We start from the raw sequence: 137,262 nt of genomic DNA, 5'->3' as shown, positions 1-137,262 counted from the left end.
GTATAACTAAGATTGATTTAGTTATGCATTTGACTTGCATTTTAATGTTAGTTCAGCTATTATCTTCCAACCGACAAGTCTATCAATGGTCTAGAAGTATAAGATGGAATTCCTCGTTCTAGTTATATCCATAGGTAGAATACAACTGCGAATATTTAGTCTTCCAACTGCTTATATTTCCTAGCAATTACAGATGGCATATTTTCTGTCTACTCTCTGGTGCCGCTAAGAATATGTAACTTAGTCAGTTCTTCTCAGGTGTTCTTAACACTTAGACCACCCCCTCTAGCCACTCCGACCCTAAAACCCAGGTGTTAGAGTGGGGGAGAGGGGGGGCTTTATCACTGGACCAACATTCCCCCTACGGCGAGCGAGCCGCGCCGCGCCGCGCCGCGCCTGTGGCTGCTGGCTGCTGGTCTCAGCGAACCCCGCAGGGGAAATCGCGCAGCGGAAGAAATGCGTGGCTGGTGGGTTTCGAACCCGGGACCTAGCTCTGATACCAACTTAGACCACCCCTTCTAGCCACTCCGACCCTAAAACCCAGGTGTTTGAGTGGGGGAGAGGGGGGCTTTATCACTGGACCAACATTAACCATGTCGTTAGGGTTAATAATAGTTTCAATCTTTAATCTTGTAGGCATTGTTCATCAATTGCACCAGGAGACCTCGACCATGGATTAAACCTAAAAGATAAGAGCATATCTCCAGATTCAATGCCTACAAAAGAACTAGTTCCTGATGGACATGCCTGTGGATTTTCTCAGTCAAATTCATTCATGCACAGTTCTCTAGATTCAAAATTTATTTCTGAACCTTTGTTGAATATACCTTCACTGAAGGAAGGATCAAGTGACCAGTGTTCACCTTCAAATCATACAATAAGGTCTGCATCAGATAGGGTTCATACTGAAGAAGATAGTGGTATGATTCCTTTTGATAATCTTCAACCGAAGGGCTTGGACAAATTAGCAGGTCGTCATGAAGCCAATTCATCACGTAGGGCATTTGAAGCTTTTGTTGGTACACTAACACGAACAAAGGAAAGTATATCTCGTGCAACACGACTTGCACTGGACTGTGCCAAGCATGGCATTGCTGGTGAGGTTAGGCCTTGTGAGCTCTTCACCTTAATTTCAGAGGCATGCTGTTTCATTGTGGTTTTATCTTGGTTCTATTTTGTATAACTCCACATGGTTTTGTTACTACCATTCTACTTGCTTCCCATCACTTCCCCCAAATTGTGATGATATTAACTCATGGCTACTTTCCCATAAACAGATCAGTTTTCATCTGAAAGGCTGATTTTGTCCACCATAAGAATGTGTTTGCCATAGTGTCCCATATATTATCCCATGGCCTTTGTACACTCTTCAATATGATACAGCATGCTATTCACAAGCTAGGAGTGGGCTCGCTGTGTTTTCCACTATGGCATAATCTCACCACTATTTTAAGGATGTTTGTTCGAGCATAGTAACAGCTTTTACTGCCTTCAAATATTATTATTAAAAAGCCTTTATACCAGTCAATTGTTTCAAGCTGTGTGATGTAGATGTGATTTGATTCTGTTCTCTTTTGTTCAACAATCTAGGTAATGGATATCATTATTGAACACATGGAAAAGGAAACTAATTTATATAAAAGGGTCGATTTGTTCTTCCTTGTCGATTCAATAATCCGGTACTGTCGCAATCAGAAAGGTACATGCATAATCTTATATTTGTTTCGTAGTTTGGAATGGGCATATTTGAAGCTATTAAGCTACTGCCATGAACCATGTAGGTGGACCTGGTGATGCCTATCCTTCTCTTATCCAGGCAGTCTTACCACGAATTATATATGCTTCTGCACCACCTGGAAATTCTGCTTGGGAGAATCGGAGGCAATGTCTTAAGGCAAGTGATTTCGGTAACTGATTGAAGCATATGTGTTTAACACTTCACAAGTTTCTGTTTCTTGCTGATTAGGTTTTGAGGCTCTGGCTTGAGAGAAAAACCCTTTCAGAATACATCATTCACCACCATATTAAAGAGCTTGAAGCTCTTAATGAGGCGTCATTTGGAAGCTCTCACCGTCCTTCAGGTACAGAGAGAGCTCTGAATGACCCTTTGCGGGATAATGAGGCATTTCTTGTTGATGAGTATGGAAGGTAGGCCTCTACTTTTTCAATAAGGACATTTCTAAGGTTTATTCTGCTTATTCCTGTTACAAAATGTTTTGTGTAGTCTTTCATCATTTGGATTGGTTTTGTTAATCTTTACATAATATTAAAAGGAAAAAAATCATCAGTACATGAGTTTGGTGCTGATAGCATATCATTACCTTAGCTTCACCCTAGGTTCCAAGAGATTATACTAGACAGGTTGGCGCGCGATGCGCGCCTGTACAAAAAAAATTATTTAAAATAATTAAAAGAAGAAACATTATATAGTGAAAAAAGTTGTATGAAAATTAAAATTCAATTATTTGGATGTGAATATTTGTTGGGATTTGTACGTTACATTGGAATGGTTCAAGGCTTTTGGTAATTTTTTAAATATGTATTAAAGTTTATGATTAGTAGTATTTGTGTGAGTGTAGTTGTGAACAGTATGTGGGTCATTGTAAATAGTACCGTGCGATTCGTGTTATGAATTATGAAAACCAATTATTAGAAGGAAATAGATTTATTTATGTTAGATTAAACTGGTTCATAATTTTAATAACTCTTATAAATATATTTTTAGTTTACGGTTGTGAGGTGTGGGAAAAAATTAAAATGGTGTTGCATATGACTTTTTGTATATCAATTATTAGTATAAGAAAAGAGAAAAACAAAAAAAAATGAAGAAGGGTAATGTAGAAAGAGAAGGAAGCATTGAATTAAATTTAAAATTACGTGGGTCCCACGTGGGTCCCACCTGAATAGTATGTGGGTCCCATGTGGGTCCCACCTAAATAGTACGTGGGACCCGCATGAACAGTATGCGGGTCCCACGTGGGACCCGCGTGAACAGTGCACAGGGCCCACGTGGGGCCAGAACTCACGGGAGGCCAGCAATTCTTGGCCCGATAGTATAGTACTCAATACTTGCACCAGCAGACCCAAGGAATTTCTGAATGAGAAGCCTGGATATACTGCACCTGATTGATACTGGCTGGCTCATTGAAAAATCTGTAATGAGACTTATATTTCACATGCAAGACTACCATGATACTTGGCCAGTATGTATGGGTTGGGATGGTACCTTCAGTTATATACCCATGGACAAATTGTTTCTGTTTTTCTTCAATCCCAGATTGGTACTATTGAAATCATCTGCTATTGTATAGGTGCTTGTTCTATTTCTACTTGTTTGGAACCAGTTCAGATGTGTCAAGAAAATATCGTGTATCAGTACTGAAATGTTCAAAAAGTTTCAAGGACAAATTGTAGTCATGACTCATGATGCCACCGACTAGGTGTAAATGTACTTTCCAAATAAACTTCTCTATTTGACTGCTGTCTGGTGATGGTACTCAGGAGACCGAACAACAATATGAAAACATCAATTTCCAAATGTTACTTTTGTATATCAGGCGTGCTCTTATTTTTTTTATTATATATAACAGACTCTGTTTATGTATGTTGAACTGTTGTATCATCTTTTTGTACTAAATACTATCTGTTCATTATGCTCCATTCTTCACAGCAATGCTGGTTTTCATCTTCAAAATTTAATTTGCACGAAACTACTTGAAAATGAGGATGGAAGGTCCTCTGAGGAGAGGAGCTTTGGTGGTCTTACTCCTGATGAACACGAAGTTACTGGTGCTAGTGAGCAAGAGGCATCCCATTTGCATGCGGCAAAGCATCAACTCATCTTGGAAGAAGTGGATGGTGAACTTGAGATGGAGGATGCAGCCCCATCAACTGGAGCTGAAGCCAGCTCCACATGCCAAGAAGGTCTAACTAATAACTCTAGCTATACAAGAACTTCTCAACAGCTCAGTTCCATTCCGCCCCTACCTGATGACAAAGCCCCATCTCCTCCCCCATTGCCATCATCACCGCCACCTCAACCGCGCCCACCCTGTCCTGTCTCTCAAGGTTCACAGGTGCAAGGAGCATTGCTTGTGGCAGCTGATTGTGCTGAGCAGCAGCATCCAGGAGCCAACTATGTATGTAGCTGCTCTTTTGTTTGTGCAGAAAGACTGCTCTGAAATTTAATTTTTCAGTGACTATAATTATTCATTGATGTTCTTTGCAGAATGTTGAAGGCCAGAACCCTTATTCTGTTGCAAACAGCAGAGGCAACATGGATGCATGTGTAGCTTCTTCGCAGCCTCCAGTACACTACAATTCTGGTTACGCAGGGCATACTAATCAGATATTCCAACCGCCTCCGCCGCCACAGCCTATTGCAGCATTCCATCCTTCTGGACCCCATGGCAGCTTATGTGGGCCCTCAGTACCACATCATGGAAATAATTATCACCAACCACCATCAGCGCCACTACCTAATAGCGCATACCATATACATCCACCGCCGCATCCACCAGGTCCGAATCAGTTCCCATACCCACCTGAACCAGAACAGAGAACACAACCGTGGAATTATGGTCCTCCCTATCCCGAGAGTTGTCAGTATGGTGGACTTGACAGAGGACACCATGGATACAATAGGGGACCTCATTTTGATGATAGAGGGCACCAGTTTGATGATAGGGGTCATTGTTTTGATGGTGGAGGGCATTATTTTGATGATGGGATGCATCGCTTCGATGATAGATGGCACCACTTTCATTATAGGGGGCAAATGCACCATGAAGTTATGGATGGTGGAAGGTTTCCTCCATTCTTTCCACCAGGTATTTCCCTTTTTCCCCCCCTATCCATTCCATCATTGAAGTTTTGCATCCAACTGTTTTGATAGGTTTTTGCTGGAATACAAGATTAGTTGGGTGAGTTTTCATGAATTATTATACTTTTATACCTATCCAGTTTTGTTGTCATCAATATCCAGTTGACACTTTTTTTTGAATGATCATCCATTTTTTTTTTCAAACGATGTCTAGTGTTTTCTAGCGATGTCCAGTTGGCAGTATTATCACTGACTGCACTAACCTTTACTTATTCAGATCCCCCATTTTCAGATCACTTTGAAGCGCCACCCAACCAATTTCATTGTGGACGACCTCTGGAGCCTCCACCAGGTCCATGTTCTGGGTGGTCTATGCCTCATAGGAGATCCAAGTACCCTCCTGATTCCAGACAGACAATGGAGCCACCTGTTTCCAATGGAGGTGTGCTCTTTCATATTTACTTCCGGCCATATGGTGTCATTGTTTTGCATCTTCGTATTCCCAATATGTTGTGAGAGTCTGTTTTTTGTTCTTGGTGCACTTCAAGCTGAATGTTAGTACCCATTGTGAAATCAGGTTGGAGGCGGCATGGAAGGCGCGATCATGATAGATATAATTGATTACTGGTATTTGAACTACTGTTCTTACATGTTACCTTTACAAAGTTACATGGTTATTTTGGGATAAGGTAATTGTAAAGTGTTGAATAAGAGTATTTCCGCTGCTTAAGTTTTTCACTTTTTTCATTATTGCAGAATGCCGACTCAACTCTGATTATAGCTGATTGGCAGTGCTTGCTTGGTTATCGAGAATGGGTAATTTTTGACAATATTTAACAGTATGCATTTACTCCTTTAGAAACCATATCTAACGGTAATTTCTTGGTGCCTGTTTTCATTGTGGTTTTTATCTAACACATTTTTCTGCTTGTGTTTTTTAAGGCTTTCCTTTTCATTGGTGAATCGTGAAGCATTCGTCGATGTCTCCATTCGCTGGTTTGCTTAACGTGAAATATCCTGAAATAAGAATGGGACCCACCCCCACTGTACATATGTAGTTGTAGCAGTATTCCGCAAATGCAGAAACGGAGCTATAGGCCAATCCTGTGAAGAGTGGTCCATAGATTTTTGCTGTTAACCCAACAATTCATCTTGTTGAAATCTGTATTTGGTTCATGTAACCCTATTTCTGTGAAACTCTTTTCTAAGATAACTTAGTTTGTAGTTTAACAGCAGAGTATAGTCAAAATTCAAATGATTTTGAACTTGTAGACTGTTGGGCATCTCGTTTTGATGCCACGCGTATGGCTCAACACTCGTCTGAATGTGGCTGAGACGACACTCTCCCAAACATTTTGCTTGTCTTTGGGTTATGGGATTGGGAATGTACAATGAATTTGTACCATTTCGTTGGAATTGACACGAGTCATTTGATTTGTAAGTAAGCAGCTGCCACTAAGTGATGGGCTCCATTCGAATATAATGATTATATTTATACCACGCTTCCTCCATCATTTATTTTTAATTTATATATGGTCAAGCCCTCGACATTCATTAGCAAAGCCATTGCATTGCCAGTTCTCAGAGTGTGAACGAGCAAAGTTGCCTAACAAACAAACCGAAGGCAGGACAGGGGTAGTATAGCAACCGATCGTCACGTTGTCACTGATTTATTTCGTGATTTCTGCAAAGACAGTAAGACACCAAGATTTAATTCCAAAACAGGGTGCATCTAGACTTCACCAAAATTCAATTGAAGAAAAACAAAATTGTGGTTGGGTTCTTTTAGCATTTTTTGGTGGAATAGTCATGCAGCTCTCGCCTAATGCTCAATTCATCCCACAGCTCCTAAAAGTCAATCGAGTCCTATGGCCACATGTACGGGAAAATGAAGATTTAAGGCAATTAAAGAAATTGATATTGTGAAAGGGCATATAGTCTAGTGGTTACAAAAATTATTTGTTGTATTTTAGATTCTGGGTTCCACTTTATGTAGGAGCAAATATTTTATAATTTAACGGCGTTGTGTTTTTAGTGATAAATGATATTTCTGTCGACCGCGAGGCGACTGATCGGAGATTGGGATGTGATTCGTTCGGTCTATACGGCGAGGACGGAAGGGAGGGGGCAGGTTGAGAGATGATTAGCCGAGTCGCCGTGACGTGCATCCATCTCGATATCCCAATATATATTAATACTATTAATGCTCTAAATCTAAACTCCTCCGGCCACACGGGCATATGCATATATGTATGTACAAACCACGTCATCCACACCAAAATACGCACAACTAGCTAGGATGCGGCCGTTTTGGTTCTCCAGATCGTCGTCGTCGATCTTACTCCTCGCGCTGCTGCTCCGGCTGTACGTCCACGCCAAGGTGAGCTTGGCACGGGCGCCGGTGTCCAGAACCATCACCCATTCTGTTGGCTGCATCTAGTCAATAATATTTTTCTCTTACACTAAACCAGCACCAGTCAGCAGCCACCAGTTAGCTAGTAATATTTTTCTCTCACAACAAATCAGCACCAGCACCGGCCACAGCATAGAGTTACCGTGGATAGGCGTGGGCGAGGCGATTTCCGGACCGTGCAGTCGGCGGTTGACTTCGTGCCGGATGTTAACCGGAACTGGATCAAGATCCATGTAAATGCAGGCAGCTACTGGTCCGTGCTACTACTACCCTACTTCTGTTGTGCTAGTATATCGATCTGCGTGTTTGTTGTGTCATTGCAAATTACCTCTTCAAAAAAATTTCAATCATGCTTGCAGGACTGATAGCTAGAGCTTGCACAACGTGGCATTTTGCTGCAGCCACTGAAGCCACAACAGATAGCTAGATTTTGCTTCTTCTTTTCTCTGACAAGAGATTTTGCCATTTTTCTGTATGAATAGATTTGCAATCTTGAAATAAAAGCCTCAAGATATATATATATATATATATATATATATATATATATATATATATATATATATATATATATATATATATATATATATATATATATATATATATAGTTTCCCTCAGAAAATGATTTGCATCAATATAATGAAATGATATCCATGCATATGTAATGAATGTTGGCGCCGGCTGCCGGAATGGCTGCACCGACGGCGATCTACAACGCTCTGGCGTCCGCGCTCACCGCGGACACGACGTCGCTCAGGCTCTCTCACTCGAATACGAAGAAAACACAGAGACACTCTGAGAATGGCGTCGCCCAACGTTGTGATCTTTTCTGGCTGTTTTTTCCGTTCTCTTATTCATCGGTGCTCAAGATCCGAGATCCCCGCCACGCCCGCTCACGTTGTGTCGTGCCCGCCTAAAGCGCAGGAATGTTTCATGCGTGGCGTGGCGACAAGCCCGCTCGGAAGCACCGTGAACGCAGCACGGTTCTGGCCTTGTACACCGAGTCAAACATGCAACTAACTATGCATGCTTGGGAAATAAACATGATCCTAACATGCATCTACATGATTACATAGCACGTGCACGAGATTGAACACAACAATGAAAGCCCTTATGATGCAGTAGCTAGAAAAAGAAATGGAGTACTTCACTACTTTGTCTGATGATGATCTAGCAATTTGTTGCATTGGTCCCTACGTACGTGCAGGGAGAAGGTCACCATTCCCGGCGCGGAAACGCTACATCTTGCTGGAGGGCGCCGGCTCGTCGTCGAGGACGGGCATCAGCTTCAACGCACACACGCGCGCCGGCATCGACCAGATAATGCGCCGCCCGAACGTGAGCCTCGACGACGAGCTCTCGCCGACGTTCCGCAGCGCCACCTTCACCGTCCTCTCCGACAACTTCGTCGCCCGGCGGGCATCTCCTTCAAGGTACTTCTCGTACGTTCTCAAGCTAGCACCTGGCGAGATCATGCATGATCATCATGAGCCCTGAACCATAGACCGTCACGGCCTGTTCGTTCCTGGCACGCCTCGCCAACGCCGCTCACGCACGCACGCACGCCATCATGCAAGCGCGCAGAACACGTACAAGGCGCGGGATCTGAGCAAGGAGAACCAGGCGGTGGCGGCGCTGGTCGGCGGCGACAAGAGCGCGTTCTACGGCACTGAGTTCCGGCGACACGCTCTGCGACTTCCGGGGGCGCCACTACTTCCACTTCCGCCGCTGCCTCGTCCGCGGCGGCGTCGACTTCGTCTTCGGCTACGAGCGCCAGTCCATGTACGAGGACTGCGCGCTCGTGTCGACCATGCCGCCGGGGCCGCAGCCGCGGTGGGTGACCGCGCACGCGCGGCTCGACGCCGGGAGCCCCAGCGGGCTGGTGTTCAAGGGCGGCGCCGTGACGGGCACGAGCCGCATCTACCTCGGCCGCGCCTGGAACGGCTACGCCACCGTCGTCTTCTACGGGACGCGCATGGACAGCGTCGTCGTGCCGCAGGGGTGGCAGGCCTGGAATTTTAATTTTCGTTTTCAGGTCACATGTGTCACGTTTGCAGAAGTTGGATGCACCGGGCGAGGATCGGTTACGAGTAGAAGAGAGGGTTGGGGGAAAACATTTGACTCACGAGGAGGTGAAAAGATTTGTGGACAGAAAATTCATTGATGACGGCTGGCTGTTAACACAGCCATAGCTAGTTTAGAGCAACTCCAGCAGGTCTTTTATTTGAGTCTCTATTCCAAATTTAGAGGATAAAGTCTAAAAATCTAACAACAGCAAACCCTCTATTCGAGCCCCTAAAATAAGAAGGTCTCCAAATCTCCCTTTCCACTCGCCAGGCCTAGGGGGTCTCTAGGAGGCCTCCATTCCTGGATCCCACCCCCAACCAGGGTTTTTTTATCCGACCGTTTGGACCGAACCGCCGGCGCCCGGTTCCGGCTAACCGGTCCGGTTTGACCGGTTACCGGTAAAAACCGGTCAAACTCAAATTTGAATTCAAAACCCGCAGTTATACCGGTTTCGAACGGCTAACCGGCCGGTTAGACCGGTTTACCGGTCCGGTTTGACCGGTAACCGGTCGGTTTGACCGGTAACCGGTCGGTTTGACTGGTAACCCGCTAAATTCAATTTTTTTTTTGTTTAAATTCAAATATCCGCAAAGTATACTAAATGAATGTTTGTATAATATGTTTTAGCCTAAATGAACCCTCCAACCCTTTTTTGTACTACTTTTACATTATATTTGTATACTTTTGTATGCACGTTTTTTTGTTTAACTTCAAATGCTCGCAAAGTATACTAAATGAACGAATATTTGAAAAAATTTGACATCATTAAATTCGTCGCAACTTGAAGTATTTTTAAGATTTTTTTGGGATTTTTCTATTTTTTTGAATTCAAATTTAAAATTTGAATTTGGGCCGGTTTAAAACCGGCCGGAACCGGAACCGGTCCGGGCCGGTTAGACCGGTAACCGCGGTAACCGGACCGGTTCCGGCCGGTTTGGTGAACCCTGCCCCCAACTGCCGGATTGAGCACGCCGGCCGCCGCGGCGCTCAAGGCCATCACCGGCGGCGGACCGTCCTTTGACTGTGCCCCGCCGATGGGCTCGGCCGCGTGGCACCTCCTCCACCGCCCCTCCACATCGCCGTCGTGGACCGGCCCAGCCGCGCGGCGTCGCCTCCGCCGCCCTTACGCGCCGCAGTCGCGGACCGGCCTAGCCGCGCAGCGTCGCCTCCACCGCCCCTTCGCGCCGCCGCCGCGGACCAGCTCGGCCGCGCGGGCGCCGCCTCCTCTGCCCCTACGCGTCGCTGCCGCGGACCGACCCGGCGGCGCCGCGCCACCTACGCTGCCCCTCCGCGCCGCTGCTGCGGATCGGCCCTGGCGCGAGCTCCTCGTCATCCGTTGGACATGAGGAACCGAGGAAGAGAAAGGTTGGAGAGAGAAGGGGTCCCACATGTCATGAAAAAAAGTTAGACACTAACATATGGATCCCAACCTCCCATAATAAAAATAGGGGCTGAAATGTAGGGACTATTGCTGAAGTTGTACACAAAAATAGAGCCCCATAACATTGGTGCCAGCCCCTACTTAAGAAAATAGAGACTTTAAGTAGGGACTATTGCTGGAGATGTTCTAGCTGATATATACTAGGAGTTGGAATGATAATGGCATGCAAAGAATTAGAGGTGCTGCTGTGATGTGAAAAGTGCAAACAGTCATCAAATACTCTAACCTATTATGTGAATCTCAAATTAAAGCTATTTAATGGAAAATATACTCCTTGAGGTCACTTGACACAAGGCGTGCGTGTGCGCCTTTGTCTGGCCAAGGTCGTCCAACCCGGAAGCGAATTGCAAATGGGTCCTCCTCGTCAGGCTCAAGCTCAACAGGGAGAGGCAGATCATCACACAGTCAAAAAGGCCCCGAGCAGGTGTCCATTAAACTAAGCAAGTCACACAAAGATCATCGACCTGACGAACTCGTCGTGCTCACAGCACGAGTAAACAAAAGTAGTAGACAGAACCGATGGAGAGCCAATGGTCACACGGCGAGCATGGGGCACCTACAAGGCTACAACTCATCACCTTCCCCCCTACTCCCATTCCCGCACGAATCCAGCAACCATGCAAAGAGAAACACGACGCTTCTCCGCCGCAGCTCGCAACCACAACGACATCGATCGGTGAGGTCGATCGATCCATATATATATAAAGCCGCGGCACGCATCTACCATGCATCGAACACCAATGCAACTAGATTTCTTGGAGAATTAATACGTGCTCCATCCCCCTCTTGTTCAATGCGCCGGCGGCCGGCCGGTTCAGCCATGGCTGCCCCGGCGCTCCACGTGGCGATCCTCGCCGCCGTCCTGCTGCTGCCGTTCCTCAGCGTGCCGGCGGAGGCGCAGACCAAGAAGTTCTGCCTCACCCAGTTCGCCATCGCCAGCCAGGCCTGCGCCATCCTGCCGCCCACCAGCCCGGAGCACCGTCACCACGATCACGACGACGACGAGGATGAGGACGAGGACGAGGACGAGGATGAGGATGAGGACGACGACAGTGGCGGCGGCGGCGGCGGAGGCGGAGGCGGAGGCGGCGGTGGTGGTGATGATGCTGGTGGTGGTGGTGATAGTGGTGGCGGCGGCGGCGGTAGTGATGATAGTGGTGGCGGCGGCGGCGGCAATGGTGGTGGCGGCGGCGGCGGCGGGCGCAATCAGAACAAGAAGAGCGGCGGCGTCAGCAAGCCCGCGGCGTCGAGCGGCGTCGTCAGCAAGGCCTCGTCACCGAGCGGCGTCGCCAGCAAACCCGCGTCGTCGATGATCACCGTCGAGGTGGACGTGGACGCCGCCGACGAAGACGTCGCGGTCGCGCGCCGCAACGGCACCAGGCGCTCCGTGGGGAACCACACCCGCAGCGGCGGTGCCGGCGTAGTCACCCGCCGTCGCCGTCGCCGCTCCAGCAGGCGCCGCCGACGCCGCCACCGCCGTGGGCGCCTGCGCGACGGCGAGGACGGCGGCGACGAGGACGAGGATGAAGATGAGGACGAGGACGACGACGACGAAGATGAGGACGAGGACGAGGACGACGATGACGACGAGGACGAGGACAACGACCACCGCGCGTACAGGGACTGCTGCCGGTGGCTGAAGGAGGTGGAGCCGGACTGCGTGTGCGAGGCGCTGCTCCGCCTGCCGCCCTTCCTGGTGAAGCCGCAGCACAAGTACACCGTCAAGGTCGGGGACTCTTGCAAGTTCACCTACAGGTGCGGCGGAACTTGAGGGTAATGAGAGAGCGATCGATCAAGGTCTGGCCTTTTCCTGTGTGCTACATATATATAGGTAACATATATATATATATATATATATATATATATATATATATATATATATATATATATATATATCCATCACTCATAATCTGATCAACATCAGCAGCAGCAGCATCAAGTTTGTGTTATTATCAAGTACTGTATGTAAGAAAGAAAAACGTCTGTTGGCGGAGGCCAACAAAGAGTTTGGCTTATATATGTAACTCATCACTACATATACAAACAGGAAGTAGCTACAAAATTTGTAATAGTTATGTACGTGTTGTATGCACTTGGCTGCGTGCTGTGGGCTAGATGCATGCTGGTGTCAGTAATGTGTCAGTCAGTGACTAGCTGCAGCTGGATTCAAAGAAAACTGTGATGTCTGTACCCGGAAATTGAACAATTCGTGTTTAGTATAGTAGAGCAAATATAATGTAAAGATTTGACAGAAACAAAAAAAAAGCAAGAATGTATGTTGTACTGGTATAAACATCGTGAGCTCAATTAGGATGTTTAATGGCAAGATATACATGTACAGTAAGGCGGTATGCATTCCTATGTTATTTTGTCCTGGTAGTGTTGAAGTGGTAGAGAGATGTGTTGAAAGGAAGAAGACGCGCGTAAATCACAAATTTGCGATTCCATGGCAGAGGCAGCTGCATATACTTCACTCATGCATTGGTCCAGAACAGGCCTGTCAATTTGAGGATAATTTGACAAATTTACGCAAGGAAACAGGCGCGGCTTCTCGTCGAGAAGAAGAAAAATATGCAGGTGTTCGACTCCTGGGGCTTCGACAGTTCGTTGCTCATTGCTCGCACTGCAACCATGCAAGAGCTTTGAGCCTACAGTACAATTCAGTTGGAGTAAGATCGAGCGGCCAACTCCTAGTTCAAACATGCAGGCCAGTTTTGACTCCGCCCTAGCTTATTCAGTAGAATCTCTCGATAATCGCCGCAAGTGACCAGGGATGAGAATTCGTCAGGCGTCGATGCATGCGTCAGAGGTTCAGAGATTTATCCCGTTAAACAGCAGCATGCGCTGGATCGCCAGGAGCCCTTGAATGAATGGGGTGGCATGCAGGCTGACGGAGAGCACCTCATCCTCAGCGGTTGTGCGGCACGGTAGAAGCTGACCAGGATGTCGAGGCGACGGCGATGGGGCGAGGAACAGCCCGGGGGAGCTGTCCGCCGTAGTTCCAATTCAGAGAGGACGGGGAGAGGAACCCCGTTGAAGCAGTTTCAATTCGGATGGTGGACAGGGAGCGACGCCCTGATCGCGCCGCCGCGGCCGCCGTCGTCGAGGCCGCCGCCGACGGTGGAGGAGAGGCAACAATGGCCGGTCCGCGCGCATCACTGGAATCACGAGCCACAGCCCACGTTGACCAATGGGCTGCTACTTGGGCTTTCAAGCCCATGCGACCCACCAGCCCGACCATCTCCGCTCAGATCCTGCCGTTCGTTTCCGATCCGACGGCTTCCAAGACCCCAAGGGTGGACGGTAAATGAAATACCGTCCACCCCTGGTCGGTGGACGGGAACGCGAGCCATCGTCCGCCCCCTCGCCGCGGTCACCGCTACCATTCGTCGGCCGTCGGAGCTCGCCGCGGATCCGAGGATGCGGTTACTCCGACGCGCAGACGGTTCGCGCCGATGACGCCCATCGAACGACTGCCTGGCGCCGCCGCCCTCGCCGTCGTCGTCCCGCAGATCGACGCGCCGCGCATCGGCCTGCGCGGCTGCGCCACGGCGGCGAAGCGCTAGGGCCACGCGCTCTCCGAAGCAAAACGCGAAGCCGACGCTTCTCCTGCTCCGGAAGGTCAAGCTATGTCGACGAAGCCGACGCGTGCACTGGCAGACTGATAGCTGATCGAGCCGCTTGAACAATTACAGCCAGCCACCGATCAGCGAAGAAACGCGTCCGCGCCGCCTCCAATTGGATCGGCAGCCACCAATCAGTGAGGCAGTGAGTTAGCCATGATCCCAAGATAGCTTACGCACCCCCTAACTTCAAATGCCATTGCCGTGAACTATACATAATTGCTTATGGAGCGCAGGGGCATGGCAGAACAGATTCAACAGCAGCACACCCTGAAATTAAACCTTCTTATCCGATACAAAAGTTGGAAGTACAAAAATTCCTCACTCCGTTGATCTGCTCTGCGTTTTGATATCTGTTGCTTGCTCGCCTCAAGGCTCAGCGTTGTACATAGTACATTCTACATTTTAGAACAGCGAAGTGGGTTGTAATCATATATCTGCAGAGCATGGAGAACACCTCCAGTCCAGTCATGCTTGAGCAGACCAGGACGTAGATGCCGGCGACGGGGAAGGGGAGGAAGAGCCCGGGCGAGCTAACCGTCGTCGGAGACTCGGAGTTTCAGTTCGAGCGGCGGTGTCGTGGCAATTTGGGCCTTTCGAGCCTCGCTGCCCCACTTCACCTGTAGCTGCTTGTTGGACTTTGAGCTTTGAAGCCCATAAGACGCAACAGCTTGCCTTTCTCCACTCGGATCCTGCCGTTCATTGCCGATCGGACGGCTTCCGTGACCCTAGGGTGGACGGTAAATGAAATACCGTCCACCCCCGGTCGGGGGACAAGCCAGCGACCGCCCCCACGCCGCGGTCACCGCCACCGATCGCCGGCCGTCGAAGCTCGCCGCGGTTACTCCGCCGCGACAGACGGTTCGCGCCGATGAAGCCCAAGGAACGGTTGCCTGGAGCCGCCGCCCTCGCCGCCGTCCCGCACATCAACGCTTCACGCGTCGGCCTGCGCGGCTACGCCAGGGCCACGCGCTCTCCGAAGCAAAAGCGCTTCTATTTCTCAAGCCATGGCGGCGAGGTGCAGTAATTAGTGAACATTTGGTCGTAGTGGAGAAGTGACAGGTGATGAGAACATTTGGTCATAGCGCAGCTGTTGTGTGGCATGCAGTCTGACGGCTGAGAACAGCGAGGCAGCGAGCTGTAACAACGATGCATCTGCAGAGCATGGAGCACCTCGTCGGTCGTGCGACAGCTAAACTGGATGTCGAGGCCGGCCGGCGGTGGGGAAGAAGAGCCGTGCATGGCGAGCTGTCCGCGGTGCAGGAGTCTCATCGATTCGCAGAGGAGCAGAGGAGCCCTGTCGAAGCGGTTTCTCGATTGTTTTCTCGGCTCTCGTCAACAACCGGGCCCGAGCAATTCACGGAGCAGCGGATTGTGGACAGGGCCCGAAGCCCCGATCGCACCGCCGCGACCTTCGTCGTCGAGGCCATCAGCAGTGGATACCGCCGGCGAGGCGCCGAGGCGACCACCTACCTTGTACTTCAGAGCGGTCTAGCAACGACGCCGTCCACCAGGGTGATTACTGGGCTGCTTCTTGGGCTTTCAGGCCCATATGAGTCACGACCTCGCCTTCCTCCGCTCCAATCCCGCCGCTCGTTGCGGATCTAATGGTCCGCGTGACCCGGGGGTGGACGGTAAATGAAATACCGTCCACCCCTGGTCGGTGGACGGGGGGCAGAGCCACTGTCCGGCCCCTCGTCGCGGTCACCGCTACCGTTCGCCGGCCGACGGAGCTCGCCACGGATCCGAGGACGCGGTTACTCCGCCGCGCAGACGGTTCACGCCGACGAGTCGACGACGCACATGGAACGACTGCCTGGCGCCGCCGCCCTTTGCCGTCGTCCCGCAGATCGACTCGCCGCTCATCGTCCTGCGCGGCTGCGCCACGGCGGCGAAGCGCCAGGGCCACTCGCTCTCCAAAACAGAAGCTGTGGCAGCGAAGCCGACGCGTGCACTGATTGACTAACAGCTGATGGAGCTGTGTGAACAAGTTCGACATTGAGCGGAAATTCCAGATAGTGGCATAGAGCTAGCTTCTCCCAAAACGAGATGAGGACAAGCGAGCAAGGAAGATATCTGATATCCACCAGAAAATGATTAAAAAGGAAGTGCGCAGTGCAGTTCCCTTGGGAAGAACATCACGACATTTTAAAACTTAGTCGAATTCATGTCACAACTGGTTAGTGATTATATTTAGGTACCAGTTCATGATGAAGCATCTTGCCTGGCCCTATATGTTCTGGAAATAGGCAGAATTACATCTCAGTACTCAAAGGATAATAGAAAATATAGTAGTGTGTACAAGGGGTAAGCACTAGCAGAGACATGGACTCATGGTTAAATGCTTAAAGCTTAAGCGGGGACAGGGAGGTTCTGTAAACTGCGCCGTTGGAGGTTGGACTCCTCTGCCCATTCTCATTCAGAGACGTCGCCGATCGTGGACAAGGAGCCACTGCACCCCGCAGCCGTCGTCGTCAGGGTCGACAATGGATGGCCGCCGCCTTGGCCCTTGTCCTCTCCAGCAGCTAGCGCCGCCGTTGGAGACTTGGAGTTGTCGTCGCAGGAATCCGGGCCGCGCTGGGCTTCGCTCGGCGCATCAAGCCCCTATGAAGCACCATCTAACCTCCCACCCCGTCGGATCTTGCAGCTCGTTTGCCGATCCGACGGCTCCGTGCCCCTGAGGGGTGGACGGTAAATGAAATACCGTCCACCCCCAGGCTGGGGCACGAGACGCCGACCGCCCTCTCGCCGCCGTGACCGCGGCGCTCCCGCCTACGTCCGTCGACTCTTGGAGCGTGGCGAAGGTCAGAGGACGCTGATGACGACTCCTGTCGAACACGCGCCTGGAACGGCTGCTTGCCGGGCCCCAGGCATCATCAACGGACGGCGGCCGATCAACCCGCCGCGTGTCAGCCTGCGCCACGGCGGCGAAGCAACGGTCACCCGCTCTGGAGTCCAAAACTGAAAGCCTCTCTTTCCCTCGGACGTGTCTCCTACTCCGACAGCTTCCAGCCGTGGCGGATAGCAAGCTCTGATTGCCTGTTACCCTGCTCCTGCAAATTCGTTTGGAAGAAAAATGTCCATTGCCCAACGTCGTCACTGAAATCGTAGGGCATCAACGCCATTCCCTGGTAAATTGGAGAGGCATCTTCTACAGAGCAAGATTCTAATCCTCTTGCAGGCGAACAAAATGATCAGAACAGAAACGGTTGGACCACGGAGCAACAGCTTTGCCGTGAGAGTAGAGCGCGCGCGCACAGAACCTTCCATTGCTTGGCGTGGTATGCATCACCAGCCACCTGCTTCTCTGATGCCAAGCGCAGATGCAAAATACAATTTCATCAGCCTTTGATCCGAAAAGCAGCAGCGTGTACACGAACGCTGAGCTAGGCGCAGCGGCTGGGCTGGCAGGTGGCCGAGAACAGTGGAGTGGGCTGTAATCATGCAAGCATCTGCACAGCGTGGAGAGCACCCCTCCGGCCGTGCGGGAGCTGAGTAGGCTGGATGTGGATGCCGGCGACGGGAAAGGACTGAGGAAGAGCCGGGCGAGCTGTTCGTGTCGGGGGCTCCTATATGACTTGTGTAAGATAGATAAGGTATTCATTTTTAAAATTCGTTTTGGTCCAATTATCTGCTGCAAATATATTCAACATTTTAGTAGGATTAACTCAACATTTTGTTAAATACGTTCAACATTTGGTTTTTAAAATGTTGAAACTGTAAAAGACAAATGTTGAAATTAGAAATATAAAATGTTAAAAATATTGAAATGAAAATGTTGAAGGTTTCTTCTCCGACGAGTGGGCTTTTCTTCTCTGGCTCCGGCGTGCGTGGCGGCGGCAGCAGCGCGCGCGGCTCTGTAGCTTGCGCAGCGCGTAGCACGCATCGGTAGCAGCTGCTGCTGCAGCACGCCGCGGCAGCGCAGCATGCAGCGGCAGCAGCAGCGCAGCGCGTGGCAGCCGCAGCGCGCAGGAGCGCGGCAGGCGGGCGGCGCAGCGCGGCAGCCAGACCAGGGGCGGCGGCGCATAGAGGAAGCGGGTAGGAGAAGGAAGATTAGAGTTAAGTAGATCCAACGATCGAGATGATTTGCACGAATTTTAAATATTGAGAGATGGGGAAGGAAAATTTTTGCGGAAGATGTATAAGATTTTCGGTCCCGTCCGCTGTCAGAGTTTCATCAAGCGGCGTCGTAGCAATTTGCAATTTGGGCCTTCCATGGCTCTCTGCCCGACTTCACTGGGCTTCTTATTATTGGGCCTTTCAAGCCCATACGACGCACTACGATGCCTTCCTCCGGTCGAATTCTACCGTTCGTTACCGATCCGACGGTGCCTACAACCCCAGGGGTGGACGGTAAATGAAACACCGTCCACCCCTCGCCAGGAACGAAACAGCGACCTTGGCTTCGCCGCGGTCACCGCCGCTCCCTCCGCCGGCCGTTGGAGCGCGGAGCTCGTCGCAGACCGCGGTTGCTCCTCCGAGCCGTTCGCCACCGGAACGGCTGCTTGCCGGAGCGCCCGTGTGCCGCCCGCCATCGCACGGACGGCGGCCCCTCGGATCATCGCACAGGCAGGCATATGGACCAATCTGCGATGTGGAGTTTCACAGGCGCGGTCATCGTCTTTCGGCCTTTCCCGTGGTGCTCCCACTGCTCCGCTGCAGGTTGATTGTCGGAGCTCAGGGACAGGTCCAGGGGATGGCGTGATGGGCATAGGCTCTTCTGCATATCAGTGCCGACGGGCTGCGATGGAGTCACTGGAAGCACACAGTATGCAGCAATCCGGGACCTTATTCATGACAAGTCCAGGCTGTTGAAGTTCTGCATCAGGAAGACGGCCATGGTCTGATACGCTGCGGTTTAGTCCCCGCTGCATGCTTTGGTTCCAGCGCCTGCCCCGCCGTCACTGCGCGCGTCGTTGAACACACCACCATCTCGCCGAAGAAGCTAAGGTGTCGTTGACGGACATCGATCGACCTGCTCAGCAGCGTCGGCGGCGCCGTGATCGACGCCGTCGCGCTCGCCGTATGTGTTGGTGCCCTACGTGGCTACGTCGTAGAGGATGTCGTGGTAGTAGACCGTCATGTTCAGGCAAGGCTCGTCGTTGTGGCTGGGGGACGAGCTGAGCCTCTGGCGGTTACAGGCGATTGACGGAATCTGACCGAGCAGCAAGCAAGATGCATGCGTACAGTATGAAAGACGAATCAGTATCGTGTTCGAATGTTCGTTGAAAAACATGGGAAAATCCAATTAAAATGATTTCCCGGATGGAACTCCTCTTCTCTCAATTTCTGGGGAAGTTATTATTATTTCATTTTGATTATTCTTTCTTACAGAACGATATCTTCTTCTTCCTCATCTGCGTTGATGTTGATTTTAGAGTAAAGTCTATTTTTGGCCATCCAACTCTTGCCTCGGTTTAGTTTTAGCCATTGAACTCCAAAACCGGGTATCTTCGACCATCTAACTATCAAAACCGTTCACATTTGGCCATCCGACGATTTTACAGGGCAGTTTCGCTGACGTGGACGCCACGTGGCAGCGGGGCCCACTTGTCAGCCTATTTTCTTCTCTTCTCTCTCATCTTTGTCTCTCTCTCTTCGAGCCCCCTGCTCGCACGCGGCCCCCGCATCCTCCGTGGCGCGCGCCGCCCCGCGCTGGGCTACGCCGCGATGGGCGCGCGCCTGCTCAGCCTGCCGCCGACCATCGCCGAGCCACGCTGCTCTTGCTCAGGAACAGCGCGCCCGACGCGCTCTCCGCGCTCGCGTCCTTCGCTGCCGGGGGCGGCGGAGGGGCCGCCGCCGTCGGGCTCAAAGGCGTGCTCGGCGAGGCAATGTTTGTGTCCGCCGCCGTGCTCGGCGTTGTCACCCTCCGCGTCGCCGCCCACGGAGTCGCCGTCGACCGCGCCAGCTTCTTCCATGACGCGGGCTTCCTCCTCTAGGCTCTCGCCGCCGTGGCCGTCGTCCTCGCCCCTTTTTCTCCCCCGGCGGCTGACGATCCCGAATGCGAGCAAGGAGCGGTGGAGCAAGCCGACCGCGGTGACCGCGGCCACGCTCGCCCCCAATCTTCCTGTCCATCCTCTGGAACCACCGCGCCACGGGGAACCCGTTCCCTGCCGTCCTCCTCGGCGATGTCGCCGGCATCGCGCTGGGCCTCCTCGCCTTCCTCACCACGGACGCAGCAGGGAGACGCCGGTGACGCGGCGGTGCTCACGGGATCCACGCGGCATGGCACGGCACGGCACGGCACGCGGCGTGGGGAGCGAGCGGAGCGGCGGCGTGGTGGTGGCGAATTTGGCCGGAAGCTCCTGTGCCTTCTCCCCCACTGCTCGCCGCCGAGCTCGAGCGCGTGCGCGGCTGCCCCCCGCGTGCGCCTGCCGCCGCGCCCGCGCGAGGCCCCGCCAACGTGGCATCCAAGGCGTTCACACTCGGCGAGCCGGCATGACGGCCTCAGACCGTCGCGGCCACCTCCTCCACGAGCTCCGCCGTGCGCACTGGCTAGGGAGGGGGGAGGAGGAGGGCCGCGCGAGCACCGGCTAGGGAGGGGAGAGAGAGGAGAGCCGTGCCGGCCCGAGCCGGGCATGGCCGCCATCTCCACCGCGCTCGAGCTCCGCGGCATGGCCTCTGCTCCGCTGCGCCATGGCCTCTGCTCCGCGCGCGCCCCGCCGCCGTCGTCCCGCGCGCGCCGCCGTCCAGTGCGCGCGCCGCCGCCCACACGTACGGAGCTCCGCACCCGCCGCGCGCAGCGAGCAAGGAGGCGTGGCGAGGGACGGAGGGGCCGGAGAAGCCGGCGGAGGCGTGGAGAGGTAGGGAGCAGGGGCGCACCCGCGCCACCGTTGGGGCACCACGCTTGAGCCGCCTCACCGAGCCGCAGCGCAAGCTCACCCTACTCCTCCGCGCTCCCACTCCGGCGGAGGCACTGAGCATCGGCGGCGGCCGCCGCGGCCGAACCAGGCCTCGCCTTCCCCTTTGCCGGTGACAGCCCGGGAGGAGGAAGGCCGGCGTGGGAGGAGGAAGACCGGTGCAGAAGGAGGAAAGCCGCCCAGGAGGAAGAAGTCCGGTGCGGGAAGGGCCGCTAGGGAGGGAGGCCAGAGGAAGCCTGCCGCCGGCTTGGGGAGAGAGAGGAGAAGGGAGGAGAGAGACAGAGGGGGGAGGGCGGCCGGCGCAGGGTGAGAGGAGAGGGAGAGGAGAGAAGAGAGAGAGGAGAGAAGAGAGAGATGAGAGGGGAGGGCTGACAGGTGGGCCCCACCGCCATGTGGCGTCCACGTCACCAAAACCACCATCAAAACCACCCCGATGGCCAAATATGACCGATTTTGAGAGTTGAATGGCTGCGGATGTCTGGTTTTGAAGTTGCATTGTCAAAACCGGGCACAGTTGATTGTTGGATGGCCAAAATGAACTTTACTCTTGATTTTATGCCAGTACGTTGATAATATAACGTAAGAGACTGAAATATTTTATAAAAAGTAAGAAAAATAAATTGTCAAACACAATATTTCAGGACTCTCTCACCATCATTCTTAAACAATCCTTACAATTATGGAGGGAATAATTGCAGCCAGCAGTTATGGTCAACTGGTTCTTAGGTAAATGTCCGAAGCATCAGAGGAACTGAAAGCCACCACAATTAATTAAACCACGTATTCGCCAAGCTCCAACGCCCGCTTGACCCCTTAAATTTCTCTCACTACCATTCTAGCATTAACATTGTATTCGACACAAGGAGACGGAAAAAAAAAAGAAATGCATGATTAGGGGGGCTATGCATATAAATTTCTGGCTTTGACTTAAATGTTCAATTCAGCTTCACAACAATCCAAAAAAGAGTAGATGCAAAGACTACATAAAATAAGCTATCTGTGACATTTGATAGGTTCCGCAAGATAAAATTTAACTAGCAATTAAACTATTTCCAAACACGAAAAAAGTAATTATACAATTAAACTATTTCCCTCGTGAATATGCTGATATCAATCTTAATCTCATACTTTTGACCAAAGCTCAATAAATTTACATCTATAGAGATGCTGATCGTGACAGACAAAGTTGTTTTCATTAATATAAACGTACTTTATTAAAGAATTAATAGCAACTACATTATCCACGGATTTGCTTAGGGGCCCACCCGCCAGACTCCACCGGTCCCAGCTAGAGCCGACCGGATCACGCCGCGTCACATCCGTCGGTGCTCGCGGGGGAGGGCGGGGACGGTTGGTGAAAGCAAGGCGAAGCGTGCCAGCGAGCCAACTGCGAAGCGAAGCGAAGGCTCTGTCCATGTTTGGTTCGCACCTTAATTTTTTTTAAAAAAAATAAATGTATACATAGAGTACTAAATGAAATTTATTTGTGAAATTTTTTCATAGATGTGTGTAACTTTTCGAGACGAATTTAATGAGCCAAGTTTCACCATGATTGGCTACAGTGATGCTATAGTAACCACCCCTAATTATTCTCTAATCATGCGGTCAAAGACCTTATTAGGTACAATATATGCTACAGTATCATAATTTAAAAAAATATTTTATAATTAGACTTGATTTAATACCTTTAATTAGTAGTCAAAGGACAAAAAAATTTCATAAAAACTTTTTCATCCCTAACCAAACAAGACATCTCTCCTCCCCGTCCCTCCGGGGGGCGTCTATTCATCACTCTCTCCTCCCCGTCGTGCGCCTCCCTCGGCTCTGGCAGCCTCCGCCGCCGCCCTCCACCACCGTCACGCTAACCAATCTCGCCGCCGCGCTGTCCGTCTAGCACCGCCGCCGCCTTCTCTCGCCCCCACCGCCGGCCACCACCCACCGGTTATCCGGCCCCGCCCGGCCGGCGGCCGCCGCGCCCTCCGCCGGCCGAACCGCCGCAGCCGCCGGGCCCCCCGTCTCTCCTCTAGGTCCGGCGAATATGGAGCCCGCCCCACCCCTAGCAACCCGAAACCTAAAGCTCCGCCGTCTCTCGCCACCATCTCGGCCGCCGGCGACCTCGCCGCCGGCCGCCCCGCCCACCTCCCACCCCTCGCCGGCCACCCCCTCCCCCACCCCTAGCTCGCCGACGGCCCCAACCATTACGAGCGCAAGATTGAGGATGCACAGTACGCAGGCCCACCTGCAATACGCAGCGCCTCTTCTACGATGCCTCGCGTCGCACTCGCGCACGCGATGAATAGCCTCCGCGCCCCTCCGTCGTCCCCACCGGTAAAAAAGGGGGACAAAAAAAAATCGAACTCACACGCAAACCCAACGCGTGCTCAACGCGACGGGAGTACGGGACGCCCCCACCCGCCCTCCAGATCCATTGCCACATCCACCATGAGCTGCGGCGGCAGGCGCGCGTGCTAGCCTAGCCAGCGACCGAGCGGTGCGGGGGCGGAGGGTGAGGGAGGGGGGCAGGGCAGATCCCGGGGGGTGGCAAATCTGGCAGGCGCCGCGGTGGGGCTGCGGGCGCGGGGGAGGGCAGGGGGCTGGGCGGACGGCGCGGAGGGCGGGGAGGGAGGGGAGGACTGCGACAGGCTCAGGCCCTGGCGCAGGAGGTTGCTCGCGTCCATGGCGCTCTCGTGGCCCTCGGCCATCCGCCTCGCCGTCGCCGCCACCCTGCTCGTCGCCGTCGGAGTCGCGCTCTTCACGCTCCCCGTCGAGAAGGTGCGGGCCTCTCCCCTCCTCTCGCTGCGAATCGCCTCGTTTGGGATTCGGTGTCCGCCCTCTGCCGTGTCGGGGTTGGCTGGCAACCTCCTGATATGTGCGATCATGGGATGTAGCTTAACCTGGCTGTGTGGTTGGTCATCCGATTGCTGAAATGTAGCTTTGCTTACCCACTTGATTGGTTGAAACCTCCCCATGGCTATTGCTGAAATGTAGCTTTGCTTACCCACTTGATTGGTTGAAACCTCCCCATGGCTACCCTTAATCTGGCATGACTATAAGCTTTGTTCCGCTATATAACTAGACATTTCTGTTTCAGTGGAGTTAGTGATTGGCTGCACCAAATGCACATTAGAAATCTTCGGAAATATAGTGTTGTTTTGTACTATCTAGTTGTAAGTTATTACCTGCAGTTCGCCTTTGTCAATGCCTCAATGGCTTGCATCCACTTGATGTTATTAACTGCTCTGCTAGTTTTCATATTGATTCAGATGTTTTTTGGGGTAGACAATATGCTATGGGACTATGGAAGGTGTAAGAAATTATTCAGAGTCGGGACACTTTCTACATTATTGGTTCCATTATTCAGTGCTTGCCTTTAAACAATCTAATATTGGTGTTAATCTGCAACCTTTTATTTCTGAAGAATTTGTTAAATGTCATATTTCTAGGAAATTATGTCTCTCATTTTTCTTTACTTTTACCTCATTTAGATCATAGTACTGCAGTGTGGTGATAATTCTATTTATTAAGAGTATTCCAAAGTATGAGTCTATCAGAAGTTCTTACTTCCCCTTCTCTTTGCTTTCTAGCTGCCAAAATCTCAGAAGCATGAAGCTTAGAAGTTAGAATGTAGATTAATTTAAGCTTTGCATCAGATACTTATTTGTTTAAGTTTACTCTGACAGATTTTAAAGGATTTTCTGGTTTGGATCAAGGAGAACTTGGGTCCATGGGGTCCTTTGGTGCTGTAAGTATCAAACTCCTTTGCTCATAATTGGATTAGTCTTCCACTTGCAACCAGACTGTAGCAACACAGGAGTGCTACACTCCACTACAAAGCTTTTCATAGACCACCCATCCCAGTATGGCAGTATCCACCCCTTAAATAAACCAAAACCCACATAGAAGATATGCAGTAGAGTTTTGATTTTTCATGTCTGGTGTTTGGCTTGCACTTGCAGTGATTTGCCATAGAGCTGGAGTATCATGGTTCTATATTATCCTCCTTATTCCTTTCTAAATTCCAACTATTCATGATATGTATTATTACAGGGCCCTTGCTTACATCCCTCTGACAGTCTTAGCTGTTCCAGCATCAATTCTTACAGTACGTGCAATTTCCATTTGCTATTGTTACGAGCCTTGCCCTTTTTCTTTTTTAAGAGCCTTCAGTTGTTAGATTACCTTTTTAAGTTACTGTAATTTTATTTTCCAGCTTGGAGGGGGCTATCTTTTCGGCTTGCCTGTTGGGTTTGTTGCTGATTCCATTGGAGCAACAATTGGTGCAACTGCTGCATTTCTTCTTGGCAGGACGGTACGTATTTAAATGTTGCTTCTAACTTGCCAACTACATATTGCAGAGATAGATATAACATGCCAAGTGCTAAAGCACTTCATTGCATCTGTGTAGTCATCCAGCCACTGGTCTCATTCATGCTATCAAGTGTGTATTGTGGTGTGCATGCCTTTTTTTGGTCTTGTGTTTCAACTGCAGTTACATTAAATATAATTTGGTACAACTTATGCACCTTATCATGTCTGCTGGGTAGATCATCGATTCATTGTGCACTATTGCATTTCCGATAGCTTAATAGTTTATATTATTGCTGCAGATTGGGAGGCCTTATGTTCTGTCCAAATGCAAAGATTACCCCAAGTTTCAAGCAGTAGCTATTGCAATCCAAAGGTCTGGCTTCAAGGTAACTTCTTAAAGTCAGTAGGTTTTGGACATGGCGTTCGCTGAAAAAGTGAAAAGTAACAGTAGACTGACATTCACTATTTGAGTTGCCATGTAACCATATTGTGAACTTGTTTGATTTATATACACGATTTCACTAAGGCTTCTAATATATGTGCAGATCGTGTTGCTACTGAGGCTTGTACCTTTACTTCCATTCAACATGTTGAACTACTTGTTGTCTGTCACTCCAGTTGGCATCGGAGAATACATGCTGGCTTCTTGGCTAGGAATGATGGTATGCTTCAGCTTTTTACCTATATACCTACTCTTTACTGGTGGCTCCTGTTGCATTTCATTTCTAGACTACCCCAAAATGTTTAGGACAAAAAAAAGGCTTCATTGCTGTATTATGGCACCAGGCTACTCGCACATATTAGCTATGTCATTGACACCTCTTCTCTTTGTAACCATCTGCTGTATTCTTTGCATAATTACAACCATTTGTTTCTATCAGGCTTTTGCATATTTTGTTGTATTAGACTTTTCTATCATGAATGTACTATTGTCCTTTGGTGTTTCTTGTCGGTACTTCTTGTTTTATTGATATATTGACACAGAAAACTTTGCAGCTAATAACAAGATAATTAGCTAACTTGCAGCATTAAATTACCTTTTTCATTTCTGTACTGATCTTAGCCTAGCAAGGCAATTTTACAGTTCATCTTTGCTGACTATTCTTGTTTTGCAGCCAATCACCCTCGCTTTGGTATATGTTGGAACAACACTAAAAGATCTATCAGATGTGACACATGGGTGGAGCGAGATCTCAACTACTCGATGGGTGAGTAATGATACATTATTTCAGATGGCTGCATTGTGCTGTGACATGTCACACATTTGATTTATGTTTTGTAACTACTAGTTCATACGGATTTTCTGAATGTGGAACAAATAACTTTTTCATCAAGAAAGAAGAATAGATCATTAGGATATTCATTGTGTTTTTCATCTATCTTGGATTCCTCCATGAATATGATTCATTGAATACATTTGTTCGGGTACTCTATTTGTTGTTTATCAGACATAATTTAGATGATGACTGAGACCTATTGATTAAGTTTGTCCATCTACCCCTGCTGTGCATCTGACTTAAGAAGTTCTTTCATCAAAGAACCTCTGGGAAATATATGCAGTTATCTTGTTCATTTTCACTTGTACTCTTCAACGAGTAATTTCATCATGGAATGTGTGATTTGAAGTTGAGGAGAAACTTTTGATGGTGACTGACTGCCCCAGTGGCACTATGTTAATTGGTTGATTAGTCTGCATTTGATTTTGTGGGGTTGCACTGGAAGTACATGGAACTGTTGTGTCTCGGATTCTTTCTTAGTTTTTAGCAGAGATACATAAGGAAAACATTGAGCATCCAATATGGACATGCAGACAAGTGCTACAGGAAAGAAAAGTTCTGTTTATTGAGTGTATAATGAACAGAGTTAGGAAAATATCTGATCACCGACAAATCAAATATTGCCCATAAAGTTATTCCTCATTTGCAACTCAAAAGTTGATTATTTTTTGTACATGACTTCCTGGTAACTTATGCTGACACCTATTCTTGTTTCTTTTCAGATTCTGATAATATCTGGATTTGTATTCTCTGGTAAGTGCCATTTTCTTCCCTGCAGATTCTGATTATATATGGTTGTAGTTGTCCTTTAGTTATATCTAATATGTAAACCAAAACTAACATTATAAATTTATAATTGTAATCAAAATCTTTGATGTCCTGAAAAATATCAGGCCAGTAGACTTAAAGTCATGTTTTTTATGTTAGCTTTCCAATGCATCAGCATTTTGTGAGTACAATTTTATTTTTGGGCCATTCTTCTTGCTGAGTTGTACGTAGTTCCATAATATGTCTTCGATCTTATTCTCATCCTAGAAACTAGAGTCCTAGGATATTCAAAACACACTTGGTATTGATTTCCGAATCTGTATATAAGGAACATACTGCATGCCGATTGTATTCCCTGTATGCCTGGTTATGGATGTATGACTAACCAAATGATGTTGGTATAGCTTCAGGCCTTGAGGAGCAGATAAAATTGATATACTAACTGACTTCAATTGCAATTCTAGAAGTATTGCTGCTGTATTACCTGAACTGCAAGGCTCTCCTTGATCATGTATATGCTGACCATTTGCACTGTGATCATGCAGTTGTCTTGATTATCTGCGTCACAAAAGTTGCGAAATCATCTCTGGAGAAGGCATTGGCTGAGAATGGAGAGGTTGATGTTGGAACCTCGCAGCTTCCTGTGGTAGCCTCTCCATCGGATCTACAACAACCACTTGTAATCAAGATTGACGCATCAAATGAAGATCATGAAAAGTAGAAGTGTTCGCTACTTGAGATGTACATTCTTTGGCTGTTGAATCTGTAGCGCCCACATATACCCATAACTCTTGTTGGAGGCCAATTGGGGCCGTTAAAGGGTACCAAAAAAAAGCAACCCAAAAGTGAGAAAACCAGGATGCGTTTGACTGATAGGTAATAGTAATACAGTATACACTGTTTAAATCCACGTGCTACCTTACCTTTGATGGAAAAGCAATTGTAAGTGCTTTTTGTTCCCTGACTGACGAGCTTCTCAGGTGTGAATTTGTTTGTTTTCGTTGTCTGAATTAACTTGTTAGACATACAACGTTGGTTGGATTGTGCGAACAGATAAATTTCCAGCTGATTACATACGCTTCGTACAATCGGGATGCTTCGCAGACGTGTACTAGTACGTACCTGTCTCAGATGATGACGAGCCGGCCCCTGTTAATCGTGTTTGCCCAGGTCTTGGCGGAAAGCTGTTGGTTGCTCTCGCTCGGGCACCAGGTGCTGCCTCTGCTTGTGTAGTTCGGTGAGTTTGGCGAACTGCATTGCTCTTGCAGTACGCCACATCTTTTGTCCGAACTGTGATAACAAAGGAAAGAAAGATCGGCCTAGAGTCAAACAGCGTGCCACATAAAGCAAAGAAAGATCGGCCTAGAGTCAAACAGTGTGCCCCACATGCATTCATTAATCATACCACGAACAAATGAACGAACATTACAGAACAATTTAATCTAAAAAGTGAACAACTAATTGGACATTGAGAACAAATTATTTAGACACAGATAAATAATTTTACATAAATACAGAGTAATAGAAAATAAAAATTAATGTATAATAATTCAAAATAATATATAGAAAAAAGCAATAAAAATAATAAACTAAAATGAAAATAAAAAGAAAAATAATAAGATAGTGAAAGAGTGGAAAACTAATTGGAATAAAGAATAGAAAAGAAATAGAATAGTCCGTATATAACTGTCAGCAAAGAAATAGAATTGAGGAAAAGAAATAGAATTGAGGAAAATAAATTTATAGTAAGAACAGCCTGTATATAATTGTTAGAAAAGAAAGAAATAGAAAAAAAACTATCATAGTACAAGGAAGGAAAGAAAGAATGTACACCAGAAAAAGAATCATGTCAACGAGAGAAGAAGGGAAAAAAGAATACAAGGTATAAAAAGGTAGAAGAAGAGAAGCTATCTTACTAGAAGAGGAAATAAAATATAAAAATATGAATGCATGTGTGACGGTTTAACCTAGCCAGTGGCTAGTACGCAGTGGCGGAGCCAGGAATCACGGCAGGAGGGGCTGCTTCCCCTTCTTCCTCCTCTAGCCCCTCCCCTCCTTCTTCTTCCTTCTCAAATTTGTAGGAGGGGCTTAGGGGGGCTTCATGGAGATTACAACGGTAGGGGGGGTTTCATGGAGATTATAACGGTAGGGGGGGCTTGAGCCCCTCCCGCCCCACCACTGCCTCCGCCGCTGCTAGTACGTAGTCTGTCATATTCTAAAACTCACGGCAGTAGTAGAAAATTCACTTACACCTTCACACCATCTCCACACAGGTATCTTACACGGTCTCACATGCATATAGATAGTCTATTAATTGCTATACTTGTCTTTGAGACTAAGGGCGCGTTTGGCATAGATTACAACAGTTTCAGCTTTGTCACTGTAGCAACCCTATAGCTGACTGTAGCAAAGCCGGGTGAAGCCTCCAAAATCTGGCTTCATCGGCTTCTCACTCTCTCACGTTGACTGTAGATGAAGCTGGATGGCGGAGCTTCGATGAATAGGGCCGTAACACAGTGCAGCATAGTCCCATACAGTGCCGACAAAGCTGAAGCTTCTTCCGATGAACCTGGGCCAAACGCGCCGCTACGGCCCATTTAGAATTGTGCTCAGGCGATGTATGAGGGGCCTATCGCGCGAGCGACATAGCCTTTTTTCATTTTTATATTTTTTAAAAAATAAATTTTCAAAAATATATGCCGAATAGGGAAATTTTCAAAAATGGGTGCCTGTCGTCCCCCTAATTTGCGACATGACCTAAATGTAAAAAAAATTACATTTAGGTCCTGGCGCATAGGGCGCATTAAATAGTGAATTTGTAAAATCGATATAAAATCGTAGAAAAATTGGAAAAATACAAACTCAACTGTTCCGGATTTTATGAAATAAGATCTACAACTTTTGTTACATAAAGTTTTTCATTTGATCAATGTATCTAAATCAATAAAAATAGTTCTTGTACTTAGAAAAATCTGAAATAATTCATTTGGTCTAGTTGTGCTTATCTAAAATTTACCAAACTTTTTTTTATAGATCTTAGGAAATAAAATAATGGTACTATAAAAGTTATGGCTTCTAATACTCAGTATAACATCATGGATAAATAACCCATTTAAAGTAGACATATTGCAAGATCTAATTTAAAAACTTATTCTATGAATGGTTTATGGGCCTACCAATTTTGTATAAGCCTATGCTCACCATATCCAACACTCTGGCCAAAGATGATATGCATCCAAAGTATGGATCTTGAGATTTAAATAAAAGTACATTAAACTGGTATTTAAAATAGAGCAAGATACATTGATCAAATGAAAAACTTTATGTAACAAAAGTTGTAGATCTTGTTTCATAGAATCCAGAACAGTTGAGTTTGTATTTTATGATTTTTATACAATTTTATATTGATTTTAAAATTTCACTATTTAATGCGTCCTAGGCGCCAGGACCTAAATGTAAATTTTTTTTTACATTTAGGTCCTATCGCCAACTGGATGGGCGACAGGCACCTGTCGCCCATTAGGGGGGCGACAGACACATATTTTTGAAAATTTCCTTATTCGGCATATATTTTTCAAATTTTGTTTTTTTAAATATAAAAATGAAAAAAGCGCAGCGACATATAGCCCTGGCAGACTTTGCCTGTCTAAGGATGCCGTCGTGGGCTTGTGGCAACTGACAGATTGGCGCGTGCGGCCCGGCCCAATGCATCCGAGTATTAGTAGGCCGAAATTTGTGAAAGGGATAACATATGGGCCAACCCGTTACATCTAAGGCCCAAGACTGCGACAACCCTTGAGAATTTTGACAATTGCTCTTAGACTTTGTCCCACATCGCTCACGCGAACTGAACTAAACGTGATAATAAACCGCCATCCACGGTCTCTTCCACACCTCGTGGTAAGCGGGGTTAGCGATCCATATATCCAAAAATTCCTGGATTCCTAGGGTACTACATGTTGCGCTTAGCTCCTTTTTTTTCCCATTTTCTTTTTTGTGCGCGCAGCAGCAGAGCAGCAGGCAGGACGCTGCCAATTGCCGACGCCTTGCAGCAGCGGTTCCAAGCCGGACGGCCAAGTATGCGAACGGCTCGATACTTTTAAAGTCCACCCGTCGCCGTCACCGTGTTCCCTCGGGCTCACCGGAGTGGATTTTTCACGCACCAATCCGCCGCCGGTTCTTCCCCCGATCCGTCTCCGGCCTCGTCCCTTGTGCGTAATCCAAGGACGAGGGAACAAAAAACAGCCGTCCCTCGGACACAAGAACGGAAACAACGAAGGGAAGTGTTCGTCTCCTTCCTTATCGACCACGAACACCCTTGTTTGCGCCGCGGGCCATCTGCCATGGCACCCCACTGCCGCCGGTGAAGCCCTGCGGCAACGGTGGGGGGAGATGGAGATGGCGAGCGCGCGGAGGAGGGCGAACAAGCCGCAGGGCGGCGGCGACCAGCAGATCGCGCTGTGGGGCGCCTGCGTGCTCCTCTCCTCCCTCTCGCTGCTCGTCGCCGCCGCCGCCTCCTCGGGGCTCAGCGCCGCGAGTCTCACCGGCCGGGAGATCGGCGCGCTCGTCAGGGCCGCGAGCACGACCGCGAGCGGCGCTTCCGTCGTTCACGGCGCGGGTAGAGACGGCGGCGGCGGCGGCCTCAGGTACTGCAGCGACGATGACGACCTGCTCCGCAGCATGTCCGTGGACGGGGAGTGGGTGCGCGACGCCGACGCCGACGCCGACGAGCGGCGCCGCCACGCGCTGTACGAGCCCGGGCAGTGCCCGTTCGTGGACGTGGGGTTCCAGTGCAGCGAGAACGGCCGGCCGGACGGCGAGTACTCCAAGTGGAGGTGGCGGCCGACGCGCTGCACGCTGCCAGGGTTCGACGCCGCGAGGCTACTCGAGATCCTCCGCAACCGCCGGCTGGTGTTCGTCGGCGACTCGATCGGCCGGAACCAGTGGGAGTCCATGCTGTGCATGCTCGCCTCGGCCGTCGCCGACAAGGGCTCCATCTACGAGGAGAATGGGAGCCCCATCACCAAGCACAAGGGCTTCCTCTCCTTCCGGTTCCGGAGCCACAACTGCACCGTGGAGCACTACCGGTCGCCGTACCTGGTCCGCCGCGGCCGCCCGCCGCGCCGCTCGCCGAAGCACGTCGGCGCCACGCTCCAGTTGGGCGCAATGGATTCCAGGGCAGCCCGGTGGAAGGACGCGGACATCCTCGTGTTCAACACGGGCCACTGGTGGAACCAGGAGAGGCTGCAGCGACTGTAAGGACCTCCATTTTTAATTGACGTTTATTTACAATTTTGACAGTAATAATAGGAAAAATAACGCAATTAATGCATACGGATAAATAGGAAACCATTAATAACGCAATTAATGTTTTCAAAACTTAGCTAATTATAATCATAGGGGTCGGGTCAACTACAGTAAAAAGTTACTATAATACAATCCATTTTGAAATTTGGAGCATCCTAGCTAAAATCTTCCAGCATGTCAAACTTGTGTGCCAGACATTTCATACACGTTTGTTTCCTGTGTTGTAAAGAGGGTGCTACTTCCAGGACGGCAAGAAGCTGCAGCTGAACATGAGCGTCGAGGACGCCTACCAAAGGGCGATGGGCACACTGCAGAAATGGGTCCAGAAGGAAGTGAACGCCGCCAAAACACTGGCGGTGCTCCGGACGTACTCGCCGGCGCACGTAAGGTCAGCACGCAGCTTCTTTCTGCACGCACACCAACAACCGCTAACAAGGCAGCAGCACACTTGACACTTCAATTTGTTCGACCAACAATTTGGAGATCGTGACATCCGGCCAAGCTCTAACTGTGCACAACAGGGCGACGGACAGTTCTGGAGGGTGTACCATGGAGACGCTGCCGGAGCTGAACGCTTCCCGGATCGCCCTGCACCGGTGGCCGGGCGTTCTGAACCCGGCCTTTGAGGCGTCGAAGACGAAGAAGAAGCAGCATCACGCCGCGGCGGAGCTGCACGTGCTGAACGTCACCCTGATGACGGCGCAGAGGAGGGACGGCCACCCGTCGGTGTACAACGTCGCGCCGCCGTCGAGGGCGCCGGTGGCGGCGGGGCAGAGGGCGGACTGCAGCCACTGGTGCCTGCCCGGCGTGCCGGACGAGTGGAACGAGCTCCTCTACGCTCTGATCGTCAGGAGATTTGCGTCGTGACTCGTGATGATATTAGCTTCTGGCAAATGTGAGCGGGACCATTCGCATTTGCAAACTCCGTGAAATGGACTGCTTAGGAAAATTTAAAAATTTTGCATGTAGATATTGTTCACAAGAAGTTCAACGTAAAGCCATCGTTCAGGATAATTCAACGACGATCGCAACTGAACGAAGTCCTAGATACAGAACAGTTTCAAGTTTGAACACAAGAACCACATTGTTTGGTCACCAGCAAATAAAAGGCTTATTACAAGGCAGATGAAGAATAGTATGCTAATGATTTACAGTTTGCTTCTGAAAGTAATGGCATTGGGTGTGCTTATTAATTATTACCACTTTACAAGTCAGAAAAGATCATGTTCAGCTGATTGACATTGTCTGTAAAATCCCTTGTCACAAAAGCCAGCAAAACAACTTACATCCCTTGTCGATTGACATTGCTAAGGCCTCTGACCCAATGGCGGCACAACAGTTGTTTTGCTGCAGCCACAAGATCGGCGAGAGGTTCCTTGTGCTCCATGATTCCTGTATTTCCCAAGAAGATCCTGTACCTTTCAACCCTTGAGGGTGTGCGCTCTACCATCAACAGCGCTTCCAGCATGCAGTGTTGGTTGAAAACATCAGCATAGCGAGAACTACAGGTCATCAGCTGTATGGCTTGCTCAATTACAACCCTCCTGATTCCAGGGCAATGGACAGATGGGTTCATGTTTGCTCTCAGCGCATCGACAAGCCTCTTCACGAACATTTCCTTACGGTGACCATTCTCTAGTTCTCCGGCAAATTCTTCAGGAATGACTTCACAAATTTGTGCACTAAGGCCAATGAGGACCTCAAGTGCAGCACCTTCTGTTTCTGCATCCAGTATGGCATCAAGAACCTGTTATTAAAGTAAGAAAATGTAGTTAATAATGAGCTAGTTAACATGGAAATACTGCTTCTAGTTAGTAAATTTGTAGCTTGAATAAGAATGTCTCACCTTAGGCAAAGTTTCACACAGTTTCCTCAGGTCCGAGCTGCTGAGCTCTGGTTGCATGTGCTGGAACACATTCTGCAACAGTCTAGCTGCCACATATCTATTATTATTTCCACAGATCATACTTGCCAGTTCTCCAATGGCATTGCCTTCTTCCATCAGCATGGCTGCACAGTTATCGGCACTCTCCATTGCCAGCATTGCTAGTGCTTGCCCGGCAACCTTTTGTAGCAACTGATTTGGATTCTTACATGAGGTTGCAGATGGTTTGAGAAATGCATCCATCAATCTGCCAATGATCACTTGGATGCGCCCGATCTCCTTGCTTGTGTTTGCATCAAGGGCAAGGTTCCTGAGGATTCCTATCACCACCTTCCTGACTCCTTGGCCGTTGAATCTGTCATCCAAGATATCCGCGAGATTTCTCAGCAGTAAAGGATGTTCAGAGATCTTGTGGCGTAGTGTTATGCCAATCTCCCCACCAGTTTTTGAGAGCCTTTTCAACAATTTAAGAGATGATCGCATCAGTATCTTCTGCTGCACGTCATTGGTGTTCTTTGAGTAACTTTTGTAGGATGTGAACCCAACGATCTTCGGGATGAGGCCTGCCACTCTGATCATCTCCAAACAGTTGTCCTGATCACAACAAAGGCTGTCAAGAATTGACATTCCCAGAGAAGGGAGGTGATCATGGTTGATATCTGGCTGTTCCTGGGGAGTTGACCAGAGACTTGTAATCCGTTGCCAGCATCGGAGGAAGCAAGAGTTCTGCTCTTTCGTGCCAACTTGCTGGGTCGAATAGGATTCTGTCTCCATTAAGCTACTTGCGTCCCAAAGTGGGTTTTGCCTTTGCCCTGGGTTACCATCTTCCATAGCCAACCCATGATTTTGCTCATGGATATACATTAGATCCTTAGCTATATCTTGCGTTTTGTCCTGCTCATCATCGGTGTCCAGAAGTGTGTTTTCTCTTTCAGATTCTCCATCAACATCCAGAAGTGAAGATACAAACTGTATAGTTCCAGGGACTCTGATTATTCGGAGGCTCTTTGCAAGCTCAGCAACGACTCTCGCTGCAGACAATCTGACAGCTCTATCCGCAGGGCTTGTCCAGTCCAACATTTCGATTAATCTGGCCACCGTATTCATGGATGCTTTGAGTTTCAAAACTAGCAGTGTCCTCGTCGGTTCCATCCGTAGAAGATTTTGCATCACCCCAATCCCATGGAGCTGCCTCTTGGGTGAGTCCGAGTTTATGGAGTCCATGGCAAAGCTGGTGAGGCTGATCTTTTTCGGAGCTAGCACATCTTTTTCCATGCATTTCTCCAAGGCGTATGCGTAGTATAAACTTATACATTCCTGTCCACATTGACCTCTAAATCCACCATGACGGGCAAGGGCTCTCCGTGGGATGAAGGAGAAGATCTCGAGCAAGCATGCTACAAAGTAGAGCATTCCCTGCAGAAACACCATCCAGTAGAAGATACTTAGTGATGGTCCAAGGTTTGTCTTGTCAGGATCGTCTGAATCATCTCCATAGTAGTCATGTGGTATAATGCGCACCAGTGAGAGCACTATCCGCACAACTGCTGCTGGAATCTGAAAGTTGCCGATTGACACGAGCACTAAGGCATATACTTCGTACAGAAACTCCACTAGCTGAACTCTTGGGTGCCAGGGCATGAACACCAACATCACCAGCTCAACAAACATGCACATGTTCAGAAGTACTCGACGCCAGAATACGTGCTTGCTGCCCAGAGCATGTTCTGCCAGTTTGATGATTCTTGGGAAACGTAGCCTGCTGATGGTAAGCAGCAGCACTACTAGAAATAACAACAGTGTAAGCACAATCCACTTTGTCATTGCATTTCTGGTGTAAGTAATGAACTTGAGTATTAAGGGAACCAGCAATATGACTGCAACTAAGGGGGCACAAAGAGAGATGGCGCGGCGTAGCGGTTTGGAGAGCAATTTTAGAGCTCCTGAAGACTGAAACAGGCCAACTAAAGATGGACCAATAAAAACCGCGAGAAGACTGTAAGTCAAAGGTAACTGTAGCAGGCCGAACAATATGTAGTTGTAAACATTGGAAAGGTACACGACGACGACCAGCCCATTCCAGCCAAGAGGTCTAACCGCGCCTTTGGTATGGAAGAACAGTTGGTAATCCAGTCTGTTGTTGCGGCTGAACATCCTGAAACAGCCATTGCGATACAGTAGTGAAGATGACATGATGGTAATGGATGTCTGGTTTGCACCCTCAAACTATGACAAAAGACTAATTTTTAACCTTCAACTACAAAACCGGATAACGAAGGCCAACCACTTGTCGAAACCGGACAAGTTTAGCTATTTGGGGTGGTTTCGAAGGTGGTTCTGCACTCTTTTTTAAAAAACTAAAAATTCTAGTTAGATATAAAAATCAAAACTAATTCATTTTAAATCAAAAATATGAAACTAGTATCAATTTTTTTTTCTAAAAATATAACCTATCTATCATTGCTCTATTTGAATCTTATTTAACCAAAATTATAGCTATAAATATAACCAACCAAGTACTCTTAACATGAAAAAATTAGATTCAAATAACTAACAAGTAGAGTGCCAATAGATAGGTTAAATTTTTTATAACTTTTTTATATCCATTTCGTATTTTCTAATTTAAAATGAATTACTTATGAAATTTTTAGTTTAAATTTGAATATATTTAATTTTCATAAAATAAAAACCACATTTAAAACCGCCAAAAGAGTATATTTGCTCAGTTTCAATAGTTGGATGGCTTATATTATCTGGTTTTATATTAAAGATTGAAAATCAGACTTTTGCGATAGTTTGAGAGTGCAAACCGGAGTTTTTCTTTTTTCTTTTTGAAAAAGTCCAATTTCCACCCTCGCACTAGCACAATAGTCTAATTTTCAACCTTCAAATACAAAACCGGATAACGGAGGCTATACAACTGTCAAAACCGAACAAATTTTCTCATTTGAACAGTTTTAAGTTGGTTTTGTATTTTTTAGGAAACTAAAAAATTCCGGATAGACCTAGAAAATAAAAAAGTTGTAAATTATAAAAATATGGAACTAGTACCAAAACATTTCTAAAAATGTAATCTATATGTTAGTGCTCTATTTGAATCTTATTTATTCAAAAATAATAGGCATAACTAGATGAAAAAATTGGATTCGAATAACTAACCAGTAGAGTGCTAATAAATAGGTTACACTTATAGTAGAAGTTGGCACATGTTTTGTATTTTTGGATTTAAAATGATTTTTTATAATTTTTTTAATTTACACTTGAATATTTTAGTTTCCTACAAAATTTAAAAACACTTTTGAAACCATTTAAGGGGCCAAATTTGTCTGGCTTCAACAGTTGGATGGCCCTTGTTATTCAGTTTTGTAGTTGAAGATTAAAAATTAGACTTTTGTGAGAGTGATGTAGCTGGACTTTTTCTTTTTTCAAAAAAAAAACTCGGCACATAGTTCTACATCCGTTTTCTACCCATCAGTCATCACTAATATAAAGCAATCAATTAATCAATCTATTTGCATCTGAAATTTGAAACTGAGGCCCTGTTTAGTTCCTAAAAAATTTTCTACAGTATCCGTCACATCGAATCTTCGGACACATGCATTGCGCATTAAATATAGTTGAAAAAATAGCTAATTACACAATACAACTATTTTATACGAGATGAATCTTTTAAACTTAATTAGTTCAAGATTGGATATTAATTATCAACAAACAACAAAATGTGCTACAGTACCGAAATTTAAATTTTTTGGCGAACTAAACACAGCCTGAAATTTAGTTGCCAAGTTCAGAGTATTATGACCATTGCCTGAGAAGTTTGGAGTATTATGACGACGCACCTTGCTGCTTCTAGGAAAACTATGGCGGTGGCTAACCAAAAGTCGCCGTCTGGCCGTAGCACCGTGGGATAACCGCCTAGCAGGACGACGGTTGCCCAGGTGAAGGCGAGCGTGCCGAAGGCGTTGCCCAGCCGCTCGATCAGCGCGACCGCGCGAACGAAGCCGTTCAGCTGCTTCTCCGGCTTCGCACCCTCGCCAGCTTGGCCGTCGCCGCCCTTCGCCGGCATTCGCACGCGGTGCTCTCCGCCGGTGACGGTGCCGCCGCCCTTCGCCATCGCACCTCAGCTCCGATCCTGAAGACGCTCGACCTTGCCGGGCAGCTGCCTCAGGCGTCCATCCGGCCTCGCGCTATATAGCAAGCAGGCAGTTAAACGGCCGGCCACGAGTTGGATCTTTCCGGCCGGCCTGCAGATCGAGCAAAGAAGGCGTAACCCATATAATCCATCGTCCACAGACCACAGCCGCCGGCCGGATCCCAGTGGGAAGATGTACGTCGCGTAGAATGTAGATAAGATAGTGAACGTCGTTTGCTCTTGTCGTTGGCCGTCGCGCACACGTACATAAGCACAAGCACTGCACAACGGCAGAAACAATGAGATTTCAAAACATAGTACCGAATTGGAGAACAAAACTGAGAGGCAGTGGAGGCCTGCTCCTTGGTGTGATGAGTGATTGTCAACACGTGGAGTGGACTAACAGTGTGTAGTCGCGACTCTGTGGAGATTGCGCCAGTTCTTGGTCTGTGGTGTGCAGGTACACGGATGGCGCGGTTGCAGCGAGATGGTTTGGACAATAGCGTGGCGCGTGCCGATGCACCATGCGGCGGCGTTGCGGTGGCAGGGAGCTCGACGACCATACGAAGGCGGGAGACCTTGCGGTGGCGTTGGAGGCCCGACCGGATGACCGTGCGGTGGAGAAGGGCGGCCCAGATGCTTGGGCCACTGCTGGGACGCGTTGCGATCCATTCCTGGCGCCAAGGCGGGACGGCGTGGAGTTTGTTGGTACCTCGGGAAAAACCAACGGCGGGATGCGTCGACGTCGGCCAAGTCGAAGAGGTTTCGGCGGGAGGTCGGACACGTGGCGTCATCGGGCTTGGCGGGTGTGCCCGGAAACATCGCGCGGGAAGGGTTCGCGGTTCCCTCCAAAACCGCACACGAACTCGGTTTCGGCAGTTTTCCAAAAACTGCCCCCGGAAGATTCCAGAAGGACGCGTGGCGACATCAAGAGGATTGCGTCGAGTCGAAGCAAACTTCTCGGAGTTGTCGCGGCCATCGGATGTCCTCGATGTATCTTTTCCGGTTTTGCCCCTACGGGCTTTTAGTTTAATTTCAGCTGTAGGGGTATTCTAGTCTTTAGTAGTCGGAGGCTTGGATGGCAAGGAAGGGGAGCAGGTGGGAGTGGACGTGCTGGGTTGGGAACAAAAGGCAGGCACCCTCCCTGGGTTGAGGGTGCGCTGGACAGAGAAAGAAAAAGAGCTGCAAGCCAGGCGCCACCTCTCCTCCCTGTTCTTCTTCTCCCCTTCCATCTCTAGGATTCTAGCAATGGATTTTTGAAGAACTTGTAAGGAGATTTTGTGGGAAAGGAGGCCCATCCCTTCTTGTGCCCTCGGGGCTTTGAAATCAAGGTTCGTTTCATGTTCATCTGAGCTCTACATGCATGAATCATCCTAGTTCTTGATTTCCTTGTTCTGGTGTTTCGACTACTTGTTGCTGTGGTTCTTAAGGCTTTTCTTGGCGACTAGAATCATCCTAACCAAGTACTAGAATTCATCTAGATTGCAAGCCTTCAAGAACTCAGTTTTAGGAAAATTCTGAAAACCCCGTTCTTGCCTCGTTCTTCGTCAATTCCTCACAATCCATGGAGTGGATCGTCGATTCCTTTGGTGGGTAGGTTCACAAGGTCTTTGTGAGCGAGCCTGCGAAATTTGATTAGATTTCGACTTGATTTGGGCGTTCAAACGTCAAATCTCTCTCAGGTCGCGGGCTTGAAAAACTCTGCTCTGCTCGGGCAGATTTTTCCTTAACACCGGTTGAACCGATGCTAGCCTTCGCGTGCCTCGGATCAACCGGTGAGTGCTTTTGTCACGGGTTAGGGTTTTTGGGGTTTTGTGTGATTGCACCGGTGCTTTGATCTCCCCGACGTCGGTTTAACCGGCGTTACTAATTTGGTTTGTAGTTTTGGGCGTTTGACCGACGTATAGGGTTTTGCCTACGTCGGATCAACCGGCGTTCATTTACTTTGGTCTTGTTGTCTCTCTGGACAACTGCACCGACGCTCGAGGTTTTTGAGCATCGGTTTAACCGGTGTTCATTGCTTGGTTTGGTGCATTTTGTTGTTCCTCTGGACAACTGCACCGACGTGAGTTTGCGATTTTGTCGGTTTAACCGACGTTCGATCACCGGTTTAACCGACGAGGTTCAAAACCCAGCGTCGGTTCAACCGGTGCTCACTGGTTGTTTGCTGCAGGCTCTGTATCACCGGTTTAACCGACGTAGTTCAAATGTGTGTGTCGGATCAACCGATGATATATACCTTGCTTGGTTCTTGCACTGCTTTCGTGCAATTGCTTCCGTGCTTGATCGCTTTGGTTCCTAGGCTTGTTTTGTGTTAGTGTAGCTCCCTTGTAGCTACTCTGCACATCGCCTAGAACTCTGGGGTTGGGGTGCACTCTAGAATTGTGAGCCGAAGTTTTTGATCGCGATTATTTTCGAAGGCTCCCATTCACCCCCCCTCTGGTCGCATTTCCCGGTCCTTCAATTAGTATCAGAGCCGGGACGGTTTCTCTATAGCCTTCTCCGGTTCGAAACCGTTGTGCAACCATGGGTTCACCGGGCAAACCCCCGATCTTCGATGGATCCGATTACGACTATTGGAAGGTGCGCATGCGTGCCTATCTTTTGAGTCTAGGTTCCGAGGTCTGGGAGATTTGCGTGGACCCTGATTATGTGAACCTTGCGGTTCGCACGACCGAGCTTCAGGTTAGGAGACATGAGGTCAATAGCAAGGCGTACAACGCTCTCATAGCCTGTCTCTCTCGTCCTGAGTTCGATCGTGTCAGCGACCTTCTCACAGCTCGGGAGATCTGGACACGGTTGGCCAATTTCCATGAAGGAACCAACCATGTCAAGTCGAGGCTGTATGAGACTCACTGGCGGGAGTACGAGAACTTTTCTCAGTTGTCGGGTGAGAGCATCGACACCATGTTCAGTCGTTTTCAGTCGATTGTGAACAAGGTGCGTGCGAACCAGCCACAGGGCACCCAGGCCTACTCCGATCATGAGAAGGCTATGAAGCTTCTCTATGCTCTTGATCGCAAGGTCTGGGAGGTGAAGGTCCAGACTATCATAGAGTCTGCTAGCTATGAGACCCTCACTGTGGATGAGCTGTTCAGTAAGCTCAAGGCTTCGGAGGTGGAGAAGCTCTCTCGAGCTAAGATGGAAGGCAATCATGCTGATGCCTCCGCCTCCAAGTCTATGGCCCTAGTAGGCACCTCTGGAGCTAACTCTGACCCTTCTCTTGGAGGTTTTTGCTTGTCTTCTCTTGTGTCTGTGACAGATGAGCAGCTGGAGGTGCTGGGAAACGAGGAGCTTGCATTGATCATCCACAAGTTCCAGCGTGCCTTCAACAACAGACAAGCACGAGCGAAGACCTGCTTCAACTGCGGCAAGACCGGCCACTTCGCCGCCGAGTGCCCCAGGAAGAAGAGTTCCAGGGATGATGACGGCCGCTCCAAGCACGAGGAGTACCGCGAGCACCGCCACAAGCACAAGAGTGGGCACTCCCACAAGAAGAATGGCGGACGTTCCAAGCGGCACCACGAGCGGAAGAAGAAGAACGTCGGCAAGTACAAGGACAAGCAGGCGTTCGTTGCCCAGAGCGAGGATCACTCCTCCGCCAGCCAGAGTTCGACGTCTTCGTCCTCATCCAGCTCCAGTGACTCCGACTCACACCACCGCGGCGAAAAGAAGCGGAGCTCCAAGAAGAAGGCCACAGAGGGCTTCACTGGCCTTTGCCTCCATGTTGGGAAGGCGGCCGGTCTCTGCACCATGGCCATCGACTCCGATGCCGACGGAACTCCTTCCACTACCGCAGAGCTTGCACCTCAGCTAGAGTCAAGCTCTGAGGTATGTCCTGAGCACCCCACTCCTGAGGAGTTGGAGGATCTTTACACTGCTTTAGATAATCAGGATTTGATCATTAAGGATGCTAAGAGGCAATTTAGGGCATTGAGACAGGAGCTGAAGGAAGCTAAGTTAGCTTTAGAGATTGCTCAGTCTGCCCCCGTAGTGGAGGATTGTGTTGAGGAGGATGAGTGCAGTCAGTGCATCGGTTTGATGACTGACCTGTCCGAGCTCAGGAGCAAGTATGATGAGAACTTGCTCAAGCTCGAGGAGGGCAAGAAGGCCATGGATGAGCTCAAGTCCTGGCCTACCCTCTTGGGTGCTTGCAAGGAGTGCCCAGCACTTAGAGAAGAGCTTAAGGAGAAGAATGTTGCTTTAAGGAAGTTGGAGAAATCCGCAGTTCCTAGCTCTTGCTCTGCTGATTGTACTGTGTGCCCAAGCCTGATCTCTGAGCTTGAGGAGGCACGGAAGGACAAGACCCGGATGGAGGAGGAGAACTCCCACCTTCGGGAGATTCTCAGTTGGGTGTCCGCCCGCGAGCCTCAGTTGGGCATGATGGTTCAGCAGTTTAAGCGTCCTGATGGTGTTGGGGTTGGTTTTGCTTTTACTCCTGCTGACTTTGTCCAACCCTATGGTAAGATTGGTGAGATACTTGAGCCGAGTGTGAATGTACTCTCTTCCACAGCTTCACCAGTTCCTAAGCCAGCACCAGTTAAGGATGGAATCCTCACTGAGCCACCTAAAGCTCCACCTAAAAATCCAGTGTGGGTTCCCAAACCTAACCATCTCAAGAACCGACTGGATACACTCCCTCCTAGTGGTAAGCCAATTCCTAAGCCCAAGGTGAGGACTCAGCCCCCCAGAGTTCCTCAGAGAGCCCCAGCTTCTACACCACAGCCTACACACGAGAGAGAGCCTTACCTGTGTGAGTGGTGCGAAAGGGAGGGTCACTTGGCAGAATTTTGCTTCCGGAGGTTGAGGTTTGAGCGCAGGCAGTCTGAGAGGCGCGCTCCGGAAGTGTTCCACCAGCCTACAGGTGGACACACTCCAGCTCGACGTGGGCAGAGGCGGGATGCCAGGCCACATCGTGTAGGTGGAGGAGGGGGAGGCGGTGGTGGTTACCGCGCTCCTGTTGGTGGTTTCGCCGGCCCTGTTCCACACCGTGCTTTCGGTGATGGTCAGCGTGGCCGAAGCTTTGGTGGCGGAGGCGCACCACGTTTTCCTCAGCGTGGTGGTCGCCAGCCACAGTTTTCGTTTGAGGATACTTACCCTGCTTTCGAGCAAATGGCACGACACTGGTTTGCTTCTTTCTGTGCTAACCCCAGTGTCGGGCCATTTGCCCGCTCTTTCTCTTCTTACTGAGCAGGACACTCGAGGCCTGGAGGACATATGGCTCATGGACTCCGGTTGTTCGCGCCACATGACCGGAAGTCACAGATGGTTCTCCAGCCTCACCCCGATGAAGGACAAAGAGTACATCACCTTCGGGGATAACAGCAGAGGAAAGGTACGTGGAGTTGGCGCTATTCGGATTTCTGATGACTTCACCTTGAGAGAGGTTGCCTTGGTTGACAAACTTGGTTTTAATTTGCTTTCTGTCTCGCAACTTCTTGATGATGGGTTTGAGGTGAGCTTTAAGAGAGGTTGCTCGCGTGTTCTTGATTCCAGAGGTGATTTTGTTTGCGGCATTGTTCCTTTTGGTCGTGTGTTTCGCATTGACTTTTCTGGATCTTCTTCGAGCACTTCTCACTGTCTTGTGACTGGTCAGTCCTCTGAGCTCTGGAGGTGGCATAGGAGACTCGGTCACTTGAGCTTTGATCTACTAGTTAGGCTCAGCTCACTTGGTCTGATCCGAGGATTGCCCAAGCTGAAGATGGACAAGGACCTTGTGTGTCACCCGTGTCGTCACGGGAAGATGGTTTCCCTTCCGCACCCACCTGTAAATCAGGTGATGACATCGCACCCTGGCGAGCTTCTTCACATGGACACCGTTGGTCCTGCTCGCGTGCGCTCTGTCGGTGGGAAGTGGTACATTCTTGTGATCGTTGACGACTTCTCTCGGTACTCTTGGGTTTTCTTCTTGGAGACTAAGGATGAGACTTTTCAGCACTTTCGTGATCTTGCTTTGAGGTTACAGAACGAGCTTCCACATGCCATGAGGGCTATCCGCAGTGATAATGGAACTGAATTTAAGAACGCTCGTTTTGATGACTTCTGTCGTGACTTTGGTCTTGATCACCAATACTCCTCTCCTTATGTTCCTCCACAGAATGGCGTGGTTGAACGCAAAAATCGGACCTTAGTGGAAATGGCCAGGACGATGCTCGATGAGCATAGGACTCCTAGGCGTTTTTGGGCCGAAGCGATCAACACCGCATGCTATGTTGCCAACCGCATCTTCCTTCGCTCATTCATGAAAAAGACTTCGTATGAGTTGTGGTTTGGTCGACAGCCCAGAGTGTCCCACCTGCGTGCTTTTGGTTGCAGATGCTTTGTTCTGAAGGAGGGAAATCTTGATAAGTTTGAGTCTAGGAGCTATGATGGCATTCTTCTTGGCTATGCTCTTCAATCCAGAGGCTATCGTGTTCTTATTCTTGAGACTAACCGGATCGTCGAAACTTGTAATGTAACCTTCGACGAGTCCACTCCTTCTTTGTCTGCTTCTTTGGAGTGTGCAGGTGATGAGGAGGTTGGCCAGGACATCTTTGAGGATGAGGATGAGCCTGAGGCCTTTGAGGATGATGGTGGTGTCCCTGCGCCGGCTGCAGGCCCACTTCCTGGAGATTCGAGTTCTGACGACGATGGCGGCCCGCTCCCCACAGCTTCGACTACGGCCGATCCACGTCCAGCTCAAGGTTCTTCCTCCGGGACCCATGTTGAGGGCGGTGGCGAGGCGACTTCGTCAAGAGAAGCACCACGACACATTCAGCGTCGTCATCCACCTCAACAAATGTTAGGTGACCTCAACGAACGAACCACGAGGTCCAAGGTAACAAGTATCGCTGGCTTTGCTCATTCAGCGTTTGTTGCCTCCTTTGAGCCCAAAGATATTGGACATGCTTTATCTGATTCTAACTGGGTCAATGCCATGCATGAGGAGCTAGAAAACTTTGAGCGAAACCAAGTCTGGGTCCTTGTAGAGCCTCCACCAGATTGCCACCCTATAGGTACCAAATGGGTTTTCAAGAACAAACAGGGTGAGGATGGGATGGTTGTGAGGAACAAGGCTAGGTTAGTAGCTCAGGGTTACAGCCAGCAGGAGGGGATAGATTATGAGGAGACCTTTGCACCTGTAGCTCGTTTAGAGGCCATCAGGATCTTTTTAGCCTTTGCAGCTTCGAAGGGGTTCAAGCTGTATCAGATGGATGTTAAGAGTGCCTTTTTGAACGGGTTTATAGAGGAGGAGGTCTATGTGAAGCAACCTCCTGGCTTTGAGAGTCCCAAGTTTCCAGACCGAGTCTTCAAGCTTCAGAAGGCTTTGTATGGTCTGAAGCAAGCCCCTAGAGCCTGGTATGCGAGATTGAGAGCCTTTTTGCTTAAACAGGGGTTTGTCATGGGATCGGTAGATAAGACTTTGTTTCTCCTCAGGCGTGGTGCTGATTTTCTGTTGGTTCAGATTTACGTGGATGACATTATCTTTGGTGGCTCCTCTCACTCTCTTGTTTCTAGTTTTTCTGATGACATGAGCAGGGAGTTTGAGATGTCTATGATGGGTGAGCTTCAGTTCTTCCTCGGGTTGCACATCAAGCAAACCCGGGATGGCACCTTCGTCCACCAGGCCAAGTACACCAAGGACATGCTCAAGAAGTTCGACTTCGGGGACCTCAGTCCCATGCCGACTCCCATGAGCACTTCTACGGCGCTGGATGAGGACACTGAAGGTGTTGCTGTGGACCAGAAGGAGTATAGGAGCATGATCGGCTCGCTCCTGTACTTGACAGCCACCAGACCCGACATCCAGTTCGCGGTCTGTCTCTGCGCGAGGTTCCAGGCTTCTCCGCGCACTTCTCACAGGAACGCTGTGAAGAGGATTTTCAGGTACCTTCGATACACTCCTGAGTTTGGCTTATGGTACTCTTCTTCCTCTTCTCTTGCGTTGGTTGGCTTCTCTGATGCTGATCATGGTGGGTGTCGGATTGATCGCAAGTCGACTTCAGGCACTTGCCAGTTTCTTGGAACTTCTCTTGTGTCTTGGTCTGCCCGCAAGCAAACTAGTGTAGCCCTTTCCACCACAGAAGCCGAATACATAGCTGCTGCTAGTTGTTGCTCCCAGATCCTTTGGATGAGACACACTCTCAGTGATTATGGCCTAACCTATGGCAGAGTTCCCATTTTCATTGACAGCACCTCAGCCATTAGCTTAGCCAAGAACCCCGTCCTACACTCTCGCTCCAAGCATATAGACGTGAGGTTCCACTTTCTGAGAGATCACTATGAGAAGGGTGATGTCGAGCTGTCCCATGTGTCCACTGAAAATCAAGTAGCCGACATCTTGACCAAGCCCCTAGAACAAGCCACCTATGCTCGCTTGCGGGGAGAGCTTGGCGTGTGCTACCCATTTTGAGTTGGGTAGTTGTTTTTGTAGTTTAGGTTTTGTTTTTCCTTCTTTTTGCTTTTTCTTGCATTTTGTGTACATACCATCTTGCATTGCATTTGCTCATATGCATTACACTTGCACTAAGCTTCTCATGTATGATATCTGCATTTGCTTGTGCCTTGTGCTATGCTATGAGTTGTATATATGCTTTGACCATGAGTAGCTAGCTCCTTTGAATATGTTGTATATTGGCTCTGAGCTTAGCTATTTTATTCTTTGAAAATCATAAAACATGGTCACCTTCTGGATCTGCTACTAGCATGTGTAGGTTTGTATGCTTATGCTATCTTGATCATGCTTAGTGGCTAGGTCCCTTACTCTCACATGCAACAAGATGCCCTCTTTTCTGTTGGAATAGTTTAATTGGTATCTAATTTCAAAAAGTCCAACAATTTGGTTTATCTTGGGTTGCTTTGAGTGAAAAGATCCAGGTGGGATTGCTTGCACCACTGTTCTTGTATCGAGACTGCTCCTCTGGAGAACTTGGACAAGGCTGTGGATGACTGAGAGTGGTGTCTTAAGCTTCTGATGGTCCTTGACCTAGGCTTGGCACATTCGTTAAGTTAAGCGCCTGCAAGCTTTCAACCCCTGGCACCGAAATTTGAAAGTTTTCAATTGGTATCAAGGCTGCTTGAGTGGCAGTTGCTGTGATATGGTTTGGGTAGCTCACCTGTATGTTCTTGCTAGCTCTAGCATGCTTGCTTGCCTTCTAGTATGCTATGTCCTTAATGGTGATGCTTTTCTTTTACAAATGACAAATGCTTGCTCATGATCTGTATAGATATATTCTTATGAGCTTCTTCATGCATTGTCTTTGTATATGCACCCTCATATGCTGTGCTGATTTGACCCTTGCAAATGCTCTTGTTCTGTACCTGGAAGCTTTTAGGCACGCATGCACTTCATGGCATATTTCCAGGGGGAGCATCTAGGCAGGAGGAGTTTCCTTGACGTGTGCCTTGTCAACAAGGGGGAGAGAATGTTGTTTTTTGTCTCACCTTAGGGGTTAGGGTGAAATTTCTTGATCCTTGTCCAAAGGGGGAGAGTTTGGTTGTTTGATCTCAGGGAGAGATTCAGACTTTGAGTGTGCACACATCGGGGGAGAGTTGCATAGTGAGGGGGAGCTGCATTTCAGGGGGAGTTTTTGAGCTTTTTCATGCTCTTTGCTGGTTGCGTTGAGCTTAGCCTCTTTCTGGAGGAACCAGATTTGCACATGCTTGGCTGTGTTGAGCCTTGCCTCCTTCTTGAGGGGTCAAGCATGTTTTGGAGTCAGTGCGTCAAGCCGTTGCCCTTGTCTTAGGGGCTGACTCTTTTGGCTTTGCTATCTTCAAGTGATCTTTTCTGGCTTTCATTCGCTTTTGATCACTTGAGTTAGCTCTCTTTGTTTTCTATTTCTTTTTGGTTACCCTTTTCTTTCACCAGTGCCCGTGTGGGGTATGGTGTTGACAATGCACTCATCAAGGGGGAGATTGAGAGGCAGTGGAGGCCTGCTCCTTGGTGTGATGAGTGATTGTCAACACGTGGAGTGGACTAACAGTGTGTAGTCGCGACTCTGTGGAGATTGCGCCAGTTCTTGGTCTGTGGTGTGCAGGTACACGGATGGCGCGGTTGCAGCGAGATGGTTTGGACAAGAGCGTGGCGCGTGCCGATGCACCATGCGGCGGCGTTGCGGTGGCAGGGAGCTCGACGACCATACGAAGGCGGGAGACCTTGCGGTGGCGTTGGAGGCCCGACCGGATGACCGTGCGGTGGAGAAGGGCGGCCCAGATGCTTGGGCCACTGCTGGGACGCGTTGCGATCCATTCCTGGCGCCAAGGCGGGACGGCGTGGAGTTTGTTGGTACCTCGGGAAAAACCAACGGCGGGATGCGTCGACGTCGGCCAAGTCGAAGAGGTTTCGGCGGGAGGTCGGACACGTGGCGTCATCGGGCTTGGCGGGTGTGCCCGGAAACATCGCGCGGGAAGGGTTCGCGGTTCCCTCCAAAACCGCACACGAACTCGGTTTCGGCAGTTTTCCAAAAACTGCCCCCGGAAGATTCCAGAAGGACGCGTGGCGACATCAAGAGGATTGCGTCGAGTCGAAGCAAACTTCTCGGAGTTGTCGCGGCCATCGGATGTCCTCGATGTATCTTTTCCGGTTTTGCCCCTACGGGCTTTTAGTTTAATTTCAGCTGTAGGGGTATTCTAGTCTTTAGTAGTCGGAGGCTTGGATGGCAAGGAAGGGGAGCAGGTGGGAGTGGACGTGCTGGGTTGGGAACAAAAGGCAGGCACCCTCCCTGGGTTGAGGGTGCGCTGGACAGAGAAAGAAAAAGAGCTGCAAGCCAGGCGCCACCTCTCCTCCCTGTTCTTCTTCTCCCCTTCCATCTCTAGGATTCTAGCAATGGATTTTTGAAGAACTTGTAAGGAGATTTTGTGGGAAAGGAGGCCCATCCCTTCTTGTGCCCTCGGGGCTTTGAAATCAAGGTTCGTTTCATGTTCATCTGAGCTCTACATGCATGAATCATCCTAGTTCTTGATTTCCTTGTTCTGGTGTTTCGACTACTTGTTGCTGTGGTTCTTAAGGCTTTTCTTGGCGACTAGAATCATCCTAACCAAGTACTAGAATTCATCTAGATTGCAAGCCTTCAAGAACTCAGTTTTAGGAAAATTCTGAAAACCCCGTTCTTGCCTCGTTCTTCGTCAATTCCTCACAATCCATGGAGTGGATCGTCGATTCCTTTGGTGGGTAGGTTCACAAGGTCTTTGTGAGCGAGCCTGCGAAATTTGATTAGATTTCGACTTGATTTGGGCGTTCAAACGTCAAATCTCTCTCAGGTCGCGGGCTTGAAAAACTCTGCTCTGCTCGGGCAGATTTTTCCTTAACACCGGTTGAACCGATGCTAGCCTTCGCGTGCCTCGGATCAACCGGTGAGTGCTTTTGTCACGGGTTAGGGTTTTTGGGGTTTTGTGTGATTGCACCGGTGCTTTGATCTCCCCGACGTCGGTTTAACCGGCGTTACTAATTTGGTTTGTAGTTTTGGGCGTTTGACCGACGTATAGGGTTTTGCCTACGTCGGATCAACCGGCGTTCATTTACTTTGGTCTTGTTGTCTCTCTGGACAACTGCACCGACGCTCGAGGTTTTTGAGCATCGGTTTAACCGGTGTTCATTGCTTGGTTTGGTGCATTTTGTTGTTCCTCTGGACAACTGCACCGACGTGAGTTTGCGATTTTGTCGGTTTAACCGACGTTCGATCACCGGTTTAACCGACGAGGTTCAAAACCCAGCGTCGGTTCAACCGGTGCTCACTGGTTGTTTGCTGCAGGCTCTGTATCACCGGTTTAACCGACGTAGTTCAAATGTGTGTGTCGGATCAACCGATGATATATACCTTGCTTGGTTCTTGCACTGCTTTCGTGCAATTGCTTCCGTGCTTGATCGCTTTGGTTCCTAGGCTTGTTTTGTGTTAGTGTAGCTCCCTTGTAGCTACTCTGCACATCGCCTAGAACTCTGGGGTTGGGGTGCACTCTAGAATTGTGAGCCGAAGTTTTTGATCGCGATTATTTTCGAAGGCTCCCATTCACCCCCCTCTGGTCGCATTTCCCGGTCCTTCAAAAAACTGAACGACTTTTTATATCTACGCCTACGTTTGAGGCCAGAAAATTAGGATCAAATCGTCAATTTCAGAGAAGGGTACCATCACTGAAATCTGAGGCCGAAAATTCAGAACGAAACATCAAATTCAGGAAACGGCCTAAATTTGAGGCCAACGATTTAGATAAAATCTTCTAATTCAGAAAAGGGGCATTATCAGTCAAATCTGAGGCCGAAAATTCAGATCGAAGCATCAAATTCAGAGGACTAATCCTTCGGGTACCTAATGGCAAACATTGCATCCAGGCAACCACCAATGTCTAAGCGAGTTGCAGCTGCATAAACACAACTACACAAAGCAGCACAGTACTAATAATCCAGATGAACTAACAGTGCTACCCGCTCTGCCACTCAGATGTTCAGAGCATTCGTGGTCGTGAGAAAGAGCCATCCAACTGTCTATCTGAAGTCTACAAGCTTTGCAGCAGGATCTTTAGTTTGGGGGTGGGGGGGGGGGGATAAAATTTGCAAACAGCAAGCTAGTGGAAGTTTTGGACAATCCATTAATCACAAAAATAATTATAATAGCAATACGAATCTCTTTCACAATGCATAAGAAATTAAGAATACATCAACATGGGATCCGGGACTCACTTTCACTCCAACTCTGGACCTACCAACTCAAGTAAAAGAAAAGGACACCACATCAACACAACTACAATACAATCTGTATCCATGATCATGATGATGATGGGGTTATCAGCTTCGACGAACGGCCAGCAGCTGTTTGGCCGTCGCCACAAGGGAGGACAAAGGCACGCTGGCCTCCATCAGCCCTACATCGCCCAGGAAGAGGCTGTAGTTCTCGGCCTCCGAGGCCGTCTCTTCCACCATGGACAGTGCTTCCGCCATGCGGCGGTCGATGAAGCACTTCGCGTAGCGGGAGTCATGTTCCATCATGTTTATGGCTTGCTCGAGTATCACCCTCCTGATCCCGGGGCAGTGAGCGCTGGGTTCCATGTTTGCGTTCAGGGCGTCTACTAGCCGCTTCACGAATCTGTCCTTGAGATGGCCGTCTTCTAGTTCTCGGGCGAAGTCTCCTGGAATGACTTTGCATATCTGTGAACTAAGGCCAATGAAAATCTCTAGTTCTGCCTCATCATCTGCAACCAGTATTATTTCCAATGCCTGCAAAGAAGGGAACATCAATGGAAGATTTTGTGATTAACTCATGATCATTCAAACATCTCCTCATAGCTAAGAATTTCAACTGAACATATTTGAAAGACTATAGCTATATATACCTGTCCACTTAGCTGCTAATGTAAACTGTTCACATGCATTTGCTAAGTTTTGCAACTGCAAACTTAGATATAATTATGCTATCATTGAGAGCTAACTCCATGCTTTAAAGAAAAAAACAAAAGTCTAACTCTATGCTTTCCTAAATACTAATAACAACCGAATGTTGTATATAGGGGCTACACATCCAACCACAAGAAAAATGAAAAATCAGCGATTTGGATAAATTTTTCAGCATATATGCACCCTCAACGTCCTAAGTTTATGCACCCACAAGGCAAATGCACCCCACTAATTTTCTCTAGCTTCGCCACTGATAGGCCTAAATAACACCACTTAGCTTTGATTAGTAGACCTCACCTGTCTCAAGCAGTAAGATAGTTCCTTCAGGTCCGGCTCTTTAAGCTCAGGTCGAACGTGCTGACAAATATTCCGCAACAGACTTGCTGCCACGCATCTGTACCTATCCATATGGATCATACTTGTGAGTACCTCAATGAACCCATGCCCTGTTTCCCCTAACATGGCCAGACAGTTGTTGACATTGTCCATTGCCAACATTGCCAGTGCCTGGCCGGCCACCTCCCGTAGCAACTTATCAGCATCCGTACTGGAGGGTCTGTCTGGTTTGAGAAATGCCTGCATCAACAAGGTAATAATCACTTGGATGCGCCCAATCGCTTGCCTTGCATTCTCATCAATGGCAAGGTTTCTGATGATTCCTTCCACCAACGTTCTTACTTCTTGGCTGCTCATACCGTCTCCCAGGATCTCTGAAAGGTTTCTCAGTAGAAAGGGATGTCTAGATACCTTATGCCGCAACGTTATACCAATTTCCCCTTCAACACTGGTGAGCCTGTGCAACAAATTCACTGATGACTTCACTAGGACCATCCGTTGTGCGTCGGTATATGTGGTGCCACTTCTTCTGCAGCTTGTGAATGCTATGATCTTGGGGATGAGGCCACTTGCCCTGCTGATTTCCATACAATTTCCTTGATCACAGCTAGCAAGGCCATCAAGAATTAACATGGCTAGTGCAGGTAGAAGATCTTGCTCTGTCAACGGTTCCTCCTGAGGAATTGACCAGAACTTGGAGATCCCTTGACAACATCTGAATATCCTGGACTTCTGTTGGGCAGTCCCAACTTGCTGGGTTGAGCTGTCTTTTGTTTCCATTAGGCTGCCAGTGTCTGGAACTGCATCAAGTCTGTCCTCTTGGTTATCGCCGGCATTCAGAACTGAATCATGTATTTTCTCATGTCCAACTTTGGTGTCCAATAGTGGGTTTCCTCTTTTCTGTTGGTTGCTGCATCCCAGAAGCGCAGATACTACCTGAATTATCCCAGGTATAGTTACAACTCGGATGCTTGTTGCGAGCTCAGCGGTGACTTTTGCAGCAAACAATCTAACAGTTGTATCCTCTTGGCTTGTCCAGTCCAGCATGTTGATAAACCTGGCCATCGTTTCCATAGATCCGCTGAGTTTCAAAATGAACCATCTCCTAGTTGGCTGCTTCTGCAGAAGACAGTGCATCATTCTGATCCCATGGAACTGCATCCTAGGCGTTTCTGAGTTTACAGAATCGACAGCAAAGTTGTTGAGGCTGATGTTCTTTGGAGCAAGCACATCCCCTTGCATGTATTTCTCAAAGGCATATGAATAGTAAAGATTGACAGACTCCACTCCCCACCGACCTCCGAAGCCACCACGACGAGCAAGGGATCTTCGAGGGATGAAAGAAAATAACTCGAGTATGCAGGCCACACTGTAGAGTGTTCCTTGACCAAGCACCATCCCGTAGAATATATTTAGGGATGGTGCAAGGTTTGTCTTGCCCCCATTCCCAGGGTTACTATTGTCAATCTCCCTGACATTATCACCATAGTAGTCATGTGGTATAAGACGCATTAGTGCGAGCACCACGCGCACAATTGCTGCTGGAATCTGTAAATTGCCCAACGACACTGTCGCTACAGCAACTAATTCAGTTGTGATAATGGAAAAAGGAAGAGTATTGTCTGGAAGCGCAAACGCCAACAACACTCCTGTAGTAAGCATGCACGAATTCAGAATGACTCGATGCCAAAAGATTTGTTTGGGGCCCAGAGCATGATCAACTAGTTTGATGATACTTGAAAACCGGAGCCTGCTGATCGTCAAAAGGAGCAGAACCAGAAACAGTAGTACGAATGCTACCAATTCGGCCTTTTGTCTGGTGCCAATTCCATAATTAGTGATTACACGGAACAGAGTAAGGCCCAGAAATAAAATTGGAACGAAGGGGCTCGATAACGTTATGGCACGACGTAGCAGATTGCCTCTGACTCTGAGTAACCTTGCAAGTCCGGGGAACAACCGGACTACTGCAAGTGTAACTAGCGCTACCACCAGTAGAGCCACCCCAGACACTGACGGACCGGTCGAGGTCAAATAAAAACTTTTGCGGAATACCGCAACGCTGATAAAAATTACAACCACAGTCAGCCCATTCCATCCAAGAGGCTTAAAAGCGCCTCTTGTGTAAAAGAACAATTGGTAATCCAATTTGTTATTGCGGCTGAACATCCTGCAGGACAAATGGTGCTATTAAATAAGGAAGCTATATACCCTCCGTCCCTAAAAGAATTTGTTTTGATCTATATAGTGGTGTTCGCTTCGGCGCGTGATGTACAATTGCTTTCTTCTTAAATGACAGAGCAGTGCTCGTGCTATCTTTTCAAAAAAAAAAAGAGTATCTCTTTATCTTGTAGTCAGGTCTATCTAATTAAAACAATACGAGCTACTAAAAAATTATATAGAAACCGCAAAGAGCCAATCAACTTTTGTAGTTCTAATGCATATGCATTTATTGAGGCGGTTGAAAACTAAATAAACAATACGGTTTCTACTCATAATCTTACTATTGCTAATTGGAGACTACTTTGAAGCCTGCACGTGAAGCCAGCTATGATCCAAGATAAACACTCTACAAAAATAGTGAAGTTCTAGAAACTCTCATAAAAATCAGAAACATCAACCTGACAACTCTAATCATAATAGTACTGAATCTGGTATCTTTTCTAATAAATTAGCCACCTCTGTAATTATAAAAGTAGACTAAAGTGACCCCCTAAGGCCTAAACATATATCTAAATTATCCACCTATGCTATTATACGGCGGGCCATAATAGAGTCATTACCTTATAAAAATAGACTAAAGTGACCTTCTAAAAATGTATCTAAATTATCCACCTCTGCCATTATAAAAAATCTAAAGTATTCATCTAATCTTCATGTAGATTATTCACCTATGCCATTATAAAAATAATGCAAATAACCCTCTAAATTTGTATATAAATTATACAATTATATCAGTATTAAAAGTTAAAGTAACCTACGAATATAAAATACTAAATTAATATTTTATCATTATTAATATATTATTTGTGTTAATATAAAAATACTATCTACGATATGTACCACTATGTATTCATGTATAATGAATGACATAAGAATACCAATTCAAAAATAAAGGATTCAATTAAATATATATCAAACATACGGAGTTGTGATGCAAAATAAAATCTATTGCAACTAAATATAATGATAAATATGTATTTTAGAGTACGTGTTAGAATATTTAACAGATGAAAGAGAATGTGCGATAGATAATTACAATTATTAGCTGTAAGATTTATTTTATATTAATTCTAATTAGTCTATGCGGGAGCACAGGTTGATAGGCTAGTCTCTATATTAATTAGAGGCAACAAGATTATTCTTAGAATAGTAATGTGTCTGAAATTTCTAAAAGAATAGTCTATCTAAGATGGAGGGATATATAGGCAAAAAAATTAACCGCAAAAGAAATAGATAAAAATTAAAGGCATATAAATCACGTTGTTTTCAACAAACTTGCATTGGTGGTGTGACGACATAACTATCGATCAGCAATAGCATTACATGTACTTTCTCTGTTCCAAATTATAATTTATTTAACTTTTATACCCTAAGTTTGACCACTCATTTTATTCAATGAAGTTGTACAAACATAGTCAAATTTAAGTTATTTTTCAAGAACCTGTATTAATTAACCAAGTCACATCAAAAGAAGTAGTATTTTGCATATTTTTTTTAAAAAAGATGAGTGGTTAAGTTTGAAGTAAAAAAAAAGTTAAAAATCATAATTTGAAACGGAGGGAGTGGTATAATTTGTATATGGTCGAAATCGTTGTGCATGATGATTTGCTTATTACCTTGAGGCTTCTAGGAAAACTATGGTGGTTGCGAAACAAAAGTCGTCTTTTCGTAGCACCGTGGGATAGCCCCCCAGCAGGACGACGGTCGCCCAGGTGAAGGCGAGCGTGCCGAGGGCGTTGCCCAGCCGCTCCATCAGCGCGACCGCGCGAACGAAGCCGTTCAGCTGCTTTTCCGGCGGCTTGTCTCCCGTGCCCGCCTGCCCGCCACTGTGAGCCGGCATGCGGACGTGGTGCTCCCCTCCGGTGCTCTGAGCCATGGCTTTGCTTGTGCGTGCGGTAGAGGCTTGCAGCTCGCTCCTCGTCGTCTGGGAGTCGCGACGAGACCAATCATATAGCCAGGGGCCAGGGCACAGCCGGGCGCTGCCAATTCAAGTCAATACTACCTTGATAATTATTGATTTCGCTGCTACACAGGTGGATTCAGCCAAGGCCACAAGTTGTCGGGCTTTGACTTCCATTCCTCGCTAGCTTCTGGGAAATCTTAAGCCCTAGATGACGCCAAAATTTCAGGTTATCGTTTTGCCGTTCAGTTCCTGTCTCTCACAGTCACAGTCGTGAGGGTAGGGTAAGTTGGGCGGCACCAGCACGGCAGCCAGAGCGTAGTTTGGACGCGATGGTCGCAGACACGAGGCGAAGCGGCAGCGGCGGGACGCCTCGAGGCCGACCGCGGTGGGACGACGCGCACGCGAGGCCGGCCACAGCGGGAGCTCAGATCTTTCCTCGCTCGCCGCGGGCCGGACGCCAGCAGCGGCGCCTCCAACAACCCCACACGCCATGGCCTCTGTGGCTCTGACTCGCGGCTCTCCCTGCCGTGCCGTGCCACGACCCTGCCCCACTCACGGCACGCAGCGGCCTTGCAGGACGCGCGCGGTGGGACCTCGCCCCATTCCCGGACCTCCTTCCCATGGTTCCGCGACGAGGGGAGCGCGGCCGCTGCTCCTGCAGCTGGTCTCCCTCGGCAGCCAGCACGCGCAGGAGCTAGCGCTCGGCTGCCTCCACAACCTCACCGGTTAGCGCGGTCACCGCCAGTGAGCTGCCCCGTGTCGGCTGCCACACCAGTGATGGCCGGACCGGACCCCGATTGAGCCGCGCCTCAACGTACGTGGCCAGAAATCAGCTATCTTCGACTCTGCTTCCTCCCGTTCTCTGAACTGAACCCAGTGAATTTCGCTCTCTGCAGGTGAATGGAGCTGCTGCTGCCTGGGATATTGGCTCCCAAAATCTGTTCAGTGGATTTCATGCACAATTTAAGTCAGTAGAACGTGAGTAGCTGCTTCTTGAACTGCAAGCCTGTAGTTACTCAGCCTCATGTGAATTGAAAGAAACATAGTAGTGGTTATATGATCAGGGTTTAAAAGGAAAAAAAACCCTCCTTGAACAAGCTTACATTTCAGAGTTGAGAACGATAATGTTAATACTGGCAGCTGATTAAAGAACTCATAAGGTATGAGCCCAACATTGATCTACCTCTACTCTTTTCTTTTGGTATGCAGTTGGAGAGAGAAAAAAAGGATGCTACTGCTAATTTAGCTTGTTCAGAGAAACCAGAGATGCAGCTTTTAAGTTTTGGTAAGTTCAATTGCACATTTGCACTTATTATTCTACAATTTTATATTGAATTTGCTTATACACCTAGTGTGATATCCCGGAAAATTCACCAAAATAAATCACTCGCTAAAAATAATTTTCAAAACTATTGTCGTCGTTGAGCTCAAATCGTTCTAAATCTTTTTTCCATCTGAGTTCCTAATCTCCCAAAATCCTTTCCGACGATCCGCCGTCCCGACACCCGTACTAATTACCGTCCCGTCTTTCTTTCCTCGTTCTGCGTGCGCGTCGCTTCCCGCCAAAGCCACGCAGCACGCTGACGGCCAACCGACCGCCGCGCGTGCTCGACCGGTCCCGCGGTCGTCGCCGCGACCCCCGCCGCCGCGAATCGCGCCGGCAGCTCTCTCTTTCCCTCTCTCTCTCTTTTCCTTTCTTTTTTTCCCTTTTCCTTTTTCTCTTTTCTTTTTCTCCTCCTTCCCTTCCTTCCTTCTTCTCCTCTGCCGCGCACGCGCAGCACGCCGAGCAAAGCAGCTCGGCGCCCCCCCATCAGAGCCACCACCGGCCACCGCATCCCCCACTTGCACGACCCTGCTCACCGCCCCATCGCTGCGCCGCCGTACCCCCTTGGACGCCTCGTCCCTCGCGCTCGCCGCGACGGGCCGCTCCACGCCGAGCTCGGCGCGCCAAGCAGCCCGGCCCCCACCTCCACCACTTGCCCCTCCCCTCGGTGCCGCCGCCCCCCACTTGCGCGCGCGTCCACGCTCCCGTCACCTCACCGTCGCCTCCGTGCCGCTCCGCGACGCCGAGCTGGGGCCGCCGCCATTAAAGCCCGGTGCAGAGCTTGCCTCGCCGGCCACCACCGCGCCCCCCTCGCCCCGGCCTCACCCAGCCTATAAATAGAGCTCCCCGCGAAACCCTCGGCCACCCCGGCCTCACCCACCCCCGAGTGCCCCTTCTCCTCAGCTGCAGCGCCGCCGCCACGGCCGCCAGGGCCGGCCGCCGCCCGCTCCCGTCGCCCCGCCTCCTCGCGCCGCCCCCGCCTGAGGTGAGAGGGGGAATCACTTCCCCTCGTTGCCCTCCCCCTTTCTCCCACCTCCCGGCCGCCGCCGCGCCTCAGGGCCGCCGGTGCCCCCTCCCCATCCTCTGTTTCCCGTGGAGGGAGGAGGAAGAAGGTGGCATTTTTACCAAAAACCCCCTGCCCTTTCCTGATTTCTTTAAAGAACCCCCCCTCTCTCTTCTTTTCCAAATGAGCCCTTCATGTTTCCCCTATTTAAGAAATAACCCCTCCACTATATAAACATAATTTCAAATAGGTCCCTGCTCCTTTCCAAAATACTTTGGATATTTTTAGAAATTCCAACCAAGTCCTTTTACTCCTGAGAATATTTACAAAGAAGCCCCTCTCTTATTTCTTTTAATGAATAAGCCCCTGTAGCGAAAATGGCCTCTCATGCATATTTCAATATAATATTTTGGTGATTGATATAGACAACACAACACTTGGACTAATATGATTGTTAAGATGACCATTCTCAGGCTTTTAGGTTCAAGTGATGACAAAGAGAAGATAGGCATAGCTAGGCCCGAAGGGCCGCCCCTACGGTGGGTCTCAGGGCAGCGCCCTGAAACCTCTTTGGTCCAAAGGACAAAGAATTGAAGAGACTGTGAAGAAACCAAGTCAAAGAAATTAAGACATAGATAGTTTAGTATCACCGGTTGAACCGACGCTGAGAAAATCACATACGTCGGTGCATTGACTTGGAGCACACCAGAAATTTTGGTTTCACCGGTTGAACCGACATTAGGGAAGTTGAATACATCGGTGCAATGGACCCAAAAGCTGAGGCAAGATCTATACACCGGGTGAACCGACGATTGAGTCTTGGTGAACGTCGGTGCAGTTGTCCAGAGAGTTGGTTTTTCAGAGTTCACAGGACAACTACACTGACCGGTTAAACCGACGCAGCATCGGTTGATTGCCCGTACACGTAACGGCTAGTTTTTGAGGCGGGCAGTTTAGTATCACCAGTTGAACCGACGATGGCTATTGGAGGTGCATCGGATTAACCGGCGTTAAGTATTTTTCTGGCAGCTTTTCTCCAACGGCTATATTTGCTTGTGCTGCCTATATATACCCCCAAGGCTGGGTCATTTGAGGTTGTTGGAGACTCTGGAAGTTCTATTGAAGATCAACATCAACACCATCCACCATATTGAGCTTAGTGCCACATTCAAGCTTAGAATATCTTTGTGCAAGTGTGAGCTTGAAAAGCTTAGTGCTTGGGAGGACTTGATCTTGCGAGATCAACCTTGAGCAAAGTCTTGCTGCGGCAAGCAACCGTGTACTCATCGTGTGACCCTCCGACTTGGTGTGGAGAGACAATGGCACTTTGTGCGGGGAAGGAGACCCCTCTTGGTGAGAAGCTCCAATAGTGAAGACGGTGCCGTTGGTGACGCTTTGAGAGAGACGGTGGCGGTGGCCTTGTCTTGGTGACTTGGCGCCACTTAGCCTTTGCTTGCCGGAAGCCTTGGTGGCGAACACAAGACGGTGATCAAGCGAAGAGACTTGGCATCACACTTGTTCTTGTTGGACAAGTGGCCGTGGACGTAGGGAGGGACTTGGTGTCCTAACTGAACCACGTTAAATCGTGTGTCTTGGTGTCTTCACGGGAGTTTGCATATTCTCTCCCTTACCTCTTTACTTGCCGTATTACATTTCGGCATTTACTCTGTACCCAGCCCTGTGATGAAATAAAGACCATCTATCCCCTTTTGTACGCAAGTGTTTGTGGAAAGCGTGCTCATCCTATCTCTGTTTTTCAGATGGCTGAGGAAGGATGGACCCAGGGCATTTGCCAAGCTGCATCAGGCTTCCCCAGCCTTTTGATCAATGCTCTGGAGAGCCTTGGCGTTACGGAACACCCAAGGTACTATAGCAGGGAGTACGAGCACCATGGTACCCTTCGCTGCAGGGTGGCCCTGGTCATCGCCAAAAGTGACCGCTACCTCGACATCCAGCCATGGCGAGTGACCACCACCGGGTTTAGGTACCAAGACACCTATCCCTTGGTTGTCAGGAAGACGCTCCGTTATCTGTGCTGGATTTTCGAGGAACATCTCCCACCCACACCAATGAGGATCTTTCCTCCGGCCATCAGAACCCCAGTTTGGGAGGCTCGCATGAGAAGCCTGGAACGGCGCCGCCATGAAGAGGACCCCCTGTACCAAGTGGCTACTTACCTAGCCTCCTTGGTTCAGCTCTTTGACGAGCAAGCCAGCATCCTGAGGGAGCAGACCCATCGGGCCGAGCAAGCAGTGCTCGCGATAAGAATGCATCAAATCCGGGTGGCTCAAGCCGAGGCAAGAGCCGCAGCCACGGTCAGTAGTGAGGCGGTTGCCCAAGAGAGCCTCAGGCAGGCCCGGGACCTACGTATACAAGAATGGACCAGAAGTGGAACGCCAGTCCCGGCAATTAGAGAAACCCATGTCCGACTTGGTACGCCCATCATGGGATGGGGACCACTTTTTGGGACCCCACAAACCCCACCCGAGAACCCTGAAGGGCCTGCTGCCGCTGTTGAAGGAGAAGCTGCGGAGCAACCCCTAGAAAATGGAGACCTAGAGAACGGCGAGCAAGGACTGCTCATTCCCCTAGAGGATGTGAGTTCTCTTCCAAGAGGAGAACCCACTCAAGCCAATGAGTCTGCCTAAGTGCTAGTGACCGTCAAGGGATGAAGCCGTGTGGTCCGAAATTAGAGTTGTGCCCCTTCTTTTGGTGTTGTGTACCCGGACGTGTAGTACGCGTTTTGGCCTTGCCCCAGTATTGTACCCCCCTTGCAGTAATGAAATTGTTTGTGCTTGTCGCTTGCTAGTCTGTGTGTTTGTTGGTGTGCCTTCGGCAGAAGGTGGATTCTGTCTTTTCAAAAATACGAACTAAATAACTTGAACATCACTTAATCCTAATCCCAGTCTCACAAAAACTCTATCCAATCTACAGATGGCTTCCCGACACGGTTCAAGAGCCTCCCATAGTCGGAACTCTGCAGCCCCTGGCGCAGGAGGACCGCAAAATGGGCACGGACAGGACCCTCTCAGAGAACAGGAAGTGAACCAAGACGAAGGAGAAGTGCCACTGCCCCCACTTCCACCTGTCGAAGGCCTGGCACAGGCAATAAACAATCAGACCCTCATACTAGAAGCCCTGGCCAATGCCATCATCAATAAGCGGCCACGAGAGCAGACCATGAATGACAAGCTGACAGCTTTCCTGAGAACCAAGCCACACACCTTTGCCGGATCCAGCAACCCCTTGGAGGCAGATGACTGGCAGCGTGTGATCGAAAGGAAACTCGAGCCATTCGAATGCCAAGACCGAGACAAAGTTCTTCTAGCAGCTCACCAACTCACAAAAACTGTCTTAACTTGGTGGGAGAATTACTGTGCCGCTGCTGAAGATGCCACCACCATCACTTGGAACGAATTTGTGAAAGAGTTCCGTCACTACCATATCCCCGCAGCCACCATGAAGCGCAAGGCGGATGAGTTCCGCACACTGCAACAAGGGAGCATGTCTGTGGAAGAATACACCTACCAGTTCATGAAACTTACCCGCTATGCACCAGAGGAAGTGGACAAGGATGAAAAGAAGCAGGACATGTTCAAGAAGGGATTAAGCCCAGAACTCTGGACCTTGCTTACCCCTCAGATATACTCAGACTTCAATACTCTGATGAACATGGTCATTCTCACAGAAAGGGCCAAAGCTGAAGAAAGGAAAGAACACAAGCGTAAATTCCTGGAAAGCAAGGCTCGCCAGCAGAACCGCTTCCAGAGACCAAGAAACTCCAGCTATACTGCACCAGGATCTCGGGCCCCAATGCAGTATAGGGCCCAGTCCCAAGTGACAGGCCCCAAGGCCCCTAACACACAGTTCCAGAGCCAGAACACCATGAAAGCCCCGCAGAACAATGCCAGCCAAGTCACCACTAACAACAACAATGCTAGGGCCTGTTTCAACTGCCATGAGACAGGGCATTACATTGCCAACTGCCCATATGCCAAAAACAAGCCTGCTGCATCAGCCTTCTCCAACTCGGTGAATGGGCCTAGGCCACCTGTATCCGGAGCCAACCGTGTCCCCGTCAGCAGCAACAACAAGGGCAACAACAACAGCTAGCAGCCTTATGGACAAGCCCGCATCAATCACATCAACGCGCAGGAGGCTCAGGGTGCACAAGGAGTGGTACTTGGTGAGTTTCTAGTCAGCTCGACTCTAACAACAGTATTATTTGATTCTGGAGCATCACACTCATTCATATCATCAAACTTTGTGGATAAACATAAAATACCTACAGTACTACTAAAAATACCCCTATTAACCCGGACACCCGGAAGTGACATCAAATGCCAACTGGGTTGTTTACGGGTATGGATCAATTTAAGTGGGTTAGAATTTTTAGCCGATCTAGTAGTACTTAAGTCTAAAGGAATAGATGTGATCCTTGGAATGGATTGGTTGAGCCTACACAATGGTCTCATAGGTTGTGCTGACAAGGTAGTACACCTAACCAACTCAGATGGGATACAAGTAACCTGCCATACTCGGGGAAGTGGACCAGACCCAATGGTTTTCAGTATGGTTGGGAAATCCCTAGAAGGAGTTCCAATTGTGAATGAGTACCCTGATGTTTTCCCGGAAGAACTCCCCGGAATGCCACCAGACAGAGATATAGAGTTTGTCATAGAACTTATCCCCGGAACCTCTCCTATTGCCAAGAGACCCTATAGGATGGCAGCCTCAGAACTAGCAGAGCTAAAGAGACAACTAGAAGAGTTACAATGAAGTGGTTTTATCAGGCCTAATTCATCCCCGTGGGGAGCCCCAGTCCTATTTGTCAAGAAGAAGGATGGGAGTATGAGGTTGTGTATAGATTACCGTGCACTGAATGAGGTTACCATCAAGAATAAGTACCCCCTCCCCAGGATTGATAATCTTTTCGACCAGCTAAAAAGAGACAAGTACTTCTCCAAGATTGATCTGAGATCAGGATATCACCAGCTCAAGATTAAGGAAAGTGACATCCCAAAGACAGCTTTTGTCACTCGTTATGGGCAGTTTGAGTTTACCGTGATGTCTTTTGGACACACGAATGCACGTACTTATTTCATGAATCTCATGAACAAGGTGTTTATGGATGAATTAGATAAGTTTGTTGTAGTCTTTATTGACGACATACTCATCTACTCCAAAAGTGCTGAAGAGCATGAGCAACACCTTAGAGTGATCCTGAAAAAGCTAAGAGCACATAAGCTATACGCCAAGTTCAGCAAGTGTGAATTTTGGCTCGAGAAAGTAGCCTTTCTTGGTCATATTCTGACCGCAGAAGGAGTAGCAGTCGACCCCGAGAAGGTTGAGGCAGTTTCTAATTGGCAGCAGCCAACCAATGTTAGTGAAATCAGAAGCTTCCTTGGTTTAGCTGGGTATTATCGGAGATTTATTGAAGGATTCTCCAAAATCGCCCGGCCCATGACGGAGCTGCTTAAGAAGGAAAAGAAGTTCGTTTGAACAGAGTCCTGTGAAAGGAGCTTCCAAGAATTGAAAAAAAGGTTGACGACCGCCCCAGTGCTGACCCTACCGGATATCCATCGGGACTTTGTCGTCTATTGTGATGCGTCCCGACAATGTTTAGGGTGTGTCCTTATGCAAGATGGGAAAGTAGTTGCATATGCTTCCCGCCAACTTAGGCCTCATGAGCAGAATTACCCAACACATGATCTAGAGTTTGCAGCCGTAGTGCATGCCCTCAAAATCTGGAGACATTATCTGATCGGGAATAAGTGTGAGATTTACACTGACCATAAGAGTCTGAAGTACATTTTCACCCAACCAGATTTAAATTTAAGGCAAAGAAGGTGGCTGGAATTGGTTAAGGATTATAATCTGGAAATCCATTACCACCCCGGCAAAGCTAACGTGGTAGCCGATGCCTTAAGCCGGAAATCTTATGGACCCAAGGATGCCCATCTGCAAGAGGAAATGGCACGATTGAATGTGCACATTGTCCCTCGAGGCTCCAGCCACAAGCTGAGTGTCAGACCCACCCTAGAGGATAGAATCAGAAAAGCCCAAGGATCGGACAAGGATTTAATGAGTATCCGCAAACATACCGGAGAAAATAAAGCACCGGATTTTTGAGTAGACGAAAAAGGAGCCTTGTGGTACAAGAATAGAATATGTGTGCCCAAAGAAGGGGATTTCCGGCAAATGATCATGGACGAGACTCATAACTCGGCATATTATATTCACCCAGGGTCAACCAAAATGTATTTGGATTTAAAACAAAAGTATTAGTGGAATGGAATGAAGTCGGACATCGCCCAGTTCGTGGCCCAATGCGACACATGTCAAAGGATCAAAGCTGAGCATCAGAAGCCAGCAGGATTACTACAACCCCTACCTATCCCAGTTTTGAAATGGGACGAGATAGGAATGGATTTTGTGGTAGGATTGCCCAAGACCCAGAAAGGTTATGATTCCATTTGGGTAATAGTGGACCGGCTCACCAAAGTCGCTCACTTCCTACCCGTACGGACCAACTATGGAGGAGAAAAGCTAGCCCAGCTCTATGTGAATAACATAGTAAAGTTGCATGGTGTGCCCAGCAAAATTATTTCAGATAGAGGGACCCAATTTACCTCTAAGTTTTGGAAAAGCCTGCATAAAGCCATGGGCACAAAGTTGGACTTTAGTTCGGCCTATCACCCGCAGACTGATGGACAGACTGAAAGGGTAAACCAAATTATGGAGGATACGTTAAGGGCATGTGTCCTTACTTATGGTAAAAATTGGAAACAGAGTTTGCCCTATGCGGAGTTCTCATACAACAACAGTTACCAGGCAAGCCTAGGCATGTCGCCATTTGAGGCTCTCTACGGAAGAAAGTGCAGGACCCCTTTGATGTGGTCAGAAGTAGGGGAATGTACTTTAACCGGACCAGCTCTCATAAAAGAGGCAGAAGAAGGTGTGGCTGAGATTAGAGAGAAGCTAAAAGTAGCTCAATCACGGCAGAAGAGTTATGCAGATAAGCGAAGAAGAGAATTATGTTTTGAGGTTGGAGATTTTGTATACCTTAAGGTCTCTCCGATTCGAGGAACTCGAAGGTTTCAAGTTCAAGGAAAACTAGCTCCTCGATATATTGGACCATACCAAGTAGTGAAAAGAGTTGGAGCGGTAGCATACCGTATTCAATTGTCTGAGGAAATATCAGATATACATCCAGCATTTCATGTGTCTCAGCTCAGAAAGTGCTTGAGGGTACCTGAAGAAGAAATAGTACCAGTGGAAACAATCGATCTGCAAAAGGATGTTCGGTATCAAGAAGTGCCTGTCAAAATTCTGGACACTGTCACAAAAAGAACAAGGAACTCAGAAGTACGAATTTGCAGAGGCAATAGAGCAGATACGGAGTAGGAGAAGCTTCGTGGGACCGCGAAGATGCATTAAAGAAAGAATATCCACATCTGTTCAAAACTCAGTCGAATCTCGAGGACGAGATTCATTTTAAGTGGGGTAGGTTTGTGACATCCCGGAAAATTCACCAAAATAAATCACTCGCTAAAAATAATTTTCAAAACCATTGTCATCGTTGAGCTCAAATCGTTCTAAATCTTTTTTCCGTCCGAGTTCCTAATCTCCCAAAATCCTTCCCGACGATCTGCCATTCCGACACCCGTACTAATTACCATCCCGTCTTTCTTTCCTCATTCTGCGTGTGCGTCGCTTCCCGCCAAAGCCACACAGCATGCTGACGGCCAACCGACAGCCGCGCATGCTCGAGCGGTCCCGCGGTCGTCGCCGCGACCCCCGCCGCCGCGAATTGCGCCGGCAGCTCTCTCTTTCCCTCTCTCTCTTTTCCTTTCTTTTTTTTCCCTTTTCCTTTTTCTCTTTTCCTTTTCTCCTCCTTCCCTTCCTTCCTTCTTCTCCTCTGCTGCGCACGCGCAGCACGTCGAGCAGAGCAGCTCGGCGCCGCCCCCCATCAGCGCCACCACAGGCCACCGCCTGCCCCACTTGCGCGACCCTGCTCACCGTCCCATCGCTGCGCCACCGTACCCCCTTGGACGCCTCGTCCCTCGCGCTCGCTGCGGCCGGCCGCTCCACACCGAGCTTGGCGCGCCAAGCAGCCCGCCCCCCACCTCCACCACTTGCCCCTCCCCCTCGGTGCCTCTGCCCCCCACTTGCGCGTGCGTCCACGCTCCCGTCACCTCGCCGTCGCCTCCGTGCCGCTCAGCGACGCCGAGCTAGGGCCGCCGCCATTAAAGCCCGGCGCAGAGCTTGCCCCGTCGGCCACCTCCCGGCCGCCGCCGCGCCCCAGGGCCGCCGGCAGTGCACCGCCGGCGCCCCCTCCCCATCCTATGTTTCCCGTGGAGGGAGGAGAAAGAAGGTGGCATTTTTGCCAAAAACCCCCTGCCCTTTCCTGATTTCTTTAAAGAACACCCCTCTCTCTAGTTCTTTTCCAAATGAGCCCTTCATGTTTCCCCTATTTAAGAAATGACCCCTCCACTATATAAACATAATTTCAAATAGGTCCCTGCTCCTTTCCAGAATACTTTGGATATTTTTAGAAATTCCAACCAAGTCCTTTTACTCCCGAGAATATTTACAAAGAAGCCCCTCTCTTATTTCTTTTAATGAATAAGCCCCTCCACTATATAAAATATTTATGAGTAGGTCCCTGCCTAATTTCCAGAGTAGCCCAAATCTTTTCCAAAATTCTATTCAAGTCCTGTCACTCCCAGAAATAATTACAAATAGGCCCCTGGACTCTGATTTAGCCCCTAAACCCCTCTTCGGCCTATCATTTCATGCGCCAAAAATCCTCCGTTTGCTATGAAACTTTACCACGCCATTTCTAACATAATTTCGGCCGTGCCATTAGAAAACCACCCGGAAATATTACTCCTACCTCCATATCTTAATTTCTTCCTATTCGAGCTCAACGATAAAACCTTTATTTCTTTTTCTTTATTGTGTGTTGGTTTGTGTGTGCCGTAGATCACGGTGTGAACTAGGGAGAACCCATCAACGAGCAGTACCGCGAGCAAGAGTCTGAGGACCAGTACCGCGAGCCTGAACCCGAAGGACAGTACCTCGATCAGGACTTCCCGGAAGGCTTTGTGAACGGCAAGTTCAATCTCATCCTTTGATTGCATATTTCGACCCAGTTTTATAAACACAACCTATTGGCCTGTTTTACAAAATTGCATATGCTTTTACTGCTGAAACATGGTTGGATAGCCACACCTTGATTTGTTATAACCATTCTTTGACCACCTAGATTAACGTCTATATATGATTTATTCTTTATGGATGTTAATCGCTGCTAAAGCGCCGCTTAGGACCCGGTACTCACTTTATTACACTCTAAAATGGTTACAACATGCTTTATAAAAAAATACGTGAGTATTGAAAAAAGGGAAATTGGGTTATAAAGAATAAAATGTTAAGATGGGATGGATGAATGGCATACCCTGAGCGGATTGTCATGCGTTGGAGGCTCGTACCATTGTGGTAGAGCAAGAAGGTTGGGAGATATCCATCCTGTCACAATTAAGGACCAAGTTGATGTGTCATCTTGCCTGACTCAACTATCGTGCAAACCACTCGACCGTTGTATGTGGCAACGGCTTAGCATAAACCCCACTAGTTAGTCTGATAGCCATCAGGAGAGCTGAGAGCAACGGGTGACCAAGGAGAAGGGATGAGGTCGTGGTGACTTATACCCCGATTAAACCTCGGTGTCAGGTCAATGGCCCCTTGGTGGAGCCCGTGTTGGCTAGTCAGATGTAGCTAAGGTGGGTAATGGCTTTGATGGGATCTGCACCGACACTAAGGTATCGTGCTGTGGTACCCCACTTGTGGGTAAAGTTGCACACCTCTGTAGAGTGTAAAACCTATTCGAATAGCCGGGCTCACGGTATTGAGCGTGTTATGGTTTGGTCGCACAACTAGACTTTTGGTTGGGTTGGCGTGAGTGTTTTGGAAAAGTGTCCGGCAGTTGTGCTGTGGGCTACTGCGGATGGGGAGTCCGGTAGCATTAAAACTTAGATCCTTTGTGTAGGATCAACCTCACTCAATATACGGTCAGGTAAAGAATTGCTTTGAGAAAACCCATTTCAAAAATAAACCCTTGCATGAGTAAAATCTAGCTTTACTGCAATTAAACCTTAGCCTTATCCTTGATTTATCCTGTGCATATCTGTGATACCCCCCTCTGTGGATGGGGTTGGACTTGTTGAGTACTTTTGTACTCACCCAATATATCTTTGTGGTTTTTCTCCAGAAGAAGATCCGGACTTTGTTGTTGAAGACATCGAGTAGAGGTTGCGTCCGAACCCCAACTTTGCCTGTGGTGTTGGCCCTGTTCAGGATGCTTTCACTGGCGCGATACTCTGAGCCCGAGCTGGATCCCATGTGGGTCGTGCTTTGGTGTATCATCGTAGCCTTTTTTACTTCTTGTTATAGTCTGTCTCGAGTGTCCACCTCCTCGGAGGATTGTACGGTGATGTATCATCTGATGTAATAAATATGTATCAGCCTCCTGTGACTGATATTTGCATCACATTTAAGTCTTCTCTTATGAGGAAACGCTCCACCTAGATGAAAACCAGTCATACGAGGACTGGTACCAAACATACACACCTGACAAAGCAAGAAGATTGTTTGTCCAAGTGGCTTTCCTGAAGCGTACACCTCTTGGGAATGAATTTTCTTGCGTTCATACTTAGATCTGACATTGACAGGACATGATCCAAAAACGAATTTTCTTCATGTACGCATTTCAATCAATAAGCAAGTACAGTTTTTTTTTTCCTCCATGTCCACACTATAGCCAGTATATACTAAAGGTAGGAAGTCTATAGAAGCTGGCGTCTTTAGTATTCACTGAACCAATTTTGCCGAGCTAAATTATCACAAACCTTCATAGTACTCACTGAAGGGCGAAGGCATAAAACTACCAGTTAAACAAGAAACACAGGGTGTAGGCTCCATTCTTAAACAATAGATCAAGTAAGCCTTTACCAGTGGAAGAGAACTTTAGTAATGTTGCCTAATCCTTTGAATTGGGACTTGAGGAGTGACTGGACTTTTAGGATGGGGATGTTTCAAACAATTCGGTTAGTAGTATTGCGTGATTACCAAATTATGCACCACCATTACTACCACTTCATGACTCTTGGAACATTGTTCAAACCTATATCATGTAAGAAGTATTGCCCACAATTGAAAGGAATTGATTAAAAAAAATAATGCCTCTCTACCCATGTGAACTCATGACTCATGAATCCTTCCTTATGACATTTTCTCTCTACTGCACATGGTTTTGACTACAACCTCTCCCAACAGATAAAAAACGTACTCTGCAATGTCAGTAAATGAAAACCGTCCCCACACCAGGTGTGAAAGCATTGGAAAAAAATCTATCCCCTCTCATGTGCAAACAACAAACTCTCCTCAAGAAGAATCCAGATCTTCTCTCAACAGAATGCAGCTTCATTAGCCCCTATTCAAATATGAACACATAGGAAAGAAATATATCCTTCCTTATTCGAATGACAAAATAGTAGCTTATAATGTCAGTGAATAGAAGCCCTGCTCCAAGTGAGAAAGCATTGAAAACATCTGTGCCATACAATTTAATTGTAAGCTGTATGGATACAAGCTCTTAGATCAAGAAGATATTCATGTATTATACCTCAGTTCCCCATTGATATAGTTAGTTATTTACAACATGTTCTGATTACTGAAATAAATTTGGAACTTCACAGGGTAGTCCAATTACTGAAATAAATTTGGAACTTCACATATGTGCTGACTCATTTTAGCATAAAAGTTTTTCCCACTAACAATTTAATTTTTTCTTTACCGCAGCAAGAAGAGACGTGTTCCCATGCCGGTTGCCTCAACAAATTACCAGCTATCTTAGAAGCTAGAACTACATAGTGCCTTGCACTTAGCAAATTCTACATTGTAGAAATCCTGTGGAATCCTATTACTACAAGCAGCCCAAGCATTTATGCTATCTTTTGTAATGGCCGCTACTGAGCGAGCAACATTACTATTAATTCTCTTATCTGTTGCATTCGCCTACATTGGTGTCCTAAAAACTCTAGACTTCCTATTTGCCTGTATGCCCTGTTGGATATATTTGTTTACTGAGCCTTATATTTGGTTGCATATAAATATATTATCTATTTGTTTGCTACTATATTTATACAACAAACTGATACACCTCGGCCAGCACCGCGCGCAATGGCGCGCGTTCTCCACTAGTGTAAGCTGCTACTCGGTCCACCAGGGGCTGCAAGTGTGATTTGCTTAGCCGACCAACAGTGAGAGGTAAGCCAAGATACAACAGAATGACAGAAACTCAAGTTTAGTTTAGGGTAGCCGAACACCTGACACCAAATGACAGGGGGGCATGTGGCCGAGGTATCCCACTCATCACAGTTTAGAGATACAGGTGGTAAAGCAGCTGGCAGCAGCCAAAACAGTCAAATATGCTGGATCGCGATCCGGTATTTTTTATGAACCCCCAGTTTGGATCGTATTTAATAATCATGATCCGAAATAGGGGGTTTTGTGAAAAATACTGGATCAACATTTTACATAAATATCCTTATCTTTTCAAATAAACCCTCGTCATCTGTTTGGGTTCCTTCTCACCTCTCAACAATCCGCCAATCCGCCCGCCACCGCCAATGGCCGCCACACGCGCAGGTCCAGTGCGACCCCTCCCCATGGCCTGCACTCATTTGGTCATTGTGGGCAGGGTGTAACACCTCAAGTGTTTAAAAATAATTAGCAAGGTCATTAACCATGTCATCATGCATAATAACCAAGTTTAAATTAAAACAACAATGTATTCTTATATCTATGCATGCATGTGTATCTATATATGTATGTGTGTAAGAGTAGAATAATCCTATAAACTTTTAGAATCAACTACACAAGTTTAGCCACATACATCCACATGATCATGTTGACCTAGTCCACAGGAACGAATCAAGAGTTGGACCAAAATTTGAACTTTAAAAATGCAATTACATATATTTCAAATATGAGTGTATTTAAAATAACACTTAAACCATTGCTCAAATGAAAGTTTGCCCAACATAAAAGTTGTAGGGTTTCAAATTGTGAACAACTTTCATGTTCAAAGTTTTTCAAGTTGCTATACAAAAATTTAACAAAAATTTGAATTTGGATTCGGATAGGGCAATAACACACATTTGTCGATAATTTAATTTTAACTCTTTAACTAGGCTTCAAATGAGTTTGTGTCTGAAACGAAAGTTGTAGGATTTTAAATTTTGAACAATTTTTGTATTCAAACTTTTTCATGTTCCAATTGAAATTTTTGACGAAATTTGAGTCGAACTTGTTGACTCCCTTGTCTCTCTCCTCTCCCTCTCTCTTCCTTCACTCCCGGCACTCGAGAGCAGAGCAGAGCGCTACGCTGCCGCCTGCTCGCTGCCCAGCCATGATGCCCCATCAAGCACGTGCCGCTGCTGCCACCACGCTGCGGCCGTCGTTGACCCCAAGCCCTAATCGCCGTCTGCGCACGCCACGCCCCGACGTCCGCAACGCGACGCGCACTCGACGCCGGCGGCCATCAATGTCGCCCGGCCATTACCCTCGCCCTCCTCTGCCCAGCTCTCATCCCCCTCATTTCCTTCGCCGCGAAGCCTCCTCTCACTCCTACTCCACTCCATCCTTTTCTCCTAGAGCCGAGCCGAGCTCCTCCCAGCGCCCAGGCGCACCCCGCCACACCATGGCCACCGCCCCTCCCTAGGCCGCCGCGGAACCCTCTCCTCCGCCCTTCCTCGCCCCCAACGGAGCCCAGAAACAGGATCCCCACCTCGCACTGAAGCTCCCAGGCCCGGCCACGACCGCCCACGGCCGCCGGAGCAGCGCCGCTGCCGTCCGCGCCGTCGGACCTCCGCTGCCGCCACCGTCGACCTCTTTTCCAGCCGCCCTAGCCCACCAAAACCCACCCACAGGTAGCCCGCAGTGCCCTCTTGCCTCTTCCCCACGGGGCCCTCGCCGCCGGCCACCGGAATCGCCGGATTCCAGCCGGCCGAGCCGCCTCCCCTGCTCAAGTCCGGCTAGGGGCTGGATTGCAAACCCCCAAAACATTCCAGGGGCCCAACTGCAAAGTTTCGTTTTCTTTTTCTTTTGTTTTAAAAAACATGAAACTTGTAAAAAAGATATAAATTCGTATAAAAATCATAAAAATGCAAACTCAATTGATCTGAGTTCCTTGTTACTAGATCTACAACTTTATTTACATGCACTTTTTCATTTGCTCACTGGTTTTTTGTCTAGATTAAATACAAATTTATTAGGCACTTAATTAGATCTCAAGTTCTATACACTACATGGCTACCATTTTCTGTCAGTATGTTGCATGTTAGAAGATTAGACTTTTGTAAAAGTTTGGTGTCCAGTTGACACACTTAGCTATAGGTTTTATTTAAGTCTTGATTTATGCCTAGGATAAATAATTTAATTATCCAAGTTGTTATTCTAATATTCATGAGCTGAAACTTTTACAGTTGCTCTATTGTGATTCATGCATTCTTCAGAAAAATTTTGGCAATTTTTCGTTAAGTTAAACTGGTCCAAATAATTTATGGTAGAAATAAATGTACTAAATCAATAAAAATAGTTTATCTACATAGAAAAATCCAATATTTTTACTAGAGGCCTTAAATGAGTATATTACCCTGCTGATAAGATTTGAGACTCAGAAACTAAGTACAACTCTCTGTAGAAATAAGTTTGCATTATTGCTGGTATTTTGTGTCTTATTTTTCATGCTCTGTTTACTGCTCCATAAAATATGAAAAATTAACAGTAGATGCCACATAAGAGTAGGAAGCTTCAGTAAAAGTTTTAGCTCCTTTACTCGCATGGTTTGTTCTGTATAAATAGATTCATATCCTAGCAGTGGCTGTATTTTTTGTTTTTCATAAATTTTTCTGCTGCATGAAAATTTCTGAAAATTTTACAGTATGACCTACACTTGTTGAAGTACAATACATAAGAATTTCAGCCCTAAAATCACTGTGTAACTATAGTTTTGGATAGCACATGTTATCTCTAGTGTTTGTTAAAGAAAATGACTTTTGGTATGTATTGGTAAATGATGAAAACCCCAGAGTGACTCTCTGAACTAATAATTGTTGTTTAATACTCTATAAATGATTGCCCTAGGAGGTTGAAAATAAAATGATCTCCAACTTAACTTGAGTTTTGTTGGATTACAACTCTATAGTGAAGAAATGAATAAATCGTTACCACTAAAGTAACTCACGCATATGCATTTCATATAGATTCGACTACTCTCGCTAACGGTACGTACGAGCTGGTGCCGGAGTCTGAGAGTGAGCAGCGTGAAGCTCAAGCGAATCTAACTAAAGCCACTGAAGACCCGAACCAAGTTTCGGAAGAGCCCAAGGCTAGCTACGCTCAGGAAGGCAAGCTCCGGAGTTGACCTATTACTTTCAACCTTATGCAACTTATTGTTTCTATATACTTGTGCATTTAAGTTTATAGGAGTTGATTGAAACCTTAGTTGCATGATCCTAGGTACCTATGTTTGAATACTAGTATGTGTAGGTCGCTAGACAGCTAAGCTAATGGTTCGGTAGAAGTCGAGTGATTTCCTGTCACTCGCGAGCTTATAGGAGTTGAATATCTACTACATGCTACAATCATAAGGTCCATAGGCGGGGCTATGGTACTTGTTGATGCCCCGTCTGTTTAGTGAAAAATGTTAAGGCCGCAGTGTGGTAGTGGTGGTTAAGCGTTTGAACGTACTAACCACATGCCGAGAAATATGGTAATCGGTAAGCTTAAGTATATGATCGGACCGGCGAGTGGACTTTACTTTTACCCTCTTTGAACTTGTTCTCATGCGCACACATGCGGGTACAGAGTCTGTGTACTCTGTAGTCGAGGATGGTAACCCTGATCCACAACCCGAAAAGAAAAGGGAAATATTGCGTGGGGACTCGGTTCCCATGTGTGTGTTTAGGTCTGTCTGGCCAGGTTAACAAATTCGATTCGAATCGTCCGTTTCTCGCGGTTATTGAGACTGCTTAACCCTTTTGCCATATAGAGTAAGAAGTGGAACAATGATGATGATGAATATGGGTGAATGATGAAAAATAATTGTTTTTCACCATGTATGCTATTGGATAGATGCTCACTTAGAATGGTTAATTGAACTAGAATTTTGAAGCTAAAAGCGGAAATTAAGAATTTACTCTTAGTTGCTTTTCGGCGAAACAAACCCTCCAGCCAAAAGCCTTGTATGTTTAGATAGTGGGCTAAGTATACCCATAGTCGGGTAAGTCTTGCTGAGTATTAGTATACTCAGCCTTACTTGTGGCTCAACTTTGTTTTCAGGTGATACGTTTGAAGATTAGATAGCTAGCTTGACTTGGCCGTGTACTTTACCTCCTGGTTGGTCGGTGGAGTGGGATCCGACTCCGGCCAGCGATGACAATGCCGAGTGATATCATGTACGGGCTTCATCATGACATCTTGTATCGTCGTTTAGAACTCGCTTTATTTTCGCTGCAGTTGAACTCTGAACTACTTTAAAGTTGAATTTCAAGTACCTTTCTGAGATTTCAAGCTTGGTTTGTAATATTTAAGTTAAGATTCTGTGATGTAAGAATTTGTGAAATGTTGTACTCTCTGAACTCACCTTCGTGTGAGTTGCATGTAAGGTTTGGGTTTCGATCACAGCTCAGGTGGTTTCATCGGGACTTTACCTGACTGGATTGTCGGATTACTACGTTTGAAGTGCGTGTTAGCCGGAATTACCTTTAGGGTGATGGTTAGCGCATTTGAGCCGGATTAATTCGGACGGTTCTGCCACACAGGGGCGGAGCTACGTGTACTCATCGGTGTCAGCTGACACCGACAGCTGGCTACAAAACAGCAGTGAATTATTGTTCTATACTATTCACCAAAGGAGTGGTGTCCGGTAGAGCTGACACCGGTAGCTCCACCGGCTGGCTTCGCCCCTGACTGTGGGGCATGCAAGACGAGAAGGGGCTTCCATTGCGCCGTGCCGGCGACGGGTCGCCTTCGCCGTGCTAGAGGCCGGTGCTGACTGCTGAGACTACAGCAACCCAGACACAGATTAGTATCATATTCAGACCTCCAAAAATTCAAAACACGGAGGAGGCACGTCTTTGCTATCTGAATCTGACGATGTGTAGAATGACTGCTTGCGTATGGGGTTTAGAATCTGAATGACGGGGAGATGACAACCATTGACCCAATTGGCAAACAGAATAAGTCTACTTGACGATTCATTAATCAATCACAAAACTTGCCAATAACAAAAGATATGCATGTGCTCCTCTGGGGTCGCAGTTAGTAGATGAATCGATACACTGGGCATTCAAACAGGGAAAACTGAAGCCAACGTGCCATCTCAAGGTGCTAATGTGCTATGGTTACAATACCACTCTGGGCAACTGGAGCCAACGCATTGCCTAAAAAATGCTATTCTTAATCTTCATCTGGTATGGTGGAGATTGGGTCCCTATCCACCCTGTGTTTCTTTCGCTTGAGCTTCGGCAACGCCATTATCCAGGGAGGAACTTCACAACCTGAAGATACCAGAACGTTTGCGATATTCCTCAAGAATGGCTTGTCCTCCTCTGTAAAGAATGTGATGGCCTCCCCAGATCTCCCAGCTCTTCCAGATCGTCCTACAATAGATACACATATAAGTATTTTCAGTATCAAGGTGCCTCTACCAGATGCTATGCAGACAGCCAAGATTGCAGACACATTAAAGGATCACTTAAACTTATTAGCAGATCAGAATTCAATTAAAAAGGAACCTAATTGACAAGCTGATGAGGTAGATGTGAAAGGAAACTAATCTTAAAATTCAAAATCAGAAATTCATAATCTTGAATCCATAGGGAGCCAATCAAATGTCGTCAGAGTTCAGACATCTACAATGAGTGTGCACATCAGCCAAAGTCTTACCTATCCTGTGAATATAGGCAGCAACTGACTCCGGAAAATCGTAGTTTATCACGCAGTTTACACCTTTGAAGTCCATTCCCCGAGCAATGACTTCTGTTGCTATCAGTACCCAGGTCTTTCCAGCTCTCAAGTTGTCAACAGCATCCTGACGCTGCAGTAAAGGAAATATAAATTGACAGCTTGTGAGCCTTGATGCAGAAAAACAGCATTACAGCTATAAACAAAATAGCACTGACATTTATGCACTAGCAACAACATTATGCATGCAATACCTGCTGCTCATTCAGGTCTGCATGAATCACATCAGCCCTAACGTCGTCAAATGCCAGTTCTTTGTAAAGCTCTTTTGCCCTCTCTTTGCTTTGAACAAAGATCAATACTGGTGGATTGAGAGACTACAATTCAATAAAAGGTTGATCAACGATAAGTAACAAATTCGGAAATGTGTAATAAAGGGAACTTTGTATTTTGTTCAAATGATTACTACAAGCAGCAGACTAGGTCCAAGCCTGGCTTTTTATTCATATGTGTTGTTAGTGCATAAATGGGTACATAGAGCTGTGGTGGGCTAGTTCAGTATTAGCAACAAAATCTGTGCAGCATCCTTACTTTATACTTCCAATAACTGCAACCTATTTGTGAAATTCATGCAAATACAATTCCACATTTCAATAACTCATTTGGAACTCAAGTATATAGGATATCTGGAGACAACAGAGACACAACCAGATAAGGAATATTAATAAAATACCTCTTGAAAGCTTTGGCGAAGGGCTAACAATTTCCCCCTCTCAGTTCCAGCAAAAATCAACTTTTGCTTAATCAGTGAGGAGGCTGAATTCCTGTCAAGTTGAACAAACAGTGATGAAAATAACAAATCAAACAGGCCTGATTTAGGTTCATATATTAGAGGAAGGTACTCACTTTCTTCCAACAATGATTCGAATGGCATCATGCATTATAGTGCGTGCAAGAGCCTCAATTGAATCAGGCAATGTGGCACTGAACAGAGACCGAATTATGGAAGGATTAGAACAGGCTTCAACAACTGAATCGATCACTTCAACAAATCCAAGCTCAAAAAGTTTATCAGATTCATCCAAGACAAGGTATTCCACACTGCAAAACAAAGTAATCTGTTATTTAGATTTTAGACTACGCTTTACAATACTGAAAGAAAAAATTAAAATATAAGAATACAGGAAACACAGGCCTTGTAATATTTCTAAATCTAAAAAATAGAAAAATAACTGGTAAATTTTCTGAATGACACATGAAGCACTGTAGTCACCTACAAGTGATCATTTTCACATGACATGCTTTGATCTGCACAACTATGCTTAGCTTTAAGCGTTTGGGAAAAAAGTTAGAAAATGGAACTGCAAGTTAACAGACATGATCAAACATAAACCAAAACCCCAACTTCTGAGAAGTGGCCATCAACAAATTGCTTATGGAAACCAATTGTGGTGGGAAACAAAACAACCATTGAAGAAAAAAATTCAAGCTATGATCACAGACCTACTTAAATCAAGGTCCCTTTTCTTTACAGCATGGTCCAAACGAAGCGGGGTGGAAACAAGGATATCACAGTGCATATCTTTGAAATTCCCTGATTTGGAGAGATCTTTGGTCATCAATTTAATATAGTACTTTCTTCCTTTAGCTAACTTCTTGCATTCTCTCACAGTTTGTGCAGCTAATTCCCTCGTTGGGCAAAGAATCACGGCTTTAACACCACCTTTAGACCCTGGCTATTAGAACAATACTCATCAAGTGGCATATCAACCAATTCCAACAGCATAATACGATACTATGAAGACATACCTTAATTTTCATAAGAAGTGGAAACAAGAAAGCCAGTGTCTTGCCAGAACCAGTAGGTGCACAAGCAAAGCATTCCCTCCCCTAGGCAAGGAATGCAAGTTAAATCACCTTAACAGCTAAAACAAGTAAGGGTTTCCAAGGCAAGAGGACTAAATCCAAACAGAGTTCAAACTCACTCACCGAAAGAAGAATGGGAATGGCCTGCCTTTGTATCGGTGTAGGTTCATGAAACCCAAGTTTTGACAAGTTCCCAACCAGATAGGAATCACAACCATACCTAGTGCAAAAATGAAATCAACATAACCACCTTAAACAATTCCACTATAACCGAAGTATACTGTGGTTGAAAACACTAACCTTGAAATCAGTTCTTCAAAGCTCTCAAGTGGTGCTGGAACATTTTGTCCAGCAATGTGAATGTCAAACCTCTTCCTAAGAACTGCAGCCCTCTGCAAAGTGAAAAACCAAAATCAAACTATAAAACTCATATCCAGATGACTCAGTGGTGAGAAACTTTGGAAATCGCAATTGCAAATATAATGCATCTAAACTCCACGCTTCTTTGGCACTACTGTCAATTCAAGTAGGATAACGAAGGGGTCATAACAAAATTTTAGGCTATGGCAAACTTTTCACAATTAATTCTTCATGAGTGGGAATTCAGTCCAACAAAAATTGGGCACATGCTTACATAAATGGGACAAGCATGACAGCATACACCAACACCAGTGCATTACAAAATTTCAATTACCTCGATTTCCCTCTCAATCTCCTTCCGCCGCCTCACAGCCACCGAATCCTCATCCTTCCCTGTCTCCACTTTCTCAGAACGCAGCTCATCATTTTTAGCCGTCAATCCCTTGAACACATTGAACCCCTCCACAGCATCTGCAAAGTACAGCACACGCGGCAGAACGAAATTAGCAACACAATCAGTACCCAAGCGGCAACCACCCGAGGCGAACCAATCGGAACCGAGCCTCACCCGACGACGAGGCGATAGCCGCTTCCGCTCTCTTCTTCTGATTCTTCTTTGCCTTCGCCTTGCCGCTCTTGCGCTTCCGCTTCTTCTCCGGGAACGGCGCGCAGAGGGCGGCGGGTGAGGGAGTCGGGCCCTGATGGAACCGCGCAAAGTCGGCGGAGAAGCGCTTGCGGTTGAAGTGGGTGCCCGCGAAGAGCGCCGACGAGAGCTTCGAGTTCTCCATGGCTCGCCGGCGCCGCCGCTGCGGAGAACCCCTTCGCTTCTAAAACCCTAGGCACCCCCTGCGTCTCTCTGTGGTAGCTGCGGGACCCACCTGCAGTGAGTGGCAAAGTAGAATTGGCTGGGCCCATTCCGCAGTGACGGAGCCCACCCTCCCCATTCCGTGGGACCAACGCGCGTGTGACTGGCTGCCGGGGCGGTCACCATGGGACCCCACAAGTCAGCTTATCTGACAGCCGGGGGCCACCTTTCCGATGACGTCGCGTCCGTTTCCGCTTCTGGTATCCAGTTCTTTGCTTGGCCCCCTCCAGCCCTTTCCCATAGCGCTGCCGTAGAGGGAAGAAGAAATAATTCGGTGCGGCAAATCTCCGCGCGCCACAATTCTCGTGCTCGATTCGCCGCGATGATGATCCCGTGGGGTGGGGTCGGGTGCTGCCTCAGCGCCGCGGCGCTGTATCTGCTCGGGAGGAGCAGCGGGAGGTACCGATCCTTCGCATGTCGTTGTTTTTCTTTTCTCGGCGCGATTTCTGTGGGATCTCTGTGATTTCGATTTGTTTGTTTGGTGCTCAGGGATGCGGAGGTGCTGCGCTCGGTGGCAAGGGCTGGCAGCATGAAGGATTTAGGTCAGTAAGTAACGGGTTAGGGTTTGGTTACTGTATTTGTAGTTGATGTATTCAGCATTTTGGAAGGCTCATTGTTTCATTTAGACTAGTCCTGTTTTTGTGTTTCCTACCGAAGGATAGTGAAACTGAAGTGTGTGTGTTTGTGCGAAAAAAAAAAAATTGGCCGAAGCTTATAGTTGCACAGTTTGATTATACCTGTTGCGACGAATTTAGATTAGTACTCCTTTGCTACTTAGGTTAGCATCCGGGTCTTTTTATATGGTTTTGTTTGCTCGTAGAATTGTATCAGGTTTAAAGTTTTTACACTGAACTAACTTGATTGTGGTTGTATGATTCACACAATTGTCAACTGTTGACTTGCTCAATTGTTTCTTCTGACATTTCACTTTCTTTTTCGACATAAATGCTGATTCTAATGTGGTAGTGTCCAGGAACCAGAACAGTAATATGCTCTTGGCAAAAATGCTTAAATGCAAGTGGGATAAGTTTATCAACTTGGGCTCAGATTTGGCAGTTAGAGCTTGTTTGCAGATTTTTTTCTCAGTATATAATCAATATAAACAACTTTAACATTGTCATGTTTTAATTGGTTAAATAGAAAAAACTTAGATTATGTGTATATTTTGAGAACTTACCAACCAGTTTGGTTATTTAAATTATATTTTTGTGACATGTCTACACAATGTTGGACAGCTGCTATCTTGGACACTGCAAGTAAAGTCCTACCACTTGTAGTTGCCGTTTCTGGAAGAGTTGGTTCAGACACGCCACTTATATGCCAACAAAGTGGCATGAGAGGTGTAATCGTTGAGGAAACGGTAACTATGGAATACATTTGTTCTTTTGTTTGTGGTGATGAGTACACGGGCTGCAAAAAATATACTATTTCTTCTTAAACTTTATATTTTGTAGGCAGAGCAACACTTCCTGAAGCACAACGATGCTGGATCCTGGATTCAAGATTCTGCAGTGATGCTTTCTGTTAGCAAAGAGGTTCCATGGTATCTGGTAATTGACTGTTATAGCTTTTTTTTCTCTCTCTTTTTCAAATACGATTTTCAATTCAGCCTGGGATCAAACTAGCACATTATGTCCCCGAATTTGGGCTCAGACTTGGGATTATAGTAGTGAACCAACTAAGCTCATGGTCTCTGCTTGGATTACCTTAAGCTTTTCTTGTGAGCTTATTGTTTTAACTTGCTGTGTGGATAAAGTCAGCTTCTAAGCTCCAAAGCCAGCCTTGCTAGCTGTGGCTTCTTGTTAGAGGCCAGATTCAAGCCCAAAATTAGACCCTAGCTTAGGCATTTTTGAGCTCCCTGTCCAAAATTAATGATACCTCTGAGCCTAAGATATACCAAATAGGTATTTAAACATTAATTATTACAGCTCAGGATGAAAATGAAAATGGCTATTCCATATTCACTATATGGATCCTTAAGGCAAAAGAAAAAAAATAACTTATCGACAGTTTGCAAGTGGGATGTTTCTCTAACCTTTAAATGTCACTAGGATGATGGAACTGGACGTGTCTATGTGGTTGGTGCTCGTGCTGCAGCTGGTTTAATTTTAACTGTTGCCAGTGAGGTTTTTGAGGAATCAGGGCGGACACTTGTACGTGGAACTCTAGATTATTTACAAGGATTGAAGGTTTGTCTAATCTCATCTTCAACAGTGACAATGCTTAGACAAACATGATTGATGGTTACATAGTAATCCTATAGATGCTCGGAGTAAAGCGTACTGAAAGAGTTCTTCCAACTGGAACCTCTTTGACGGTTGTTGGTGAGGTAGTATTTGCATCACTAATTGATCTATGTTCTGTTGCATTACTTCTTGTTGACATGTCTAATGTATTATTTTGTCTTTTCCTTTTGTTTATTCTTACTTTGTATGAACAGGCCATTAAAGATGATGTTGGAACTATTCGAATTCAGCGACCACACAAAGGACCATTTTATGTATCACCAAAAAGCATTGATCAACTTATCTTGAATCTTGGAAAATGGGCCAAGTAGGAAAATTCGTTAGAACAATCTTTGCCTTAGTTATGGTCTCGTGATGCTAATAGCATGTTGTGACAGGTTATACCGGCTTGCTTCCATGGGCTTTGCAACATTTGGTGTCTTCCTTCTTGCAAAGCGTGCAATACAGCATTTTCTAGAAAGAAAGCGCCGGCATGAACTGCAGAAAAGGTGTCTTAACTTCTAACATCAGTTCCTTTTAGGACATTCAAATGAACAGATCGTTAGAAAAAGTAGTGTCATTCTTTAAATGTTCAGAATCTTTTAATAGGTTTGTCTTTCTTTTTCTGGCTATGGCTTGGGACTTGCATCGTTTTACATCGTTACGTTTTATTGTGTGAGAACTGCATGGTTGATGCTGAGTGGTCTTGTGATTTATGCCTTTCTATTGAAATCAACCCCACATGTGCAACCTGCAGCTAATGTAAACATAAAACTTTTGTAGCGGTTACATGAAATTGAAAATGACAATACTAATACAATAATTCCTCTGATCATAAATATGAAGTCCATTTAGGTTTGTCTTAAGTCAACCCGTTTAACTTTGACCATCATTATCTAATTCGTATGGATTGGCGGCATAAGATTGACATTATTATATTCATTATGAAATATACTTTCATGATATATGACATTGTTATATTCATTATGAAATATACTTTCATAATATATTACTCTTTTCATTTGAGATAATATATTTCAGTAGATATTGCAAGTCAAAATTAAAAAGGTTTGACTTAGGATATATTTAGATGGACTTATATTTGTGTTTGGAGAAAGTACTTAAGTGTGAGTAAACTGTATCTTCTTAACACTGCAACTAGTATTTTCATATTTTGCTTGGTTAAAATGCAACCAAAATCTAAAACAAAATATTCTATTTGCATAATAGTGTTACCACAAACCAACACCCATGCACATGAATGCATACTAAGGTTTTATTGGGCACAGAAGATTCTGATACTATTTTATTTGTATAGGGTTTTTAATGCAGCAGCACAAAGGCAAGCTAGAGAATCTGAAGGTGATTTTATTTTTTTTATAGATTGATTGTGCTGTTTGATTAGTAATGGCCATGTTTAATTAGTATCTTGTATTATTTTGTTCAGGGGGCAATGGTACATCGGACACAGAACCTAACAGTAAAAAAGATCAGTTAGTGCTGGATATATGTGTTATATGCCTTGAGCAAGAGTACAATGCTGTTTTTGTGCCGTAAGTATCATACATCTTCCAGAGCATGACGGTTCATTGTTGAGAATGAACAACCTGATTTTCTCTTTTTCCTCTTACCTTTTCTTTTCCATAATCCCAAATATACTACGCACCATTATGGTTTTCCTGTTTCATGTCAACTAGTTTCTCAATTTCTCAACAACTTGCCTCATAACTTAACAACCACTTGAATTTTGCTAAAAGTGTTAGACAACTCAATAAGCAGTGTTATGTGTGATGCTTCATCATTTGGGTTGGAGCCTGAGCAATGAGTGGAAGTGCAGAAATACAAGTTTTGTTAACATTTTGAGCCCTGCACATTACTAGTTCTGCTATCATTGTTTGCACCCCTAAAAGTTTTCACTTGAAGGAACTCAGCAATTAATAAATTGTGATACAGGTGTGGCCATATGTGTTGCTGTATGGCGTGCTCTTCACATTTAACAAATTGCCCACTTTGCCGGAGAAGAATAGACCAAGCTGTCAGAACTTTCCGCCATTGACGGCAATGTATGATGCTAAAACTGGCATGGGACCACCACGTTGAACTGCTTCTTTTGAAACCAGTTGGTCAACCAAGGACATGAACTGCAATACTGGGTTGAAGTTTCTTCAAGGAGTTTGCTAGCAGAACAGTGTTGCAAGCTCATAGCTAATGGGTGCTCTTGCCTGTAATACTACAATTGTGTACAGAATGTTCTTGTGTAAATGCACCTAGGCTAGCAGCGAGTTTATTGATAATGTGGATGCTTGTAACATTTATCGCTGCCCAATGGGCATTTGTGCAGAGGAATAACAAAGTTGTTTGCGTTGTTAACATTAAATCAATTTTTCTGGTGAATCGAGTGGAAAACCAGCCATGATTCTTTTGTGCCTGGTTTGCTTGGCAGGGTCATAAGAAACAGAAAAGATTTGTAATATGTTGTAGTATATTTTTTTCTGCTCGTTTTGTAACACGTATATATAGGTGAAAACTCCTTGTTGGCACATTATTTTTCGGTCCATTTATGCCTGTTCCTCGTTAATTTGGAGGTGTGCACTGGTGTGCAAACATCAATTTGCTAGATTGTTGCTCTTTCCAAAATTGAAAATATTTGGGTTAATCTGTGCAAAAGGAATACTAGGAAATTATAATAAATAATTTACATAAAGAATATTTTATTACTTAATTTATGCATGTAATACTTTTAATAAAGTCCAATTAATTTTAGCACACCTACAATACAGTCGATGTTGAATGAACAGCTTGCCTCAAAAAAAAAAATAATGGTCAGCCACCAAGAAGGTTTGGCGTATGACGGTGCGAGATTAAAAAAAAAAGATAAGAGGGCTGCTATCTAGAGATTGAACCTAAGGATGGATATGCATTGGATACTACCGATTTTATTGACTCAAAATCAACAAAGATAACACAAGAATTAAAGACCAATATTTTAAATTGGTGGGTTACAGTGGTTTCGTGAACCGCTACCGTGAAAATTACACGATATAGTGCTATCAGCGACTTGACATAGCTGTCGTTAAGTGTCATAATCCGTTATTTAAATGCTAATTTAGACACTCGTGTTTAGTACAAATATCCTTTTATACCAGATTTGAAAAAAAAATTACGCAAGCTTGATCCACTCTTATCTTTACCAAGCTTCTTCACCATAGCATACGGATTCCGTGATCTTCCCACGACCATAACAGCCTGAATCTCATTTGTTCTGTCAAATCATGCACCACTTCTTGATAGTAGTACCTTAACTCTGCTCTCCACTATCATCAGCGATTGGTCTATCTATCTTTCCTCTACCCACTAAATGTACTTTATAATTCGTAAGAGCAAGAATAATAATACAACTAACTGTTTGTTATAAGGATTCTTATAGTCTACCTTTCAGCCAATTAATATAGCAGTTTAGTCCTTTATCAATAATATAAGGTGCATATGTTCCTCTCATAAGATTTCTTGGTTCTTGTGTCCAAGCTGACTACAAACTTGTAGCCCACCTCTCATCTCTCTCATCTTCTCTCTCCTCCACCTCAACATTTAGTCTTCTTGCAACCTGCTATAATACTTACTCTAAATACAACTAACTGTTTGTTATAAGGATTCTTATAGTCTACCTTTCAGCCAATTAATATAGCAGTTTAGTCCTTTATCAATAATATAAGGTGCTTATGTTCCTCTCATAAGATTTCTTGGTTCTTGTGTCCAAGCTGACTATAAACTTGTAGCCCACCTCTCATCTCTCTCATCTTCTCTCTCCTCCACCTCAATATTTAGTCTTTTTGCAACCTGCTATAATACTTACTCTAAATCACAACTCCTTCTCTAACTTTAATACCACGCTAGCTTCTAGACTAAATCTTTAGACCTAATTCTAACCGACATAGCGTGCTCTAAAAAGAAATTCACGCCTCATTACCAAGAGCCCTTTTGGCAGGGCTGAAAAACGGCTCCAAAGCAGGCTCCGTCTGAAGCCCCTGCCAAACGGATAGTACAGTTTTAAAACAATTCCATTCAAGATCAAACCAGCTTCACAATGGTGGTGGAGTCGTAAAACTGGCTCCAACCACTTCGGCCCTGTTTAGTTAGCAAAAAAGTTCCTACAGTATCTGTCACATCGAATTTTCAGACACATGCATGAAGCATTAAATGCAGTTAAAAAAATAACTAATTACATAATGTAACTGATTCATACCAGATGAATTTTTTTAAGTCTAATTAGTTCATGATTGGACATTAATTGTCAAATAATAATGAAATGTGCTACAGTAGCAAAACTCAAATTTTTTCGCGAACTAAACACAGTCTTCAAGCCATTCATGAAAAACAAGGTAAAAATTATTTTGCTAAAATTATTTTTTAAAATAGTTTCAGCTTTACTAAAGAGCTGGAGCTATTATTTTAAAGAGTCGCACTCTTGTCAAACGGGCTTCAAGTAGGTACACATCTATTGGTTACCATACTGCTGGCTGCGACTGGTGGCTGGTGCTTATTTGTTATTTGTTGTGATAGAAAATTACTGCTGATTGGCTGGTAATCAGTACTAGTTTGTTGTGAGAGAAAAATATTATTTGATGGCTGAAGAAGCAGCCAACCAAACAGAGTGTTAGCATCTTCGGCTGCCTGGTGAGATTCTGATTTTCTACCGCCCGGACTGTTATCACTCGGGAAGTCCAAGTTCTGATCTTTATCCAAATCCATACCCATTCCCTGCCAGGAAAGCTAAAGCCGCTGAGGTCCGCACCACTGGGAATCACAATCAGGATCCAGCCGAGCTCCCGCAGAAAACCCTAACCCGATAATCCCCTCCGGCACGCGATTCCCATTCCCAATCCTGCTACTCCCCGCTCGCCGCCGACGTCCTCCGCCTTGGCCTCCGCCGCTCGTGGGGTGAGGCTCCGTGTTCTACATAGCGACACCTAACTGTTCAGATTCGGACGAGGTTTTCACCTTCTTTTTTTCTTCTTTACTTTCAGTTGCTCAAGCGCCAATATTGTCTCATCTCGACGCTCAAAGTGTCAGACAACTGCAGTTGCGGGGCGAAATTTTGTCTTCGCAGGTCTGTTTTATTGCTCTCTCAATTCGTGATGCCATATGCTTTGTATTAGGTTCTCTACTCTGTCATCTTCTGTCGGCACTGTATTTTGTTGCGAGGCATTGTTCGGGTCTGAAGTAATTCAGTAATGTCATGTGCTAATCTACTCGTGCTACGTAATATTATGCACCCAGTCTGAACTGATTTTTGTTGATTTGCTTTGCTTTTTGGTTCCAGGGATGAATCATACTCAAAGCCCCAGAATTGTTCGCGGAAGAGGTAGAAATAAAAGGAAGTGGACAGCAGAAGAAGACGAAGAGCTTGTCAAAGCCTTGTGCCAGGTATCTGCTGATCCTAGATATAAGGTTGAAGGAGGGGGCTTCAAGAACTGTTACTCTCAAGGCATTCAGAGCATTCTTGCGCAAAAGCTACCTGGCCATGGTATTAAAGCGAGCCCTCATGTTGATTCTCGGTTGAAAGTGATGAAGCAGAAGTATTATTCAATCAAGGATATGTTAGCATCGCCAGGCTTCTCTTGGGATGACACAAGAAAGATGATCCAATGTGAAAAACAACGATATGATGAATATTGCAGTGTGTGTTATTCTGAATATTTTGGCACTTGTATATTTTTCATCGTGATATGTTTCTGTTTTGACTTGTTTATTTTCTGCAGGATCATCCTAGAGCCAAGGGTCTGTATGGTGTCCCATTTGTATATTTTGATTCATTTGATGCAATATATAGCAAGGACAGATACAACAGAGAAGGGTTGGAAGGGTCTGAAGAAGCAATTGCTAACATGGAGAATGATGAAAATACAAATGAAATTGGAGATGACGAGGACGAGGACGAGGACGGGATGTCCACAGGAGTATCTGGTCGCTCCTTGGCTGCATTAAGCTCTAAGAGTCAGAAGAAATACAAGCATGATGGGAAAAGGAATATGATTGAATTGAATTGTCCGTCTCTGGACAAGTTCAAGGATGTACATGGTCAGTTTCAGAGTGCCATTCAGCATGTTAGTACGATGGCAGCAGCAATGGAGTTGTTCAAGGATGTACATGATCACTTTCAGAGTGTTGTCCAGCATGCTGGTGCAATGGCCACAGCAATGGAGCGGTTCAAGGATGCACATGATCGCTTTCAGAGTGCTGTTCAGCATGTCAGCACCACAACAGCAGCGATGGAACATTTCAAGGATGCTCTTGATCATTTCCAGAGTATTGCTCAGAATGGCAGGGTGATTGCAGCAGTGGAGTATGGTATTGATATACAAGAGAAGTCAATGTGTGAAGAGCCCCAAAGGAAGGCCAAAGTAACAGCCATTTCTGAAGTACAAAAGCTTGGCTTTACTGGAATTGAAGTGGTCACCGCCGCAAGCATTTTCGCAAAAGAACCAAACCAAATGGACATGTTTTTAGTACTGCCAGAAATCTATAAGAAGGATTACATACTCCAGATGCTCAATGGTATGCCATGCGATTCTCTGATCCTATACTTGGTTTGAACTTTATGGCTGTAAAATTTCATTTAGGATATTTGTTTTAAGTCCACATTGGCATTTGCTGCAGGTTTCAACTTTCTGAGGTATATGTATATGATTGTTAAGCTATTTGCACTAGTTGCTGTTGTTATCAATTTGAGTTTATGCATGTGACTTGTGAGCCATCGGATTTCTCCTAGGAGTGCAACATGCGCAAACTGTAGGGGTTTGGAGCATTAATGGATGGTTCTGCATATGTCATCTTTAGTTTGCTCAAGTTATAAGTGGTCGGTTGCTGCTTGCTTCCGACAGGTAACTGTCAAGATATATGCACGTGAGAATAGATAATTATTTGCTTGTTGATAGTCTTATGAGCACCCCTGTGATGCATTCAAGGATAATTATCAACAATTGCTGACATTGCTGGTTTGTTAGTTCACGTTATAACTCTATAAGGCTATTCCTATATGCAAGAACATTTTTTTTTTGAAAAGCTCAAGAACATTGTATTTAATGTTTTTGTTTATCTTATCCTTCTTATGGTAAAATGTGAACCAGTTTTGTTTGCCTGTCTTTATATTCTTGTTGACAAGTTGCAAATTTGCAATGCTTAATCTCTGATCGCTAGCCAATATTGACATTTATCCTGGAGAGAAGTAATTGGGGGCAATTGTTTTTGTTGCTGCGTAGACGGGGACCAAAAAAAAAGATCTGAACTTCCTGTTGATAGCAAATGAAGCTAACTTGTATGTCATTTTCTGTTGTTTCAGGTGGACAATCTATCCAATATTCAGTTGGTTAGTCGGTATTCCAGAGAACAAGATGGCTAGGAATTTGTGAACAGTTAACATGTGACATTCTTTAGTACTCCATGCATGTGATTCAATTACTGATTTGGTGTGTTAGCATGTCGGCATGTGTCAAGATTTCAAATACCATTCCATGTGTTTCACTTTCTGATGTGGTCTGTCCGCGTGTCAAGATTATTCTAACTTAGCTTCTTAGTGGTGCAAGAATAATCTGTTCGGGGAAAAAGTACCTGTACCTTTCTTGCGAAAAGAAAACTTTTCATGTAACTCCTTTTCTCCAACCAGCCTCCCAGCCCTAGCCCACTCTTTGATTGAAGCATTCCTATGTATTACTGCTATTTCCGTTCTAGTTAAGAGTTAATTAGCCTGCGGTTCTTTGTGGTTTCTATATCACTGGTATTTATTGATCCGAAGGATGACCTCTCCTCTCCAGATAGATGGAACTGAAAGACGACACTTCTGACAACCTGATACCAAGAGTCCAAGACTAACAGTCCAAAAGAAAATTGGGTGGTCCTTTGCATATGTGAAATGTAAGCCGTGGTAGATAGCAACTTGCCATATGTTTTCTGATAGGCCCTTTCCATTCACAGGCAGATCAGGAATTTGAGTTCAAATGACAAATGACAAACTCAACCAGATATCAATTACGCAAAAATATATTAACCAGGTATCAAGCTCTCCCAAACACGCAAAAATAATGAACTGATCCACGACGGCCTTATATTAGCCAATCTCTTGGCGTGCAGGCTTCAGCGAGATTTGTGCATAAGATGGAACAGCGGAGCTGCTGTTAAGCCACATTAACACAAAGCATAACATGATTTCACCTCAAATATAAGCCAGCTTCAATTGAAATGAAACACAGAGGAGGAAAGGAATGGTGCAATTAACTGAAACAGCGATAACGCTGATCTTCAAGTAGCTGGCAGTAGATATCCACAAATACAAACAGAAAATGAAGCGGAAATGTAGTTGAATTGTTCTTTGACAGTATTATTTTGCAATCAAAGAAGACTTCATAGCCTGGATGGTATTACTTCCATGCCCACTAGTTAACCCGCGGAAGTTCACTCCTTTTTCCCAATCCCATGAGACATGTTGTAAACTCCACGGCCCTGTTTAGGAAACAGAGAAACAAATCACCAGGTGAGTGCTGAGTGGGGCGAGAAAAAAAGAAAAGGAGAATAATAAATAGTAATAATAGCCTTAGGGAATGCTGAAACTTACAATCATGAACATGCTGGAGGCAGCAAGTGCAAGGGGGATGGCAACGGAGGTGATCACATCGTAGCGCCCTTTCAGGTAGGTGTGCTTCGTCAAGTTCTGGAAGTAATTCTGCTGCTTGAAGAGCCTCTCACGCGGCAGAAATGGTGCTTCTGTCATCCTGCATTAAAAGAAAAGAAACCTACACGACTTAAATAACACAATGACAAAACTGTTTCGCTAGTCCTCATATTGTAGAGTACGTCTAATGACAGTTATAGTCTGTAGTCACTGATTGTAACAACTGTAAGAAAAAAACATAAGGCCTTTAATCCTCCTAAAATATTTAGTCCACAGACGCTTTATTAGTAGTTTGGCTATTCCTATTAGCACCTATCAGGACAGAAAAGAAATATCGATTCACCTTTACTAATTTTAGAAATTTCTTTTCAAACATCAAAGTACAATTTAGTTGGGGAATAAAACACAACATATCCCATACTACAATAAAACAACTAGCGCAAGTGATCACTCAAGACTAACATGTAGAATGTAGGCTGCAACAGAAGAAAAAAAAAACTTATTGTGGGCAACTCCTTGGCCAACACTCATGGTTGTGGGCAACTCCTTGGCCAACACTCATGGTTGGTCGTGACCAGAAAAGTGTAGGGCAGCACTATACACTAAACTTATTTGAATTTTGTAACCAGACCAAGTTCCAAAGCATGATATGTATGATTTCATGTCTAAGCAAAATCCCATGGGCGCGCTCACACATGCAACAACATTTGAAAGAACCTGCAAGCATATTATGCATCTCCCATCTACCATTTGATCAATGTCAATCACAATGTTGTTCCTATCCATAACCACAGTATCAAAAAACTCTATGGGAAAAAAGCTATATTTTACATCACTTTCACATTCAGTAATGCAATAAACCAAAGAAACGTATTGACATCGCAAGGTAGTAGCAATCCCCGACACCTAGCTCACCATTGACACCACATGGCACAATTCCAGAAGCAAGAACTGGAACCGATAATCCAATCGTACAAGTAGCTAATGTAGACATCAGATCGAACCGGCACCAAAATCGGAGAACACTACATCATCAATCATGCCAGATCGCGGGAACAGAGCCCACCGAGATGCCGCCCCTTCCAACCGATAAACGCATCACGTCAACAGCGATGGAATTAAGGGGGGGAAAACGCAGGCGCGCCAACGCATACCGGCCGGCCGAAGCACACAAACAACGCAGGCGATCCGTTCGGCGCGCCCCCATCACAGGAATGAAACTAAACGTCCTTCGCCCGCTCCCAGTTCGGGGACCCAGCGGCGGGACATGACGCAGGATACAGTCGGGGGGGTGGGGGAGGGGGGGCGGAGGAGGGTGAGATCGACGCATACCTGGCGGTCGAGGGTCGCGACGCGGTGGCCGGCGGCGGAGAGGGTGGGGATCTGCGAGAGGCTGTGATGAGGGGAGGCTGACCTGACCGAGGAATGGAACGAGTCAGGGAGGCCGCGGCTTTTGTTATTTCCCTCGTGGGCTGAATGGGCTAGCCATTTATGGGCTCTTACCAGGCCGGCCTAGTTTCGGGAAAAGGAAAAACTATCTAAGGATTTACATTTAAAAACTTTTTCTCCAACTAGATGTATGCCCGTGCTTTGCTACGGGTGCAATACATAGAGCACAAGTACCATAATTTGATCTTAACATGATTTTTTTTACCCACAAAAAAACATGTTGCTTGATAAAAAAAACAAGCATAAACAAACATAGCATACGAAAATCTCGTACTTGAAGCTTGTAGTTTGGAATTATATAAAAAAAGTACATATGCTTTTGAAGTACATCGTGCACCCCATTGCACATGGTAATTGAAGGCTTCAAAAATAATATGGCATAAGAACATCTCTAGAAACTGCCTAAAAACTATAGAGCTGATCGTTACACAGCTCAATTAAACATGTTCACAAGCATGTTTATGGAGATAAAGACACAAACATCCATTCTACTATCATATAACAGAAACAGTAAATAAATATACCTTGCCCCCTCTACCTTAGAATCAGATTTGCATATCAACTGTAGACTTATCATGGGGTAGTTGAAACAGAGGAAGTCCCCTCTAAAGTCATGATCACTTGGCAGTGTTTTGAAGCTTCACTTTTGCCGTTTGTCCGTGCTGATCAACAACCTCCACATTATAGGCCCCAAAAGGATGACGACAACATCGACCATAACGTTCAGGAAACAGCAAACATCCGTCAAATCCTTCTCTACCAGGCAAAGCAAATATCCTTAAATTAGGTGAGTTCTCATTTATAGCAAAATAATTTAGAGCAGCGATTGTGTGGCATATATCTGTGCGCTCATTTTTCGAATAACATCATCAACAACTACTGCAAATGGTTTGTCTAGTTCATCTATTGAGACTGTATTGCTAGGACTCCTACTGTCATTGCTCAGTTCTTCTACTCTCTAAAACCCTGCACAAGAAAAATGGGAGAACAAAGTAAATAAATTGTCACAACGAAAAAGGTTCATCGATTTCGCAGGAGGTGCTAACTTGCAAAGCATTGTCACAAGAATATGGAAGCTCCTGGATACCTGGCTGAAGTGACATCCCCTTTCAAAACTACTGACTTCTCTTTTTTTCTCTTGTTTCTTCTCTGCAGTACAAAATAATAATAATCAAACTCTAGATAACAACCAGGAAGAACAAAAAAAAATTCATAATTGACATCTATAGAAACAAGAATCAAAACCAGGAAATGGGCAGCATCATTTCGCATCCTTGAAAATTACTGAATTAATATCACCTTGGTTAAAAATCACGCCAAAAGTTTTTCATATCTTGTATATGGAAAAAATGCCAAAAAATTATATCATATCCTAAATTGATAGTAGCTACCTCACGGAATTGCCAGCAGCTAAACATAACATCTATGAATGTTAGGTTAGACAAGGCTTCCATCACAACCGTCTAAACAGGATCTCCAAAACATAGAAGCATCATCCAATCTCATAGTGGATATACGATATAAGGAATAAAGTGATCTGTTACAAGCTTAGAGCTGCATGCTAGTACAATTATTTCAAATGCCTGAGCACTGCTAGCCTAGTAGAGAAGTGGTACCGTCGAAAAATGGTAATCAAGACAATCAACAACATAGATTGAAAGAAGGTGCAATGCATTTAGGTGTTTGAACTTGCATTTAATCAAACACCTAACGTGCGAGCACTAACAGGACAGATGACAGAGCAGCAAGCACAGCAAAATCACCTTGGCGTGGCGAGCCTCCGCACGTACGTGGTGTTGCAGCGGCAAGGCAACCAGAAGACTCGTTCCCTCGTGATGGATCCTGAAGCCACGAAGGGACAGCGTCATCGGAGGGAAAGCAGATAGGCAAGGCTGCGACAGATCGGATCAGCGTGATCTCCGTGGGCACCTACGGAGTGCCACGGCCGATCGGAGAGCAGGTCGCGGCGTCGGAGGGGACGTTGGCCTCGGACTCGGAGGGCCATCAGCGCCGTTGGAGTCGAAGGACGCAGCGGCGTCGGAGTGGTCGCGTGCGTTGCTACGGAAAGGCGCTCCTTCACGGGCTACCGCCGCCGCTGTGGCGTTCCTCATCGTTGTGGGGGCCGTGGTGTGATGGGATGATGCGCAGGGACGGAGAAGCCGCGGCGCGCATCAGAACGGCGGATCTGTAGCGGGGCGGTGTGTCGGGCAGCGGCATGGGCGGCGATTGGGCCGTCGACCGCGCAAGCGGGCAGGCGGGATGGCAACCGGCGGCGCAGGCGGAGGATGGAGGGAAGCGGGGAAAAAAAGGACGGAATTAGTGGCAGGACGATCGCGCGGGGAGCCGGACGGACGAAACGATACGAAGCGAACCGCGCGGGCGGAACGGTACGAAACGGCGGACGAAACGATTGGGCGGAGCGGCAAATGACGACCGAAAAAAACTTACCCTTAGCCTCTTTTTAGTAGTAGAGATAGAGATTTGATTAGCAATCCCGGTTATTTACACAATTAGTATCACACTCTGAACAAGTTCACGTCATGTAAAAAAAATTAAAACAGCGCAGCGTGTAAATACTACACAATCAATGCAAATATACACAGCGTTACGAGTTTTTATCAAAACCGTTGGTGCCCCCGTTAGTATCCAATGGTTTCAAATATTTGTTCCATTAGTATCAGAAGAAGAAAAGGGTAATCAGAAAATGAAGTCAAGACACGGTGCAGACCGCTGCAGAACTTCTTGTGCCATCGTCTGATAGGATCTGCAAAACAAGATACACATACACAGCGAAAGGAGCGTTTGCTTTGCTGAGAACTTCAGATAAGATTCCATTGCGAGGCACGGACATACTGGAGCTCTCAAGACAAGATTACCTTCTTTGCTTCTTCTTTCCACAGATACCACTCAATCAAATCAACTACAGTATACGGTAACAGCCAGGCAGCGCTACGTCGGAACTTCTAGTGCAGTAGAGGGCTTGAGGCGGAAAACAAACATAACAGACATACACAGGTCTTATGCTGTCTGCACTCAAAATCCTGGCAAATATGATGGCAGGCCTCCCAGTTTGGTGCAGCGAGAAGCAAGCTCGGTGTTATAAGGCAATGTCTGTTGTTTTCACTGTGCAGGATGATACTAAACAATCCTTCGAATCATATGTAATTTCTCCAAGAATCAATATGAAGATGTCAAGACAGTCATAATTTATGTCCAGCATCTGCAGCTACTGGATAAAAGCTTGATGACTTATCACTATGCATGAACCAAAATCAGGAAAACGTTGTCTCCAATATCTATGGATACCACATTACTAACAACCAGTGAATATATACGATGATGAAACATGACTGATAGTTCTTTCTGAAAGAAATCGTTCAAAGCCTGTTCCAAATTCTGGCACGGACAATGTACATTTCCAAACAACAATAAAACAAGTAAACAACATATTTACAATACCCAGAGACAACCGAATAGATTGACACTTTCACTTGACATCATCGAACTAGAGAGTTTACAGTTTACACACGTATCCATAGCATAAGCAGAGCAATTAACCAATATTTATTGGCTTTTGTGAGTAATGAAAAGTAAGAAATGTAGAAATACAATTGACACTTCCATACCAGCATTCATGAGTACTCAAGACTTATCATCATCATCCTCGATATCCCAACTCAAGTCCTCATCATCTTCAGCTACACTCAGCCTCTTTCTCAACTCCTTCTGAGCAGGGCTTGGGTCGTGGGTGCTACCCTTCTTTTCTTCATGCTCTCCAAGATCCTCAATCTCATCCCATTCAAGATCCTCTTCCTCCATTGTTCGTTGTCTAGACACTATGGAGTAATCACTATCCTTGCTTGAATCACTGGTCTCATGCTTTGCTGCTTCTTTCTTGTCACCTGATTCTTCAGCATTCGACTTGGAGTGCCCTTCCTTCTCTTCCTCATTCACTACCACCAGAGAGCTACCAATAACCACTGGTTGTGGGTTGTGGCTCATCAGTGTTCTTTGGTACCTCCTTCTCGTCCACTACCACCAAAGAGCTACCTAAAAACCACTGGCTGGGGCTCATCAGCATTCGTCTGTTCCCCCTCCAAAGCAGCCGATTCTTCCAGGACTCTCTCATTTTCCTTTGCTTCCACTTCATGCTGCACTTCTTCTTTGGTCGCCTCTTGTTGCCTTGCTGCTGGCTCTTTTGCATCCTCTTTCTCCTGCTCTTCCTCCTCATCCTCATCATCCACTTCCCAGCTCAAATCCTCGTCTTCCTCCTGAGCGATCACACGCTGCACCAGCTTCGCCCTCGCGTCCTCCTGCTGCTTCAGCCTATGGACACGGTAGAAGTACCTCGCCCAGAACACCTCGCTCTCCACTGTGTCTGGCACTAGCCTGTCGACCATGGCTTCCAGCGCGTCGCTATCGTAGCACAAGGCCTCGATCTCGTCCTTCCTCTCATCCAAACTAAACCCTTCACTCCAAGCCGCGAAGTCCTCTGCGTCCTCGGGATCGGCGGTGAAGGTGGCCGGATCCGCTTGGAGCGCCCGCAGCTGCGCCTCGAAGCGGCTGTACCGGACTTGGGCCCCGGCGGCGGAGCTTTGCTCGGACTCAACGCCGTCAGAGTGCAATCGCTATGGTTATCAGAAAAAAAACCCTTCGGAACAAATCCAGTAAAAGCCACGACTAATAAATATTACTTCCAAAAGCGCATCAACAGCAGTGGAATGCATTGGTACCATCGGCTTCCCAAGGCAAATAAACCAATTAATCTTACACAGCACTGCTGTCGCCTTCCCAATTGTCAGCTTCTCACATAGGATAACATGAAATGGTCGACCAGAAAACGGTGACTTCCATTTTACAGAAGGTAACATCAATCCAATCAACACTTTTACCAGCTTCTAATGCGTCAAAACTAGCTGCTTTTTCCACAATTTCAGTTTCACCTTCCAATACATTGACCTTAATTGTCACCTTCCCAACACATTCAACAGAAACAACACGCCTTGAAAATTTGATCTTGCTATTGCCATCAACAGGCAATTTCTCACCTCCAGAATCAAGCAAGAGGATTGTCTCACGACTAGTTCCAGTGGAGAGTTTGTTGCCAACAGGCATGGGGCATCTGTCAGTGAAACCAGTAGTGAAGGCATTGAATTGACCACGATAACAATCTGGCCATGACCCACGAACAACACGCACAAATATTGTGGCCTCCACAGAGAAAGCAATGTGGCCAAGCTTAAACTCCAGTGTGCTAAGCTTGCTAGTGTAAGAACAGTTGAATAGGTGCGAATATCTGGTGGCAAAGCGTCTTAATGGCGAAACTAGGAAGCTCAGCTGCTCATCCTCAGACTCGGTAGCACCCTTTATTTGAAGGTCGACCTCGATGATCGCAGGATTCAATGCAAACATAACAGCACGGGTAGGACCTGCCAGTACCAAATATGGATCCTGCATGCAACACCATAATTTCAAATTGGAAGGACAGAATGTGTGAATATTGAGCAACACAATCAAAGTAACTGTGTAAGAATCGCAAAATGAAAGCATAAATGATGTAGCTTCATACATCAAAGATGGGAGAAGCATAACATAATACATCAGTGACAGAGAATATGGTATTTGTTCTGCACAAACATAGTCACTAAAGATGTCTTACAAAATTTATCTGCCAATCCCTAGCAAATAAGGCTGAAACATTTTTTGGCATGAATTTATGAAAATGCCAAAAACTATAACGCGCGGTCGAGGTACAACAGAATGGAGTCAAGAGGTCTACCAATGCATTGTGGGGAGCATGTTAAGGGACCATAGTTCATAAGGGTGCAACAGGGTCAGGTTACATTGCACTCATCCCTAGGCCCCACCTATAGTTGACACTGTGTCCTAAAATTGAGGCAAGGGCTTCAGTCCATGCCCTGAATAAGTGATCAGTTGAACCTGGCTTGTGTTGTCCTACAAAATGGTTATTTGACTTATTTTCATAGCATGCATGTCTCTGATCAAGCCCAAAGACATCACTGATTTTTATTATATGCATTCCTCTTTCTTGATTACACATAGGTTGAGCTGCTGATTCCAGTGCTAGTAAAAAAGTAAAGTAACGCATGTGCTAGATGGCAACTCCTAGGAAGCAATGAAACATGATCACTGTAAACAGGATCTCTTTTACAAGCCACCAAATGTGATCTATGATCATATCCAATGGGCAGTGCAACATAAACAAAATTCTATGCATGCCTTCACAATAATGAGATTTCAGAAGGGCAAACAGGTCAATGGGAAAGGTAAAAAATTATGAGCTGTGTTAGGTAGCACAGCTGGAGACAAAACAGTCGTGTTAGCTGCCCAAAACAATGAATACAACAACAACAAACAACAACATAGCCTTTTTTCCCAAGCAAATTGGGGTAGGCTAGAGATGAAACCCGAAAGAAATAAGTTCAAGGTTCAGGCACATTGATAGCTAGTCTCCAAGCGCTCCTATCCAAAGCTATCTCTTTAGAGATATTCCAATCCTTAAGGTCTCTCTTAACCGACTCATCCCACGTCAGTTTAGGTCTACCTCTACCCCTCTTTACATTATCGACCCGCTCAAGAACCCCATTACGCACTGCCCAAAACAATGAATGATGCGTAAAAAATGCTACAAACCTTTTCGGTGAGGGTTTGGCAGTTCTCTCTTTTGCGGTGGAAGATAATATTGCGATTGTGATCAACTGGGTCGCGAATGGCAACCATACCAAACACATCAAGCGGCAACTGTAAGGCCCCTCTTGTTGCAGCAAGTTTCACTGAGAAGATCTGTAGAGTATCCATGTAGGCAGGAAACTCCTCCACAGGTTTGTTTGTGAAACGCATGGAGGGGATCTTGGCTGCAAGCAGTTGTAAAATATTTTAAAAGGATTAAGATCGAGTAAAAACAGAAAATGCAGCAGTGACGATCAAATTTTAAAACCATCCAATCTAACTAACATCAGATGCTAGAAACCCATAAATCAATATGTGCTACAGAGCCAAAATAATCTAATCTAATTATATAGCAAAAAGCAAAATCCAACAATCAGGTCATACAGCACAAAACAAATAGGACGGTGAAGAACATAGCAGATCTTGTCACAAGTTGTCAAGAGATATATGGCTAAACTGGTATTATTCTATTATAGTACTAAGAAAGGGACAAAGTATTATTCTATTATCAAGAGAGATACAAACAAGATTTCTTAATGGAGAACAAAAGCAAACCAGGCCTGATGGTGAACTCACTGGTGTCCTCAAATGAACCGTAGAGGCCAGACCATAGTTCGTTCCAGGAACAGCGAAACTGGCGAACAGTCATCCAGTGTGCCTGGTCATTTGGCCCAATCACCTCAAGTTCTGGTGTCTCATGCTCCTCCGAGTGCCCCTCTTTCTCGACTTCCATCCTCCTGAGCGGCACCTCAGACTCTAGAGACTCTGGCTCCCCGGTCTGCCACAACTCACCACCCAAACAAATGAAGGATGCCAGCTCCGTCTTCCCTGGCGCCTTGAAATTCAGGGCATCTTCATCCATCTCACTCGGCTCCCCGAAACTCAGGGCATCTTCTTCCATCTTACTCGGCGCCCCGAAACTCAGGACATCTTCTTCCATCCGATTCTTTTTTTTTGCGGGTTCTTCGATCCGATTCGACGCCTTGATATCGCATAAACCCACCTGACCGCCCCTGTCCCCATAACGACTCGAAATATAACTACTATAGGCTTCTTCAGAACACGGACCATGAAGCTCCCAATCCTTCCAAATCTTCGTCTCCGCCAACAACTCCCTCCTCCACTCCCGATTCGAAGTCAGCTCGGCCAGCAGATTCTCCTCTTTCGAGTCCTTGTTGCTCATACTAACCTTGTCGTCACCTTTACGGCCGCTCATCCTGCCAAACACCCTCCCTCCGCGGCTCGGCTTCTCCCACACGACCACACAGCACGGGGACGGCAAGGGCAACCGCCGCCGGTAGCGCTCTGAGCTTGGCTAGGAAACCCTAGATCTGGTCTTCGATGTTCTAATAGGTTTGCGTAGCGCAAATAAATAGAACAAACTAAACCCGGAGGGAGAACTGCGCCGGCCAACGAAACGCTCCCGTGCCGAGGAATGGAATGAGTCAGGGAGGCCGCGGCTTTTGTCATTTCCCTCGTGGGCTGAATGGGCTAGCCATTTATGGGCTCTTACCAGGCCGGCCTAGTTTCCAGGAAAAGGAAAAACTATCTAAAGGATTTACATTTAAAAACTTTTTCACCAATTCGATTAGCAATCCTGGCTCTTTACACAATTATTATCACACTCTGAACAAGTTCACGTCATGTCAAAAAAAAAAAGTAAAAAAGCGTAGGGTGTAAATACTACACATTCAATGCAAATATACACAGCGTTACGAATTTTTATCAAAACCGTTGGTGCCCCCGTTAGTATCCAATGGTTTCAAATATTTGCTCCCCTAGTATCAGAAGAAGAAAAGGGTAATCAGAAAATGAAGTCAAGTCACGGTGCAGACCGCTGCAGAACTTCTTGTGCCATCGTCTGATAGGATCTGCAAAACAAGATACACATACTCCATTGCTTTGCTGAGAACTTCAGATAAGATTCCATTGCGAGGCACAGACACTGGAGCTCTCAAGACAAGATTACCTTCTTTGCTTCTTCTTTCCACAGGTACCACTCAATCAAATCAGCTAGACGGTGACAGACAGGAACTTCTAGTGCAGTAGAGGGCTAGAGGCGGAAAACAAACATAACAGACATACACAGGTCTTTTGCTGTCTGCAGTCAAAATCCTGGCAAATATGATGGCAGGCCTCCCAGTTTGGTGCAGTCAAAAAGCAAGCTCGGAATCATATGTAACTTCTCCATGAATCAATATGAAGATGTCAAGACAGTCGTGATTTATGTCCAGCATCTGCAGCTACTGGATACAAGCTTGATGACTTATCACTTATGCATGAACCAAAATCAGGAAAACATTGTCTCCAATCACCCTGTTCGCTGTGCTGGTGCTGGAGGCTGTTACTGGAGTGGTGTGAGAGAAAAATACTGCCAAAGGGCCTCTACCTGAGATGGTTAGAGGAACCCAGCGGCACTCCTCAGGTCCTGGGTTCGACTCCCCGTGGGAGCGAATTTCAGGCTGAGGTTAAAAAAATCCACTCGCTGGCCCTGTGTGCCAAAGCACTGGTTGTGAGCCGGCCCCAGGTCGGCCTGAGGACCCTTACATGGCCCAGGCAGGTAGTCCCCAGGGGTTACGTCTCCCAGTGTCAGGGCAGGGCCAGGGTTCGGGGATTTTCTCGGTCGGGGAAGCCGAGTCTTCTCTTAGATAATACCGGTGGGGCGGTCTTTCCCCACCCGGCCGAGTTTTTTTTTGTGAGAGAAAAATACTGCTGGCTAGCTGGTGGCTGCTGCTGGAATAGTGTGAGAGGAAAATACTGTTGGCTGGTGTGTAGCAGAACAGTACCAGCTGCTGCTGGAATAGTGTGAGAGGAAAATACTGTTGGCTGGTGTGTAGCAGAACAGGGTGAATATCTATGGATACCGCATTGATAACTACCAGTGAATATATACGATGATGAAACATGACTGATAGTTCTTTCTGAAAGAAATTGTTCAAAGCCCGTTCCAAATTCTGCCACGGACAGTGTACGTTTCAAACAACAATAAAACAACATATTTACAATACCACAAAGACAACAGAGTAGATTGACGCTTTTAGCCAATTGCCACTAGACATCATCGAACTAGAGAGTTTACAGTTTACAAACGTATCCATAGCATAAGCAGAGCAATTAACCAATATTTATTGGCTTTCGTGAGTAATGAAAAGTAAGAAATGTAGAAATACAATTGACACTTCCATACCAGCATTCATGAGTACTCAAGACTTATCATCATCATCCTCGATATCCCAACTCAAGTCCTCATCATCTTCAGCTACACTCAGCCTCTTTCTCAACTCCTCCTTCTGAGCAGGGCTTGGGTCGTGGGTGCTACCCTTCTTTTCTTCATGCTCTCCAAGATCCTCAATCTCATCCCATTCAAGATCCTCTTCCTCCATTGTTCGTTGTCTAGACACTATGGAGTAATCGCTATCCTTGCTTGAATCACTGGTCTCATGCTTTGCTGCTTCTTTCTTGTCACCTGATTCTTCAACATTCGACTTGGAGTGCCCTTCCTTCTCTTCCTCATCCACTACCACCAGAGAGCTACCAAAAACCACTGGTTGTGGCTCATCAGTGTTCTTCGGTTCCTCCTCGTCCACTACCACCAAAGAGCTACCTAAAACCGCTGGCTGGGGCTCATCAGCATTCGTCTGTTCCCCCTCCAAAGCAGCCGATTCTTCCAGAACTTTCTCATTTCCCTTTGCTTCCACTTCATGCTTCACTTCTTCTTTGGTCGCCTCTTGTTGCCTTGCTGCTGGCTCTTTTGCATCCTCTTTCTCCTGCTCTTCCTCCTCATCCTCATCATCCACTTCCCAGCTCAAATCCTCGTCTTCCTCCTGAGCGATCACACGCTGCACCAGCTTCGCCCTCGCGTCATCCTGCTGCTTCAGCCTATGGACACGATAGAAGTACCTCGCCCAGAACACCTCGCTCTCCACTGTGTCTGGCACTAGCCTGTCGACCATGGCTTCCAGCGCGTCGCTATCGTAGCATAAGGCCTCGATCTCGTCCTTCCTCTCATCCAAACTAAACCCTTCACTCCAAGCCGCGAAGTCCTCTGCGTCCTCGGGATCGGCGGTGAAGGTGGCCGGATCCGCTTGGAGCGCCCGCAGCTGCGCCTCGAAGCGGCTGTACCGGACTTGGGCCCCGGCGGCGAAGCTTTGCTCGGACTCAACGCCGTCGGAGTGCGCGGAGACTGGGGCGGCCGCGGCGGCGGCGACCTGGGAGAGCGCGTCCTTGCCCTGCGCGACGATGTCCGCGAGCCCGTCGAGCGCGTGCGCGGACGACGGGAGGTCCCGCGCGGCGCGGGCGGCGGCCTCGCGGAGCACCTCGGTCTCGCGGCGCAGGCCGGTGCCGAACTCGGCGAGGTCGCGGCGGTAGGTCTCGAGCACGGTCTCGGACTGCGAGGTGAGCGTCTTGAGCAGCCCGCCGAAGCCCCATCCGCCGCCGCCGCCAGCGGGAGCGGGGGAGGCGGATCCGGACTCAGGCTCCTGCTCCAGCGGCGGGGAGGCCGGGTCCGGATCGGGCTCGGCGAGGATGGACTTGAAAAAATCCATGGGGGATTGGAGAGACGGGGAGGGAGGTCGCGGTGGATTTGGCCGCGGAGAGCAGTCTCGGGAAAGGCAAGTCGCTTCGATTTCGTTTGCGGGGAGCACGGGTTGGATGATTGCCGGAGTCCGGAAGCCTGGAACGGACGCATTCCTGCCGTGCGCCGTTCCGCGCTGAGCGGCTCGTGCCGAGCTTCCTCTTCTTCTCATTTTCGCTCTTGTTCACGCAAATTTCAATGTTGTCACTGCGTATATTCACTATTTTGGTTTTGTATTTGGGTGAGTTTTGAAAGATCATTTTAAAGCACACCACACATAAGCTATACAACTGTTTACTGATAAAATATGCTCATAATATATATATAGTTTCATCTAAACATTCATTGCACATTTAAACATTTGTTATTGTCTTTTAATGTTTTCAACCAAGTGTTGGCAAGATGATATATAAAAAAGAGCAAATGACTTCGCTAAAATTTCGGTAACTATTGCCAACTAAAAGTAAAGGATGATAAAAACGTAAGAGTTTGTCAGGTAAGTGTAGAGTGTAGACCATCTAATTTTCCTTTAGACAAGATTAATATGACATGTTTTTTATAAATATAAAAGTTTTGCATAGTTTTATTGCCATGATCAAGATAAAATCATCAATATATAAATTGCGACTAATCACAAACCAAATATTAGTTTAACAATATAAGCTATAGGTTTATTAATCATACAATATTAAATTAAATTATATTAGTTATATGAATTGCTAAGACGAGACTCCATTAGTATTATATAATTGGATCTCACCCGTCCAATGAGAAATCTAAGGGCCGAAATCAATGGAGACCATCACAAGTGATTTTGGTCTGTTCATTTCCTCCCGTCAGCAGTCTCCCCTAAAACCCTCGCCGTCGAGCTCCCGGCTCCGCCGCCGTCGCCATCGCCGTCCGGTAAGACAATTGAGTGATGGCTTTGGCTCGCCTCGGGCAGTCTCTTGCCCGCCTCCCCCAGCGCCCTCTCTACCTCCCTCCGACGCCGCCGCTCCTCCTCAAGTAACCCCCTCTTCCTCGATCCTCATCGACTCGTTCTAGATCTCGATTGATTTCTGCAACGCGGATGCGATGATTCTTACACCCGTTTCCATTTCTGTTTCAGAGATTACCATGCCTCCGTTGTACGATCCTTAGCTGAGACCCACACAGGCGCATGCTTAAGAGGTGATCTGTTGATGGCTTGCTTCCTTGCTTGTCGGTTCCTGTTTCAGTCCTGCATGGACTTCATTTCAATCAGTATATCTGATGGATGATATGGTAACTAGGTTTTGCAAGCCTGACATACAATGCCAGCAGCATGATTGGCCACAAGCTTGGCGGGCCATCGCCAGTCCACATTGTGAAGGTTTGAGTTATTGAGTGTTCTGCATTTAGGAATTTTAATAATTCTTACTCAATTTTGGTTACAAGTTTGAGTTTGTGCAGGCTCTGGATCTTTTTGTCCATCTGGATCATACTAGACTGATGTCAACAGCAGCAGCATCACAGCAAAACTTGCCGTCTGCTGGTGCCCGAAAGGTGTGAGGACGTTCTGATTTACTTCTGTTGTTCTCTCCAATTGGAAGAGTACCAGACTAAGTGTAGTTACGTTTGTTTCATTTGTGCAGGTTAGTCGGAAGATTGTCATGATGAGTCCTGGTTTTGTATATGAGCCGTACAGCCCTCGGGAGCGCATTCCCTTCTGGAAAAGGTTATTTTTCTTCAATACGTTTTGACGATGTGTTTTTCTCCTTAGAGAAATCAGTATATGGTGCTCAATGCATATTCCTACTCATCTGGCTGTGTGGGAAACATCTGCTAGTGTACATAGGTACCATTAAGCCAATAATAGTTCAACCTGCCTCAAAAATTTGGAAGTTGGAACTATGTTTGATAGTTTCTGCTAGGGTGCAGGGGTATTGGAACAACATAAATTTGCTACATCCATGGGGCATGCAATGTATTGCAAATTAATTAGTTTTTGGACATTAGCAAGTGCTTCAACACTCGAGTGCGACCTGCAACTTGTATTACAATGTATTTCAGAATCCATTAAAATTGTAATATTTCTGCTTAGGACTAGAAGGTTTTGTCGTGGTTTTTGTATTAAAATTGTAATATGATTGCGAAAATATCTACTATCACGAATATACACAATTAAGCATTTATAAAACATTGTAGATACGGCTTAGTTTTTATTGGAGGAAACATAAAAAGTAAGATTCTTTGACTAAACAAACTGAAGACATCTGCAATGAGCAGGGGTATTCTAGACACTTTCTTTCTACATTTTCAAATTTCATATACTCATATTAATATGGGGGGATAACAAAAAGTGTGAGTAGAGTTATTTTTCTGGCTATTCCAGCATTAAATACTCAATATCACTGCCTTAGTTCCAAAAAGTTCAAACCTTTTGGTGTAATATGATCTTACAGCCGCAGACGTTTCTTAAAATAATTTCTATTGTATGATACAACATACAATAAGGCGATGCTATACGGTGCTGAATGTTGGCCTACAAAAAGGCGACATGTCCAGCAACTGAGTGTAGCAGAGATGCGGATGTTGCGGTGGTTTTGCGGGCACACAAGGAGGAATAGAGTCCGGAACGAAGTTATTCGGAATAGGGTCGGAGTAGCACCAATTGAGGAGAAACTTACCCAGCATCGGCTGAGATGGTTTGGACATGTCCAACGAAGGCCTCCTGAAGCGCCGGTGCGTAATGGGGTTCTTGAGCGGGTCGATAATGTAAAGAGGGGTAGAGGTAGACCTAAACTGACGTGGGATGAGTCGGTTAAGAGAGACCTTAAGGACTGGAATATCTCTAAAGAGATAGCTTTGGATAGGAGCGCTTGGAGACTAGCTATCAATGTGCCTGAACCTTGAACTAATTTCTTTCGGGTTTCATCTCTAGCCTACCCCAACTTGCTTGGGAAAAAAGGCTATGTTGATGTTGATGTTGATGTTGATGTGATACAACATAACTTCATTATTTTAACTTTGATTTGTTCTATATTAGATGGTTCACATTAAGTGGCTGGAGAAGGACAAAGGAGGATGTCATTTTGGAGGTACTAACTCGTCTTTACAAAAACTACTGCTGCTAAAGCTCTTTTCTTCATTAGTTACTTTTGGTTTTTCTGGTGATTAGGTTTGATGTCAATTCGTTCTTTCATCTTTTTTCAACCATTCAGTTTGGGGTTTGAAATCCAAACCCTTAGTTTTCTTTGGTAGGACATTGCACCTGTGTGTCACTGATCAAATCAACCTAGTATATACTGTGAATAGTATTGAATGGTTATTCAACAGGCATAATATTGTTTGTTTACATTAAGATAAAATGCCATAATATATTATCAGAAATCTATAGCTGTTTGGATGTACTGATTTAGGCTCATAAAACTTTGGGTTCTTTTGACTTGTGAAATTTGCATGCCACATTGGTTTATGCTGTATATGACAAAGTGATGTGATTAAATATCTTAATTTTGATCCAGTCCTATCGCCACTTAACTTTCCACGATTTTGTTTTCATGTATGTAGATGTGAGGATGTCAGATATTTGATTTGATTGGTGTTTAGCTATTTTCCTTTACCCTATTATCTTTCACCAAATATGTGCTTAGTAGTTGGATGCCTTGACAGATGAAGAACGCATATGCTGTATCAAGGTTGAGGAAGAAAACTGGGTATACCAAAAAGCAATTCTATGATCAAGCATTAAACATATACAAGGAGGTATATTTATCAGTTGGAAACAGCTCACATATTTTAAGCAGTTAAGACTGCATTGGTGTGAGTTTCAGATTTCCTTTATTGTATGTTGATCTGATTCTAGGTTTATGCAGTGTTTAAATCCTTGGAATAAGAAATAATCCCTAACTTGTGCAGGCCAGTATAGTTTCATGAATAAGTCAAGATCAATGTAACTAGATAGGTTTATTAGGTATTAGCAGATCAAGTGTCCAAATTATTGATCTAAGTGCATTATGTTATGACTCATTATTTGCTAGTTCTAATAAAGTTATGACTTTTTATTTGCTACTTCTATATTCTAATTATTAATAATAAACCACCTAGACACATTGTAGTAATAACTAGTGATGAATTAGACACTGTCCTTATTATATTGTTTGGATGACTTGCAGGGCCTTTGCAGCCTTTTTACCATGTTCCATTTAACATTTCTGTCCAATGCTGTCCTTAATCTGTTGTCAGCTGGTGTATTTTTTTTCATCTTTTGGATTGCAATAGTTGCAAATTACAATTTTTCTTCTTATGTTATCTTACAGCATGATCTTTCATCTGTTGAACACATAGCATATGTAACTTGTATTAACAGTCTAATCATTTTTTAAACATGAAGCTATATAATTTTACCCTTCCAACTGTTGAAAGAAATGGTGTCCTCCATGAATGATGTTTATATGATGACACAGTTACACATATTGAAGTGATTGCTGGATGTCGCCTTCTCTCGTCTTTTACTAAACATGTGCCAATTGTCATTTTACCATTGCAATTTATACATCCCTCCCTGTCACCCTCACTTTTTGAAATATGTCTTTCTAGAGATAATAGTACCTCTTAGCACAGAAAGTACATAATATGGTCATCAAGCAGCACTATCATCGCATCATTTCCATTTCTCTCGTGCTACTGCAAGAACCCAGCATAATATTTACTAAAAGCAGAGTTCAAATTGCACAATGTAAATTATTCCACATGGAATCTGTTGACATTGTTCAATCTACTTGATTCAGGTTAACACTCTAATGGCACATGGAGACGCGCCGGCACTCCGGAAAATTCTGACAGAGAGGATGCATTCTGTAAGTTTTCAACATTTCATCAATCTATGCTAGATAATGTTCAAGGACTTTGCTGTTTATTGTTTCCTCTCTTTTTGGCTGAAGACTATAAAAAATGAACTAAAGAGAAGGCAATCCAAGTGGAGTTCTGTACATTGGGAACTGGTGGAGCCTGCCGTGAGTATCAGAACTTTGAGGGCTCGCATGGTAAGCTACTTCTGTTACACTTAAATTCTTTTTTTAATCTAATAATTTCTGTCCGGTAAATTTGTAGTTGTTATACTGTTTTTCCTGATCAGTTGAAGTTTTATTTGCCTTGCAGATTGGCCTCGATAAGAAAGACCTGGATAAAGGTTTTGTACAGCTTACACTTGAGTTCGTCACCAAACAGGTTTCATTCTCTCAGGCTTCTAAGTCCTTATGTTTAAAGTGCAGTTCATATACCTATCTTTTGTCTGTGTTTGAACTATTTGCTTGATGCTGAACATGATTCACTGATATTTTTCTATCTATTTTATTTATATCCATCCTTTTCGAATTTATTTCCCTGTACTTGTAAGGACTTGTATTTTCATCAATTTCCCTGTACTTTTAAGTAATGATCTTTATCTTTAAAATGGACATATATCTTGTCTACATAGAATAAGCATGAGAGCTGTGTACCTTTGCAATATCCATGTTTTATTTTTACCTGTACAATCCATTACTGTTTTGATGTTGATTTTTTGTGTTTTTCTTTGTTCTTGACTTCAAGATCTACTCTGGACACCTCATTGGTACCCAACATGTTGCACTTGTATGCATCATTCAGTTGTTTGCCAGTGTTTGCATGTATCTACCTGACTCTGCAGTTTAGATTGGTCTGAGTGCCTGCAGTACCTTTTCTTTTTTTAAACGAATTCTGACCTTCATTCTTTATGTGTGTATCGTTAAAGTAAGGCATCGAAGTTCACATTCCTATAATAACTAATAAGCATCAAAATTAGAATATCTAGAACTACATTGGGAACACAACGGCAATAGTGAGTTTGTTTTCTTAGATACTCCCCTCTGTTGTGCTATCAGTACCAGTGGATATCTCAAAACTGTGGAAATCTGTTGTTTTGTGTACTTCATTCACATATTCTGACCAATCTTTATTATTATTTTTTTAGAAATTTGAAGCCTATAATTCAAAGGGTGAGGTTGTGTCTGGAGACAAGTCAAAGGAGGTAAATTATATATGCCAAAACATTTGAAACAGTGGTCTCAAACAAGTTAGAAAGAGATTTGCTAGTATACGAACAAAATTTAATAGTTCCCTGATTAATTTTCTCAGGATGTCTTTCTTGCTGACCTACATTATTTTACTGGTTGATACACGTCATGTATGCTAGCATTACAGTAACGTCAACTTGTCAAGCTACACTTGGTCAAGTGTTGAATGTATTTGCTGTTGTGTTGAACGTATTTGCTGTCAGTGGTGATGGATATAACATATAACTAGAACCCAACTTTTTCCCACCTGCCGGCCCATCATATAGTTAGTTGCAGGAAGCCGTAGCTTAGAAAAGGAGCTGAACCAAAATTACCATTTTAGCCAAAAACCAGCTAAGAACTGGTTGATACTTTTTAGGTGGTTTCCGTGTAGTAACAGTTAACTATTCAATACTAGATTGACCTAAGCCATCAGATGATTTTTCTGCGCACCTATGATTCAACAGTACAGTGGACAATCAGTTTTAGTTTACTTAGGTAGCTAGTTTACCCTGACCAATTCTATCCAACCGGTTACCTTACCATCGCTTATCAGGAAGTCAAATATCAAATGGATGGTTTAACAAGGTCATGTTACAATGATTAGGGTAATATGGCTATTGATCAATCTGAGCCATTAGATGAAGTAAAATTGAATGGATAGGCTAGTCATGTGTATAAAATGGTTGGTTGATGTAGGAGGGAAAGCTAGGGTGGTTTCTATATTAGTCTACATATAATTTTTTTTATAATTCAGAGTTAGGCTTTTGTAATTCGAAGTTAATTAAATGCTACAAGCAGTCTTACAGGATTAAATATTTTTGTAGGTACTCGTGAAAGACATATGGGTGTTTGAGAGATCACTTTTTCATCCTGGAGCATATTGGCGTGTATGCGGAAGGATTACTCTGTAATAGTATCTGTTTGGCAAGGACATTTCCGTTCTGAATGAGCTGAACGGATCATTTTGGTTGCACAAATGGTTCTCAATAAATTTTTGCCCTAAGCTATTATTTCTCTCCAGTCTAACTGATGTCTAACAGGATCGTCAGACACAGATATAGTGGTAGTCTTTATATTTTGTTCTCTTTCTTTATGATTTTACTAGCATAAAACAGTGTTGTCTTCACGCTTTTGTTAGAGAACTACCTTGGGTGCGCACTGACCCCTTTGAAAGGACCATCCAATGTAGCAACAAAGTTCGTGCAATATGAGGTGACGTTGTCACAAGTAAACACTTGTTCTACCCCCCTTCTAGACGTTTGCCAAATGCTGTGTACATCACAGTTGATCAGAAGATGATGGTACCGTCAGCTTTTGTTCTTAATATGTTCATGGTAATCATGTGCAGTTGCGTTCCTGCAGGCTGCAAGTTTGCTTCACTTCGTGTTCAACTTTTTGGTTGTAGCGAAGCTAGGGGAAGCCTACCCACTTCTGTGTAACTGTCGTGATTTGGTTATCGTTTTGCCGAACATTCCTCTTGCTTCTGGGCAGCAAGTTTCACCTTCTCATTGCACGGTTGCCGTTTCTTTTGCCGTGAGGATTGTTTTGGTCTCTTCGCTGGATTTAATTTATAGAGTGCTGTTACTTGAGTAACGTCTTGTGCATCCAGGGCTTTGCAGAGTGGTTGCCTTTCTATTGATCAGCCTTAGCATTTCCACTTGCCCCCATGGCCAGGGGTGCAGTGCAGGTGGAGCTGAGCCGGCTGCGTGGAGGAAGGAGATGACATGGGGGAAGAGATCAATGGACTGGACCCCATCCATGGCAATTGTTTACTGTGCTGAGCCATTGGCCTCTGACCAAGTTTTCCTGACGGGCTGCCTCGAGGAACACGGGAGTTGGATGATATTCCTGCGAGGATTATACTACTCCATACATGATGTATGCAAATCTCATCCAAAATACTTGACGGATACGATGGTTTAGCAGACAATTAGATTGTCGCTATCTAGTTTACCATCTTTTTCACGCCCAATTTTATTTGTGGTTCTTATTTCATTTGTAAAAAAAATAATAGGGGCATTAAGGAACCGTGATGCCTCTGGCCCTGCTGACGCAGTGTGGGCGAAGCACACCCGTTGACCTGGGCACCTGACAGCTCGGTTGCACGAAAACAAAGCCCCCGTCCCAATCAGCCTCGCAGTGTCAACGGCTTGCTAAACTACTACGGCTGCGGGCTGCGGCTGCTGCTCGGCGCCCGGCTGGCTGAGATGTCCTCCTGCCCGCACGGCAGCGCGCGGCCGGGCCTGGACAGCGCGTGGCGACGACGGCGCCGCGCTCCATTGGCCCGTCGGGGCCGGATTGGTAACGTGGGCGATCGCCGTCGCTCGGGATTAACATAAGCGCGCGCCGACCCGGCGGATTATTTGTTAACGACTCGAATGACAGCGGGAGTTGCGGCAGGACCGGGAGCGATGAACAGGCGCGCGCGGTGCTGGTACCTGGGGGAGGTAGACGAAGACGACGACCTGCGCGCGCGCAAGTATTTCCTTGCGTGCGGTTTCGGTGATCGCGATTCGCCGGCGACGCAGAGAGGTTATATAAATATGTATATATATGTATATGTATATGTATGTATATATATAAATTAATGGATTCCTCAACGGCCACGGGATGAAGGAAGCGAGCGAAGCGACGACTTTGGGAGGGCGACGGTTATGGCAACAACCAACCAGTAGTGGTGAACTGAAAGATGACAAAGGCAACGAATCGATGCCAATAGAACCATCGTCTCAAATCAATGATCCAAATGACAGCGCTGTGACGAAACCACGTCGTGTTCTACAGCCTACAGTACCAGCCAGTATGCAGCGAGCAACAATGGATCGGAGCATATAAAAGGCGGCGGCAAGGGAGGCTGGGAGAGGGAGCTGCCGAGCTGGGCGTGCAGCTACCGACCGGTGCGGGGGCGGCCAGGCTGTGGCGAGCCAACTGCGCGCGGCTGGCGGCGACAGGGCCCCGACCGCGGCAACCCCCGCGCCATGCTTTTCCCGGAGGGACAGCAACACAACAAGCGGCGGGCGCGGCAGCCCAGAGCAGGCGCAAGTGCGGTGCGAGGCACCACCCTCCCCCCTGCGTCCGCTTGCTGCCTGTTCCGCCGCTGCGCCCCCCGGCCACTCCCCCAGGGTGGGTGCCTCAGAAAACATTTATATATATACATATATATAAACATTGATACAACCAAAAGGGGTGGCCGGCTATTATTTTCAAAGAGGCATGGTAGACTACTACTAGCATGTCTCTGGGTTTTTCTTTTAGGAGAAAAGAGAAAAGATGATCCAACACCATGTCTCGGTCTCGCTCGCTCTCCTTTCTCACGAGATTTGCAGGATCAATGCGGTTCGGTAAAGCAAGGACATGTATGTATCTGTTGCGTCTCCTGCCTTTATTTCCAGGCACCCGCATTTCAAACGGGGCCCTGAGCGCGTCAACTCGATTCAGCAAGTATGAACGCTTTTTTCCCCGAGATTCAACCATGTTTGATTCTTAGGATGGTGTAAAGCGCATTGACCAATTTGCCCGGCTTCTTATTCAAACTTTTTGGCCATCGCCTCACCAACCCATGAACAATAATCTCTACAATTCCTTCATCAAACCATACTCCGAAATATAAAGAAGAGAATAAAAGGCGGCATAAATGGTAGCAACCTGCTGGAGGACAGAATGGTATATTCAAATACGAAAAGCTCGCAGCCTTCCAAGAACAAGAATTCCTCCTCTGTTGCCAAGCAGGCACAGGCAACTATATATATAAGCCTGGGGACGGCGGCGACATATGCCATTGCGGCCTCCTGCCACCACGAAAAGGCGGGCGGGGGCAGGTGCCTTCTCTTCTACTGCATCGCCGCCGCCGCCGGAGCGCACACACGAAGAAGCCCGGGCCGTCATGTGGTGGCCGTGGCCGTGGCCGTGGTCGTGGCAAGCGACCGCGCTCACCGCGGCGGCGTGGCTGTGCCTGCACGTGGCGGTGGCGCGGCTCATGGAGGCGCTGTGGTGGCGGCCGCGGCGGCTGGAGCGCCACTTCGCGCGCCACGGCGTGCGCGGCCCGGGCTACCGCTTCTTCTTCGGCAGCTCCATCGAGCTCATCCGGCTCATGGTCGACGCGTCCTCCCGCCCAGCGCCGCCCGAGGCGGCCCACGACGTGCTCCCCAGGGTGCTCGCCTTCTACCACCATTGGAGGAAGCTCTACGGTAACTCACCGACCAGCAACACACATGCTTCAATTGATCGATTCCTTGCATTGCTCCGATCCAGTCATCATCTCTCATGGGAACTTAACAGATTGATCATCAAATAAACTCATAGCTTAATTGCCACTTTTCTGTGCCATCCATGCCTATTTTTTATTTCCCTCCTAATCTTGGAAATGGGGACAAATTTCAAATAAATTATGGTGCCATCATCTTAAAAAATGATGAATGGTGCAACTTTACAGTGTTTGATTATTCCAACTTCACATGAAACTTAAAGAAGAAAAAAAAAGTGCGCATTTGCTACGCGTTTATATGCAAAATATTATAGTAGAGGGATTAAAGAGTAGACGCTCACGCGTAAACCGCAGGAAAGGAGGGGACACATGCTTCCATGCTTTTGCAAATAGAAACAAGAGGACAAACTCTAAACTATGCTTGATTAGGTGAGCTTCATTTCATTCCATTTCACTTTGGTACTATATAATCCTACCACCACTAGCTGCCTCCATCACTTTAGTCGTGATGCATGACAGCAAGCTCTGCGGGCTAACAAATTCACCTGCAACCTCCCAAGTCAAACCTTCCGGTATTGCCTCTCCATGATCCATCGACGATGCCTCCACACCAGGCTGTCAATGTAGGTCAATGATAATGCGAGGGATTAACAACAGGGTAGCAGCTTAAGATTGGCTATATATATGCGTATAGCAGAGCTAGCTAGCTCACACACAGCCATTTAGATCCATCTATACATCCATCCGGCAACTCAGAGCTAGCTAGAGCACATGCCTTCATGCTTGCTTTGTGCTTCAGTTGCTCTGCTCATTGGGCAGCAGCATGCATGACACTGCCAGAGCATTTCAGTTCAGGATCCAAACCAGCTGGCTACTCGCCGTTGAGATTAGTTTATGCTAACCTTTTGCGGCGATCGATGATAATTCCGCTGTTTTTCAACGGTTTGTGGAGTATAATATGTACAGCCTTTGCTACCTGCAGGGGAATTATGTGATTTGCCCACATGAAAACACTGAAGCTAAGTTCTGGCTTAGCTTAGCTCTACGGCAACCCGGTAGACCATGGCCTTGGTATCACATGCATTAATGCTTGATTCGTTGCATAATTTCATACTACGTCAGCTTATTTGTTTAATTTGATGAAAAAATTAATCAATGTCAGCTCGAAGTGTGTCGATCTGATTTTGTCAAAACGACGGCGCATCTATTCCATACACAGTAAAGTAAACATGTTCTTTAATTTCTGCTGGCGCCAATCTCGACCGTCCAATTCTCCATGGGACGGTCTGATTAAAATGGCATGAAATAATTGTGGGTTTTGCGTATCTTCCTGGAAATTAAAATAACGTTGATCTTGGACAATTTTTGCTTATTTTTGTCTAATATATAATTGTGGGTTTAATATGCATGCAGGTCCAATGCACCTGATTTGGTTCGGGAGCACGCCGCGGCTGATCGTCAGCGAGCCGGAGCTGATCCGGGAGGTGCTGCTGTCGCGGGCGGAGCACTTCGACCGGTACGAGGCGCAGCCGCTCATCCGCCAGTTCGAGGGCCTCGGCCTCAGCAACCTCCACGGCGACGAGTGGGCGCGCCGCCGCAAGATCCTCACGCCCGCCTTCAACGTCGAGAACCTCAAGCTGCTCGTGCCATTCGTCGGCGACACGGTGCAGCGGATGCTGGAGGAGCGCGTGCTGCTGCCCGCGGCCGCGGCGGCCGCCGGCGAGGTGGAGGTGGACGTCGCGTACTGGTACCAGCGGCTGCCTCAGGACGCCATCACGCTCGCCACGTTCGGCCGGAACTACGACGAGGGCAGCGTCGTGTTCCGGCTGCAGGGCGAGCACGCCAGCTACGCCACCGAGGCGCACAGCAAGGTCTTCATCCCCGGCTACCGGTTCCTCCCGACGAGGAAGAACAGGCGCGTGTGGCGGCTGGACAGGGAGATCAGGAGGCTCCTGGGCAAGTTCGTGACCGGCCTGCAGAGCGGCGACCACCGGGGCGGCGGGGGGCGGGACCACGGGCGCGCCGGCGGCTTCAAGGACTTCATGAGCTTCATGGCGCCGGCCATGACGGCGGACGAGATCATCGAGGAGTCCAAGAACTTCTTCTTCGCCGGGAAGGAGACGCTGACCAGCCTCCTCACCTGGGCGACCGTCGCGCTCGCCATGCACCCGGAGTGGCAGGACCGCGCTCGCCGGGAGGTCGTCGACGTCTGCGGCCGCCGGGGCCTGCCCACAAAGGACCACCTCCCCAGGCTCAAGACCCTGGGGATGATCGTGAACGAGACGCTGAGGCTTTACCCGCCGGCGGTGGCGATGATCCGGAAGGCGAAGCGGGACGTGGATCTCGGCGGGTGCGTGGTGCCGGCGGGCACGGAGATCATGATGCCGATCATGGCCGTGCACCACGACGCCGAGGTGTGGGGCGCCGACGCCACGGAGTTCAACCCCGGCCGATTTGCCGACGACGGCGACTGGCCGCGGCAGCAGATGGCGTTCATGCCGTTCGGCGGTGGCGGCCGGGTGTGCATCGGCCAGAACCTGGCGCTGATCGAGGCCAAGGTGGCGCTGGCGCTCGTGCTGCAGCGGTGCGAGTTCCGGCTCTCGCCGGCGTACGTGCACGCGCCCAGGGTGCTCATGATACTCAACCCGCAGCACGGCGCGCCGGTCATCTTCCGGCCGTTGTGACCCCCCATACTCTCACGTACGGCAGCTCAGAAATCCCAATAGGATTCAATTAATTCCTTCCTGTAAATTGTCCCCATTGCCAATTGCAAATATATAAAGTATACCATACCTGATAGGTATCAGATATGTAAAGAAGGATCGATAGCTAAAAAAAAAAGAGAAACTGTTCTAGCTCTTATTGTCCACACTTATGTAGAATTTGAATCAATAAATGTGTTTTCAGCAGCTCAATCTTCACTATGTGGCCTGAATCACATGCAAACCTTGTGAGACTTTGTAAGCATGAGATTAATTCCCGATGGTACCACACGAAAATGGAAATTATTCTGGACATGGAATCTGTTGCGATTTCCGTGTACCAGTATATCATGTCCACAAAGTCATTCCCCAAAAAGACAACCTCTATAGTCTATACTCTATACAGGGGAGCATATTACACAGGATGTCTTCAAAATATCGCCTTGTCCTGAAACACAAGGATATATTTGAGTTTACTGAGGGTTTATACTGATAAGCGCACAAGCTTCTCGATTTCTTTGATAATTAAATCTCTCTCCTCATCAAGTTGTTCATCTTCGCCTGTGAAACGGAATGCATTGTTAGTTTCCCATTTTGCATCTATCAGCAATCTAACAAGAAAATCCATCAGCATTGAGATTCAGCTATGATGTTTTGGTCACTCTATTGCTGGCATCAATTGTATCGCCAGAGAATAGAGCTAGGGTTAAGTACAGGAAGTAGGCAATACACAACAACATTAGTACCTTTGCTTGTGGGGAGATTGTGGAGTAGCTTCAACACTTCTCTGTGATTATCAACCAAAACTTGAACAATCTCACGAGGCTTGTTTGGATTGGCAACAAATACCTGCTTCCAAGCAACAAAAATGAACATCGGAAAATGGTAAAAAGCTGAGGGTGTGAAGCCACTACAAGGCTAAACATATGAAGCTTTGAAGCATGAAACTTATTACCTTAAAAATGTGGAAGGCGCATATCCTGATATTTTTGCTTGAATCCTACAAAAAAATCACTCAATAGAGGCAATTACAGAGGATGTGTATAGGAATGAAAAGGTGGCAACTAGTTATGAAGAATAAAGAAAAAACTATCTATAGCTAATCTGTGTTGCTTTCATCATTCAGTTGTCTTAATGGATTAAATTTGTATCACTGTTTATTGGAAGTGTGAATGTTTTAACCACTTTTGTATTAGAACCTCACTTTTAGAGACAATCCGAACTGGCATGGCATCCAAACAGTACATGAATGGCTGGGAGAAAATAAACTGATAGTTACAGTGCTGGGCATGAATAATGGTGCTATGCATTTTAGGCTTTTAGCTATAAACTGAAAGTCATTCAGTGGATGGCTGGATGTCTGGTAGTCACCAGAGACAATCGCAAGAGTACTGCTATACTTTTGCAGATAACAACCTTAGCTTGGCAAGATATTAGGTATCTGAAAGACAGTAAAAGAAAGCAGGATTTCTCATGTATATTTGCTTGGTAAGATATTAGATATCCAAATGCCAGTAAAAGAAAGAAGGATTTCTCATGTATTGTACTAACACAATATCCACCATTGTTTTCACTTGATAATGGCACTAGACACTTGTATGTCATAGCTACTGGGTTGGAAAATAGAGTAGCAATTATATGTCCCTAATACTAGAGATCATCAAGGAAAAGTAGTAACCAGACTAGATAAAGTGGAACAGAGGAAATGAGAATGATGACCAATATCGTTGCTGATTCCTTTGAGTAGCAGGACATTTATACATAATATTGTAATACCTTCAGCAGACCAATCATAATGTTTAAGTAATGAACATCCAAAATGTACCGCTTCATTATTTGAGCATTTGGGGCCTCCAACAGAAACTCCGAAAGAAACTGGCATGCAGCAAAGCACTTTTAAGCATTTTATTTTAGTAAACTACAAAAATTGCAATGTAAATAGTCTAACCTTCACTGATTGTCTTCTTGTCACATAATTAGTTGAAGATAAAAGCCTTGTGTAGAGTCCAAAAAACTGCAGATGTTTACATGGATCAGTGTTTAAAGCTTTTATCAATACAAAAACAAATTTTTCATTAAAAAATAATGAACATATGCAAAAGATGGCATGGAAGAAGATACAAGGAATAGGGTGGACAAAAACTATTGATCCTCTTATTTTGTTGGCATAAAATTGTGGATTTCAATCATTCCATAGAAATATATCGCTCAGCTGACCTGTTCATAATGGGAGCTCACAAACTCAGAGACTGCATCTTCATGTTTGGTTAGCAAATCCTGCAAACATCTTGTCAACAGCAAAAAACAATCCTGAACAAGCAAACAAAAAGCAATTTTTCCCTTTTTAGGGAAAAAAATCGACAAGATCAAGTTTACCTTGAATGTGTTCAGAGCATCGGAAGCAATATCAAAGTTTGGCAATTCAACATACTGGAAAAACAACTCAAAGCTACTTGACTCCAGTATATATCTGAAACAGCACTACAAAATCAAATGTATGAAAAAAATAATCAATTGCAAAATTAATTAAATCAGCTATTTGCTTGTTTTCTTTCATTTTATTGCAAAGCCTGACAGATTAGTGTACATTTGCATGTCTGCTTGTATTGATGATGGTGTTATGTACTTGATCTGTCCATGCATATATAGAGGTTCTAAAAAACAGACATGACAAACAAAGGGATATATGCTGCAAACAATATGCTATTGCAGACAGCAATTTCAAATAATGGCTAAGACCTAGTAGCCACTAAGAAATAGGAAATATAGTTGAACAAAGACTCCCAAACCTTACTTTGCAAGTGTAGGATATTTTATGCATTCTCGCAACATGTTCCCACAGTTCAATGCAATTTCCAAGTTCTTGTAGCTGGTAGAAAAGAGTTAAATCAATCAAACACAAGAGTGTTATAATTGTATATACTAGATAATGAAAGCATATGGTAAAAAATACATAGCTACAGGAAATAATAGGACATCTACATATTTCACGCGGTGCATTGCCCCCCAAGATACGAATCAGTATTCTCAGATTGGTTGTTGTTCCAATTCATAACTTGAGAAATACAGGCCTTACCAAACAACAAGGAAATCCAAAAGGTCAACATGATTTTCAATATACTGCACGCAGCAATAGCTTTCATCAACCTTCTGTCTCAACAAAATAGACCAGCAGTGAACAAGATCCTTTCTACCCTGCAATAGAGAACCAATAAGGCTGATAAACTCAGTGAAAAAAAAAGAGTGTTGCTCAAAAAAAAACTCAGTGAAAAAAGGATCACATTCAATACATGAATATAGCATACCTCCCAACCCAAGGAAGGAAGATTCTGAACAAAGAGGGAAAGAACACCCTCCTTGCAAATCTCAATGGCTATCTGCAAAACCTGCTCTTGATTTGGTTCTACTTCTCCATCACCAGAAAGCATATGCCTCAACGTAAGTATGTTTTTCTCAGCATCATCGAGAGCCTAATAAGGGCACATGCAAATTCGTGAGCAATATGCCTTCTATATCAAGGTGTTTACTGTTCAGTGTGCAGTGTGCACAATAATTGTAATATGAGGACAGCACATCAATCAGACAACTAAAACTGTAAATAATAAAAGAAGTAAACATCCAATCGCTAATAGCAGGCTCAAAATGTTATCCACTTGTTCGTGAATACTTTTAAAAAGAACATGAACAGAACTGCATGTTTACAAGTGATGTGGCCCTTGTAGTTCTTTTTTGTCAAAGCTACATGGTAACATGCAGATAGATACCAACTGCTAAGTTATCCATTCAATGTCGTACTGTCGTGATTATTGACTTGATACTTACATAACCTGAAATGCCCACTCAAAAAAAAGAACCCACTCAATCTAAGTTGGTACAGTTAAAGAAGGAAACATTATTGTTTAACTTCAACCTACGAACCCATGAAACAATGAGTTATTTTCCGATTAGGTAGAGACCAACGTCATGTCAACTAACGTTTTTCAATTTAACTCACCTCAACACTAATGCCTTTGCTGCCGCCAACATGGAGACCAATACGTGCAATCCAATGACCAATGGTAACCGGCTAACCGCAACCTCATCGGACCCATCACAATACAAAATTCAACAGTTTTCTGAAGTTTTGAGCGACAGGCTGAAGATACAGACAAACCACTCTCACAAGTACTTTCCCTACCACGTTTCCTGTTTTGCAGAAATCTGGCAAATTATCAGCAGGCAATGCCCCAACTAATAGCAGCAAATCTTTACTTCTAGTTGCCGAGCAATATTCCTCAACAACAGAGAAATGGAGCAGTATGCCAGTATCAGTCTGTCGCCAAGATCCGGGAGTCTATAGTCCATACAACTCTACAAACACAGCGACAGATCCAGCGAGCCTGTACAACTCCAGAAACAAAGCAACTCAATCTCATAAACAACACCCAAGAACGCCCGGCTGGGGTGGGACGAGATGCTAGCAGAAAGCATGCGCCGCGGATTGGCTGGGAGCGGACGGAAATGTGGAAGCAAGACGCGTAGGATCGCATACCTTGGCGCCGGTCTTGGTGTCGAGGGCAACGAGAGAGTCCTTGATGGAGCGGACGATCTCCTGCGGCGACGAGCGCTGCCGCGACCCGCCTCGGAAGAGGAACGACATCCCGCCGCTGGCCGGAGCAAATCCAAATGGATCGGGGAGCGCTTCCCTTGCTCCTTCTTCACTCCTGTACTCCTGTCGCACTCGTAAACCGTATTCCCGTCTCTAGAAGGGATCTCACCGGGCAGGGCAGGGCAGGGCAGGGGCGGAGCTCCGGCGGCTTTGCAGCAGGGGAGAAGTCGTTGCAGTATGAACCCTCGTGTTTGCAGTCTTAAAAATGCAATTATTTCTCGTGTTTTGCCACTGCGCAAACAAGGTGGTGTGATGGATATTCTAGAGCGAGGCCTTGTTTGGTTGTTTTGGGCTAATCCCTAGCACAAATTTCTTTTCCATGCATGGAGTACTAAACAAAGTTTATTTGCAAAATCTTTTTAGGGATGTGTGTAACTTTTTGCGACGAATCTAATGACGGTAATTAATCCATAATCGGCTACAGTGATGTTATAGTAACTATCGCCTAATCGTGCGGTCAAGGGTCTCATTAGATTCGTCTTGTGAAGTAGTGCAGGGGTTGTGGAATTAGTTTTGCAAATTGACTTCATTTAATACTAGTAATTATTAGTCAAAGTTCTCTATCACAAATTGTGCTAGGGAACCAAACAAGGCCCGATTCTATTGGCCGTGTTTGGATCGCGCTACCTTCTCTAGCGCTCACGTTTTTTTAAAAAAGAATCTAGTATGTATGGAGCATTAAATGAAGTCTATTTGCAAAACTTTTTTAAGGATAGATGTAACTTTTACGACGAATCTAATGACGATAATTAATTAATGATTGGCTACAGTATTCATTCTCTAATCACGCGGTCAAAGATCTCATTAGATTCTTCATGGTTCCTAGCGCAGAGGTTTTGGAGTTAGTTTTGTAAACTAACTTTGTTTAATACCATAATTAGCGGTCAAAGTTTTCTAGCATTCACTAGCGCGGGGAACCAGTGCCATTGGAATCAGGGAGAAGCACTACACTTGCGCGAGGATCCGAATAAGCACTCATTTTGGTCAGTTCAGGGTTTGATTCGACTATATTTGTGGGTCTATGTTGATGTGGTATTATGTGTTATGTGAAATTTGGTTTGTTTAGTTTGGAGGATGCAAGCTTTATCAATGGCATGAGGATGACCAAGAGAGGACCCCCATTTCTGACACGGATCCTTAAAAGGATTGCATGACTCAATGTATGGATTGTTTGGATCTCCAACCTAAATTTCTGAAGCTAAATTTTAGTCTCTATCATATCATCGGATGTTTGGACGCCCTAATTGCATAAATGGAGACTAGTTCACGAGATGAATTTATTAAGCCTAATTAATTTATCACTGCCATATGTTTATTATAGAACACAATATCAAATCATAGACTAATTAGGTGAATTAACTTCCATTTATGCAATTTGGTGTGTAATTAGTCTATATTTAATACTCCTAGTTGCTGAAATATGATTTGCAAGAGAGCAATGTGGCACTGGATGGCATGAAGAGAATTGATTGAGCAAACTAAGAGAAATTTCAGTATAAGGGTCTCAGTTCGCCCACCTTTTATTATTTGACACCTAATTTGTATACCTTCCAAGATTTAACACTATGGACTGTGAATTCTTCATTTTAGGTGTTTCTCCTATTTTTTGTCCTTTTCTTTTCTTTTCTTGTTACAGTTCATTTGAATGGACACACTGAGAAAGGGTTTAGGTATTGTTGTGTTTGGGCTTGCTGTCGTATGGTTCATAGAGCTGTAAGAATGTGATGATGTACTGAACATGTACCTTTAAGCTGAATGGAGACAAATGCAGAATAAGAACAAGACATGGTGGTGAACCTGCTTAAGGATGGAGTCTCTTCCTCTGCCCCCAATAATCTTCGATAATTAGAATAAGAATGCCTGAAGATAAATGCGTTTATCATCAATTTTGGTAGCCCAAGATGATGAAGATTCTTCCATTGAAGTTGAAGGGAGAGATGTGTAGTGTGTTCCTCTTTTATTTGTATCTGCATTTGTGTTCGTGAATTGTCCAACTAATAAGGCGATTCGTCCTTTCAAGCATACAACACATGAATCGTCGTTTGATTTCTCTGTTTTGTGTGTGTGTGTGTGTGTTCAGTATAGTACACGCAAACATACAACATGCTTTTGTTAGTGTATTCTCCCACTGCACCACCCCTAATCTCTTTACAAACACCCCAGCCCCACTGACCACATGACCTATACAAACACGACGAGTAGTCCAACCAAGGGCAGACCGATCGATCGAATTGTGTCCGTACGTGAGAACCCAAAACAGGAGGCCTTGCTCATCGATCCCCTCCTACTCGGCAATCGCGTCGATCATCACCCTCGGATCGGATCATCTTCTTCCTCCGGCCAGCTCCCCCCTTCTTCCATCCACACCCCGACTCGGATAGGATTTCGCCGCACTGGCATTGCATCGCACGCAAGCACACCTCGATCGAGACGAGACCCAACCCAAGTGTGCAGGAGTTCGTTGCATTGCATGCGCATGCGCTAGTTGAGCACTGCTCATCATCATCATCATCTCTGGTAGGTGCTAGCTTCCTCTCTCTCCCCCTCGATCGGCGCGGCCGTCGTCTGCCCTCCGGATGACTCGACACGCTCCCATCCCATCTGCTAGCTCGATCGATCGCTTGCCGCGCGCGCCACCATTTCTGGACTCGATCGATCACTCCTCGAGCGAGGTCGCCGCAGCCTTGTAGAGGTCGTAGGGCGCCCAGAGGTAGTCGACGGTGCAGGGCTTCCTGGAGTCGAGGCGCAGCCACGGCTTGCCCTTGCCGCTCCAGTGCAGCAGGCTGATGGGCCCCGGGTGCAGGCTCCGGCACCTGCCCTCCATGTTGTCGCCGCCGAGCCCGTGCTGGTTCCACCGGTGGTCCACGGCCTTGATGTCGCCGGCGAGCACGAGCAGGAACGGCGGCAGCGAGCCCAGGTGGTAGATCCGCTTCCGCTTCTGCACCGCCATCCACTCCTCCACCCGCCGGGTGTAGCCGCCGAGGCGCCACCTGGCCACGTCCATCACCATCACGCCCGTGTTGAAGTAGCAGGGCCGGCGGCCGCGGAAGGTGGCGCTGAGCTCCGGGTCCGACCAGAAGGCGTCGGTGAAGTACTTGGTGAAGTTGGCGTGGCAGTACTCGGGCGCCGCCACGACGTGGCCGCCCAGGTCCACGGACCAGAGCTTGCGGACGTCGTCGACGACCACGACGTCGGAGTCGAGGTAGATGACCCGGCGCACGTCGGCGGGGAGCGTGTCGGCGAGGTAGATGCGGGCGTAGTTGAGCGGCTGGTCCAGCGCGTGGCGCACGGAGCGGGAGATGCGGCCCCGCACCCGCGACGGGTCGAAGCGGTGCACGGTGGGGTCCAGGTACGGGAAGGTGGCGCGGATCGCCGCCAGCGGGTCCGGGTCCGGCCCGTCGTCCCGGCGCCGGCGCGCCGCCGCGAGGAAGTGGAACGCGACGTTCTCCGGGCACGCCGTGTGCTGCAGGATGGAGAAGACGGCCGCCATGGTGCCGCGCAGGTAGTTGGCGTCCAGCGTCATGGCGACGTCGACGCGGCCCTCCGGGGAGCCCCGCGGCGGGCACTCGTCGCCGTTCCGGAACGCGGGGGCCTCGCGGAACGCCGGCGCCGAGGGGAGGCGGATGACGTCGACCCGGATGCCCGACGCCCCCGCCAACGCGACGAGCAGCAGCGCCAGCTGGAGGGCGGTGGAGGCCGCCATCGTCGTCCAGGCCCGCGCCATGGGGACCGGACCGGGAGAGGGTGGTGGCAAGCGTTTGCGCCACCACCGCGCGCCGGCCGGAGGTGTTTGTGGGGCTCGGGGAGGGGAGGATAAAGTTGGGCAGGCGCGGGACGGACGCGCGCGCGCGGAGGGCCGGCGCGCCTGCAGGAGAGGCGACGCCTGCCTAGGCGCACCAGCTGATGCCTATACTTAGACGACCATCAGTTGACGGCCGCCACATGATGCTCTGCAGCTCTAACCAACCAACCAATCTTCTAGCCCTCCCAATCATTCTCACCACATGCCTGCCTGCCAATGTCCCTCGATCGGCGGAACGAAGAAGAAATGGAGGCAGCTAGCGGCGGCCGCCTGATGATTGGAGCGCGCGCGAGAGAGCTGCTGGATCGACGGAGGAGCCGCCGTGACAACCATATGCTGGAGGGTGGCCGGAGTTTATATAGCTGACGGGGATGGCTGGTGGAGGAGGACGTGCTGGCTGTTAGTCCAGCTTGCATGCGCGTCGAGCCGAGTTGGCCAACACCGCCAGCGTGGCATGCATGCATGTATGTATGGTGCTGCCATTCTTCTCCATCATCAGCGGTGGTTGGAAGGTCGTCCTGACGACCGACCTTCTGGCATCTGTCATATATCCTCTTCGATCAGACTTTAGAAGTTCAGATAGAATGGAATGGAATGGAATATCGTTGCAGAGCCAGAAAACATTCAGAAGAAGAGACAACTGAATGTACTAGTATACGTGAACGCGGCAGCTCGATGTGCTCGGCCAACGACCAGCTAGCCGTTCGCTTGTTGACTCGCCAGTCGATCGATCGCCACGTTCACCAACCCATTTGTTTTGCCTTTTCTTTTCTTTTCTTTTCTTTTTGGCGAAGAACAACCGACCCATCTGTTAATTCTGGGTTTGGTAAAAGAAAATGATTGGCGCGGATCACTAGTGGTACTGTATCAAGCCTTGAGAAGGCTCGAATCGCCATGTGTGGGTCTAACTTAATTACCTCATGATGACTGAGGACTTGAGGATTTAAGACGAGAGAGGGAAAAAAAAATTACATTGATCGATCCAAGTCAGTGCGTGTGCTCAGGCACGTTCGCGAAAAAAATCAATGTGTGTGCGACAAGCGTAGTAACCAAACAATGACATCCAACCGACTGACTCACAGAAACTGGATGCTGTTTTACACTGTAGAAAGAAAAATGAATCCGTCAGCGAACCAAATCGACCACCTGGTGAAAGAAAGAAAGAAAGAACACCATTTTTGTTAAATAATAAAGAGAGAAAGAGAAAGAACAGCCTTTTTGTTTCCGACACCCAAAGAAACCTTATTCCTGAATAGGAATATCTGTTTTCAGATGCCCAAAGGTGCTTCCCAGTCATGACATTGCAGCTGTATGCAGCTTCCTGCGATTTATTTAAGGAACTAATGAACATCATTGCCACTAACGTTGCCTGAGGAAGGACTCAAGTTATATGCTTGGAAGTGGTTTGTCTATAAAATCCTTCGGTAATTTTCAAAAGAATAAAATCCTTCGGTCGTCTGGTCAAGCTGGAGAAAGGGTGGAGTCATGCTCATGCACCCAGGCCAGCTACCATCAGATTTCTTCAGAAAGATCTCGCTTTCTCATTCTCTTTTGTTTTTATGTCGAGCAGCAGCAGCAGCTGGCCAATTCGATCTGCTCTTTTTTTCTTGGACGCAATGTGGGGCTCTTGTGGCTGCCGTTCGCGACGACGTTCTCTCTCCAAAATAATCGACGGGTCCAGAGTTTTCAGTACTTCATGCTGGCTCCATGGCCAGTCCTTTTTCCAGGCTTTATAGAGTTTCATCAGGGTCAGGACATCCATGCATTCCCCATGGATGCAGAACAGTACCAATGCAAGAATTTGCCAACATCTAGCATGGAGGTTGGAGGCATTAGATCGATCGATGTGTTAATCTTCTTCATCAGGTAAACTGAAGAAGATTAAGAACAGTATTACAATTTGTAACAGATGCATCTTTTAGATGACGCGTTGGCTTCAGTTTGCCAATTTTTAATGTCTGAAGCATCCATCAGTTTCATGGCTGAAATCTGAGACGTCTTTTATTCAGATTCTTTTTGCCGCAAACGAGCGCCGTGGATCCGGTAGCCTGGCTGCACGGCACCCCTGCATCTCCCGCGGAACGGAGGAGGGAAGAGATAATCCTAGGGTTTGAGGCGTACTGCTGGGCATTGTGCTCGTACCGTGCGGGAGATGCGCGGCCGTCGGAGCCGGCGAGAACGGACAGCGGGGCAGGAGTGTTCAAGGACGCCGTTAAGGTCTCTGGCGCCCGGGCCACGACCCGCGGGTGCTACAGCTCCGAGATCGTCATGACCATGGAGGCCATGGCGGCGGACGGCGTGGACGCGCTCTCTGTCTCCGTAGACCGTGGGAGATGCGCCGATGCCACGGCGTACAACAAGGACGGCGCCGATGCCATCGAGAGCTAAATCTTGGAGTTGTCAAAACTAACACTTTTGGTAGCACTGCACTCGCTGTTAGGCGTCAGGAAAATGAACTGCAAATTTGCAGCAGCCCGAATTGAAGGCTTGATTCATAACATGGCTCCGGACAGATGGAGCAAGCTTCTTCAGAAAAGGGGAAATCCAGCTCTTTGCCTTCATTCTGTACTTTGAAGTCACAAGATGGATTTCTGTAACTGCACTTTCTCTGGGACTTCAGGGAGGTCTTGAGGAGCTTCACGTTGCTGCGCAGTTCGAGTGCCGGGATAAGCAGAACATCATAAATAATTGAGCCCAAGTAATCCAAGAAACATACAGAATTCTGCACAAAAGCATTGAGATTATCATTTGCCGGACATGCAGATTCTCGAAATGTGCTGAACCAACCAATTCAGGAAGCAGTCTGAAGAGAAAAAGACCCGACCAAACACAGCCTATGCGACAACAATTTCACTCTTCAACTCGCTATCCTTTTAATCAACTTGTCTACTAGTGGTTGTCTGTTTTCTCCGCTAGGACAATGTCTCCGCTAACCTAAACGCAACACAATCTTCCCTGTTTGGCAACAATCACAAACCACAGAAGCAACATAGACATAGTACAGTACACATACCACAAGACGTAATTGCATCTTCTTCATGGCCTTTCTCTGCCTGCCGGCAGACTTCGTCTTCGTCTACTAAATCCGATGTCAACTGTGGGACAGTTGGGAAGCATCTGTACTTGGCCATTGATGATAGATTTGACGGCCTTCTCCACCGGATCATTTTGACCTTCAGATATCATTCGGACGGTGAGACCGATACGTCTGACAGATGAGAGGTGCCCAATGCCAACGTCTAAACTGCCGTATGTTGATTGTGCTTTGTCTGCGTCGAATCCGAGCCTAAGCCATTCTAGCATTGGCATGCCTCCTTCAAATACTAAACTAGGTCCATCGATATTATAGAATTGGAAGCATGTTAGACATGGGAATGCGCCTTGACTGATGAAGAGTCCATCATCTGAGACTTGCTTCACGTCAAGGTATAGGAAACGAATGGCAGGCAAATCTTCAAGAATACGTAGATATTCCTTCTCCATCTTTTGAACAAGTATATCCAAGTATGTGAGATCACAGAGACAGGAATTAATCCACTTTGGAAACCCCAAGTATTTACTGATATGAATAAACTTTTGGAGGCGGCATGGAGGAGGGTACCATGAATCCACAAAACAATCTCCACCGCCAACGTTGTCATAAATGTAGACACAGCGAAGGCTGTTTCCTCCAAGTTTGCAGAGGGATGACAACAAAGATTCCCTTCTGGTTCTCAGATCAGTTGTGCTGCCCCACATGAACGTCACTCGGAGCACCCTTAACTTGCTCAGAAGTGCTAGATCTTCCCCAAAACTTATGGAACAGTTGCAGCCATCAAGATTCCCTAACTCCTGAAGGCATTCCATGTTACCAAACCCATCTGGCATGATGAGTTGGTACCCAACAAGACACATCAGCCGCTTGAGATGAACAATACTTCCTGGCAGTTCTGTTACTTTAGCTCCACTTAAATCGAGGGTCTGCAGGTACTGTAGATTCCCAATTTGGGCCGGTAGCATGACACCACGTCCTCCACCGAACCTCAGATATCTTAGATGAAATAAACTTAAAATGCAATCAGGATAAAAATTCTGATACCCAATTTGGGCAGGTAGCATACCTCTACTGAACATTAGATGCCTCAAATGAAATAAACTAAAAAAGCCATCATGATCAACAATCCACGAATCATCGTATTCCTCTAGATCTAACACCCGAAGAACAGGTAGGTCCAAAACAGGAGGCATCGTCCAACCTCCAACATTGCATATACTAATTGAACGGAGATGAGACAGATTCATGGTTCCTCGAAAGACTGCTACAGCATGTACTGTATTGTACCAGACAGAGAGCCGACGAATCCTTCTATCTGAAGATGGAAGACCCTGGTTATCCAACATAGTTACAAAATTTTCTTCAGCTGATCGAGAGATGAGGAAGTTCAGTACAATATCATGGACTCGGCACCCTTCTTCTACTGCATTCATTCCATATCTTGGAACCAAGGTTATCGGCTGGATCAAATTCCTATTTATCAACTCATAAAAATAACTCTCGGCAACTTGCTCCAAAGAAAAACCTTGTTTTTCAGTGATAAATCCTTCAGCTATCCATCTCCACACCAAGATATTTTTGTAAATCTCATGATCCTCTGGAAATGTACTGAGATGCAATAAGCAATTTCTCGTATGATGAGGTATGTCGGTACCCTGCAACTGGGGTACTCACTCCTACTGTGCTAAGACTCGTGTAGTTATCCGCTAAGGAGCTGAGCAGCCGGACCCCTGGGGTCCGACTCCATCTCATCGGACCAACGGTCCCGGACCCGCTTCCCGCTCGGGGACGGGTCCGGTGTCACCACGTGTCCCAGAGGTGGAAATGCTCAGCACCTGTGGCCGCGGACCCGGACCCCCGCAGGTGGGTTCGGGACCTCCACGTGCCATCCGGACTCCCGCAGATGAGTCCAGGACCTCCACGTGCCTATCCGGACCCCCGTGAGCTCTCGGCTCAGCTAGCTGCTCGGGAGGGGTCCGGAGCCGCCACATGTCACACAGACGCGGGCGCGGGCACAAGCCTTCCACTGGAAGCTCCATCACCCACCCGCATTAAGTGCGAGTGGTTAAGGCGGGCTCTGCTGTCTCTGGGCACGAGACAGCTTTTGTCAGTCCACACTGTGGATCGCCAGTTACCGAGGCGGCTCGTTAGTTACCAAGGCAAGCATTAAAAACTCAGCGCCACGCGCATGAGCGACGAGTCATAATGACCAGCTACTGACTGGAGCAACAGTGCACGCTGCTACAGTGGGACTGAGTCAGTAGTTCGGCGCTTCATCATGACCTCGACGCGCGGCTGCAGAGGCTAGACTCTACTCTGACAGGACAACTCAAGACCATCCCTGGTCAGAAGCTACGCACGGAAGCCGACGGAAGCCGACGACAAGATCTCCGGATTTGAGGCATTGAAGGCCAAAGTGTAGTTTATAATATATCGTCGGATCCACATATCGGGGCCCCGCTCAGTGTACGTGCTCACCTTGGACATATAAAAGGGAGAACACGCCCGCTAGAACACAGATCCTCTGACTCTCTCGAGGCTCTCCAGAGCACACACAGACGCACGCTGGACTCAGCACAAGCTCTCGCAGACCCTGTCGAGGCAAAGGAATACAACACACAATGGACGTAGGGTATTACGCTCCGGCGGCCCGAACCACTCTAAACCGGCTGTGTTCATCGTGTTCATGAGCGAGATCGAACTAATCCTAGCTAACCCCCGAGTACTCTCTCTGGGCTTAGGCGTGTGCATTCCGCCACCCGGCTGTGGTTTGCCACACCACGACAAGGTAGATTGTTGTAACTAAGACAAAGTATCGTATACATTTTGTCCAGCCCACTATCTTTTTCATGCATATAACTGATAGAGTTAAGTGTTCTCTCCCATTCTTTTGTTCTCGGTTTAGTAGCTAACAAGCTAGCTAGAGTAACAACAGCCAGTGGCAAACCATCACATTTTTCAAGTATCTCATTTTTAATCCCCTCCAGCTGAACAGGAAACTTATCTTCAGCACGGAATATCCTTTTGAGAAATAAATTTTCAGAATCGCTTCTGCTAAGAGGTTTCATTTCATAGACGAAACCCTCATCTGAAGTGCAGCTGAACTGACCTACACTGTTGTTGCGTGTTGTCATGATTATTCTACTTGTCCGCGCATTTTTTGGAAGAGCGCATTGTATGGTTTCCCATGCTAACTTTGTCCAAACGTCATCAATCACAACAAGATACCTATAAGGAAGTTTGTTAGGAAGTGAGATTCACTTTTGCAATAAATACAGAACTTTGCATACATATGCGCAGGGCGAAGCTATAGTATCACCCTAAAAAATAGAAAAACAATTGATCATGCTCAAATTTTCATCATGCGCAGAGCACGGCACGGCACGGGCACGAGCACGGAGAAGCACGGCACAGCGGGGCACGGCGGCGCCGCCGTGCCGTGCCGCGTAGTGCCGCCGTGCCAGCATCCCGGCCCAGGCACGGCCCGGCAACGGCGCCGGCATGCCGTGCCGAGCCCCAGAAAACACGGGGAGGTGGCCGGCGGCCCGACGCAAAGCAGTGCAGGGGGAGGACCGGAGGAGGGGATGTCGGATGGCGGCGACCGGGGAGGTGGGGACGACTTGCGCCGGCCGGGGGCCGAGGGTGGCGACGGCGGCGACCGGAGAGGTGGGGACGACCTGCGCCGGGTGGGGGTCGAGGGTGGCGGCGGCGGCGATCGGGGAGGTGGGGACGACTTGCGCCGGTCGGGGGCCGAGGGTGGTGGCGGCGGCCAGAGTAGATCTGCGCAGGCCAGGGGACGGGGGTGACGGCGGCCTGAAGCGGCGGCGGCCGGCGAAGGCGGGCGCGCAGCAACTGCGCGTGGAGGATTGGGGATTGGGGAAATGATTTAGGATTAGGGATGGGGATTGGGAAAGGTGCCAACCAAGCACGCCGTGCCGCCCCCGTGCTGTTGCCTTAAACGGGCCGTGCCCGTGCTCGGGCCGCGTGCCGCGATCGCGGCCCAGACACGGCACTGGGCCTGGCACGGGCACGAACTGGTACGGGCCGGACCGTTCTTGGACCGTGCTTTTTCGGCCCGTGCCAGTGCCGGCCCGTCAGGCCAGGCCCATCTGGCCAACTATACGTCCAACGATTGAGATTACCCTCCGTCGCTCCTCTGGGTTCCCGTCGACAAGCCGAACAATAATCTCTTGGCTTGGTTTTTCGATTCCCACGAGTTTTTCCACCTCCACATAGAGTGCCTGTAACCGAGGGTCGATCTCCGTGTGCGAGATGCTAGAACTGCCCTCGGCGATCTTGTATCTCTTTCTACGCTCCTCTGCTACTTTGACGTTAGCAAGGAGTTCTTTGATCTCCTCAGCAAACCTGTAGCGGTAGTGTAGTTTCTTGAGCTTCCGGATCTTCTTGTGGAAGAAGCTCTTGACTCTGGTGGTGTCAGCCGGTTCATAGCCGACGTGGTGACTGAACAGATCGATGCTGTCTTCCATGTCGTAAGCCAGCTCGCGCATCTCCGCCATCCAAGCCTTCGCCTGCACACCCGGGCTCTCGACAGCAGCGTACTTCTCCAGCGCGAGGTTGATGGCCATCAGCTCCTCCCTGAGCTGCTCCAGCTTCTTCCTCAGCTTCTTGAGCTCGGTGTGCTTCTTCTCTATAAGCTTAGTGAGCTTGCCGAGGACGGGGCTCATCACCCCCGTCAAGGCGCTCACCATGATATTTTCCCCAACTCCTCCCATCTTCCGATCTTCCTCCTTTTCAAGCGATTGATCCTCCCCTCTCCTCCTCTGACTCACATTACCAGCGGATCTAGAAATTTGGGAGTAGATTTGGATAATTGGATCCAAGAACAAGTTGGAATGAAAGAAAAATGAAACAGAAACCGAGGATGCTGACAGGTGGAGAGAAGCACGATTCAACTGGTGGTGATGCATGGACAGGGACAGCATGGTTACCGCATCTGCAAGCTAAAGAATAACAACCCCACAACCTCACCCCCCCCCCCCAGTCTGCACTCCGTTGACCGAAGCCTCTTTTGCGACGAATGAAAAATATGAATTTTAAAATATATCAATCGTACACACAGTTTCGTTCAGAACCTTTGGAACGAAGCATCGTAGATCGTACTCTATAAAATTCTTAAGAATTTCTATAGGATGTAAAATTGTATAGAAATTTGGAGAAAAACTAACATAAAGTTGAACGTCACTAAAACTTTTTTTTGGTATATTGTTGCGCTCAAAGGATACTTTCGAAACTATCTTGCATATGGAATTCCGGTAGAATTGTAAATTCCATAAAAATCTAATCTTGTACTTTCCGATTCCTATGTTTTTAGAATTCAGTGTGTCTGAAGAAACCTTACAATTATGAAAAAAATCTCATATAAAGAGAAGCCCTATGCTAACACAGAGGAGTGGAGACTGGAGATTGTGCTCGTTGTCACCTTTTTCATACCAAGACGTTAATTTCTTTACTATAGCCCGGATAGGCGAGGACCACGCTCGTTTTTTTCTTAAAAAATAGAAACCCAAATAACTTAGAAAAAACTAAAGAGCCGAAATATTTGATTTCGGCTAATTGGTTTCCAAAGTTAGACCATTATTGGAACATTTTGTGAAACTTAACATCATATAAGAAAATTTAATAAAAATAGAAGATGGCTATAAAAAATGGATTGCATGTCAATCCTGGATGGGCAGGCCGACTTGACTTGACTTGAGTAAGGTCTTGCATGTCTTTTCACTATTATTGGTCCACATCAGGTCGACCCAGTCTGCCAATCAACTCACACGGTATTATAATGTGCTTTATTGTTATTTCTTGTGAGAAAAAATAGAATTTGAAATAAAATTGGCAAAAATAACCTAAACCACAAAAATATTTGATCCGGTTAGTTGGTTTCCAAAGTTAAACCGCCTAATTTTGAGCACCTTGTGAATCATCGAACAAGAAAACGAAACTTACTAAAACAAAAGGCGCCTATTTTTTTGAAACGAAAAAAAGACGCCTATAAAGAATGGATTAAATGTTGGTCCTGACTAATATTTGCTCCACCTGGCCAAAGACTTGGGTGAGATCTTCTGTCTTGCTCAATTATTGCTCCAACTCAGGCAAACCCAAGCCCGTCCAATCGATTTACACGCTTATTGCATTCCGGTTTATTTGGCTTTTACTTTTTAGAAAGAGAAGGACTCATGTGTACCACGGGCCAAAAGGTATCAGAAAGAATTTCATACTTAGTTTTTTTTTTCTTCTTAATTTACATTGATTCGTTGATCAAATTACTCGTTTCCATGTACTTTTTGTCTCCCGAAGTCATGAGGCTGTTGTGGTTCCGTTTTCCTGAAAGAGATTGATTCGAGAAGTTTCAGACTTTCAGGTCGAATATTCAGCATCGCGTGGGTACGAGGCGCTAGGTTTCCAGCGTCCCCCGTCGGACGTGCGGGGATGGGGCCAAACTTCACCGCGTCGGCCCGCGACAACGAGCTCATCAGCGCGAGGCCCTTCTCATCCTCGTACCAGGCGGCGGCGAAGGGCGGCGCGCCGGACTACCAAGGCAAGGAACGGTGCTCGGCGCGGGAGGTGGCCGGCCATAGCCCACAGGGCGTTGCGGCGGACGGCGCTCCCTTTCTCCGTAGGAGATGAACCGATGCCACGGTGCACTACAAGGACAGCCATCTGCAACTGCAGCGACGCGCACGCGGTGCAGGATGCAGAGAGGCAGAGCCATCAAGAAGAGCCGGCGTGCTGACCATGAACACGACGGGAGTCTGGTACTGATGCAGCAAAACAGGATAGCAGTGGAACCAAATAACCCGAACTGGAAAAATCCTCTACAAGAAGTCAGATGGTGAGGTACTTCTCAAGTAGTTCAAAACCCAATGATCCAGGGAGCAGTCTTGCAAGAGCTAAATTTGTGAAAACTTTCATAGGCAACTTCATGAGATAACCGTATAAGCTACTCAGAAAGTATTCCTGACAACTAAGCAGGGGATTGCCCTGGCCATCTTCTTTGTATCTTTCATCAGCAACTTCAAGCATTACCAGTGAAAATATGAGTTCTGTAAGATTCTAGATTGTCGATCTAGCAAGAGAGCTAGAACTGCAAATAGCGAGAGAACAAAATTGGGGCTAGCGGACCAAGAAACAGGCTGTTATAATATAATCTCATTTCCAGTGAAAATATGAGTTCTGTAAGATTCTAGATTGTAGATTTGAGCAGCCATAAATTGATAGCATCATTAGGATGTACCGATTTAGGAGAGAGCGCCCAACAGCTTTCGGAACAATTGCGAAATTCATGCACATAAATCAACCAAGGAGATTCAAATTGTTATGAATAACACTTGTATTCATTATGAGGACTCTAGGCCCGAATATATACATATATAGGTATTAGAAAATATGCACAAAACCTCTTATACAACGAAAAAAACTACAAAAGATACATATACATCTAACACCCCCCTCAAACTCAAGGTGGATCTATGACACTGAGTTTGGAGAGATAGAACTGTGCTGAACTCTGGTTTGTGCCTTAATAAAGAAATCTGCCAACTGAACCTCTGAAGGCACATACTGAAGAGCAATAACATCATCCTGTACCTGTGCTCGTGTATAAGAAGCATCAACACCAATATGCTTAGTGAGCTCATGCTTCACCGGATCACGAGCAATGCTAATAGCACCTGTACTGTCAGACAAGAGAGGAGTCGGCCCAGAAACAGAAACACCAAAATCCAAGTAGCCACCACAACCAAGTAACCTCTGCTGTCACAAGAGCCATAGCTCGCAACTCAGCCTCTGCACTAGAACGAGAAACTGCTACCTGCTTCTTAGTCTTCCAAGCAATGAGAGAACCACAAAGGAAAACACAATAAGCAGAAAGAGATCGACGATCAGTGGAATCACTAGCCCAAGTAGCATCAGAATATGCATGAAGTCGTAAAGAGCTGGAGCGAGGAAAGAACAAGCGATGAGATATGGTCCCACGAAGATAACGCAGAACACGAAGAAGATGACTATAGTGGATCTGAGTGGGAGCAGAAACAAACTGACTCAGGATATGGACAGCATATGAGATGTCAGGACGAGTAACGCCAAGATAAACAAGACTCCCAACAAGATGATGATAACGAGTGGGATTGGCAAGGGGCTCCCCGTCAGTGGCACAAAGATGAACATTAAGTTCCATAGGAGTCTCTACAGTACGGTGGTCAGTGAGAGAAGCACGATCAAGAAGATTCTGAATGTACTTTTCTTAGGACAGGTAGAAACCGTGAGGTGTGGAAGAAACCTCAATCCCAAGAAAGTAACGAAGGGGACTTAGATCAGACATAAGAAACTGCTCACGGAGACGTGCCTTCACAAAGGCAATATACTCAGAGTCATCTCCAGTGATAATCATGTCATCAACATAAAGGAGGAGAAGAGTCCGACCACGAGAGGAAGTGTGAACAAAGAGCGCATGATCATGAGTACTGGCAGAAAAACCAGCAGCAGTGACCACATAAGCAAAACACTGGAACCAAACACGAGGAGCTTGCTTGAGGCCATAAAGCGAGCGGCGAAGACGACATACCATACCCTCAGGAACCGAATACCTAGGTGGCGGCTGCATATACACTTCCTCACTGAGTTCACCATTAAGAAAGGCATTCTTCACATCAAGCTGAGATATAGACCACTCACGAACAGAAGCCACAACAAGAAGAGTGCGAACAATGGTCATATGAGCCACAGGTGCGAATGTCTCATCATAGTCCCGACCATGCTCCTGCTGAAAATCACACGCTACAAGACGAGCTTTGTAGCGCTCAAGAGAACCATCAGAGCGGGTCTTAACCTTGTAAACCCATTTACAAGTGATAGGACGGACATGTGCGGGAATAGGTACAAGATCCCACGTGCCAGTGCGCTCAAGTGCAGCAATCTCCTCGGCCATAGCATGCTGCCACTCCTGATGCTGAATGGCATCACGATAAGAAGTCGGCTCAGATAGAACAGTACCAGCAAAACCAAGCCCCCTCCTCCCTCAGAAGAAGACGCTGCTGGAA

General features: G+C 46.6%; 17 protein-coding genes, 1 long non-coding RNA gene and 2 pseudogenes across 25 annotated transcripts in view; 8 read left to right on the top strand and 12 right to left on the bottom strand.

The window, feature by feature from the left end:
* LOC120694709 (protein HUA2-LIKE 2-like) overlaps positions 1–6,227 on the top strand; it is a 13,870-nt gene extending 7,643 nt beyond the window's left edge. For 2 of the 7 annotated variants that reach the window (XM_039977913.1, XM_039977919.1), the window contains 10 exons: positions 637–1,102; positions 1,591–1,699; positions 1,782–1,894; positions 1,967–2,148; positions 3,671–4,139; positions 4,229–4,829; positions 5,100–5,264; positions 5,400–5,449; positions 5,579–5,661; positions 5,765–6,175. In XM_039977913.1, coding sequence (XP_039833847.1) covers positions 637–1,102; positions 1,591–1,699; positions 1,782–1,894; positions 1,967–2,148; positions 3,671–4,139; positions 4,229–4,829; positions 5,100–5,264; positions 5,400–5,443 — 2,149 coding nt within the window. In that variant the 3' untranslated portion in view covers positions 5,444–5,449; positions 5,579–5,661; positions 5,765–6,175. Of the gene's footprint in view, positions 1–636; positions 1,103–1,590; positions 1,700–1,781; positions 1,895–1,966; positions 2,149–3,670; positions 4,140–4,228; positions 4,830–5,099; positions 5,265–5,399; positions 5,512–5,578; positions 5,662–5,764 lie in introns of all 7 variants that reach the window. The other 5 variants (XM_039977915.1, XM_039977918.1, XM_039977917.1 and 2 more) reach the window with 5 other exon arrangements.
* A 1,694-nt stretch (positions 6,228–7,921) lies between these two features.
* Positions 7,922–12,630, top strand: LOC120695603 (annotated as a pseudogene).
* A 10,912-nt stretch (positions 12,631–23,542) lies between these two features.
* Positions 23,543–28,544, top strand: LOC120694708 (TVP38/TMEM64 family membrane protein slr0305-like). The gene is made up of 9 exons (XM_039977912.1): positions 23,543–23,995; positions 24,904–24,965; positions 25,271–25,325; positions 25,434–25,532; positions 25,831–25,917; positions 26,077–26,193; positions 26,647–26,739; positions 27,531–27,561; positions 28,122–28,544. The coding sequence occupies exons 1-9, from the start codon at positions 23,900–23,902 to the stop codon at positions 28,295–28,297; spliced, it is 816 nt and encodes a 271-aa protein (XP_039833846.1). The 5' UTR covers positions 23,543–23,899; the 3' UTR covers positions 28,298–28,544.
* Positions 28,545–32,256: 3,712 nt separating this feature from the next.
* LOC120695602 (protein trichome birefringence-like 11) lies at positions 32,257–33,858 on the top strand. Its single transcript, XM_039978807.1, has 3 exons — positions 32,257–32,831; positions 33,113–33,271; positions 33,405–33,858. The coding sequence occupies exons 1-3, from the start codon at positions 32,257–32,259 to the stop codon at positions 33,748–33,750; spliced, it is 1,080 nt and encodes a 359-aa protein (XP_039834741.1). The 3' UTR covers positions 33,751–33,858.
* A 69-nt stretch (positions 33,859–33,927) lies between these two features.
* LOC120694707 lies at positions 33,928–38,993 on the bottom strand. Its single transcript, XM_039977911.1, has 3 exons — positions 38,608–38,993; positions 34,730–36,923; positions 33,928–34,630 (listed from the first exon to the last, which is right to left on the bottom strand). Exons 1-3 carry the CDS (start codon positions 38,880–38,882, stop codon positions 34,166–34,168), a joined length of 2,934 nt encoding a protein of 977 aa, XP_039833845.1. The 5' UTR covers positions 38,883–38,993; the 3' UTR covers positions 33,928–34,165.
* Positions 38,994–51,438: 12,445 nt separating this feature from the next.
* On the bottom strand, positions 51,439–56,739 carry LOC120694706. Its single transcript, XM_039977910.1, has 2 exons — positions 52,561–56,739; positions 51,439–52,086 (listed from the first exon to the last, which is right to left on the bottom strand). Exons 1-2 carry the CDS (start codon positions 54,766–54,768, stop codon positions 51,658–51,660), a joined length of 2,637 nt encoding a protein of 878 aa, XP_039833844.1. The 5' UTR covers positions 54,769–56,739; the 3' UTR covers positions 51,439–51,657.
* A 19,615-nt stretch (positions 56,740–76,354) lies between these two features.
* On the bottom strand, positions 76,355–80,185 carry LOC120694704 (DEAD-box ATP-dependent RNA helicase 57). Its single transcript, XM_039977908.1, has 11 exons — positions 79,883–80,185; positions 79,649–79,785; positions 79,255–79,346; positions 79,078–79,174; positions 78,898–78,978; positions 78,592–78,824; positions 77,995–78,189; positions 77,822–77,912; positions 77,343–77,465; positions 77,071–77,221; positions 76,355–76,784 (listed from the first exon to the last, which is right to left on the bottom strand). Exons 1-11 carry the CDS (start codon positions 80,100–80,102, stop codon positions 76,582–76,584), a joined length of 1,623 nt encoding a protein of 540 aa, XP_039833842.1. The 5' UTR covers positions 80,103–80,185; the 3' UTR covers positions 76,355–76,581.
* Positions 80,186–80,359: 174 nt separating this feature from the next.
* LOC120694705 (E3 ubiquitin-protein ligase SP1-like) lies at positions 80,360–84,902 on the top strand. Its single transcript, XM_039977909.1, has 11 exons — positions 80,360–80,578; positions 80,669–80,721; positions 81,415–81,539; positions 81,634–81,729; positions 82,231–82,368; positions 82,443–82,508; positions 82,620–82,732; positions 82,803–82,913; positions 83,723–83,766; positions 83,852–83,957; positions 84,358–84,902. The coding sequence occupies exons 1-11, from the start codon at positions 80,502–80,504 to the stop codon at positions 84,458–84,460; spliced, it is 1,032 nt and encodes a 343-aa protein (XP_039833843.1). The 5' UTR covers positions 80,360–80,501; the 3' UTR covers positions 84,461–84,902.
* A 2,287-nt stretch (positions 84,903–87,189) lies between these two features.
* On the top strand, positions 87,190–90,066 carry LOC120694701. Its single transcript, XM_039977905.1, has 5 exons — positions 87,190–87,342; positions 87,429–87,511; positions 87,725–88,083; positions 88,164–88,959; positions 89,744–90,066. Exons 3-5 carry the CDS (start codon positions 87,727–87,729, stop codon positions 89,773–89,775), a joined length of 1,185 nt encoding a protein of 394 aa, XP_039833839.1. The 5' UTR covers positions 87,190–87,342; positions 87,429–87,511; positions 87,725–87,726; the 3' UTR covers positions 89,776–90,066.
* Positions 90,067–90,629: 563 nt separating this feature from the next.
* Positions 90,630–92,545, bottom strand: LOC120694702. 2 transcript variants are annotated; one of them, XM_039977907.1, is made up of 3 exons: positions 92,402–92,506; positions 91,013–91,190; positions 90,630–90,900 (listed from the first exon to the last, which is right to left on the bottom strand). In XM_039977907.1, the coding sequence occupies exons 2-3, from the start codon at positions 91,166–91,168 to the stop codon at positions 90,853–90,855; spliced, it is 204 nt and encodes a 67-aa protein (XP_039833841.1). In that variant the 5' UTR covers positions 91,169–91,190; positions 92,402–92,506; the 3' UTR covers positions 90,630–90,852. The 2 variants fall into 2 exon arrangements, with proteins under 2 accessions (XP_039833841.1, XP_039833840.1); XM_039977906.1 differs by having other exon boundaries at positions 90,635–90,900; positions 91,013–91,169; positions 92,402–92,545.
* Positions 92,546–92,675: 130 nt separating this feature from the next.
* Positions 92,676–94,902, bottom strand: LOC120694703. Its single transcript, XR_005683599.1, has 3 exons — positions 94,282–94,902; positions 93,606–93,667; positions 92,676–93,484 (listed from the first exon to the last, which is right to left on the bottom strand). It is a non-coding gene; the product is annotated as an uncharacterized LOC120694703 (long non-coding RNA).
* A 948-nt stretch (positions 94,903–95,850) lies between these two features.
* On the bottom strand, positions 95,851–97,254 carry LOC120695601 (annotated as a pseudogene).
* On the bottom strand, positions 95,904–100,640 carry LOC120694699. Its single transcript, XM_039977903.1, has 3 exons — positions 99,785–100,640; positions 99,173–99,393; positions 95,904–97,969 (listed from the first exon to the last, which is right to left on the bottom strand). The coding sequence occupies exons 1-3, from the start codon at positions 100,422–100,424 to the stop codon at positions 97,325–97,327; spliced, it is 1,506 nt and encodes a 501-aa protein (XP_039833837.1). The 5' UTR covers positions 100,425–100,640; the 3' UTR covers positions 95,904–97,324.
* A 1,480-nt stretch (positions 100,641–102,120) lies between these two features.
* Positions 102,121–103,961, bottom strand: LOC120694698 (BSD domain-containing protein 1-like). The gene has a single exon (XM_039977902.1). The coding sequence runs from the start codon at positions 103,951–103,953 to the stop codon at positions 102,412–102,414; it is 1,542 nt and encodes a 513-aa protein (XP_039833836.1). The 5' UTR covers positions 103,954–103,961; the 3' UTR covers positions 102,121–102,411.
* A 35-nt stretch (positions 103,962–103,996) lies between these two features.
* LOC120694700 (39S ribosomal protein L45, mitochondrial-like) lies at positions 103,997–111,051 on the top strand. Its single transcript, XM_039977904.1, has 12 exons — positions 103,997–104,786; positions 104,890–104,951; positions 105,053–105,132; positions 105,213–105,305; positions 105,395–105,477; positions 106,789–106,840; positions 107,415–107,507; positions 108,533–108,601; positions 108,686–108,787; positions 108,903–108,971; positions 109,735–109,791; positions 110,644–111,051. Exons 1-12 carry the CDS (start codon positions 104,701–104,703, stop codon positions 110,728–110,730), a joined length of 933 nt encoding a protein of 310 aa, XP_039833838.1. The 5' UTR covers positions 103,997–104,700; the 3' UTR covers positions 110,731–111,051.
* A 2,585-nt stretch (positions 111,052–113,636) lies between these two features.
* Positions 113,637–116,727, top strand: LOC120694697 (cytochrome P450 734A5-like). Its single transcript, XM_039977901.1, has 2 exons — positions 113,637–114,006; positions 115,437–116,727. Exons 1-2 carry the CDS (start codon positions 113,703–113,705, stop codon positions 116,705–116,707), a joined length of 1,575 nt encoding a protein of 524 aa, XP_039833835.1. The 5' UTR covers positions 113,637–113,702; the 3' UTR covers positions 116,708–116,727.
* A 128-nt stretch (positions 116,728–116,855) lies between these two features.
* Positions 116,856–121,597, bottom strand: LOC120694696 (calcium-binding protein 39-like). Its single transcript, XM_039977899.1, has 11 exons — positions 121,257–121,597; positions 120,031–120,195; positions 119,802–119,920; positions 119,520–119,594; positions 119,102–119,195; positions 118,943–119,002; positions 118,674–118,739; positions 118,502–118,600; positions 117,681–117,725; positions 117,472–117,574; positions 116,856–117,286 (listed from the first exon to the last, which is right to left on the bottom strand). Exons 1-11 carry the CDS (start codon positions 121,362–121,364, stop codon positions 117,210–117,212), a joined length of 1,011 nt encoding a protein of 336 aa, XP_039833833.1. The 5' UTR covers positions 121,365–121,597; the 3' UTR covers positions 116,856–117,209.
* A 1,818-nt stretch (positions 121,598–123,415) lies between these two features.
* On the bottom strand, positions 123,416–125,479 carry LOC120694695 (probable galacturonosyltransferase-like 4). Its single transcript, XM_039977898.1, has one exon. The coding sequence runs from the start codon at positions 125,095–125,097 to the stop codon at positions 124,030–124,032; it is 1,068 nt and encodes a 355-aa protein (XP_039833832.1). The 5' UTR covers positions 125,098–125,479; the 3' UTR covers positions 123,416–124,029.
* A 2,109-nt stretch (positions 125,480–127,588) lies between these two features.
* LOC120694694 (disease resistance protein RGA5-like) lies at positions 127,589–129,790 on the bottom strand. The gene is made up of 2 exons (XM_039977897.1): positions 128,189–129,790; positions 127,589–127,897 (listed from the first exon to the last, which is right to left on the bottom strand). The coding sequence occupies exon 1, from the start codon at positions 129,640–129,642 to the stop codon at positions 128,212–128,214; it is 1,431 nt and encodes a 476-aa protein (XP_039833831.1). The 5' UTR covers positions 129,643–129,790; the 3' UTR covers positions 127,589–127,897; positions 128,189–128,211.
* A 2,513-nt stretch (positions 129,791–132,303) lies between these two features.
* On the bottom strand, positions 132,304–133,191 carry LOC120695600 (disease resistance protein Pik-2-like). Its single transcript, XM_039978806.1, has one exon. It carries the CDS (start codon positions 133,150–133,152, stop codon positions 132,304–132,306), a length of 849 nt encoding a protein of 282 aa, XP_039834740.1. The 5' UTR covers positions 133,153–133,191.
* Between the last annotated feature and the right edge of the window lie 4,071 nt (positions 133,192–137,262).

The sequence above is a fragment of the Panicum virgatum genome, chromosome 2K (assembly GCF_016808335.1).
Source record: "Panicum virgatum strain AP13 chromosome 2K, P.virgatum_v5, whole genome shotgun sequence".
Taxonomy (NCBI): domain Eukaryota; kingdom Viridiplantae; phylum Streptophyta; class Magnoliopsida; order Poales; family Poaceae; genus Panicum; species Panicum virgatum.
This window is presented reverse-complemented; position numbering and strand designations above follow the sequence as displayed.

Excerpts from the sequence above, each read along its gene's own strand:
- LOC120694697 (XM_039977901.1), top strand. The coding sequence starts at position 113,703 with ATGTGGTGGCCGTGGCCGTGGCCGTGGTCGTGGCAAGCGACCGCGCTC. Across the intron at positions 114,007-115,436 it reads CCATTGGAGGAAGCTCTACG|GTCCAATGCACCTGATTTGG; the intron begins GTAACTCACCGA and ends ATATGCATGCAG.
- LOC120694694 (XM_039977897.1), bottom strand. The coding sequence starts at position 129,642 with ATGAATGCAGTAGAAGAAGGGTGCCGAGTCCATGATATTGTACTGAAC.
- LOC120694706 (XM_039977910.1), bottom strand. The coding sequence starts at position 54,768 with ATGTTCAGCCGCAATAACAAATTGGATTACCAATTGTTCTTTTACACA. Across the intron at positions 52,087-52,560 it reads TATCTTACTGCTTGAGACAG|GCATTGGAAATAATACTGGT; the intron begins GTGAGGTCTACT and ends CCTTCTTTGCAG.
- LOC120695600 (XM_039978806.1), bottom strand. The coding sequence starts at position 133,152 with ATGCTGTCCCTGTCCATGCATCACCACCAGTTGAATCGTGCTTCTCTC.
- LOC120694705 (XM_039977909.1), top strand. The coding sequence starts at position 80,502 with ATGATGATCCCGTGGGGTGGGGTCGGGTGCTGCCTCAGCGCCGCGGCG. Across the intron at positions 80,722-81,414 it reads TGGCAGCATGAAGGATTTAG|CTGCTATCTTGGACACTGCA; the intron begins GTCAGTAAGTAA and ends AATGTTGGACAG. Across the intron at positions 82,369-82,442 it reads ATTATTTACAAGGATTGAAG|ATGCTCGGAGTAAAGCGTAC; the intron begins GTTTGTCTAATC and ends GTAATCCTATAG.
- LOC120694700 (XM_039977904.1), top strand. The coding sequence starts at position 104,701 with ATGGCTTTGGCTCGCCTCGGGCAGTCTCTTGCCCGCCTCCCCCAGCGC. Across the intron at positions 105,306-105,394 it reads CGTCTGCTGGTGCCCGAAAG|GTTAGTCGGAAGATTGTCAT; the intron begins GTGTGAGGACGT and ends TCATTTGTGCAG. Across the intron at positions 106,841-107,414 it reads AGGAGGATGTCATTTTGGAG|ATGAAGAACGCATATGCTGT; the intron begins GTACTAACTCGT and ends ATGCCTTGACAG.
- LOC120694701 (XM_039977905.1), top strand. The coding sequence starts at position 87,727 with ATGAATCATACTCAAAGCCCCAGAATTGTTCGCGGAAGAGGTAGAAAT. Across the intron at positions 88,084-88,163 it reads GATATGATGAATATTGCAGT|GATCATCCTAGAGCCAAGGG; the intron begins GTGTGTTATTCT and ends TATTTTCTGCAG. Across the intron at positions 88,960-89,743 it reads CATACTCCAGATGCTCAATG|GTGGACAATCTATCCAATAT; the intron begins GTATGCCATGCG and ends CTGTTGTTTCAG.
- LOC120694699 (XM_039977903.1), bottom strand. The coding sequence starts at position 100,424 with ATGAGCGGCCGTAAAGGTGACGACAAGGTTAGTATGAGCAACAAGGAC. Across the intron at positions 99,394-99,784 it reads CGGTTCATTTGAGGACACCA|CCAAGATCCCCTCCATGCGT; the intron begins GTGAGTTCACCA and ends AACTGCTTGCAG. Across the intron at positions 97,970-99,172 it reads GCCAAACCCTCACCGAAAAG|GATCCATATTTGGTACTGGC; the intron begins GTTTGTAGCATT and ends TGTTGCATGCAG.
- LOC120694695 (XM_039977898.1), bottom strand. The coding sequence starts at position 125,097 with ATGGCGCGGGCCTGGACGACGATGGCGGCCTCCACCGCCCTCCAGCTG.
- LOC120694707 (XM_039977911.1), bottom strand. The coding sequence starts at position 38,882 with ATGGCGAAGGGCGGCGGCACCGTCACCGGCGGAGAGCACCGCGTGCGA. Across the intron at positions 36,924-38,607 it reads GTTTTCCTAGAAGCAGCAAG|GATGTTCAGCCGCAACAACA; the intron begins GTGCGTCGTCAT and ends TGGCTGTTTCAG. Across the intron at positions 34,631-34,729 it reads TGTGTGAAACTTTGCCTAAG|GTTCTTGATGCCATACTGGA; the intron begins GTGAGACATTCT and ends CTTTAATAACAG.
- LOC120694702 (XM_039977906.1), bottom strand. The coding sequence starts at position 91,168 with ATGACAGAAGCACCATTTCTGCCGCGTGAGAGGCTCTTCAAGCAGCAG. Across the intron at positions 90,901-91,012 it reads CCTCCAGCATGTTCATGATT|GGCCGTGGAGTTTACAACAT; the intron begins GTAAGTTTCAGC and ends TTTCCTAAACAG.
- LOC120694696 (XM_039977899.1), bottom strand. The coding sequence starts at position 121,364 with ATGTCGTTCCTCTTCCGAGGCGGGTCGCGGCAGCGCTCGTCGCCGCAG. Across the intron at positions 118,740-118,942 it reads TGAGCTCCCATTATGAACAG|TTTTTTGGACTCTACACAAG; the intron begins GTCAGCTGAGCG and ends AAACATCTGCAG. Across the intron at positions 117,726-118,501 it reads TTATGATTGGTCTGCTGAAG|GATTCAAGCAAAAATATCAG; the intron begins GTATTACAATAT and ends ATTTTTTTGTAG.
- LOC120694698 (XM_039977902.1), bottom strand. The coding sequence starts at position 103,953 with ATGAGAAGAAGAGGAAGCTCGGCACGAGCCGCTCAGCGCGGAACGGCG.
- LOC120694704 (XM_039977908.1), bottom strand. The coding sequence starts at position 80,102 with ATGGAGAACTCGAAGCTCTCGTCGGCGCTCTTCGCGGGCACCCACTTC. Across the intron at positions 78,825-78,897 it reads CACTTCTTATGAAAATTAAG|CCAGGGTCTAAAGGTGGTGT; the intron begins GTATGTCTTCAT and ends TTGTTCTAATAG. Across the intron at positions 76,785-77,070 it reads TGCCTATATTCACAGGATAG|GACGATCTGGAAGAGCTGGG; the intron begins GTAAGACTTTGG and ends TATCTATTGTAG.
- LOC120694708 (XM_039977912.1), top strand. The coding sequence starts at position 23,900 with ATGGCGCTCTCGTGGCCCTCGGCCATCCGCCTCGCCGTCGCCGCCACC. Across the intron at positions 25,326-25,433 it reads TTCCAGCATCAATTCTTACA|CTTGGAGGGGGCTATCTTTT; the intron begins GTACGTGCAATT and ends TTTATTTTCCAG. Across the intron at positions 25,918-26,076 it reads TCCAAAGGTCTGGCTTCAAG|ATCGTGTTGCTACTGAGGCT; the intron begins GTAACTTCTTAA and ends ATATATGTGCAG.
- LOC120695602 (XM_039978807.1), top strand. The coding sequence starts at position 32,257 with ATGTCCGTGGACGGGGAGTGGGTGCGCGACGCCGACGCCGACGCCGAC. Across the intron at positions 32,832-33,112 it reads CAGGAGAGGCTGCAGCGACT|AGGGTGCTACTTCCAGGACG; the intron begins GTAAGGACCTCC and ends TGTGTTGTAAAG. Across the intron at positions 33,272-33,404 it reads TACTCGCCGGCGCACGTAAG|GGCGACGGACAGTTCTGGAG; the intron begins GTCAGCACGCAG and ends TGTGCACAACAG.